At 42.7% G+C, this 144,179-nt stretch overlaps 1 protein-coding gene and 1 long non-coding RNA gene across 2 annotated transcripts; one reads left to right on the top strand and one right to left on the bottom strand.

The window, feature by feature from the left end:
- Positions 1 to 1,340: 1,340 nt before the first annotated feature.
- On the bottom strand, positions 1,341 to 45,974 carry LOC139558597 (uncharacterized). The gene is made up of 3 exons (XR_011671607.1): positions 45,400 to 45,974; positions 42,207 to 42,327; positions 1,341 to 1,924 (listed from the first exon to the last, which is right to left on the bottom strand). It is a non-coding gene; the product is annotated as an uncharacterized lncRNA (long non-coding RNA).
- Positions 45,975 to 46,043: 69 nt separating this feature from the next.
- Positions 46,044 to 80,889, top strand: LOC139558596 (teashirt homolog 1-like). The gene is made up of 2 exons (XM_071373825.1): positions 46,044 to 47,598; positions 76,387 to 80,889. The coding sequence occupies exons 1-2, from the start codon at positions 47,559 to 47,561 to the stop codon at positions 79,767 to 79,769; spliced, it is 3,423 nt and encodes a 1,140-aa protein (XP_071229926.1). The 5' UTR covers positions 46,044 to 47,558; the 3' UTR covers positions 79,770 to 80,889.
- Positions 80,890 to 144,179: the final 63,290 nt, after the last annotated feature.

Here is a 144,179-nt window from a genome sequence, read left to right on the forward strand (position 1 = left end):
ATGTAATGTAAATGTATTAAGGAACACTGTATTAAGGAACATTGTATTAAGGAACATTGTATTCGGGCTACAGTTACACAATACCTGCAACCAGCACACACAAACACATTATTTGACTTGCAACCACATGCTCGTCCAGGCAGGTTTCACTTTGACCGACGAGCTTGATCAAAGCAACACAGTCTGTCCTGACAAGGCAGACTTGACAGAGACACTGAGGAGTTCTTGAGCAGAAGGTATGCTGCACATGCACACAGACACGGGCGCACACCTGATCATTGGCAAAATCTCCGACAACACAATTTACATATTTATAAAACCCACGCTTGACACATGCATATACAGCCCAAGGCATATGTGTTCGTTAGGAATTATTTCATCTGTACAAAAGTTTAATATTTATAGTGTGACAATAGATTTGTGTCAGATAAAACTCAAACCATGACATGAGGGGACTTGTGTGTATGTAAATGTTACAAAAAAATAATTGGTGTAGAATTTTCAAGATTCCATATGAATGGATCTGTGGCAGTTTTCATATGAAGTAGTTGTTGAAATGATGGATATGAATTAGAAATAATTTTTATTTGAATGTGTAATAATCGTTGTAGAAATTGCAAGCGACAAATCAATTGATATACAGTCAATTTACATAGATTAGACCCCTGTTTTTGGTTTCCATTGCAAATATTTTGCTACGATGTGCTCTCATGAATATGACCCTGTTTAGCTAGCTCGAGGAGAATCATCTCTAGACCAATTATCTCTGTCCTTGAGATCCGTTTTAACACCTCATCCTTTTTATACCTTTAGAACGGTTTATTTTCAAGCACCATATTATTACCTACTACTTAGTCCTGTTTTCTCTTTCTCTCTCTCTGTGTGTGTGTGTGTGTGTGTGTGTGTGTGTGTGTGTGTGTGTGTGTGTGTGTGTGTGTGTGTGTGTGTGTGTGTGTGTGTGTGTGTGTGTGTGTGTGTGTGTGTGTGTGTGTGTGTGTGTGAGAGAGAGAGAGAGAATCCTCTTTGATGGGAGTGCACTCTGTTGGGAGTATTGTAAGTAGTCTATCATCTTTCATTTCTTCAGATTATACCCAGATATTCACAACACATCATTAGTGTGTGTGGATGTGTGTTGGATTGTTAACATGAAGGTGTGTGTCTGCCCATGTGTGTTTATGGGTATAACAAAAGGGTTCTTTGTGTTTGGAAGGAGTGAATATAGGTTTCAGGACTCTCTCTCCTCTCCCTCTCTCTATCCTTCCCTTTCCTCCTCCTTTCACCTCCTATTTTTCACTATCTCCCCCTCTATCTCTCCCCCTCCCTCCCTCTCTATCTATCTCTCTTGTTCAGGGTCTCTCTCTTCCTCTTTCCTCACAATTTATTACATAAGCAACACAAACAGAAAGAAACCTCCCAGTATGGAACGATCTGTCATCTCTACATTATCAGGGAAACACACCGCCTTCCATATTGTGCTACAAGGGCTCCGGCAAATTGCTCTTTTTATGGGACATGATAAAGGAAATGCTACCTTATGTTCACATTTTTTACCGGCTGATGCTGGCCAGACATGCCATGATTCACTGGTGAAAACCAGTTTTCACAGGCTGCAGTGTGTTGCTTGGTTTGATGTAGACAAAGACACAAACAGAGATGGATGTAGGTTGGATGTATAATATTTCCATTTAATACCATCTTTACCGCCATCTCGGAAGAGGTTCAAATGTTGGGTACAAAAATAGTGTCAATGGACAACAAATAAAAAAAGCTGATGGATGTCGCTCACCTGATGTAGCCAGACAAGTTAGTATGACTAGGGGTCTTATCTAGGTTCAGTTAGTCTTTCCTTGACTCCTTGCGTCCTCTCTCCTCATCCTTCTCAAGAGAAAGAGCCGTAGTCTGTCGAGGCAGAATTTCCTCAGGCCTACGGGAAGATGTTTCAATCACAAATACTTGTGGAAGTCATTCAAATCAAACAAAACACAACCATAAAACATGAATATGTGCAGTTTGAATGTTTTATACAAAGCCTACATACAACTATAAAGATCTCACAAGTTAACCACCGGAACAGTTACAATCAAAATTCCATCATAGTACCAGATCCATAGCTATCTGTGTACCTGACCTGCAGACATTAAAGAATAGCTGAATACATGGCAAAGTGTTTTATCAAAATATGTTTTCCAATGTTCTCCTTTCTTCTAAAATGTGGACACGATAATGTGGTGGTTGTTCCAAAATGCTTATTTGGTTAACTCTTCTATCAAGCTCGCTTGGAAAGAACGAACTCTGTGAAGGTCAGAAAGACAGAGAAGGATGAAGAGAATAGGGATAGGGAGAGTCATGAGAGACAGGGAGAGAGGGAGAGAGAACGAACGAGAGGAGAAGGAGAGAGTGAAAGAGTAAGCAATGGTAAATAAATCAGTAGCGGTTAAAATGCATGGCCTTGTTCTGCGGGCAAAGATGTGTACACCCATCGTCTGTCTCTAACCCCCTCTCTTCCTCCACCTCCGCCTCCGCCTCCTCTCCCTCAATCCTTCTCTCTCCGAGCCTTCGGCGTTGCCTGACAGCCCGCGCAGTGCCAAACTGACAGGTCCTCAAGCCCAGGCCAAGAAAGCAGGCATTAATTAAGTCATTGCCGGACTGTAATTTCCTTGAGAAGTAAAAAATTCTCACACGCGAAAAGGTTACCGAGACCTTTTCTGTGTCAAAATTACCATGTGTCATGAATATTAATGCGCCTAATGAAGACAACCTTTGCTTCATCAAGAATGTTCTGGAGCAGGTGCCAAGCTGATAAACTCAACTCGGTGAAGGCTTTTTCTTCTTCTTCTTCTCTCTTTTTTTCTCTCGTTATTTTTCTTTTTGGCTCGTCTCGTCAACCCCGCTGAAAATAGACACACGGCGAGGTTGACTTATTTAAATCAACATCTCTCCGTCTGAATTTATTACCCTTCTTTCAACCATCACCCCTCCCTCCTCTTTTGCACCTAGCTACCATGTCTATTCTTTTCTTTCATTCAATCTTTTTGATTTTTACGTCCTGTTTGTTTTGTCTTCAAAAGTTGCTGTCTGGCAGAAAAAAATGATGTTGATTTTATGTTGAGGAAACGTTTTCCTCCCATCACCCCAGACGTGGGTAGCTGCTTTTAGGAGGTTGTGTGTGAAGTAGCAGAGGGTCTAGCCAATGGCAGAATGTGAAAAGTAATACTATTTGGGTCATTGTCGTAGCTATATATGACCAGCAAGGCTATATAACTAATATAACACAAAATGACCTTAGATGGTTAGCTGACACTGATGAGGACAGTCCTCAAGTGTTAGTTTTAATGTAACTGGTCCCCAAAGGAGGAAGCATCCTATAAGGAACACTGGTCCGGGGCATTGTAAGAATAGTAGGTAGCCTTTTCATGTTGCTGCTTCGAGTTTTCAGAATATGAGTTCTCGGATAGTAGGGTTGAGTAAACAAAGATTATGTGTAAAAGTGGCTGTGATTTGATTACAAAAGCGTCCCTTGGGAATGATTCTGCTTCAATCGATCTATTATCAAAGCCCAACATTTGTGATTAAAATGTTTAAGGCTGGATTTAGGGAGTTTCTATTTCTTTTACACAGTGATGTTGACGCCAGGTTTTACATGAGTGAGAGGGTGAGAGCAGTCAGAGTATCAAACACGGTGGCTTTGACGCAGCGGTGGCGGCAGTGACAAAACAACCGCCTCCCTTTCTTTCCCCCCGACATCCTCCGCCACTGCTGCCTATTGTCTCCCGGCTGTAATTGAGATGCAGAAACATTGACAGAACTCATTTACTGCGATGGAGAACTGTGTAACGTGGAGAAGAACACAGATTATTACATCAACACACAAACACATGTACACTCACACACGAACACACCCAGGCACATATGCACGGCACGCAAACATGCACATGCACACACGAAACACGCGCGCGCACACGCAAACACAGGCAGACAATCAGACACACACACACGTATACAACCACATGCACACACAGAAAAAAATAAGTCTTTGTGTTTGAGGTGCCTCAGTTGCTCCAGTATGATTTGCACTTATTCTTATTTAGTCTCGATGGCACTGTGAGCAGAGGTGAGAGCAACTCTCTTGATTGCTTCATGTTCACAGCTCAAGTCAGTGAGAAATTGAGCTCAAGTCATTTCAGCGTCACGCTGGAATACCGGCTGAAGCAGCTAACGTCATCTTGTGTATATTACATTGATGTGAAGCATTTGAACTAACACACAGCAGTGATACAGTGACGACTGATGATGTGATATGGACAGGGTTTGAATTGGACTGCTTGGAACGTCTTGATTTGAACTGCCTGACCCCATTTGCAGTGCATGCCGGGGTTGAGTATATAGGTGGTTGCATTAGTTGTACTCTGACATGGGTGAACCCAACCCATCAAGATTAGTGTCAAATCAAATGTCAACAATTCAATTCAGAGAATTAACTGGATTTGAATTGATTTCCTAAAACTCCTTCATTGGTCTCTGTTGTAGCTCAAATACAAAAGGTATATACAGTACCAGTCAGCAGTTTGGACACACCTACTCATTCAAGGGTTTTTCTTTACTTTTACTATTTTCTACATTGTATAATAATAGTGAAGACATCAAAACTATGAAATAACACATATGGAATCATGTAGTAACCAAAGAATTGTTAAAAAATATATTTTATTTTCGATTTTCGATTCTTCAAAGTAGCCACCCTTTGTCTTGATGACAGCTTTGCACACTCTTGGCATTTTCTCAACCAGCTTCACCTGGAATGTTTTTCCAGCTATCTTCAAGTAGTTCCCACATATGCAAGCACTTATTGGCTGCTTTTCCTTCACTCTGCGGTCCAATTCATCCCAAACCATCTCAATTGGGTTGAGGTCGGGTAATTGTGGAAGTCATCTGATGCAGCACTCCATCACTCTCCTTCTTGGTCAAATAGCCCTTACACAGCCTGGTGGTGTGTTTTGGGTCATTGTTCTGTTGAAAAACAAATGATACTCCCACTAAGCACAAACCAGATGGGATAGCGTATCGCTGCAGAATGCTGTAGTTGCCATGCAGGTTAAGTGTGCCTTGAATTCTAAATAAATAAACGACAGTGTCACCAGCAAAGCATCCCCACACCATCACACCTCCTCCTCTATGCTTCACGGTGGGAAACACACAGGCGGAGATCATCCATTCACCTACTCTGTGTCTCACAAAGACACACCGGTTGGAACCAAAAATCTCAAATTTGGACTCAACAGACCAAAGGACAGATTTCTACCGGACTAATGTCCATTGCTCGTGTTTCTTGGCCAAAGCAAATCAAAAGTTTGGACACATCTACGTCTTATTGGTGTCCTTTAGTAGTGATTTCTTTGCAACAATTCGACCATGAAGGCCTGATTCACGCAGTCTCCTCTGAACAGTTGATGTTGAGATGTGTCTGTTACTTGAACTCTGTGAAGCATTTATTTGGGCTGCAGTTTCTGAGGCTGGTAACTCTAATGAACTTATCCTCTGCAACAGAGGTAACTCTGGGTCTTCCTTTCCTGCGGCGGTCCTCATGAGAGCCAGTTTAATCATGGCGCTTGATGGGTTTTGCGACTGCACTTGAAGAAAGTTTCAAAGTTCTTTACATTTTCTGCATTGACTGACCTTCATGTCTTAAAATAACGATGGACTGTCGTTTCTCTTTGCTTCTTTGAGCTGTTCTTGCCATAAAGTGGACTTGGTCTTTTACCAAATAGGGCTATCTTCTGTATACCACCCCTACCTTGTCACAACACAACTGATTGGCTCAAATGCATTAAGAAGGAAAGAAATTCCACAAATGAACTTTTAACAAGGCACACCTGTTTATGGAAACGCATTCCAGTTGACTACCCCATGAAGCTGGTTGAGAGAATGCCAAGAGTGTGCAAAGCTGTCAACAAGGCAAAGGGTGGATTCTTTGAAGAATCTCAAATATAAAATATATTTTGATTTATTTAACACTTTTTTGGTTACTACATGATTCCATATGTGTCATTTCATAGTTTTGATGTCTTCACTAATATTCTACAATGTAGAAAATAGTAAAAATAAAGAAAAACCCTTGAATGAGTAGGTGTGTCCAAACTTTTGACTGGCACTGTTTTTGTAAGACCTTTTCAGAAGGGAAACGTGTTCCTCCCTTTTCTAAAGAAAACATATATTTTCTCTTCCTCCTTCCTCCTCTTCCTGCATTAGATTGATGGCTGTATCCCTGAAGGGGACCCATCCTCTTGAGACAAAGGGCCTCACTCATTCTACACACACACACACACAGTAACAACGCCGGGGTCCACTGTCATACACCTCTCATTAATTCCTACCTGTCAGCCAGTCCCCTGCGATATTGTTCCCCCTGAAAGGTGACAGCTTTCCAATGACTGACAAAGGCTCTTTAGGTGATACCGAAGATCTCTGGCTGCCGCCGGTTCTGTAAAGTGCCCCTCAAATGTCACTTTGCCTCTCTCCCTCTGCACACAGACACACACACACACACACACACACATACACACCCTTCCACTCCCTGTACTTTTCAAACAGAGGTCTGGTCTCAAGTGCTCCACCGGCTTTGACATTGACATGTCAGGAGCACGTGGACGTAACAATGGTACTCTACCACAATGCTTTTAACACCTGAGAGGTGTACGATCTGTTGGATGATAGGCCTATTGTTGTTCAGGTTTTCAATGCATTTGTTTTTATCCATGAGGTAAAAATGGAGAAAGAGAGGGAAAATATTTCCACTGAACCACAAGTATCTGTGGGTTTCATGTGTTAGCCTATTGAGCTAAGGCCTGGACATTAGCTCGGGGAGCTAACGCAAGTCTTCAGGTTTCAGAAAAGGTTACTCATCATGCAAGTGTGGTTCACCGAACGACTTCTGTTACATTTCACTCCCCTTTGACCTCCTCCGTGCAGAGACCCATTTGAGTCATGGAACCAATGTGACCAACTGGGGTTCAAACCCAGGTATCACGCACCACAAGACTGTATGAGCCCTTTTAACTGAAGCCTAGGGATTCATTAACTCAGGGAGCTAACACGTCTTCAGGTCTCAGACAATGTTACTCATCACGTGAGCACAGTTCATCGAACCACCTCTGTTACACTTGCAGGTTTAATCATGACCAAATATGTCCAGATAGGCCAGAAATGAGTCTAGTCAGAGGTTGTTAGAAGTTACGTTTTCAATAGTTTTATACGATATAGTTCACCTGAGTCCACTACTGAAAGAAAGCAAATAATTGACGAGACGTTTTGCATGATGAAAAAACACTTGCGTTTCAGATGTCCAAAAACATTAACATTACTCCATAGCAGCAGGAGGGCTGATGAAACGTAACGAAGTAAACTTCAAAGACGGTGGTAATTTGTGTCAAGCTGAATTTGAGTGGCTGTTCACGTCATAGTGGTGCTGCCTTTATCCAGGTATTGTGGCCCATAGAAAATAAGAGCCAAGTTGTGTGAGTACGCTTATCTAATTAACAAGTGATACACACTGTGAGCCAAATGAAAGTCGCGGCGGGGTATCGCTGGTGAGAGAGAACAAAGCCTTTAGTGCCTAGTGAAAACATACACACACAGTAGGAGGAAAGGTAGAGTTAGATCGTGCAATGCAACCTTCATTTGATGGAAATGTCATAAACGGCAGATGTTAAGTTGGATATATACGTACAAATACAATATCATACAATACAGTAGAATACATGTCAATATGATACAGTAGAGAACAATATTTTTGATTCAGTCTGGTACTCTTTTTTTTGTTTTGTTGCTTACTTAGATATTTATAAGCCATCTTGTGTGAAGCAGAACACAGTGATTACCCAGAATAACTTTAGGCGTGGGATAGAATAGTAGTGTTGACTGATCAATAGTAAAGCACAACGTATTTTAATCGCTTCGAAACATTTGTGAATCGAGAGCTCGTTACACTAATTAAAAGACCTTGGGGATAAAAAATGTAATCTTGCTTGTGAAGAAAGAATGGTGAGAAAAATGTGTGGAAAAGGAGAAATGAAGATTAAAAATGCTCATCAGGAAGCAATTATCACAGGAAGCAGAGCAAAACGATATCCCTTTTTCACACAAAGAAGATGTCAGGCAGGTTTCAATAATTACCCCTTCAATTATCAAGATGCGTGTCTTCAACAAATAATTAAGCTTTCTATGTGTGCTACTTGAATGGCATATTCCATTTGAATTTGTATTTAATTAACTGAGTTTCTTACTTCAGTGTTCAGAGAAAACAATGTCATAGTGGCTTCTTAAATCCCTTGTTTTCTAAAGCATTGGTAACACGGTATGCTTGTCATAAAGCCAGACATAACAACTGTTGTTGTAAGCAGTTATAACAGCTGACGTCAGGTTAAATAAATCCACTGAGTTGACTGACTTTGAAGGAAGTATGTAACTCCAAATAACATATTGCTTTGTGAACACAAGGGCCCCACAGGGGCATGTGCTTAGTCCCCTCCTGTACTCCCTGTTCACCTACGACACACACACACACACACAGTCGTGAGGAAGGCGCGACAGTGCCCCTTCCCCCTCAGGAGGTTGAAAAAGTTTGGCATGGGCCCCCAAATCCTGAAAAGGTTCTACAGCTGTACCATTGAGAGCATATTGACTGGCTGCATCACTGCTTGGAATGCACCGGCCTCGATCGCATGGCACTACAGAGGGTTGTGTGGACAGCCCAGTACATCACTGGGGCCGAGCCCCCTGCCATCCAGGACCTCTATATCAGGCGGTGTGAAAAGAAGGGCCGGAAAATCGTTAAAGACTCTAACCACCCAAGCCATAGACTATTCTCTCTGCTGCCGCTCGGCAAGTGGTGCCGGTGCATCAAGTCTGACACCAACAGGCTCTTGAACAGCTTCTATCCCCAAGCAATACGACTGATAAATAGCTAACAAAATAGCTACATGGACCAAGTTTACCTTGTATCGCTATTGACCTTTTATTTCAGTAAATTGCACTGTCTCTATGCACACTCACAGGGCCCTTCACACTCACACACACTGTCACTCCAACACACACACACAAACACTCCCTCCATCATTTGCTCTCTCACACATAATATGCACCTACATATACTGACTCTACACATCTGCACACCTACTCACATGCAAGAAGCTGCTACTCTGTTTATCTTATATCCTGTTGCTTAGTCACCTTACTCCTATACATATATATATCTCCATCACTCCAGTATCCCTGCACATTGTAAATATGGTATTGGAACTGACCCTGTATATAGTATGCTTGCTTACTTACTTATTGTGTTCTTCATATTTCTTCTTATTTTTCTAGTAATACATTGTTATAGATTATTGCATTGATGGGTTTTGAGTTTGCAAGAAAGGCATTTCATTGTAAAACTTCAAACTTCAAACACTCTTATACTGGACTGCCCACTGAGAATAATCTACTGAAAAAATGAATGGGTTTGGGCCTTTTACCAGTGTCAATATTGTCATTGACTTGTAGAAAGATGAACACGATATTGAAGAATGTGACTAGTATAGTCCCTAACCCAGGGGTGAGCAATCTTAACCTGAGGGCCAGTGTCGGTGCAGGGTTTAGCTCCAGCCAATTTGATTTGGAATTGGACATAGTACTTCTCCTAGGGGAAAACAAAAGAGCCGTTTCCTACTTCTCTGATACGTTCAGAGCAATACCTAGCCTGAAGCGACTGGCCTCCTACTGGTCCCAAATCAATGCCATTCTGGCCTGGTGTTTGGACCACTAGTTTTCCAATGCCATTCTGGCCTGGTGTTTGGACCACTAGTTTTCCAATGCCATTCTGGCCTGGTGTTTGGACCACTAGTTTTCCAATGCCATTCTGGCCTGGTGTTTGGACCACTAGTTTTCCAATGCCATTCTGGCCTGGTGTTTGGACCACTAGTTTTCCAATGCCATTCTGGCCTGGTGTTTGGACCACTAGTTTTCCAATGCCATTCTGGCCTGGTGTTTGGACCACTAGTTTTGCGTCTTTGATCCATGTTTTTGGTTTTGTCCCCATTTCTTCTCCACGGACCTAAAAAGGTTCAAACAAATGTCAAAGTAAGAAATCTATGTTTTGGTCAACAATCCTAATCTGAGAACGTTCAGTTCCTATTACACATACAGAACAAACAAACACAATGTAAACATACACCCTGTGATACACACACGCACGCACACGCACACGCACACACATAGACACACTGCTACAACATCTGGTGGGAGCAGTGGGATCTACTGGCATCGGGGCAGCACCATCTTCAAGCACCATCTTCTAGCAAGACACACACACTTCTACACACGCACACTAAAACCTCCTGAAAAGCCCTATCATTCCTCGAAGAGGGTAACAAAAAGCAAGAGTCAACTAAAGATGGAAAAGGAAGGAGAAAATATATAGCTCCGGTTTGGCAGCGAGTAGAAATTAATTACGTAACCTATTGCAGCTCGTCTCCAAAAGTTCATGGTGCATGAAAAAATGTGCTGCCTTCACCTTTACAGGGTCATAAAAGCTATATAGTTGTACTTACATTTTTTCATAAAGTGACAAAGAACATTTATTAAGACTGGCATATGTTAATAATATTCTGTGCCGGGTGAACCCACTGAGGGCCGATGCTGGGCATCCAGTAGCACAGTATCGCAAAGGTCAATAATATTTTTATAATACTGTTCTAAATGGTATTTCACATCCTCAGAGACCGCCTCTGAATTTGACTCGCACGTTCGGATCTAAATTAAACGAGGGAGAGAAAAAAGTTGAATGTGTAAAATATGACCTAGATGTTCTGCAGGTTCGTTTAATTTCAAAGCAGACCCATACAAAAAAAATCTACTATGACCTTTGAAGAATATACACTGCTTTCAGAAAGTATTCAAACCCTTTGTTACTTTTTCCAAATTGTGTTGTGTTACAGCTTGAATTTAAAATGGATTCAATTTAGATTTTGTGCCACTGATCTACATACAATACCCTACAATGTAAAAGTGGAATTCTGTTTTTAGAAATGTTTACAAATTGATAAAAAATGTTAAACTGAAATGTCTTGAGTCAATAAGTATTCAACTCCTTTGTTATGGCAAGCCTAAATATGTTCAGTAGTTAACATTTGCTTACCAAGTCACATAAACCAAGTCACAGATATAAGTTGCATGGATTCTGAGTGCAATAATAATATTTAACACCATTTTTGAATGACTACCTACCTCATCTCTCCCATACTTACAATTATCTGTAAGGTCCCTCAGTCAGGCAGTGAATTTCAAACACACATTTAATCACAAAGACCAGTGAGGTTTTCCAATGTCTCACAAAGAAGGGCACCCATTGGTAGATGGGTAAAAATGTAAAAAGCAGGCACAGAATATCCCTTTGAGCATGGTGAAGTTATTAATTACATTTTGGATGGTGTATCAATACACCCAGTCACAAAAATACAGGCATCCTACAAAGATACAGGCATCCTTCTTTACTCAGAGAAAGGAAACCGCTCAGGGATTTCACCATGAGGCCAATGGTGATTTTATAACAGTTATAGAGTTTACTGGCTGTGATAGGAGAAAACTAAGTATGGATCAACAGCATTGTAGTTACTAGACAATATGAACCTACTGTAAATGACAGAGTGAAACAAAGGAAGTCTATACAGAATAAAATATTCAAAAACATGCATTCTTTTAGCAAATAAGGCACTAAAGTAATACTGCAAAAAAATGTGGCAAAGAAATGTACTTTTTGTCCTGAATACAAAGCACTATGTTTGGGGCAAATCCAACACAACACATCACTGAGCACCAATCTTCATATTTTAAAGCATGGTGGTGGCTGCATCATGTTATGGGTATTTTGGGGGGGGATAAAAAGAAACGGAATAGAGCTAAGCACAGGCAAAATCCTAGAGGAAAACCTGGTTCAGTCTGCTTTCCAACAGACACTGGGAGACAAATTCACCTTTCAGCAGGATAATAACCTAAAACTCAAGGCCACAGCTACGCTGGAGCTGCTTACCAACACGACATTGAATGTTCCTGAGTGGCCTAGTTACAGTTTTGACTTAAATCGTCTTGAAAATCTATGTCAAGTCCTAAAAATGTCTGTCTAGCAATGACAACCAACTTGAGACTTACCTAAAGACACTTACCTAAAAAGACTCGCTGTATATTTATTGACTTAGCGGGTTGAATATTTATCTAATCAAGATATATTAGTGTTTTATTTTTCATTAATCTTTAAAAAAATGTTAACATAGTTGATAGTTGAAAAAAAAGATAATTACATTTTGATTCCAATTTCTAACACAACAAAATGTGTAAAAAGTCAAGGGGTGTGAAAAGTTTCTGAAGGCACTGTATATAGGGGACATAGTCATTTAGGAAGGGTGGTAGAGATCCAGCAAATAAAACGTTCCTTTAATGTTAGACATGTGTTTCCATACGGTTTGCATTAGGCCATAATGGTTTTCCCTACAATGTATGGCTCAGGTTCAGGCCAAGCATATACCCACAGGCTGATGCAGGCTAACGCCTGCCAGACCGACCTTCTGCCTGATTAGGCCACTGTCCCTCCACACTACCTCTGACAAGCCAGCAGTCTGGTAAGGTCAAGCCCTACAGAATGTCAGAGAGGTGGATGATGATGTGGTTTTTCTGCAGCCTTCATTTTTTACCCTCAGACATTTTTGTTTTCTCCTTGCGTCAGTGTCAACAGTCAACACTCTGCTACGGTGGAACGAGTCTCGGACCGGAGCGAGAAGGTCACATGCTTAACCCTTCGGTGTGTGTGTTTGTGTGTGTTGGTTCGTGTGTGTATGCATGTCATAGCCCAACCACCACCTGCCTTCAATTTCTTTTTGGGTTAGTCGTTTTCCATTGTGACCAGAATTCATGTCAAAGTCGATGGGATTCTTTATATTCTTCATATGAATATCTCTGGTGCTGCTATTGGTGTAACGGTGTTGGTTCAGTGAACCAGGCTTGCGTGAGGAATAATTTTGCGTGAGACCTTAGGATTTGAGTTAGCTCCTCAAGCTAATGCCTAGGCTTTAGCTCAGTGGCCTTCAGTTCAGTTGGAAGAGGATTAATTAATAGATTTGCCAACAGAAAACCCTACAACTGTTATCTGATTATTTCCCAGAGTTGTGGACTCGAATCACATGACTTGAACTCGAGTCAGTCTCAAGTCACAAAAATGATGACTTGCAACTCGACTTTGACTTTAACACCAATGACTCGTGACTTGACTTGGACTTGAGCCTTTTGACTCGACCTGACTTGATACTTTCCCCAAGCCCAAATATTAAAAATTATGCTATTAAAAAAGTGTGCAACGCATCAACTCTTCATTTAAAGGATTACAGTTTGAATCGGAAAGCAGCCAATCAAATTGTGCCAGCTGAGAAAAAGTTGTGCGGGCAGTGCAGAGGAACGTCGGCGGGTGAATTCAGATGGAGCCCTTGGAAAGATGATACCCAAATTTATTATTTTCGGATATAAAGACAACGCTGTATCAACAAAAAACGGATTGCAACTTGCAAAACATGCGGGAAGAAAATTACAGACGGAGGCTTCAACTTTGTTCGACATTTGAAGCTGCACAAAGAACGGTAAGTCGTGGCTAATATAGCCGACAACTATATAATTTATAACTTTACTAGTGTAGCATGTAGGCAACGTAACGTTAAATCAATGAGCCTCCACACAGTCAGTCAGTGCAGGAACGTGATCATTGCACCCAAGACTGAGCTACAACTGGCTAGGCAGTTGGTAGCCTAAATCCTGCCTGATGTTACTGCTGTTCCTAAAACCATTGACATATGTTAGCCTACTGTAACCTGTGTGTGTGTGTTAAGGTTGAGCGATTGTGTACAAGCCTACATCGCCCGATTGCGCCCCATAGCGATCCTTGATAGTCGATCACTATTGGGAGGGGGGGGGGGGGTCTTTCTCATGGCTACCCATGTATTTCCATGGAAATATAACGTTTATTTGGAAAGTAATAAATATATAGATATTTTTAAAAGCATTCATGATTTGCGTGAATGTAATATACTAACTATTACTCTTGTTAAAAATATGAAATGGTATGGTATTACATTTGGTGAAGAGCACGTTATGACTTGTTTAGGACTCGAAACTCAAAGTTTAGGACTTGAGACTGGACTTGATACTTGACGGTCTTGACTTGAGACTTGACTCGGACTTGCCTGTCTTGACTTGGGACTTGAGTGCTAAGACTTGAGACTTACTTGTGACTTGTAAAAGAATGACTTGGTCCCACCTCTGGTATTTTCCCCCATGTATTCTATCATTGTTTCTATTGAGCTATGAGTCCTTCACCTATATATATAAAAAGACACCGTGCCCTTATATAAACACGAACGTTATTCCTGTTGACTATGAGTGCCCTGTATTAGCCCTCAGCGAGACATGAGTCGCTGTGATTGTGATGGACCCGTGTGGCTCAGTTGGTAGAGCATGGCACTTGCAACACCATGGTTGTGGGTTTGATTCCCATGGGGGAGCAGTAAGAAAATGTATGCACTCACTACTGTAAGTCCCTCTGGATAAGAGTGTCTGCTAAATGACTCAAATGTAATGTTGTGCCTCGAGCTAAAAGCCGGCGGGCCTCCAACGCTCGATGGAGGTGTCTCCTGTCGCCAAGGGGCGTAGTTCTCCGCCAATATTAAAGACAGCGCAGTCGGATGCTGTTCTTATTCTAAGCTGTTGTGTCTTTTTTGTTCTCAGCATGACTTCACCACTCGTTGTCATTGTTCAAACGTACACTAAAACAAAACAAAATGGCTGACAGGAAATTGCAACAGTAGGGATATAGCACTTCGCCCATTTATGAATTTATTTAATATTATTAACATCTTTTTATGGAGAATGTGATGTTCAGATCCTGTTACAACCATATCATTTGAATTATTCGAATCAAGTTCTATGGTAACAATCTCCTTATGTCTGTTCTGTTTGGATCTATGTCACGTTTTTTGTCTTGCCCTTTTTTGTCTCATGACTTTTCTCTTAGCACAGTCCAGAGTCCAACCTTTTCCCCATCCTCTATCCACCACAGAGGAAAAAATACATACTGTAGACACAACACAATCAGATGGCTTTGGCAAAGTGTGTGTGTGCGTGAGTTGTGATGTACATTGGTTTACATCATGGGTTGGCCGTACAGGAATAAACTTGCACAGAGAGTTGAAGCTTCTTTGTTTCACTTGCTGTATTATTTCCATTCAAGTCAGAGAGCCAAGCAGTGTGTGGGCCTTGTTCAGTTAAAATGCCTCAAGGACAAGAACAAGATACAGTACTTCTACTGCAATAAGGAATATGTTTGAAACGTGACTAGTGAAGACTGTTTCATTTGATCATAGTAAACATTGTTAAATGTATTAAATCAATCTAAATATGTGTTCATGTAGCAGATGGATTATCTTTAGGAAGTCTAGTATACAGCGCTGATTGATTGATTGAATAGAGCAGCCCATTCAGTACTTTCTTTTCAGATTTTTTTTCAATTGAATTAAGTTTCGTATGCATGTGTTCTTTTTTATATGACAGCTGTCTCCGCCTGTCTCTCTTTCTGTGTGTGAACGAGATGTCCATGCGTGTGTAAGTATCGGTTTTAAGAAATGGCACGCGGCCGTGACAGTCAGTAAACGTTCTTGAAAAGCACTCGCCGTGGACACTCGAGGAAGCAACTCCAATAGATTCCCTCGCTGTGATGTCTGCGTGTCCAAGGACTTATCTCGCTAAGCATATGCTGGCACTTCACAATCATATACTTCAAAAACCTCCAGCCTTCAAAGCATCAAAACGCACGTCGCCATTCAGCACATCAATCACGTAGCCACTCGAAAAATGTGGGAGATGTCATTTGCCCTTAACAACAGCCTCCAAAGATGTTTTGAAGACGCTCTTAATGGCTGTGTCAATTTAAAATACACCATTAATGATAGCCGTTTGTTTTTTTCCTTTGCGCTTAAATTAAAGATTCCCCCATTTTTTGTTTCTGTGCATCTCTGAGCGATGTGGATCATTTCATGTTTTCATGTGTATCTGAGCTATTGCCGTTCAAGCATTCAGAAATTCTACCGGGATGACATAGCATTATGGTAAAGCCGCTGTCACTACACTGGAAGTTAATAGGAATACAACTTTTATATCGCGAAAATGTCTATCATACATGTCAGATTTAAATACTGGCTGATGTAATAAGTAGGGAGGATGTCTTCTCTCGAATGAGCCATTGATCATATTTTTTCCGATATTCATACCTCGAGAAATGTGTAATTTATCAGAGAGTCTAACACAATTCTCCTATTTGTCTGCTTCTTCAGTCCAGGGTGCATTGCATGGTGCCATTACGAATGTCAGACTCCACTCTTTGAGGCACATCGATCTGCAGGTTGAACATGGTGAGATTGTAGACTCCTTAATTGATAGTGCAGCTTGTTTAAGCAATTCTACAGCTCACTAGCTACTTCACATGATGATATTGACTTATGATTGTGTGTAGCTACATTTGCTAGCTAGCTAGCCAGCCAGCTCTTAGAGAGAGTATTGTATTGTGGGTTTTGTAGTCGACTTAAGATGTAACAGATTTCCACAACGATTTTCACATATTGCTTCCAACCTTATTATAATGACAAAATGAAACATTTGTTCACCAAAAACATTATTCTCACATATTAGTGTTATGTAACACTGTCAATTATAGGAATGAGTGGTTTTGCGTGGGTTTTTGTCTTTAAGATAGAACTGTATGAAAAAAACAAAAAACACAATTGATCTAAAACTTCGGCAACAATAAATGATCGTCATTTATTTGTATTCCAGAACATCATTAGTAGCGCATCCAAGCCAATTACTGAAACCTCTTCTTGAATGTATTTATTGGATTCCTAGATACAGCTTTAAAACAAGTGAACCTATTTTGGCAGTTTGCTATATACAGACAACATAAAGAATCCCAATGAAAGGTAAAAAGGACTTGTTCCTCAACGTTCAACACAATGCAAAGCATCCACAGTCAAGCTTGCATTCAGCCTGAGAGTAAGTTTTTAAAAAGTAGGAACATTTAAATTCAGGCAAAGTGACACCTCCGTGTATAGTTTTTTTTGTTTGTAGCCATCCTTCCCATGTGTCTCCTGTATTCAGAGCAAATATCCCACTTAGGTTTTCCAGTGCAGAGCACAGCAGAGGGCTAAACAATTTCACTGCACTAATTGGCCAGTGTCACTCCTGACGTTTTGGATAAACAGAGAGAGCAGAGGAAAGCCGAGACAAATGTTGGCTAATTAAATTTCTGGTGGTTGGGGGGAGGGGGTATTAGAAAACAGCTGACAAAAAATTGGACTGGAGAAAAAACAACAGCTCTACTTAACGAATAAAAACACACTTCCTTCTTACTTTGAAATACTCAGCTTTCTCCTAATTGGGCATCATTTGCTGATGCCCAATTAGGGGTGTGGGGGAACAAAAACAACTATTGCCTAGTTTTTTGCATTTTAGGTTTTAGAGATATAGCGAACGACGTTTTCAATCTGAAATTCGTTTAAAAAAATTATAAGAGCGGGGTGCTGGATCCTCCTGAATAAAACCTAAAGAAAGAGAACAGAACAGAGAGCTTTGAGAGAAAACGTGTTGTTTTGTTGGGTGCTTCGATGAAAGTAGTTATTTTGATTAGGAATTCATTCATCCCCTCCCTATCCAACTGTGTCTGGGTGTCTACCTCAATATTTATTTCCCTTTCCGTCTCTGCCTGGCGACGCCCTACTCACTATCATCTCTGTCGCTCTGTCTCAAACACACTCACGCAATCCCTCTCTCTCTCTTTCACACACAAACCCACACACCAATGGAGGCTGCTGAGGGGAGTGAATGGAATGGTTCAAACACATGGTTTTCATGTAATAATGCCATTCCATTGACTCCATTCCAGACATTATTATGAACTGTCTTCCCCTCAGCAGCCTCCACTCACACACACATACATTCTCTCTCTCTCTCTGATCTCTATCAAACAAACAGACACATATACTCTCTCCTCCCTCCCTCCCTCTCTCCCTCTGCGTTGATCACTTGTCAGAGGATGTTTATGGGCCATTGTTTGCAATGCTGATGATCATTGTCACGGGGTGTTTCCATTACCCATACTCCCCTCTGATGGATGGGGCATCCCTTGACACCTGCTGATATGGGTGTCCTTGACCACTGGGGCAGACAAGACAGGGGGATGGAATAGTGTGTGTGTGTGTGTGTGTGGGTACTAAGATGGGTGATATGATGTTATTTTTATTTAGCTAGGCAAAGGGTATGATGTATAGTTTGCAGTGGGGAGAAATATACACAATGCCTTCGGAAAGTATTCAGACCCCTTGACTTTTTCCACATTTTGTTACGTTACATCCTTATTCTAAAATGGATTTCAAATATTAAAAACTCAGCAATCTACACACAATACCCCATAACGACAAAGCAAAAACAGGTTTTTATACATTTTTGCTAATTTATTACAAATATAATACAGAAATACCTTATTTACATATTGAGCTCAGGTGCATCCTGTTTCCATTGATCATCCTTGAGATGTTTCTACAACTTGATTGGAGTTCACCTGTGGTAAATTCAATTGATTGGACATGATTTGGAAAGGCACACACCTGTCTATATAAGGTCCCACAATTGACAGTGCATGTCAGAGTAAAAACCAAGCCAGTCGAAGGAATTGTCTGTAGCGCTCCAAGAAAGGACTGTGTCGAGGCACAGATCTGGGGAAGGGTACCAAAACATTTCTGCAGCATTGAATGTCCCCAAGAACACAGTGGCCTCCATCATTCTTAAATGGAAGAAGTTTGGAACCACCAAGACTCTTCCTAGAGTTGGCCGCCCGGCCGAACTGAGCAATCGGGGCAGAAGGGCCTTGGTCAGGGAGGTGAAAAAGGCACCTAAAGACTCTCAGAACAGAATGAAACAAGATTCTCTGGTCTGATTGAACGCTTTGGCCTGAATGCCATGTGTCACGTCTGGAGGAAACCTGGCACCATCCCTACGATGAAGCATGTTGGTTACAGCATCATGCTGTGGGGATGTTTTTCAGCGGCAGGGACTGGGAGACTAGTCAGGATCGAGGCAAAGATGAACGGAGCAAAGTACAGAGATCCTTGATGAAGAGCGCTCAGGACCTCATACTGGGTGAAGGTTGACCTTCCAACAGAACAATGACCCTAAGCACACAGCGAATACAACACAAGAGTGACTGAATGTCTTTGAGTGACCCATCCAGATCCCGGACTTGAACCTGATCAAACATCTCTGGAGAGAGCTGAAAATAGCTGTGCAGCAACGCTCACCATTCAACGTGACAAAGCTTGAGAGGATCTGCAGAGAAGAATGGGAGAAACTCCCCAAATACAGGTGTGCTAAGCTTATAGCGTCATACCTCAAGAAGACTCGATGCTGTAATCGCTGCCAAAGCTGCTTCAACAAAGTACTGAGTAAAGGGTCTGAATACTTATGTAAATGTGATATTTCAGTGTTTTGTTTTTAATAAATTTGCAAACATTTCTAAACCTGTTTTTGCCTTATCGTTATGGGGTATTGTGTGTAGATTGATGAGGGGAATAAACTATTTAAAACATTTTAGAATAAGGCTGTAACAAAATGTGGGAAAAGTCAAGGGGTCTGAATACTTTCCGAAGGCACTGTAGATATAGAGCCAGGCAAGGCTGGTGTCGGACTATTGCTGTCTAGGATGGGTTAGCCTATAAGATATTTGATTTAGCTAGGCTACGGCTATGATGTGTGTGTGTATATATATATATATATACTGGGGAGATATGAAGAGTTTCATTCCAAAATGCTATATATCCATTTTCAGAAATGTTGGTAAATTAGCTTCTATTGTTTATTAAAGAAATTATCAAATAGATTGGTGTGTATCTAATCATGGTATGGGGTTGTTTAATGACATTTGTTTAAAATCTATCCCTTGATGATTTCATTTGAGAGACAATCATGTTATTTTTTTGTTGCACATTTGCTATATCTCTCACTCTCAGATAAATAAGTAGTACTGCTAGGTTTTACACAGTCAACTGTAACAAATAACTACATTTTCAATAAAGAAATGTACAAATGATACATGTGTCATCAATATTCAAATTGTTCATAATAATTCAGTACAGTAATGAGATCTTTATGTAAAACATTTACATTTATCACACACTCTTATCCAAGGGCATTGTCTTAAGATAGCTAGGTGAGACAACCACGTATCACAGTCAATACGAACATTCCACTCCAGCTAAGCAATGGATTTGTAGCATTTTGCCCCCCCGAAAAATTATATTTTCATACATCTCAAATCTATGAATTAGAATACAGTAATATTTTACACACACATGAAGTTGCCCATAAACAATTTCTGATGAAAAAAACGAATGCGCAAAATTGGTGTATATAGTGTTTTGCAAATAAACTCTTCATATATAGATGCGGTAAAGCGGGGAACATAGACTAGGATCGTTTATGGCTGATGGCCTTTGGTATGGCTTTGGCTAAGCTATGCCTCGATTTGGGCTAAGGCTCTCAACCATTCTCACCTCATGTTTCCCCATTGGAGTTATACCTCACCACCACTACTCAGATAAGGCTTTGGACACACTGGGCTATAGGCTTGGAACAACTTCATTCTCAGGGCACTCAAAATGAATATTTTGCAGCTCCTTGGCTCATAACAATCAATCAGATTGATCAGTGGTGCTAGTAAATCTGAATGTATTGTTCAGTAACTCATCAATGAGTGTCAGGCCTGGTTCTTTGGGCCTCAAATACATGTATCCAAAGTATGCATACCAAACATGCAAAACACAACAATACTGTATAATAATATGTACAGAATGATAATTGCATGCATACTGTCAACCTACATAGTGGCATTAGTAAATACATTTCAAAATCGCAATTACATAGCACTTGATTGAAAGCATTTTGTGTTTCATGATTTTGTCACCTCGAGGCCTGACAGAGCATTCCATGATTCCATGACAGTATATTTCCCTTGCACTGCGAGATTAATAACTATTATTGACCTTAATGGAAAGCAGAAGAAATACATTTCAAACAAATGGCGCCCATCCTGGTGATTTGCTTTCAACGTGTCATTCGCCATCTTAGCTGACTACCGAACAATTTATGCTTTAATATAATGCACGGGAATCCATTCAAAGTCACAAATACATATCTTAACAGCAACTTAACAAGCCCAGATACAACAAAAAAAAGAAAGATATTGCCACATGCACTGCACCGCCAATTAGTTTAAGGACTGTGGGGGGTGGGGAGATGTCTTAACGTATTATCAGTTAAGACTTCCTTTGTATGTAGGAATTCTTCCCTCCTCCAATCTCCTTGGAAAGACAGGGGCGCCACTGATGAATTCTTTAGCAGATCTAACTGATAATTGTATTTCATAACTGTCAAGCCGAGAAGGACTGTCCGCTGAGAAGCTATTTGTGTCACCGCTGCCTCCCTCTCATTGCATAGCCTTCAATAAAACTCCAAATCGCGGGGGAGATTGTTAAATCTTCCTCCAGGATTATTAAATCCAAAGAAGAAATTTATGGGTGACACTTCATAACAATTAATCAGAATGCTTGATTAATAAAGTTGGCTCCCCCTCCTCCTCCCTGATGCTCGTAAAGCCGTCCTATAGGAGGCAAATGGGTGAACGACAGACGTGTGTGTTGTCAGGGACGACGTGGTGTCCTTCTTTTTGATTAATGGAGCACCCTGACCCCGCCCATAACCTCTCCCCACCACCTCACACTCATGCAGGCCCACACACACACACACACACACACACACACACACACACACACACACACACACACACACACACACACACACACACAAACAAACCCGATTCAAAGCTTGCCCAGTCTCACCTCTGTGGGGTGAGTTTACTAGCTCCCAAAAACAGGTACAGCACAGTGATACTGTATGCCTATATATGTAGGATCTTATTTTGACCTATATTGTCACAGCAAAATAATCCTGTAGCACACGGATCTGAACTATTACATTTTTTATTTAACCTTTATTTAACTAGGCAAGTCAATTAAGAAATTCTTATTTACAATGACAACCTACCCCGGCCAAACCCTAACGACGTTGGGCCAATTGTGCACTGCCCTACGGGACTCCCAATCATGGCCGGTTGTGATACAGCCTGGAATCAAACCAGGATCTGTAGTGATGCCTCTTGCACTGAGATGCAGTGCATTAGACCACTGCGCCACTCGGGAGCCCTAAGAGTGATTCGTCCATAATCTGTTACGGGTGATATTAGTCCATAATGTTGATTGATCAATGTTTAGGCTATTAGCTGGCCAAAAGTAGGCTACATGAAAAGTGCAATACTGTTAAGAGTTTTTTTCAATTGCTAACATGCATTGGTCAAAACTGAAGTCACATTGTCAAAGCTCTTCACACAGTCAGTGAAACAGAACTGTCTGTGGACCAAACTGTGAATACTTTTTCATTGCTTTCACACAAAATGCATATTCAATGACCACATTCTCCGAAATCCATTACCTCTTTTCTAATTCATACTCCACCAGTTGCAAAACTATATATTTGCAGCACGTTTTCAAATGCTAACACATCTTTCCAAAACTGTTAAAAACACATTCAAAACAGAATGATGGCAAATGTCGTGCATTTCTGCAGTAACCAGATTGAAAAATATATAGAAAATCTCAGCAGAATATTTAATCATTCCAAACACAATTTCAGCTGAAAGCCTACCCAAGTGTCCTGTTTTTTAGTCTCGTTAACAAACAGACAAAAGAGGACAGCTTCGGAATGATTTAGTTTGGAAACATGGATCAAGGAAGACAGGTTGGTGGGGCAGAAGAGTGGCAGGGAGAGGGAGAATGCATGGAGGACAAAGGAGAGGAAGACCAAGAGCGGTAGTCTCTGATGAGATAAGGGCCACAATTATTGACCATGTTGTAAACCATGGTCTCTTTGAGAGAGGCCGGTTTAAGGGTGCAACCAAATCTGCAGCGTTCAACAGTTGCATCAATACTACGGATTTTCCGGCAAAACAACAGGTGAGATGTGCATCCTTCAATGATAATTGAACTACATATTACAGTATAATACACTATGTTCACATTTTTACATGTACTGACATTTTGAAATATATTGATTGTTTTGTGTTTTTCAGTGGGATCTAAAGGTTGCCTCCCACAGGCGGGAGAGGCAGAATATTATCAGATACGCAGGAAATTGCCATTGTTGACATGGTAATTGGCAACAGTGCATTAAAACTGCGGGAAATTCGGGACATAGTGCTGGCAGACAAAATCCCTTTTGGGAATGTGAATACGTTCAGCACAACGACAATTGCCAGAGTCCTAGAGAAACATTAAATAAGGATGAAGCAGATGTACACTGTAACCTTTGCGAGAAACGGTGAACATGTGAAAGAACTCCGGTATCAATATGTCCAGGTAAGATGTCTGTTCAATAACCAAACAGGGTACATACACAGCTATGCATAATGTAAAGTACTGCAAAACTGTGGATTTACTGTATTTTACAGAGTACTGGAGATGGAAGCCATGCAAACTGCACATACATTCATCTTTGTGGATGAAGCTGGATTCAACCTGGCAAAAACACACCGGCAGGGGGAGAAATGTGATTGGACAGCGAGCAACCGTGGATTTCCCAGGCCAGAGAGGAGCAATGTGTGTAGCACTGTCCAATGATGGTTTGCTGTTACACAAACTACTCATTGACCCCTACAATATAGAGAGGCTCATTTCTTTTCTGGATGACCTGCATAATCGACTTGTGCCATCGGAGGAGAGAGGGGCAAGAATTCCCCTACCTTCGTTGTTGTGTGGGATAATGTGGCATTCCACCACTCTGCTGCAGTCACAGACTGGTTTGCTGCACATCCCAGGATGTCAGTACTATTCCTGCCTCCATACTCCCCCTTCCTAAACCCCATAGAGGAGTTTTTCTCTGCGTGGAGGTGGAAGGTGTATGACCACCATCCACAGGAACAGATGTCCTTACTGGAGGCCATGAATGCAGGGTGTGGAGACACTTCTCCTGAAGACTGCCAGGGTGTGGAGACACTTCTCCTGAAGACTGCCAGGGTGTGGAGACACTTCTCCTGAAGACTGCCAGGGTGTGGAGACACTTCTCCTGAAGACTGCCAGGGTGTGGAGACACTTCTCCTGAAGACTGCCAGGGTGTGGAGACACTTCTCCTGAAGACTGCCAGGGTGTGGAGACACTTCTCCTGAAGACTGCCAGGGTGTGGAGACACTTCTCCTGAAGACTGCCAGGGTGTGGAGACACTTCTCCTGAAGACTGCCAGGGTTGGACTAGACATTCCAGAAGATACTTTCCCAGATGCATCACCAGAGAAGACATAAGATGTGATGTTGCTGAGAACTTGTGGCCAAATGCAGGAGAGAGGGAGAACTAGAACCCTCACAGTATGAGTGATTATACTATACATGTTGTTTTTTGTTTCAACTTTTTATTTTTCACAAGTCAATTACTATATGCAAAGATATAGAAAAAATAAAGGCTATTGAAGCAAAATGAGGCATTTCTGTTTCCTTCTTGTTACATATACTTTAGTACAGTCAATAAAGTGAAAATGTGTTATTCTTATTCTATAATGAAATACTGATTTATGTGAAAAATCATTCAAACTTCAAAGAGAAAAGTTCATCATTTATGTAATGGTCCCTGTTAGTGTTTTGTAGGTCAGTGTGTTATGAGTGACAACGTACAGTATGCTTTCTGAGTGAGAATTGTTGCCAGTGTTATGGTCGAACAAGCTTATTTAGAGACATGTATGAAGTGGTCTGACTGAGTTTTTTGGGGGGGGGGGGGGGGGATTAGCTGTTTGGCAAAGATGCATGTTGCTAATGCAGACTGTGAAGAGTTTTGAAAAAGTGGCTTCCGTATTGACCGATGCTTGTTAGCAATTGAAAACTGTAATATAACCATGTGACCGTTAGCGTGGGTCTTCAGTGAGTTTATGTTTATGCGGTGCAGGAAAGAAATCCTCAAATTAACCTTGTAGAGTCGATTAAGAGCCCCGACATCTCTAGATCTGTTTTAAATGATTTTTGTTAAAAGTGACCCTTCATTGGAAAGATAAGGAAAAGGCAAAAGCAAGAAAAGTAGAAAGAAGACATAGAAAGAAAGAGAGAGATGGAAATGTAAGGGAGGGGGAGACCTTGTCACTGTGATTAGGCTACTGTGATTAATTTGTTTAGTGAGATTGAGCAATTAGGTCAGGTGTGTGTGTGTGTGTGTGTGTGTGTGTGTGTGTGTGTGTGTGTGTGTGTGTGTGTGTGTGTGTGTGTGTGTGTGTGTGTGTGTGTGTGTGTGTGTGTGTGTGTGTGTGTGTGTGTGTGTGTGTGTGTGTGTCTAACAGGGGCATGTGAGAGCACAGAAAAAATGACTTCATCATGTGACCTGTACCCAAACGAGAGAGAGAGAAATGTAGCAAGGAGCGAGTGATTTTGTAGGTTATAAATCTAGTGTGATTCAGAAGATTGAAGATTTATAAAACGTAGAATACCACCAGAGGTTCAGCCAATAATAGTTTCAGGCTATTTCAGCGGCTGTCAGGTACAGTATTTAGTTACATTCAATGAATCACAAGCCATCAGTGTCTCTTCAAAAATCTGACCGTCGCTCTTGATCAGGCTTACAAGTTGTAATGCAGCACAAAGACTTTACAATAACACCCAAGATACCAACAACAGCTTCAAAGGAAGTGAAAGTCCATTAGAACACTATTAGAACAGTCCATTAGAACAGTTTGGTGCACATTTTAGGATACCTTCGGCTTCAAGCTTCACAGAAGGCTGGTATCCTCAATAAGGCTGTAGCACACCCCAGGGCCTGTTCAGAAGATCGCAACTCTTCTATGTACAACATTCTGAATGCTCTGCTCTGCGTAATAGGCCCCAACTTTCCACCTCTAAAATAATGTCTGGCGTAAGAGGTCTCATCCACTACAATCTACATTTTACCCTAAACTGTGACTGTAAATCACAATGACAAAAGATAAAGTAAACTGTTTGAAGTTAAAGAGGATCTCCAACAAATCCTTGAGAATCGGCCTTGAGGAACCTTTTAAAGGTTTTTCCAATGAAGTTGTTAGTGAAGTGGCTGGTATATTTTTGCAATTAAGAATCCCTCTGTGTGATTTAAGGCTTCTTTTCAAGTATCAGGTCCTCAGAGACAGGTTCTGTAGCCATGTGATCACTCTTGCTGATTATCATTAATGAACGTTGTGAGGTCCATCCCTCAATATGACTAGGGAGGAAACAGAGGCCCTAATTAAGAGGTTCCCATTCATAAATACATTCCTCAAACGACATGGCCCGGCCAATACAGAACACAGTAATTTTAGTTACATAAAAGACAATAATCTGTTAAGGGTGATTTTAGAATTTTCTCCATTTGGAACATCAATAGTAGCGAGAAATAATTGTTCAACCGAATCCCAAAGCAATTAAATGAATATTATCAATATTATCAACTGCAGTCAGCTTCAAATATTTCATCAGGTACGAGTCACTTATTCTTATAAGACTGACCATTCAATACTACTGGCATGTTCAATCTCCAAAGGACACGCCATACCTCGCCATAACTAAAGCAACAGAGATATATCATGGCTAGCCCTTTTAATTATTGCGTTTGGGGCCGCCTGTGCTGCAGTCGGTAGAATATGGAGTGTGTTGCCTTTTTAATGATGTCATATTTTTTGTATGTTAGCTGTCAATCAAACTGTGCAAAAATGAAACTAACCTCAATGGTTAGTTAAATTTAGGAATTTATTCGAGATTTTGGTTCAATTTCGGCATTATGGTTAATGTTAGGCATTCATTGTGAGTGGTTAAGGTTAGGGTCCAGATTTGGGATAGGGTTAAACAGAAACAAGTTGTGTGACTAGGACTGGTTCTGAACCCGCGGTCCTCAGAAGAGTAGCTCAAGATTTAAGCCAATTCTCAATCCCTTCCCAACACCCTAGCTCAGGGGTCGGGAACCTTTTTGACTAAGAGAGCCATGAAAGCAAAAAAATTTGAAATTTATTTCAGTGAGAGCCATATAATATATTTTAAAAGTGAATTCAACTAAATGTCAGTATAATAAGCCTCTGAATTTATTCTTAAATAATGTTGTTATAATACTCACCATTAATGCGACTTCTGGTGCTGCATGGATTTGCTGATGTCTTTGTAGTCTGGTTGGTACTTGGTGAGGTTAAGCTTCATGCAAGCGTTGAGGCTTTCATCTGTTAAACGTGATCGTAGGTTGGACTCGATGTTTTTAAGATGTGAGAATGACTGCTCACATGCATACGTAGATCCAAACATGGTCAATACAGCAATACTCACACGCTGCAGTGTGTGGTATGTGACAGGAAGCGCGTTCCAAGTTTTGAGAATCAGCTGGTCTTCGGGTTGAAGTTTTTTCATTTCTGTCCACATGTGCTTGCTCGCCAACTCCCCTTTCTGTCGTGTGATTCTTTCCAAATCTTCATTCAGTGACTTGAACTTATTCACCCACATGTCTGAGGCCTTCAGGTCAGCCACTTCTGCTTCACGTCTGTTGACTCATCCAAAGCCAGGGAAAAGAACGGCGCTGCATTTATGTCCTTCACTTGCGTTTCCTCCACTTTGTTTGCCATCATGATGGTACGATCATGAACAGTTCTTGCCGACAGAGGCATGTCTTGTATCCGTTTAATTATCTTGTCTTTGTTCGGAAGATCATCAAAAAGTTAATTGGCTACATCCAGCATGAACGTTTTAGCATACTCGCCATCTGTGAATGGTTTTCCGTTCCTCACTATTGCTAAAGATCCAGCAAAGCTAGCGGAATTATAGTCACCTTGCCGGGTCCATACGCGGAGTTGCTGCTGGCTAGCTTGCACCCTGCTCAGTAGCTCTTGGCACGCTTTCTTTCTGCTGTCTCCCGCAGGGTATTTTGATGCAAAGGTAGCATGGCGCGTGTCGAAGTGCCGCTTTACATTCGACCGTTTCATCGATGTAATTTTGTCATTGCAAATTAGACACACCGCAGAACCTGCTCTCTCCACAAAGGCGAATTCTTCGGTCCATTCGTCCTGAAATGTACGATACTCGTCATCTTTTTTTCTTTTCGCCATCTTCTTCGTCGAAGGGTTAGCTTTGAGCTAATGACCGAGCAGACTGATTCAAAAGGAGGCGTTTACCTGTTTTACCTAGCAACGGCCAACGTAGGCCAGTATCATTTAATTAAAATAATGGACAATTGCTCCTGCAGCCCTGAACAGGACATGAGCAGTAAAAAATCGATGGATGGATTAAAACAAGGAGTTGTAACGATGAGACATAGTAATTACTAGCGATTGGATACCACGAAAATTGGGGAGAAAAGGAGATAAAATTTATTTATAAAAAAAAAAAAAAAAAATGTGAGAATATTTTGTTTTATCTGCGAGCCAGATGCAATCATCAAAAGAGCCACACCTGGCTAGGGCCTAGCTCATCATGAGCCTCTCTGGGAATAGGGAGGCTTGTGCCCCTACTTGACAGTAGGAAATGGCCATGGAAATAGAATGACACACAATGCCATAATTTCACCAGTTCAAATATGCCAAAATATGCTGCTGCCTGGGCGTTGCATGGTTGGAAACGACTATGCAAGAAGTGCAAGCTCACTTTACAATGTCGTTTTTGGAGGGACGCGCAGTTCTCATTTTCTCAACACCTGTAAAATAAGTTCTATATATGCTTTTAAATTGCAGTAAATGCTGTATGGCAAGAGAGCCCGATGTCTAATTCCACTTGTCTCATTACAATATAAAATGTCCTTCGCAAACTAATTAGCAATAAACCGTTTTTGAGCACTGTTTTATCTCTTTGAGAAACTGTAGTACAGTCTAGCTGTGCTGAGAAAGACAAACATTTCACTGCTCGGCTTTTCTGCTTAATGGCAGAAAAATGCTAATTGGCGGTGCAGTGCACTTGTCAAAGACAACAAAAGGAGGGGAGGAATAGAGGGAAGTAGTGTGCATGTCAGTGGCTGGTAATTTGAAATGTGAAATATGGCACTTAATTCAGCGGCGCTAGAAAGGTTGTCCCAGAGCCCTGGTCTGTCCAGAGAGAGAGAGAGAGAGAGAGGAACCAGCAAATAACAAACACCATTGTAAATACAGCCCATGTTCACGTTTATTTATTTTCCCTTTTGTACTTTAACTATTTGCACATCGTTATAGCCGTAATATGACATTTTAAATGTCTCTATACCTTTTGTGAGTGTAATGTTTACTGTTAATGTTTTATTGTTTATTTCACTTTTGTTTATTATCTATTTCACTTGCTTTGGCTATGTAAACATGATGTTTCCCATGCCAATAAAGCCCTTTGAATTTAATTTAATTTAATAGAGAGAGAGAGAGAGAGAGAGAGAGAGAGAGAGAGAGAGAGAGAGAGAGAGAGAGAGAGAGAGAGAGAGAGAGAGAGAGAGAGAGAGAGAGAGAGAGAGAGAGAGAGAGAGAGAGAGAGAGAGAGAGAGAGAGAGAGAGAGAGAGAGAGAGAGAGAGAAATCACCTCTGTTGAGACACACTGTCTGAATTGTATCTGAGTGAGCTACAGTGGCGTTCACATTACTCTCATTTTATCTTAAGTTATTTAAAATTTCTCCTTCATAATTAAAGTCGACTCTTGACATATGCAATGACTGGTAATCTCGTAACGCCACATATCTCCCATTAACATCAAGGAATGCTTTATACAAAGGTTGAGTTATGTAGCACGTTTGTTACAGACTGGTCTCTCACTGCAGTATCAGACAATATCAGAGTATCTGTGTGTGTGTGTGTGTGTGTGTGTGTGTGTGTGTGTGTGTGTGTGTGTGTGTGTGTGTGTGTGTGTGTGTGTGTGTGTGTGTGTGTGTGTGTTTAGGATGGGGCACACATTAGTAGTAAAGGTGACTCATGCCCATGGCTATATTGACTCTGTTATTCTTACTTATCGGTTAATGAATATAGTTTCACACTTCTGTATGTACCACAGAAGAAAGAAATAACAATATTCTTTAGCGTGATAATACTGTTTTGATCAAAATCTGTTTAATCAGAATAACCGCATAGATGCTAAAGTCCGAGTGCTGAGTGAGTGCAGATGTGGATGGACTACATTTTCAATGCCTAAAAATCCCAGCTGAAAAAAATCCCTTCAGGAAAAGTAGGATATTTTTTGAACGATTCCCTTTTTCTAACAAAGTAGAGAAACTGGTTAGGGAATTTTTTTTAAAACAATGACAAAAACAAGAGGTATTAGGCCTACAACAAGGCTAAATGCAAAAATAGCACAAAACATTGCAAACACGAACATGTTTGAAGTCGACATTGAATAATGACACAGTAAATGTTTTTCTATTGTGGTGTAATTATTACTAATCAACCCATCAATTTAGTGTGCCCAATAATATGAAGACACACGAGCAATCACCGGAGACTTGATTTTGTTTGTATTCTCTCTGTGTGAATATTAACCTTCAAACAACTAGGCTTCACATTAGTCTACGATTTACATCCTAACAACAAAGAGTATTGTTTCTAATCATTTTAGTCCATCGTCAAATATCTTTAAAAGTGATTCTTTTTCTGATCACTAATGAACTTGCTATGTGTCTATTATCCTCAAATAGCGTCCATGGGACGTTTTATCATCCTGGGGCCTCCAAATTGAGGCAATCGAAAGGCCCCGGCAGATATTATGCACCTTTAATTGCGTTGTCAAAATTATGGCACAGTGTGTCATCTCTCGCGTCTCTACTTCAGCTAAGTTTTGTCATCAACATTTGTTGAAAAACTACAGAAGTAATTGAGTTGTGGGTTTAAATCTCTATCAAAGCTCTCGTTCTCTAAGGTAGGTGACATTTTAATTATGCGTCCTTATCTGATAGATGGGGAGATATACCTTGTGTCAAAGTAAGATCCACTTCTTTATTGTTTTTTTTTATCATATATTCTTATATTCACACTGTCAATGGATGTCTGGGATTTCATTTGACCCATCATTGATCGAAGATTAGTCACTATATGGAGGAGGTTTATCGTAAGCCACAAATCTCTCTGATTCTAAATGTCTTTTTACTTGAATGACAATGAGAGCAAAAATAAACTTAATAAGTGAATGGCTAGATTTAATTAGAAGTTTAGTAGAAGTATGTTATGGCGAAATGACTTTGTGGCCGTAGAAGAATTTCAATCTTGAGCTGACCAGCTTGCAGTTCTTCCTCAGGCACAAAGCCATTTCACCATAACATCGTACTTAGTTAATAGTACTTCAATTGTAAATAGTACTCATACCATTTAGCTACTGACTGATTCAGTAACTAATCTATGTAAAATGTCTCAATGGTGAATCACGAGTATACTGTAGCTATGGACCCGTAGTACTGTTACCAGTGAGTCAGGCCGTAGTTAGGATAAGTTACAGTACATTGCAACATTATAAGCATCATCACATTTGAATGGCATGTCCACTTATATTATGGAGTTCAAGTGACTTGGAATTCATCCCCCACACTAGAAGCCTTGATTCTATCAGCCACAAAAAAGATTTCATAAGATACGATTCACAAAACCAACATCACTGCACCAGCACACCTCCATCACCCCTTCTACCAGGTTGCCAAAGCGTCTTTGTGTAAGTACTAGCCATATGACCCGGAAATGACCCTTGCACTGGTGTTTTATGGCTGGAAGGTCTCTGTTTGCTTGAGGTGAGGCTCTAAAACCAGTTGAATGACAGGGCCACGTTTTAATTTCCCACCTAAATACACATACCCAAACGTAATAATTGTTCATGAGACGGCCATAACCAATAACTGGTAATAGTTTTAGAAAGGTCTGGATCTCAACTTTCTGGCCCCAAAAAAAGTGAATATACTGCTGAGGTGTACTCACCTTTGAGGACACGAGCTCAAATACAAATATTACTCAACAAAAGTTGGTCTTGAAATGACTGAAATGCTTTCTAAATATAGATCAATTAAAATGATGAATCAAATTAGAAATGACTTACTATAAGATTTCACATAATTGTAAAATAAATCTGTAAAATAAATCTGATCATACTCAGTCAGCACAATATTGGCACTCTTTCATACAACTGTAGACAGAGAATTTTTTATAAAATGGCCACTGAGGTGCGCAGACACACCATTCAAATGGGTGCAGACTCGCTACTACTTCGGCTTTATGCACTAAGGGATTTTGTCTGTTTGTGACCAAGAGAAATGCCAGCAGTATACCACCCTGCATCCCACTGCTGGCTTGCCTCTGAAGCTAAGCAGGGTTGATCCTGGTTGCTCCCTGAATGGGAGACCAGATGCTGCTGGAAGTGGTGTTGGAGGGCCTCCAGTAGGCGGCACCCTTTCTTCTGGACTATATATCACAATGTGCAAGGGCAATGATTGGAGACATTGTCCTGTGTAGGGTACTGTCTTTTGGATGGGTGTCCTGACTCTCTGTGGTCACTAAAGATCCCATGGCACTTATTGTAAGAGTAGGGGTGTTAACCCTGGTGTCCTGGCTAAATTCCAAACCTGGCCCTTGTTACATCATGGCCACCTAATCATCCCCAGGTTCCAATTGGCTCATTCCTCTCCCCTGTAACTATTCCCCAGGTTGTTGCTGTAAATGAGAATGTGTTTTCAGTCAACTTACCAGGTTAAATAAAAAAAAGTGGTATTATGATTTAGTATTGAGAATATCACAGTGAGATGAAAACACAACGACGGACTGGGCACACTTGCTCAGAAGAGCAGCCAGCTGGGTCTTTCGGTCGTTGACATAGTGCTTTGTACACCAAAATGTCAGTTGAACTGGTCCCATATCGGGTTCTTAACATCTAAGAGGTTTTAAGCAATGCATATGGTGATAATGCCACACATATAACCAGGCAGTTCAATGTCTTCTCTTTATTGTGCCAACAACATGTTTCAATCTTTTGTACTTGTCTGATGAAATATTTCTTACTATGGGCGGATTGGCCATCTGGCAATTTTGGCAAATGCCAGATGGGCTATTGGGTGAACTGCTCAAATTTTGGGGGGAATTTTTGCGCACTCTCTGTTATACCAGTGCCCTCGCTGGGGCCTACTGCTGTATTGAGTGAGCCACTCTCCTCCCCCCGCATTCGCTCAAAATGCAGTTTTGACAGCTTCGTTCCATTGATCTTGTCGAAGTGAGGGTCTCAGATCTCTGTAGGTATCCTTGTTATTTCTCAACTCTCAATATTCAGCTCAATAGCAAACTATTTTTTAACCAAGCTATTTGATATGTCTTTGAGATATATACACTGACTGTACAAAACATTAAGGACACTTTCCCAATATTGAGTTGCCTATAGGTCTCATGGTTAGTAGCCTACAACTGCAAAGTTTTTTAGGACATAAAATCTACGGTTGGATGAAAACAAGCTAGCCATGGGTATTATATTTAGAGTTAGTGATCTAAGTCATTTGTTTTGACTTTCCACTTCCTCAGGTGTTGAACCCAAAATTAATTAGCCTATTATATTACTTAGTGCATTTAAAGATGTATGTAATTCATCTCTTTTGAACAAAAAAGTCATATTTTGACATTAAAATGTAGCAAATACTGTATAGAAGACCCCAGACGATAAACTGAAAATTACCAACACTGACATTGCCTTCCTCTCGCACATTTTGCATATGTCTATAATTTTCGGTGATTTTGCTACACAACATTCCTGTAGATTGTTCTGAAACCATTATTTGGTCAACAGTAATAGCTTATGCATTATGTTGATTCCTGCTATGAAAGTATCTGCCTGTCCCTGTTTCACTGTCGGTTGCTGTGTGAGCAAGCCACTCTCACTCCCTCTCTCCACTGTGCACACGGAGGAGGGAGAGATGCATTTTAAGAAGCACACAATGGTGTGTATTCATGGATGCCAAGGGAAGCCAAGTTTCCCCCAAAAAAAATAGGGGGAAAAAAGATATACAATTATTTTTCTTTCGTCGCTCTGTGTTTCATCATTTTCCTTCAATTCGCAAGAGGCTGAATTTATCTCACCGGAGAAAGCATCCGAGCAAAACAGCGCCCCTCTGTCTCTGTATGTATAGGCCATCTAGCTGATGCTGTCTGGTCCAAAAGAGTATGACATTGTTGCCGCCCGTAGCATTGAAGCAAGGGAAGCCAGCGAGCATTTGGCCTTCCTTGATAAAAAAGTATAAAATAATAGCCATCAGCGTTGAGCTAAACTGAGCGAGCTCATCTTTGAATGGTCCTGGCCCACCCAATTTTTTTTTAAAAGGGAAGCCAGTTTGGATTTGGCGTCCCTCCTATTAAATCACATTGAGAGAATACGTCATTGACAGAAACAACTTGAATTGTTGCATCTCGTTGTGTTGTTGTGCTCCGGTGGCTAGCTAGCTTAATAAAATTGTCCCTTTCCTAAATAAGCCATGGATGGAGACAGGGGTTTGGACTTATGGTTTTACTTAATTCTCCGTACTGGCCAATGATCTTTTTTTAAAAGATGGCGCCAAAGAACATGGCTGACGTTTTATATTCTCCCAACCAATTGTGCTATTTTGTAAAAAATGTTGCATTTTGTGTAACTTATTTTTTAACCTATTGTGTACATAATGTTGCTGCTACCGTCTCTTATGACCGAAAATAACTTCTGGACATCAGAAAAGCGATTACTCACCGCGGACTGGAAGAAACTTTTTCCTTTAACGAGTCTGACGATAAGGATATACTGCTTTCACTGGAACAGGCCCAGATCCACGCCTTTGCGTGAAGAAAAGACCGCAGAAAAGGGGCCACAGATCGGGCAGCCTTCTGAGAATCCGGAGGCGAGCGAGTAAACTCCCACTGCCTTCCGTTCTTCTTGCTAACGTGCAATCATTGGAAAATAAAATTGATGACCTATGATTAAGATTATCCTACCAAAGGGACATAAAAAAATGTAACATCTTATGTTTCACCGAGATGTGACTGAACAAAGATACCGACAATATAGAGCAAGCAGGATTTTCCATGTACCCGCAGAACAGAGACGCTACCTCTGGTAAGACGAGGGGTGGGGGTTTGTGTCTTTTTATCAATAACAGCTGGTGCGTGATGTCTCGAGATATTGCTCGCCTGAGGTAGAGTACCTTATGATAAGTTGTAGACAACACTATCTACCAAGAGAGTTCTCATCTGTATTATTCGTAGCCGTCTATTTACCACCACAGAACAAAGCTGGCACTAAGACCGCTCTCAACCAACTCTATAAGGCCATAGGCAAAGAAGAAAATTCTCACCCAGAAGCGGCGCTCCTAGTGGCCAGGGACTTTAATGCAGGCAAACTTAAATCAGTTTTGCCAAATTTTTACCAGCATGTCACATGTGCAAACAGGGGAAAAAATACTAGACTACCTTTACTCCACACACAGAGATGCATACAAAGCTCTCCCCCGCCTTCCACTTGGCAAATCTGACCATAATTCTATCCTCCTGATTCCTGTTTACAAGCAAAAACTAAAGCAGGAAGTACCAGTGACTCCCTCAATACGGAAGTGGTCAGATAACGTGGATGCTACACTACAGGATTGTTTTGCTAGCACAGACTGGAATGTGTTCTGGGATTCATCCAATGGCATTGCGGAATACACCACCTCAGTCATCGGCTTCATCAATAAGTGCATCGATGACATCGTCCCCACAGTCGTCCACCCAACCAGAAGCCATGGATTACAGGCAACATCCGCATCGAGCTAAAAGCTAGCGCTGCCGCTTTCAAGGAGCGGGAGACTAATCCGAACGCTTATAAGAAATCCCGCTATGCCCTCAGACGAACCATCAAACAAGCAAAGCGTCAATACAGGATTAAGATTGAATCCTACTACACCGGCTCTGACGCTCGTCGGATGTGGCAGGGCTTGAAAACTATTACGGACTACAAAGGGAAACCCAGACGCAAGCTGCCCAGTGACGCGAGCCTACCAGACGAGCTAAATGCCTTTTATGCTCGCTTCGAGGCAAGCAATAATGAAGCATGCATGAGAGCATCAGCTGTTCTGTATGACTGTGTGATAATGCTCTCGGTAGCCGATGTGAACAAAACCTTTAAACAGGTCAACATTCACAAAGCCGCTGGGCCAGACGGATTACCAGGATGTGTACTCAAAGCATGCGCGGACCAATTGTCAAGTGTCTTCACTAACATTTTCAACCTCTCCCTGACCGAGTCTGTAATACCTACATGTTTCAAGCAGACCACCATAGTCCCTGTGCCCAAGGAAGCGAAGGTAACCTGCCTAAATGATTACCGCCCCGTAGCACTCACGTCGGTAGCCATGAAGTGCTTTGAAAGGCTGGTCTTTGCTCACATCAACAGAATCCTCCAAACACGACTCCAACACCATCATTAAGTTTGCCGACGACACAACAGTGGTAGGCCTGACCACCGACAACGATGAGACAGCCTATAGGGAGTAGGTCAGTGAACTGGCAGTGTGTTGCCAGGACAACAACCTCTCCCTCAATGTGAGCAAGACAAAGGAGCTGATCGTGGACTGCAGGAATAGAAGGGCTGAACAGGCCTCATTAACATCGACAGGGCTGTAGTGGAGCGGGTCGAGAGTTTCAAGTTCTCTGGGGTCCACATCACCAACGAACTATCATGGTCCAAACATACCAAGACAGATGTGAAGAGGGCACGCCAAAACCTTTTCCCCCTCATGAGACTGAAAGATTTGGCATGGGTCCCCAGATCCTCAAAAGGTTCTATAGCTGCACCATCGAGAGCATCCTGACCAGTTGCATCTCCGCCTGGTATGGCAACTGCTCCGCATCTGACCATAAGGCACTACAGAGGGTAGTGCGAACGGCCCAGTACATCACCATCTAATAGGTCCTGGATGGGGCGGGGGTTGCAGGTAGCCTAGTGGTTTGGGCGTTGGGCCAGTAACCGAAAGGTTGCTAGATCGAATCCCCGAGCTGACAAGGTAAAAATCTGTCATTCTGCCCCTGAATAAGGCTGTTAACCCACTGTTCCTAGGCCGTCATTGTAAATAAGAATTTGTACTTAACTGACTTGCCTAGTTAAATAAATTAGTAGGTGGTGTCAGAGGAAAGCCCATAAAATTGTCTTACTTTTTATTATTACTTTTTATTTTAGTCTACTTGGTAAATATTTTCTTCTTCTTGAACTGCACTGTTGGTTAAGGGCTTGTAAGTAAGCATTTCACGGTAAAGTCTACACTTGTTGTATTCGGCGCATGTGACAAATAAAGTTTGATTTGATTTTGATTTAATTTGATTATAATGGCGATTCTGCTCCAACCATTAATTCATATATTGTACCCTGGCATGAGAGGATGAACGTTCAATATGTAGCTAGATGTAGAAGGCTAATCTTAACTAGCTAACATTGCCCATGAAAGGATGTTAGGCTAGCGAGCAAGCATTTTAGCCAGGTATCCTAGGACAAAAATAAATAAAAGTGTGTACTGTAGAGTGATAGACCATTTCGTCAACATGAAAGAGAGGAGGGTGGCATTGGCGTTTCTCTACAAGTAGGGTGAGTCAAAATGTTTTTTCTACTTGCACAAACATACATACACACACACAGAAATCAGAACTATGTACAGCCACATCATATTTAGCTTATGTTGACTTGACTAAATTGTTTTTGGTATCTTTTAGTTGTCACTGTATTAGACTAAGCGTGGGTCATTTGATGATGTTGAAATGTTGAAGTTGAAATGGTGCTGGAATAGTAGAGGCAGCACATGTTTACTTTACAATTAACTTGCTTGAACATGTTGTAGGTCATTATAATTGTTTGTTAGATGCAATATGCTTTGTGGACTTCACCGGACAGAGGTTGCTCGCCGGTTTTGTGATGCATTTATTCTGCCACATTGTCTTCTTGTTATATCGGCCTTTAGGCCTATACAGTGCCTTCGGAAAGTATTCAGACCCCTTTACTTTTTCTGCATTTTGATACGTTACATCCTTATTCTAAAATGTATTAAATAAATAAAAATCCTCAGCAATATACACACAATACCCCATAATGACAAAGCAAAAACTTTGTTTTTAATGTTTGCAAATTTATAAAAAATAAAAAAACATAAGTATTCAGACCCTTTGTTATGAGACTCGAAATTGAGCTCAGGTGCATCCTGTTTCCATTGATCATTCTTGAGATGTTCTTACAACTGGATTGGAGTCAATCTGTGATAAATGTGATAAATTCAATTGATTGGACATGATTTAGAAAGGCACATACCTGTCTATCTAAGCTCCCATAGTTGACAGTCAGAGCAAAAACCAAGCCATGAGGTCGAAGGAATTGTCCGTATAGCTCAGAGACAGGACTGTGTCGATGCATAGATCTGGGGAAGGGTATCAACAAATGTCTGCAGCATTGAAGGTACCCAAGAACACAGTGGCCTCCATCATTCTTAATTGGAAGAAATTTGGAACCACCAAGACTCTTCTTAGAGCTGGTCGCCCGGCCAAACTGAGCAATCGGGGGAGAAGGGCCTTGGTCAGGGAGGTGACCAAGAACCCGATGGTCACTCTGACAGAGCTCCAGAGTTCCTCTGTGGAGATGGGAGAACCTTCCAGAAGGACAACCATCTCTGCAGCACTGCATCAATCAGGCCTTTATGGTAGAGTGGTCAGACGGAAGCCACTCCTCAGTAAAAGGCACATGACAAACCACTTGGAGTTTGCCAAAAGGCACCTAAAGACTCTCAGGCCATGAGAAACAAGATTCTCTGGTCTGATGAAACCAAGATGAACTCTTTGGCCTGAATGCCAAGTGTCACATCAGGAGAAAACCTGGCACCATCCCTACGGTGAAGCATGGTGGTGGCAGCATCATGCTGTGGGGATGTTTTCCAGTAGCAGGGATTGGGAGACTAGTCAGGATCGAGAGAAAGATGAACGGAGCAAAGGACAGAGAGATCATTGAAAACAGAAGAAAGAGAGATCCGTGAAAACCTGATCCAAACGAACTGACCCGAACGAACATCTCTGGAGAGACCTGAAAATAGCTGTGCAGCAATGCTCCCCATCCAATCTGACAGAGCTTGAGAGGATCTGCAGAAACAGGTGTGCCAAGCTTGTAGCATCACACCACAGAAGACTCGAGGTTGTAATCGCTGCCAAAGGTACTTCAACAAAGTACTGAGTAAAGGGTCTGAATACTTATGCTTTGTCATTATGGGCTGTTGTGTGTAGATTGATGAGGGGAAAAAAACAATTTAATACATTTTACAATTGGGCTGTGACTTAACAAAATGTGGAAAAAGTCAAGGGGTGTGAATACTTTCCGAATGCACTATATATCACTGTCGCAAGGCATGTGAACTAACAGGTTATAAAGCAAACAACGCAATTATCACAGCCCATACAGTAGGTTGTATTATGGCTTTTTTTCTGGCTTCCCCAGTGATTTTACCCACACACCGCTACTGGAAGCACACACATACCACGTTGCTCAAAATGCAATAACGGTAAACATACAGTTTTCAAAGCAACTACTGTTGTTCTAGTTACATAGAGGAGAGTCACAGCTTTCTGTGAGTATATGATTTATTTCTCACTTCTTAATATTGAGTTCATGGCACCATTTTACAATAGGAGTAGGCTGTAGGGTGGTTTTGAGGAGCGCAGTAGAGCGCGCCATTTGCAGTGAATAGGCCAACATCAAGTAGCCTAGGCCTAGCGCTGGAAGGCTTTTGTAGGACATTACCCTACCTTTACTGATAGATTAATCAATTAGCCTGGATGGCATAGGAGGTTGGTGGCATCTTAATTGGGGAGGACGGGCATGTGGTTATGATTGGAGTCGGAATCAGGGGAACGGTATCAAATACTCAGAGGGGAGGACAGCTCATAATAATGGCTGGAACCGAGCATCCGTTCCAGACATTATTATGAGCCTTCCTCCCCTCAGCAGCATCCTGTGCTGCATGGCTATACACTGAGTGTACAAAACATTAGGAACACCTACCTAATATCGAGTTGCATCCCCTTTTTCCCTTAGAACAGCCTCAATTCATCGAGGCATGGACTCTACAAGGTTGACTCCAATGCTTCCCACAGTTGTGTCAAGTTGGCTTAATGTCCTTTGGATGGTGGACCATTCTTAATACAGTGTGAAAAACCCAGCTGCGTTGCAGTTCTTGACACAATCAAATCAGTGCACCTGGCACCTAGTACCATACCCCATTCAAAGGCACTTATATATTATGTCTTGCCCTTTCACCCTCTGAATGGCACACATACACAATCCATGTCTCAATTGTCTCAAGGCTTAAAAATCCCTTTTTAACCTGTCTCATCCTCTTAATCTGCACTGATTGAAGTGTATTCAACAAGTGACATCAATAAGGGATCATAGCTTTCACCTGGATTCACCTGGTCAGTCTATGTCATGGAAAAAGCACTCCGTTTTGTACCCTCAGTGTATAGCAACAATATCATATTTAGATTTAGCAATCTAGCAAAGTGTTTTGAGTTCCCACTTCCTCAGGTGGTGAATAATGTAGCCTATAGTATAGGCCAATATGCACAAAGATGTCGGCAAATTCTCTGAAGAGTCTGAAATAAATTGGATCATTCTGGATCCTATTTTGACAGGTTACATATCAAAATATCAATCATTCATTTCCTGAATATGTTAGATGAAATAGTTTACTTTTTCAATCATAGGCTACCATAGCAGGTATCTTACTTGGCACTAGGAAAACATGTCTAAAGACCTGACCTAATTTAAAGTAACTGTCCATTAAAAAAAATACATTGTTGTATTTTTTGCTATTGAGCAAAATAGTTACATTTATCACAAAATAACATTTTGCCCATATCACCCAGCTCTAGTACATCCCCCAAAAACGATTTATCTTAATTTATCCCTGATTTATCATTATCGGAATTTTTTTTTCCATTTATCGCGATATGGATTTTTTCCATATCGCCCAGCTCTAAACTACAGTCTAATTGTCATTCCTAAATTCCATGACAATCACTGGATTAGCCTGAACATCATAATATCTTGAATCATGCATTCCTGCTTGGATGTGTTAGATAAAAAAATGTTGAATCCCTCAGTAGTCTAAGAAGTATAATAAATAATAAAGAACTGTGAATTACTTTACAAGACGGTTACTCATGATTTGGGTCCAACCAAATCCTGGGCTGGTGCCATCAACTGTAAAAGTTAGTGACACCAGGGGAAAATGTTAGTCTGGAGCCCTGTAATAGTAAGTAAAACTTAGGGTTAGTGTTGCTGCAGAACACATATGACAGGCACTAATTTACAATATAGCCTATGTTGTTTGCTTGGCTTTTATAACGTATGCCTATAAAACTTAAGCAGGCAGACAGACAGACAGGCGGACAGACAGAGAACAAGAAGAAGCACAGAGTGAGAAGATGCTGAGACAGATAGGCAGCAAAGCAGGGAGTTAAACAAAATGGCTAGAGAAGCGGCACAGTTATAGTGGTGAGTTGTATCTCCAGTCCGCCCCTGTTTCTTAGTGTGACTGACAATGAGGTTCTCTGATAGCAGGTCAAAAGAAGCATCACACTCAAACATTTTGCCAGAAACTTTGCTAAAAATGTAATAATGAATAAATATAGACATAGCACTTTGTATCCAAACTTTACATGTAATAAAAAAGTTAATTTGTCCATCAAGTGTCAATTAGTGACAAAATAAATACATTGGCTAAACATATTTTCTGCCTTGTAGACATATAACAGTAAGACTTTTCCTGACAAAAACTTCCATTACTATTCTTGACATGTTTGAGAAACTTTTCATGGATATTACATTGCCATCTTACCCATTTCCTTCTTACATTTAGGGGCTGTAAAGATAAGGGGTATTAAAGAGTAATCTAGCTCTGGCTAAATATCGTATCCTTACCTTATCAATAAAAGCTTAAAAATAAAATCCATATACATTTAGTTTGTATATCACAAATGTTTGGGATGATGCTGTTTGTTTGAGTAAACAGTAGGCTACTTTAGGAATGTTCCCTCACCTTCTTGCACTGGGCCTTCAGCCGATGTAGTATGTAAAATCGGGGATGAAATGGTAGCTTCATCCTCACTGGTATCACTGTACACCATCCATACCCTCCGTGCGTGTTCACGTTAACCAATCTAAAAAGAAAAAAAAGAAAGAACAAGAAAAAAAGAACATAATGGATGCAGATATACAGTAGATTACAACTACATCAACATGTTCACAGGTACTGAAGGGAGTTTTTTTCAACATAGAAAAAACTGAGACCACGGTGACACAAAACGATGGTGACTCGTCATCGCGTTGTCATTGTGTCAGTATGAAAAGGTACGTGATATGTGATGGGGGAAATGGGACTATGCCATGTTATTGTTTGCAAATGTGTAAGATCTTGACATACATGTGTGTGGACATGTGTGAAGGCGTCCTAGGATTGTGTAGCTTGGAAGCAATTTGGACCATAATGCACTGATTCACTATGACTGGATGTAAGGAAGGGGAGAAAAAAATTGTTAAATGAAAAAAATATGTCTTCAAAGGCGCTAGCACCTAGCACTACAAAAATAAAAATGTATATTAAAAAATCCCTTCAATCTTGTCACTGGATATGCCGTACTTGTCCTCAGACACCCACTTCCAAGGAACTGCAACACAATTCCAAGAATATTCCAGAGAGTTATGGTCTGGCCTCCGATTTTCATTCTGTGTTGTTACTGACAATGGTAGCAATGCTCTCACCAGGGTGCCGTCTGACTCTGCATTTAGCCATGTCTCTTTTAGAATCACCATGTTCTTTCTCAAAGATTCAGTTATTTTGATCTTTCCAAGGTTCATGATAGAATGAATAGTGTGGTGTAAAGTACTATATCAGCATGGCTGCTTTTAGTCCTATTCAAAGTTAATACAAAAGCTGAATTTAAATTCTGCTTTTTTGGGTCCTGTAGATTTCATGGATATGTTATTACTATGGTATTGTGGAATCTTCTTTGTAATAATCTTGTAAATAATATTGTGAGGTAAAAATACATCAAATAAGTTATACCCAATATTTAATGACATTGTAAGTACACAATAAAATGTAATGATTTAGGAGTAATGCATCAGCATTGCTCACCACGGCAACTTCTGAATAGTGGTGGACACGACAGAAAATACTTTGTTGTTGACTCACATATTACGAGAGGTTAAGCTTGTGCACGGGTCTTGCGATTTTGCTACATTATTTAAATATATTGCCCTAAACACATCTCCTATTGAAAAATCTCTAGGGACGTACAGAGCAGCCTCCATCTTGTTTTCCAGTTGAACCCTATGTGATAGAGCGTTTGCGTTGAGTCATCAGGGTCATTCAGCAACAATTATAGTTATGATGTAAGTTTATGGGGCCACCACACACTGACAACACCACGTGTGTGTATGTGAGTGCATTTGTGTGTGTTTGCGTGTGTGTGATTGCGTGTGTGTTTGCATGCGTGCGTGCGTGCATAGGTATGTGTTTGTATACCAGTGTATGTATTTGCAAGCATGCATCTGCAATGTGCATGCATGTATGTATGTGTGAGCTGCATGTGACTGCCTTCCTTTGGGCTGACAAGAAAGCAAACAGCACGATGTGTACTTTGGTGTTTACAAATATGGATAATATCACATAACATATAATATGTGTATCTAGATACATTTTCCATAATAAACAAATCTGAAATAGCACCTTAATTAAAATATAGGCCTACAATATTGCAGAGCTTCACTTTCAGTCCATATGATCGTCGCATAAACATTCTAACACATTTTCAATGCCATGCATATGTTAAAAACACAGGAGAGAACAAGGAGGACCTAATTATTTTACATCTTACTTTGAATACAGCAGAATGCATTGGGAAAATGTCACACACTCAGGGCTTTTTAGCTAACAAAAAACGATGAACTCTAAATTAAACAAATTATTTAGCAGGCATATTTTGTGCAAGTTCCTCGGGAATGCCAAATGACAATCACTTTGAGTTGGAGTTTACCTGCATTGTTATTGAGCATGAGGAGGAAAGCATTGTCTACAAGTGTTTTCCTTCACTATGAACCATTCTGAACCCGTGGTAAAAGTTCTCCTGAACAGGTTTTTGCCTTGAAAAATACATTTTGCGTGGTGTTCCGTTATCGTCAGAGCATTCACTAGTGAATAACGGGCCACAAATTAAGCTCTACACAATAAATGTAATACACTATGCTACACAGTTTTGGTTGAATAGTTTGTCATATTTCTAATAGTCTAACTTCTAAATTCTGTCAACTGGTCTATACCTAAATTACACCCAAAATGCCAGCAATAGCTTATAGAAAGAAAAAATCCAAACAAGAAGACAACACAAGACGCTGGTATGCTAAACTGCACACTGGACAGGGCGTACAACTAAGGCAGGGTGAAAGGTTGCATGGTTCAACATCGAATCAAATGTATATAATTCCATACGGTATAAATCTGTATTAAGTAGCACAAAACATATATTCATTGTTTTTGACTGTTGACCAAAAAGTGTTTATGTCACTTAGCTTATTAACACATGGGTATCATATGTCAAATTACACTGTCAAAATAATAATAACAACAACAATAATAATAATAACAACTGTGTAAAATAATGTAGTTTAAGAATATGAAATTACAATTCAAATGTTCCAATAGTCAAACTGAACACGTACAACTGTAAACGCAGCTAGAGAAGTCGTATAATCTTTAAAAACTCAGGAGGCCTATTCACTATGAAAAAGCTCCTATAACACCGAGCTCTGTCCATAATGTGCATAAAACCGTCGCCTGTCCCTGTCAGCTCTACCTACCGATGCACTCACTATCTGATTGAAGATTAGTGACGTAAGAAACATCAATCGCGACAGGCACGCCGAGGTAGATGGAGGGATGGGTAGATAAACAGATGTTGGGGCGGTACTTGGAAATATTGCCACATTATTAGCCCCCTCCGACAACCACATATGATCAGTTTGATAACACGTTGGCAATGTCTCAAGAATGTTGCACACTGAGAAGTAAGGATTTTATTTTAGTGGGTAAAACGATGACAGTAGTCTCTTGGTTAATCATTTGTTACTTTTTGACTTGAGAAAAATATCTAACATAAAAAAAGAGTGAAGTCGTGCGGCGTGAAACTTGAACAGATAGAGGCTAACATATGGTGCAAATTCCGAGAACTCACCCAGGGTCAGTTTTAAGCAAGGTTCGTCTGCCGGCCGCCCGGGCGTTGGAAAGTTAATCCGTCTCTCAAAAACACATCCATGCGCCCGAGAATTTGTATAGAGTTGGTGCATTTGCAAGAACCAGAGGCCGTGGTGGTGATGGAAGCTGGGCTGCGCTGGGAAATTCTCCCAAATATCCGCTGCATGGGGTGATGGGTAGAGAGATGCGTATATACTGCTGAGCAACGTAACACAGCTTCAATGTCACCCAAGTTATAGGCTGGCCTATTTAGCGCCATCAAAAGTGCATTAGGTAACAGATGCACTCACACAGTAGCCAAAGAGCATCTCATAAAAAATAAAAGGAAAACTAACTGCACGGTCAATTGGGGTTCTCTTGATGTTGTAGGTATAGAATACTTTAAACAGCTTGGCTATCAGTTATTGTACAAATAGCCACTCTTCCTCGATGCAGTCGGGCAGAATCAGTTGTATCAGCATGTTAATAACATAGTGAATGTTAGAAATTGATGAATAAGTAATGAATAGGGATGGAGTGCGGTGCACTGTTGCAGTCACAGTGGATTTGTGCACTCGGCGCCCCTCCCCTTCCCATGCGAAGTAGTCACTTCTTAGCAAGGTGTAGCGAATCAATCTGCAACGTTCAATGGCCATTTTTAAGGGTGTCACTGAAGAGGTAAAAATGCTAAATACCTTTACAGAAGCTCTGCAATCTAATATATGGCCTAAACAGTTCAAGAAAGAATGCATTTCCCAAAGAGAAAAGAATAGCAGAACAGATAGCCTAAAGAATACCCTGTCACTGTTCTTTTCTGTTTAAAAAAAAATTATCAGTTGTTTCTATTTTGCAGTCCATGCAAAACGAAGGCAGTAATAACCTAAGACATAGGCATACGTGTTGGCTTATTGTCTCGTATGCTAAAAACGAATTTGAAAACCAACCATCATAATGCATGGACGTGGAGACACTTTATTCGGCAGAGCACTGCATTGGACAGGGGCTGTTTTATAATCCTGTTATAGAAAATAATGGAGAGAAAAAAACAGAACAATTAAAAAGATTGACACGGTGGGCTCTGACTGTCAGAGTGACGCTTCCAGAGGGGTGGAGTAACGGAGAGGCAGGAAAGGCAACGCGATGTGTCTGTCTATCAGTTGAGCCTGTCTGATCAGTCGCGCATCCCCCCAATGTGCGATACATATTTCTCACTGCGGAGACGAGACCCCCGTTTCGCCATCTGGAGTAAAACATAAGCAATAGGTCCACATTCGTATCCTTTCGCGGAGTAGCTGTTGGCGTTTCGTTTGTTTATGAAAAGTCTTTGGAAGAGTAATACATCAACTGTCCACATGAAAGCCGAAAGGACATCATTTTTGTGAGTATCGTCGGAATAGGCTATCTGAACCGAGCTCTGGGTGTTTCGGTCGCTTGAAGAGAGCCAGAAAGTAGCTTATTGGCGGCATAGCCGTCTGAGCTTTCTGCCGTGGCTATCATGACTGACTGACTGACACGGACTGATTGACATAACCCTCTAATGTCCATATCCCGTCTTTCTCTCCCATTTTGTGTCGACTTGCAGAGATTGAACAACCGAACAGCACCTGTGCAGAAACACAGTTTGGAACGTTATCCATCGCCGTGGAAGTTTGTGATACATTGAAAGACTTCTTTGTTACTTTCTACGCGAAAATCGGTTATAAAGTGTCGTTCTAGGGGTGGAATCCTTTTTTTTTCATGGAAGCACGGCGGGATTGAAGAAGCTTTGGCTGCTGTCCACGTTCTCCACGGTTATACTGAAACCTAAACGGAGGTCTTGCTATTTTTGATCATCATGCAATGAGTTATTACTCTGTTTCTACTGAAAACATCCATAGAGAAACATATATTTTTGTTTAGATATATGCTATTGGGTTCTTGACATTTGCCAAACAATTGCGGAAAGATTAATTAGGTTTTTATAAAAAATAATACTTTCACCGAAGCTCAGACTTCCTTTGCCAGTCAAAGAACGGGAATCGACATTTCTATTCCGATTCTATTGAAGAGAAGGACAAAACGACGAGATATTTGCTTTGATTTCGTTGCACAGGTTTCCTCTTGGGTCGTCTTTTATTTTGGTCTCTGCATGAAAAGTCAAGCGGAAAGTCTACCAGCAGCATGCCGAGGAGAAAGCAGCAAGCGCCAAGGCGGTCCGTAGGTAAGCACAACCCTGAAGTCTATTTCCCCAAGTTCCCCGTAAAATCCTCTCAAGTTCGCCTTCTCCCATCATTATTTAAAATACCCCTAAATAGACACACATTCATAACGGAAATATAGCCTTCTGTGTATTACATATTTAGCTTACAATCAAAGGAGGTAAACACCTTTTTTCAAATTGGCCAGAAAAAAAGTATTTACCAGCCTGTAGATCATGGAAATACTTTACAGTTTTCTGTCACAGGTTCATATTCACATATAGGTTGTCAAAACCCATTGGCCTATTGAACTTTCACACACATAGATAATAGACCTAATGCAATTGGACGTGTGTTCGCCCGTTTTATCTAGCGTTTGAGTCTCTGTATTCCACTCGTGGATTGCCATCCTTGATTTGATGCCTGATTGATCGCCTGTCATGCGACTGCCTTTGATCTATTCAGTCCTTATAATAATCAGTAAATCATTCACCATGGAAACACGCATGCGCTTGACAGCTTGAGCCACTCAAAGGACAACTTTGGCCCCTGTCGAGAAGCAGGAGAAAAGACTAATTGAAAGCAAAGTTCCCAAGCAGGGGTAAATACTTTGCGATTAATGACCACGGGGGAGGGACAAGGGAAGGAGGCGGAGGGAGGCTGCTGTGGCGTGTCAAGATCAGAAAGTAACACCCCAATACTCTTAAGAGTATGTTGACAATACTCCAGACTCTCTAGGCTACTCCAGACTCTCTAGGCTACTCCAGACTCTCTAGGCTATTCCAGACTCTCTAGGCTACTCCAGACTCTCTAGGTTACTCCAGACTCTCTAGGTTACTCCAGACTCACTAGGCTACTCCAGACTCTCTAGGCTACTCCAGACTCTCTAGGCTACTCCAGACTCTCTAGGCTACTCCAGACTCTCTAGGCTACTCCAGACTCTCTAGGCTACTCCAGACTCTCTAGGCTACTCCAGACTCTCTAGGCTACTCCAGACTCTCTAGGCTACTCCAGACTCTCTAGGCTACTCCAGACTCTCTAGGTTACTCCAGACTCTCTAGGTTACTCCAGACTCACTAGGCTGCTCTGTCCAGATTCACTTGGCTACTCTACCAATTTTTACTCACCTAAATTATATTTGAGGTTATAGTAGCCAATGCAGAGTGCACACTTTTTGTTTTCAGCTTTGATAGTGCGTCGAACATCTCATTCCAAAATCATGGGCATTAATATGGAGTTGCTCCCCCCTTTGCTGCTATAACAGCATTCTATCTTCTGTGAAGGCTTTCCACTAGATGTTGGAACATTGCTGCGGGGACTTGCTTCCATTCAGCCACAAGAGCATTAGTGATGTCAGGCACTGATGTTGGGCGATTAGGCCTGGCTCACAGTCGGCGTTCCAATTCATTCCAAAGGTGTTCAATGGGGTTGAGGTCTGGGCAGGCCAGTCAAGTTCTTCCACCTCGATCTTGACAAACCATTTCTGTATGGCCTCGCTTTGTGCTCGGGGACATTGTCATGCTGAATCAGGAAAGGGCCTTCCCTTAAACTGTTGACACAAAGTTGGAAGCAGAGAAATGTCTAGAATGTAATTGTATGCTGTAGTGTTAAGGTTGGGGGGGGGGGGGGGGCTAGCCCGAACCATGAAAAACAGACCCAGACCATTATTCCTGCTCCACCAGACTTTACAGTTGGCACTATGCATTGGGGCAGGTAGCGTTCTCCTGGCATCCTCCAAATCCAGATTCGTTCGCCAGACTGCCAGATGGTGAAGTGTGATTCTTCACTCCAGAGAATGTGTTTCCACTGCTCCAGAGTCCAATGGCGGCGAGCTTTACTCCAGCCGACGCTTGGCATTGCGCATGGTGATCTTAGGCTTGTGTGCGGCTGCTTGGCCATGGAAACCCACTTCATGAAGCTCCCAAAGAACAGTACTTGTGCTGACGTTGTGTCCAGAGGCAGTTTGGAACTTGGTAGTGATTGTTGCAACTGAGTACAGATGATTTTTACACACTTCAGCACTCGGCGATCCCGTTCTGTGAGCTTGTGCGGCCTACCACTTCACAGCTGAGCCGTTGTTGCTCCTAGACGTTTCCACTTCACAATAACAGCACTTACAGTTGACCGGTGCAGCTCTAGCAGGGCAGAAATTTGACTGACTTGTTGGAAAGATTACATCCTATGATGGTGCCATGTTGAAAGTCACTGAGCTGTTCAATAAGGCCATTCTACTGTCAATGTTTGTCTATAGAGATTGCATGGCTGTGTGCTCGATTTTATACACCTGTCAGCAACGGTTGTGGCTGAAATAGCCAAATCAACTAATTTGAAGGGCTGTCCACATACTTTTGTTTATACAGTGTATATTTTTGGTGAGATGCACAATGATTTCTTTGACACTTAGGTATTTGTATGAAGTATCATGAAAGAAGACCAGAGTTGAGCTTGTCATTTTGGAGGTGTTTTTTTCGTAGAACAGTGAATGATTGACAGGGATTTCCACCAGTCACCTAATGAGAAAACTGCCTTTGAAGTTCAGGCATTACCGACTGCTGCTGAACAAAACAGTTCTAGAATATTAAACAGACTTTGGAAATGTGAAGTTAAGCAGGTTGGGAAGGAGAGACTTTGAACTCTGTGGGGTTGTGATTTCAGCTTGACTGCAGAGATATAAATGTGAGGATATTCTGATATAAGTACGTAATATGGATAAACTAGTAAAAAAAAATGCTAACCTATGAAAAGGGCGTCACAGAAGGGTTTTTGTCACTACGTATGTAAGCTACAGTCCACTCCAAATAAATACAATGGCTTGAAACTGTCGTGAATACATGTACTAAATTGGACCATGCAACTACCCAGAGCAAAAACATTATTTGGGATTGGTAAACTGCAATGCACTTAATTATAGCATGCACGTATCCAATGTGTACACTTAACAGGAGGGGAATATATTGCATGCTTTAACCTAGTTTTACCATGCACTGAAATGTACAAAATGCTGCTGAATTATCTGACCCAGCAGCTTGTGCACTTAACCGACCATGGTCTCCCTGCTCGACTCCCATCCAGCTTTTGAATATTGATTTAATTGTCTGTTTAGTGAAAGGCACATGCATCACTGGCAGTAATGTTCAATCAAACGTTGGCAGGCATCGTCTTTCCATTATTTCCAGTGTGTGACATATGGTGGTCTCCATCAATACACTGTGACAAGAACTAGTTAGTGTGTATGTGTGACAGAGAGACTCCTTCCTTACTGAAAAATGCACCCCCACCACACACGCACACACACACACACACAACTCAAAACACATATGTTAAGTTAAATTCAAATCTTGACACAAACACACACTGCAGTCAGGGAAAGAAGAATGCGAAAACAACTAGTCTAATTTTACTGAAAGGCGATTGAATATCACTGTTTTAAAATGGAGGTCTCTGCTTTAGTAGTGATTTCTAGCCCCTCGGAGGGCGCTGTACCTTGTTTCTATAACGGCCAGTTACTATACATCAAGCTCCCCTCCATTTGGAACAACACAGCTGCATCTGTTAGTTTTGGCCGTTCCGTTCGATGCAGTGCAATCCGAGCAGCAGCAATTTTTGCTGCAGTCATTTGATCTCCGGGAGGGTGCTTCATTCTCATTTTGGTGTGTTTTTATTTTGTAAGACGCTCTTATTTGGAGAGATTTGCAAGTCCAGGGTAGGCTTACTGTACTTCATACATTTTCAAGCCAGTGATAAACAATCGGTAGCCTATGTAACGCAAGTGTCGTTATATAAGAGAGTACTACTTTTCATTACAAATGTGTCCAGAGAAGCTTTTACACTACATGACCTGCTCGTCGAACAGCTCATTCCAAAATCATGGGCATTAATATGGAGTTGGTCCACCCCTTCACTGCTATAACAGCCTCCACTCTTCTGTGAGGGCTTTCCACTACATGTTAGAACATTGCTGCGGGGACTTACTTTCATTCAGCCACAAGAGCATTAGTAAGGTCAGGCACTGATGTTGGGCGATTAAGCCTGGCTCGCACTCATCGTTCCAATTAACCCCGAAGTTGTTCGATGAGGTTGAGGTCAGGGCTCTGTGCAGGCCAATCAAGTTTTTCCACACCAATCTCAACAAACCATTTCTGTATGGACCTCGCTTTGTGCATGTGGGCATTGTCATGCTGAAACAGGAAAGAGCCTTCTCCAAAGTATTGCCACAAAGTTGGAAGCACAGAATCGTCTAGAATGTCATTGTATGCTGTAGCGTTAAGATTTCCCTTTACTGGAACTAAGGAGGGGGGCCTAGCTCGAACCATGAAAAACAGCCCCAGACCATTATTCCTCCTCCACCTTATGCTTGTGTGCGGCTGCTCGGCCATGGAAACCCATTTCATGAAGTTGCCGGACGAACAGTTCTTGTGCTGACGTTGCTTCCAAAGGCAGTTTGGAACTCGGTAGTGAGTGTTGCAACCGAGGACAAACTATTTTTACGTGAGATGTGCTTCAACACTGCGGTATGTGAGCTTGTGTGGCCTGCCACTTCGCGGCTGAACCGTTGTTGCTCCTAGATGTTTCCACTTCACAATATCAGCACTTACAGTTGACCGGGGCAGCTCTAGCGAGGCAGATTTTTGACTAACTAACTTGTTGGAAAGGTGGCATCCTATGAAGTTGCCACGTTGAATGTCACGGAGCTCTTCAGTAAGCCCATTCTACTGTCAATGTTTGTTTATGGAGATTGCATGGCTGTGTGCCTGATTTTATACACCTGTCAGTAACGGGTGTGGCTGAAATAGCCAAATTCACTCATTTGAAGGGGTGTCCACATGCTTTTGTGTGTATATATAGTGTATTTTCATACTAGAGCTTATGGGTGACAAACTCTGACCTTTTGCCACTGTCAGCAAATGCTACTTAAATATGTAATCAAAATATTTATATTGATATTTGTACTTGTACAAATTTGTACAACCTGTACTACAAGAGTGCAGAATGTCACATTTCATGTCATCACCAATGCCGAGATTCTCTCCAAGGGTGTTAAGATATTGAGGCCTTGTCTTGTTGTAATAGTACCATTTGCCACTTGCAATACAGTACGTGTTGATTTGCAATACAATTATCTTCTATACCTCTACACGCACAATTTTTATTGTACGACCTACCCAGGATAAACTCCATAATATTCAGATACTTATTATCACCTCAACGACAAACAAGAAACTGCGACCAATACAAACACGCCTTTTCCATAAAATCACACCTTTTCCAGTGATGTTCTCCCCAGTCAAAAGGAGACGAGTCTCTTAATTATCAACCGAACGAGAGAGGGAGCGGGGGGGGGGATAGAAAAATAAAGTTAAGATTCCTCCCTTCGCTCGACGTCAAGCGGGCGGCAGCTAGCGGCATCATTAGCCCGACTCCATAATTATCTGGGATGCTGACGGATCTAGTGACAGGGCCCCGCCGATTAATGCTGACAAATTCAGCAAGTGTCAAGTTCCTCAGCTGCCTTGATGTAATCAAGTTGATATTAGCCCAGGTCCCCACACACAGACACATTCGGTCGCGCACACACATACCTCCAGTCGCAGTATTAACTCAATTATTTAGAAGGGGTGTGGGGGGCAGCAGACAAATGGACTACCTGGCTAATCAATTCGAAGTTGCAGAGGCAAAATAACACTGCTAGATAATGGCTGCGGGGATCCTCAGACCTAAGCTGAGTTTCCATGAGTCTTGTAGAAGTGTCCTACAACAGGGATGGTTTAGGCGTCAGTACATTGTATAGGTTGCATTGCATATTGTCTCGCATCACCTTGATATCTGTCTTCCGTCTGTACAGTTTGTTGATATAGTGGGGGGTTGCATTACTTCCTTTTGGTTGCTTACTTTTGGTGTTTCTCTTCCTGTGTTTTCAGACTAAACATTTGGTAGCACCGCAGGTTGTCAGACGTTGCAGGTTATCAGACGTTGCTTCTCTTTACGATAAGCTGTGTGTGTGTGTTTGCATCTCTTAACCTAAGCTGTAGTATGTGTGTGTGTGTCCGTGCCAGTCTGTGTGTAGCTGCCACTGTCTCGTTACCCAAGCTATAGTGTAGGATATGCAAAGTTTCATTAACAGTTGATGTTGACTCTTGTAGTCGATAGTCATGTTTGGCCCCTTATTCCTCAACGCAAATAGTTTCAATTTGCATCTGGGGTTGCAGCCAGGGGGCCTATAGGAAATCAAAGAGTTACACACACACACACACACACACACACACACACACACACACACACACATAAATACACATACTCCCCTTCCTCATCTACATGGAGGTTAAGTGACAAATGAAGATCGATGACTGCTCTTATGGAAAAGAAAGAGTGGTGAAAAAAATATGCCTGGATTAAAAGAGTGCCAAGAGAGTGACGATGTGAAGGCGTCTGCCTCAGCAGCGCCGCCGAGGTAAAACTATCCCTGGGTTTAACAAGCTTTTACACAACCGGGGAGAGCTGAGTTTCCACACACTCTGAGGGAGTCTTTCTCGCATATACAGTACAAGTCAAAATGTTTGGACACACCAACTCATTCCAGAGTTTTTCTTTGTTTTGACTATTTTCTACATTGGAAAATAATAGTGACGACGTCAAAACTATGAAATATCACTAATGGAATCATGTAGTAACCAAAAAAGTGTTAAACAAATAAAAATATGTTTATATTTGAGATTCTTCAATGTAGCCACCCTTTGCCTCGATCACAACTTTGCACACTCTTTGCATTCTCTCAACCAGCTTCATGGGGTGGCAGGTAGCCTAGTGGTCAGAGCGTTGGGCCGGTAACCGAAAGATTGCTAGATCAAATCCCCGAGCTGACAAGGTACAAATCTGTTGCTCTGGCACTTAACCCACTGCTCCTAGGCTGTCATTGTAAATAAGAATTTGTTCTTAACTGACTTGCCAAGTTAAATAAAAAAACTATTCATGAGGTAGTCACCTGGAATGCATTTCAATTAACAGGTGCACCTTGTTAATTTGTGGAATTTCTTTCCTTCTTAATACGTTTGAGCCAATCAGTTGTTGTGACAAGGTAGGGGTGGCATAGAGAAGCCCTATTTGGTAAAAGACCAAGTCCATATTATGGCAAGAACAGCTCAAATAAGCAAAGAGAAATGACAGTCCATTATTACTTTAAGACATGAAGGTCAGCCAATCCGGAAAATTAAGAACTTTGAAAGTTTCTTCAAGTGCAGTCGCAAAAACCATCCAGCGCTATGAAGAAACTGGCTCTCATGAGGATCGCCACAGGAAAGGAAGACCAAGAAATACCTCTGCTGCAGAGGATAAGTTCATTAGTTACCAGCCTCAGAAATTGCAGCCCAAATAAATGCTTGACAGAGTTCAAGTAACAGACACATCTCAACATCATCTGTTCAGAGGAGACTGCTTGAATCAGGCCTTCATGGTCAAATTGCTGCAAAGAAACACTACTAAATGACACCAATAAGAAAAAGAGACTTGCTTTGGCCAAGAAACACGAGCAATGGATAATCTGTCCTTTGGTCTGATGAGTCCAAATTTGATATTTTTGGTTCCAACTGCCGTGTCTTTGTGAGACGCAGAGTAGGTGAATGGATGATCTCTGCATGTGTGTAGTTCCCACCGTGAAGGAGGTGTGATGGTGTGGGGATGCTTTGCTGGTGACACTGTCAGTGATTTATTTAGAATTCAAGGCACACTTTACCAGCATGGCTACCACAGTTTTCTGCAGCGATACACCATCCCATCTGGTTTGTGCTTAGTGGGACTATCATTTGCTTTTCAACAGGACAGACAATGACCCAATGCACTACCAGGCTATGTAAGGGCTATTTGAAGAAGGAGAGTGAGGAGAGTGATGGAGTGCTGCATCAGATGACCTGGCCTCCACAATCACCAAACTTCAAGCCAATTGATATGGTTTGGGTTGAGTTGGATTGCAGAGTGAAGGAAAAGCAGCCAACAAGTGCTCAGCATATGTGGGAACTCCTTCAAGACTGTTGGAAAAGCATTCTAGGTGAAGCTGGTTGAGAGAATGCCAAGAGTATGCAAAGCTGTCATCAAGGCAACGGGTGGCTACTTTAAAGAATCTAAACTAGAAAATATATTTTGATTTTGTTTACATATTTTTTGCCTACATTATTCCATATGTGTTATTTCATAGTTGTGATGTCTTCACTATTAATCTAAAATATCGAAAATAGTAAAAAAATTAAGAAAAACCCTTGAATGAGTAGGTTTGTTCAAACTTTTGACTGGTACTGTGTGATATACATCTGTCCACTCATTTCTATCAGCATGAGACCGAGACGATAAAATGAAATGGAAGAAAGGAAGAGACATGACCTGGAGAGGAGGGAGAGTGGAAGTCCGGAGTCTGAGGTCAATGTGTACTCTGGAGAGTCCCTGTCTGAACGGCCTCCATCACACTGTGTGTGTGTGTGTGTGTTATTGTTAAGTGTTTGTGTGTGTGTTATTGTTTTTCCTCCTTTCCTATGTTTCCTTTGACTTGAGAGGATAATAGTAGTTTATAGGCTCTCACACTAGTCTTCTCTGAGCTTACATCAAGGTTTGTGTGAGGGAGAGTGCGCACTTGTGTCGGAGTCATCTGGGTTTTAACTGATAAGTGCCAGTCACATGGTGTTTTTGGAAAGGGTGTATGATGTTAGGCAGTCCTCTGTTTGTGTCGATTACCTAAAGCAAACAGACTCTGTGAGGTGTACTGAATTACAGTGGCCGTGTCCAAATACCCATACTAGCCTCCTAAATAGTAGGCCGTTTGAGAATGGGGAAAAATAGTATGTGATTTTTCGAAAATGCTTTAAATGTCTGGATGTCATACTCATTTTGGCTTCTCATGTAGTATGAATGAATTGTCAACTTTTTGTGAATTTCACACCCACAATGAATTCAACCCGGATAAAAGGAGGGCTTAGAGATTCTATAGTTTTCTAAAAGTAGCCTGACGTGCCTTTACTGTAGCTAAATACTGTAGCTAACGTTAGCTGCGTGATTTAGCAGGAGTTGAAGTTAGCTCTATACCCAATAAGCTTGCTGTTGTTGATAGACAACTTCATGTTTTAACTAGCTAGCCAGTTATATATGTGAAGCCGTAGCTAAGTAGTACTCTGCAGTAGAGGTCGACCGATTATGATTTTTCAACGCCGATACCGATTATTGAAGGACCCCAAAAAAGCCGATACCGATTAAATCACCCGATTAAAAAAAATAAAAAAATACTGAATGAACACTTATTTTAACTTAATATAATACATCAATAAAATCAATTTAGCCTCAAATAAACAATGAAACATGTTCAATTTGCTTTAAATAATGCAAAAACAAAGTGTTGGAGAAGAAAGTAAAAGTGCAATATGTGCCATGTAAGAAAGCTAACATTTAAGTTCCTTGCTCAGAACATGAGAACATATGAAAGGTGGTGGTTCCTTTTAACATGAGACTTCAATATTCCCAGGTAAGAGGTTTTAGGTTGTAGTTAATTATAGAAATTATAGGACTACTTCTCTCTCTAGCATTTGTATTTCATATACCTTTGACTATTGGATGTTCTTATAGGCACTTTAGTATTGCCAGTGTAACAGTATAGCTTCCGTCCCTCTCCTCGCCCCTACCTGGGCTCGAACCAGGAACACATCGACAACAGCCACCCTCGAAGCATCGTTACCCATCGCTCCACAAAAGCCGCGTCCCTTTCAGAGCAATGGGAACTACTCCAAGTCTCGGAGTGAGTGACGTCACCGATTGAAACGCTTTTAGCGCGTACCCCACTAACTAGCATCGGTTACACCAGCCTAATCTCGGGAGTTGATAGGCTTGAAGTCATAAACAGCTCAATGCTTGAAGCAATGCGAAGAGCTGCTGGCAAACGCACGAAAATGCTGTTTGAATTAATGCTTACGAGCCTGCTGCTGCCTACCATCGCTCAGTCAGACTGCTCTATCAAATCAGAAATACAAGCTTTTGGTCATTGATATGGTCGAACCCGGAAACTATCATTTCGAAAACAAAACGTTGATTCTTTCAGTGAAATACGGAACCGTTCCGTATTTATCTAACGGGTGGCATCCCTAAGTCTAAATATTGCTGTTACATTGTACAACCTTCAATGTTATGTCATAATTATGTACAATTCTGGCAAATTAATTACGGTCTTTGTTAGGAATAAATGGACTTCACACAGTTCGCAACGAGCCAGGCGGCGCAAACTGCTGCATATACCCTGACTACTTGCACGGAACGCAAGAGAAGTGACACAATTTCCCTAATTATAAGAAATTCATGTTAGCAGGCAATATTAACTAAATATGCAGGTTTAAAATATATACTTGTGTATTGATTTTAAAGAAAGGCATTGATGTTTATGGTTAGGTTTGGTGTAACGACAGTGCTAAATCATCACCCGTTTGGCGAAGTAGGCTGTGATTCGATGAGAAATTAACAGGCACCGCATCGATCATATGCAACGCAGGACACGCTAGATAAACTAGTAATATCAACCATGTGTAGTTAACTAGTGATTATGTTAAGATTGATTGTTTTTTATAAGTTTAATGCTAGCTAGCAACTTACCTTGGCTTCTTGCTGCCCTCGCGTAACAGGTAGTCAGCCTTCCATGCAGGCTCCTCGTGGAGTGCAATGTAAGGCAGGTGGTTAGAGCGTTGGACTAGTAACCGGAAGGTTGCAAAAACGAATCCCCGAGCTGACAAGGTAAAAATCTCTCGTTTTCTGCCCCTGAACAAAGCAGTTAACCCACCGTTCCTACGCCTTCATTGACGACCTCTACTCTGCAGCCGTGGCATACTGCATACTTTTTACAAAACCTAAATAATATGCGACGATGAGTATATTAGCATTTTTATGCATTTTTAGTATGTAGTGCGCTAGTTTGGGTATTCTGACACGGCCAGTACGTGACAGAGTTTGATTCATTTTTCTTTTGTTTTTACAAACCATTACAATTTTATGAGTAAAAGATTGATACAGCTGTGAAGAGCTCGTTTAGTGCATTTGGCGCAAGCGCAATGTTTTATTTTATATATTGGACAGGGAGTTTCAGCCAATGCTTTTTTTGGACCATATTTAGCATGTATTATATTTCATCAAAAAGCAGCTCTCTGATATCCAACTCTAACTGCCTTTCAGAAGAAATCAACATCTGGGAACTTTGTGTAGCTCCTCCCCTAACTTATCAACTGCCTGTTTCCCACTTCCTATCTTAACCTCTCTGTACAAAACGAAACAAAATCACACAAATAAAAATCCTCTTTTTTACCTTAGCAGAAGCTTTGTACACTAATGTAGTAGAGTGAATTAAAGGGTGAGTGGAGGGAAGAGAGTGAAAAAGGTAGTGAAAGAGCGGGGGGCGGGGGACTGCAAGGAAAAGGTATTAAAAGTGACAGATGAACAGGAGTGGGGAGAAATTCTCCCACAGCAGCTGTGACTGCCGCCATTACCCTGACAGGTGTCAATTAAGAATTACTGGCGAGGCCCCCAGTCATTTCTACTACCCCCCACCACAAAACACCCAGCACAGCTGTGTTGCGTGCAAGAGAAGTAACACTTTACCCTTGTCACTGTGTTAGCACTGTTAGCACGTAGCCACAGCCCCCCATTGAAATTGAGCCGTCGGGCGGCGGCGTAGCCTCGCTAATCGATAACCAGTGTATTAGCAATTATTCTCCCCATTGATTTACGAGGGCCAGCGACTCCCGCCGCACTGTTATTAGCCCTTGACTAGATGTGTCTGCACTACACATGTGCACACAGACACAGACACACACACACACACACACACACACACACACACACACTCCTGCACATTCTGTCCTGCCTCTGTTGCCAGGTGGATATATGTTGGACATCAACACACACGCATGGATACACACACACACACACTCCTGCACATTCTGTCCTGCCTCTGTTGCCAGGTGGATATATGTTGGACATCAACACACACGCATGGATACACACACACACACACACACACTGTCCTACAGCTGTTGCCAGGTGGATATATGTTGGACATCAACACACACGCATGGATACACACACACACACACACACTGTCCTACAGCTGTTGCTAGGTGGATATATGGTTCCTTAGAGGCAGTGGGGTCTAGAACAATCTCTCTCTCTCTCTCTCTCATCACAGGCTCCCCATTTTACGCTGAGGAGCCCTAACACCCTTGGGCAAGCTGAGGGTAGGAGAGGGAGGGGGAGAATGAAATACAGGCCCATTTCAGGTAGTCATTTATGTGTGTGTGTGTGTGCGTGCTCTGGATGGATGCTGATAGGGTAGCGTGTATTAACGACTACTTGAAGGTGGCAACATCGTTCCATGTTAGCTAGTGTTATCATGGAATCAAGCCACGTCATGAACAGCCAATTGACACTTGAGAAGTTTCATGACATCAGCAGCAGTTTCCTCATGCTTAGATAGCGCAAAGACTAAGGACTGAGGGGTGTTGGCGTTTAGTGCGCCAAATAAATTGTGCCAGAACATTCCTCGGATTCATTTGGCTTCAGCATTGATCAAATATCAGATTCTCTTCCTATCACTCTGAGTACATTGCTGTGTCAGCAAGAGTAATTTTTCCCCAAACCCAGATTAAGCCTATTCCTCGAATAAAAAGCATGCTCAATTGAGAATCTCCATTGAAATTGCCTTTTAGTCCAGAAGACCAGTCCCAAAATACTTTGTCTACGTGCATTTCAGTTAGCCAGGCCCAGTGAAAAATAGTATGTTGAACCCCTAATCAGTGACTTGTTACAGATTTACATCTATAAGGCTTTCCAGACACACCAGGGGTATCAACAAGCCGTAAGCATGTGTGACTAAACTACCATACTTGGAGAAACATCCCGTACCAACAACACATTTGACAGAAAAGTCAAACGTACCGCTTTACAAGACGTTGTTGTATCGTTCGTCTCGTAAAAGTTTCACTTGAAATGTGTTAAACCCTTGCGTTTTGTTTTCCCTACCTTACTTGTTGGGGTTGACATGTTTACATTGCGATGCTACTCGTCTTTCTCTCCCTTTGTTCGGGATTTGGGGCATTTCGATATAAATCCACGACTCTATATCTGCGTTCGCAGTATATCACGACTTAAGACAAATAGAAATTGGTGCTGTTTTTGCTGCGAGCTGATGGATAAAAGCTGGTCTCAGCACATTGAGACGGGGGGGGGGGGGATTTCTATCCCCGAGGAGTGTTTATTTAACCGATAAGGGTCTTAGAAAAGCAATGAATATAATTTTTTCCCGGACAACAGTTTACTGGGCCCTATAGATAAGATATCTGGGAATGGATACTGCCCACAGATGACAGTTTGTCCTTGAGACTGGACCAGACGCCGGGGCAGGTTGCACAGCTTTCTGCTGAAGCCTCACCTCCCTCTCTCTTTTTCCATTTCTCTCTCCTTCCTCAATCTCTCTGTCACAGTCTCGGTCTCATCTTTATCTTTATCAGCTCTCTCTCTCTCTCTCTCTCTATTTGTCTCTCTCGTTTCTACCTCTGTCCTCTCTCTCATATTCTCTCTCATTTTGTCTACCGCTCTGCCTTAATCTACTCTCATACTCTCTCACTTATTCTTTCTCTCTTTATTCATCCCCTTCCCTCTCCCTCAGGTGTAACCGTGCAGAGCCAGCGAGCCTGTTATAAGAATATGAGCTAGAAGACAAAAGGAGAGAGTGTAATGCACTTCTCTCTTCGGCTCAGTGAGCTTGTGTCCTATGCAGCACTCTGGCAAACCTGTTTTATTTGGGCCTTTCCTCGGCCTAGCACTGTCGATAGTCATGAAGCGCCATACGTCCTCATTGTAGAATCTCAGTAGGCTTTGGAGAGGGAAAGGAGGAGAGCAATTTACTGCTTTTTGTCTGGTTTCTTCGATGGCACATGTGGCCACAAAATGGGCCGAAAGCTCTCTTTGATCCAATGCAGACTCAGACAGTGTCAGTCACTGGGGGGGGGGGGCTCTAAGCTCGACTCTAAGTCTTCTGTCTTAGGGAACAGCGGGGTGCCCCCCAGACCCTCCAGACCCCGTCTCTGTCTGTCTCTCTGTCGGTGTCATGTCTGCCCTGTCACATAGTTTGTCATACAGTCTGTCTTAAGACTTGTCTGTCTGTTAGTACGGCTTACTGTGGGTTGTTCGGACTCTGTCTTTCAAATGGTCTGTATGCCCTTTCAGGGGATCTCTCATATGTCTGTCTCTCTTTCCCATGTCTGTCTTGTCACTCAATCTCTCACACAGTCTGTCTGAAGACTTGTGTGTGCGTTAGTCTGACTGTCTTTCAAGTGGTCTGTCTGTACGCCCCTCTGTCTTCTACTCCTGCTGTCTGTTCATCTGTCCCACAGCGGGGGAAACGAATCAAGCCATCTGCAATGATTGAATTCTGTCTGTCTGACACTGAGAGAGCGAGACAGCTAGAGTCAGGCAGTGATTAGCTAAGTTGAACCTTGGCTAACTATTGTTGCTAACTCAAACATCCATGTTTTTAATACCTCTGGTCATCCGGCGATCATTGCCCCGGTTCGTTGTTGACGCCTTCAGTATCTGTCTGCCAGTGAGGACACAGGTTCAGAGGTTAAAAGGTTACTTGACTATAGATGTTTTTGGTTGGATTGAAACTAATTATAATTTATCCAATTATCAGTGCGACTTTGACGGGATCCGTTTGATCACACAACGTGATGCAAAAGGTGGTTTGTAGATTGTTGACGCTGCGCACTCCCAACTAAAATGTAGTAGAGCTCAAACACACTACGCAATTGTGACGTTTCACTGCTCTGCAGACGATGTTTAATCGCACCTGATCGTTGCAGTGATAATCCGGTGATAGAGAATTCGAAATATCCACTGCCTGTTCGTTGCCAATAATGGAAGGCCTATTAGCCCTGCGTGAGTGCGAGCGTTACAGCATAGAGGGGTAGAGTGTCTAAGTCTTGGGGCGGACAGTGAGGAAAAATAGACAGAGGTAAAGAGGGAGACGGCATGATGTGAGAGGGGGAGTGCAAAAGGCACAGGGGGAGTGGTAAAGAGGGAGAAAGGGGCAGAGTGAGTGTAAAGAGAGGAGGAGCGAGAAACAGTGAGGGGGAGGTTGGGTGGGAGAGTGGCATAGAGGAGAGAGAGAAAGAGCATGAGCAGGATAGAGAGAATGAAAAAGACAAGCAACTGATAAGTAGGGAGAGAGGAGCGAGTGAGAAAGTGAGAGAGGAGGAGGAGTGAAAGAGAAGCAGTGAGAGAGGGAGGGAGGGAGAGCAAATGGGAGGGAGGGTGTGAGAGAGAGAAACGGCCTGGAGGAGGTCAGCCATGCCTGCCACTCATCACTCACTCCTTAATGACTCTTTTTTTTTTTCTCTCTTTCTCTCCCTTTTCCCCCGGAGTCTCAGCCCAGCCCAGCGCCCAATCAAACGGGGTCATCCAAAGTTCACGACCCCACTACCACCGCAGTCCCCACAACACCTGTGCATTGTGTGTCTGTTCTGTCTGGCAACTAGATGTTTTGTTTTTTAGGAAACACATTTCTCAGACATCTGAGAAAATGGCAGGTGTGGATGAGAATTCTGTCAGTGAAGTATTTCGTTTTTCATTGGTCCTTCATTTGGATATCTTTTAAATCTGTCAGGTACACCAGATTGTATGTTATGGTGCAATACGGAATTTTTTCACTGTTTACAATTGTGAATTACGCAATAAGATATTCTATCGAATGTCCCAGTTATAGTTTTTTGTACTTCTGTTCAGTCTTCTGTTGAATATCTGTGTGCGCTTGTCTGTGTACGTGTACGTGTGTGTGTGTGTGTGTGTGTGTGTGTGTGTGTGTGTGTGTGTGTGTGTGTGTGTGTGTGTGTGTGTGTGTGTGTGTGTGTGTGTGTGTGTGTGTGTGTGTGTGTGTGTGTGTGTGTGTGTGTGTGTGTGTGTGTGTGTGTGTGTGTGTGTGTGCGTGCACTATGCATTGGTGTGATGCTGGCATCGGCTCGGTTCCTATTCCAGCTTGCGCAGGGTGTTGACGGACCAGGTGTGTGTGTGTGTGGTGCCACAGTGTCCCATTCCCCTTGGCTTGGTTTGTCAGCTATCTGGCTCTGGGAAGCATCAAGCAACAAAACTCAAAGTGAAGCCTTTTCACTCTCTCCCCTGCACACCACATTTGGGAAACAGCTGGAAAGACCATGACTATGATTTGTCTCCCTCTGCTAGTATGTCTGACAGCTTCTATTGCACCACACACACTCGAGCGCACACACACACACACACACACACACACACACACACATGCAGGTAGACACCCACATGCACTTATACTCCCCTTGAGGAGATATAAAATGAACAGTCCAATTTGGAGGTATTCAGTATATTAAATGAAGTCAGTGTCTCTGGGGTGGATGGAGGGAGATTGGATAGGGTTTCATGGAACGAGTGGAACTATTCATTATGTGAGAGGTGTACTTTTCTAGACTGTGTGTGTGTGTGTGCGCGCATGTACGTTCCTACAAGGTGTGTGTATCATATAGTGTGTGTTCTCAAATATCTCTTTGCAAAGTTTGTGAACATACACACACACACACACACACACACACACACACACACAGGGTCTCGTATAAAGGAACACACACAGGGTCCCGTATAAAGGGCTGTGGTCTTTTGGTACTCGCTGCCAAAAGGGCCCTGATTTCCTTTAGCCCAGCTTGGCCGGGTCATACATCACTAAGGGGCCTCCCAGCTCCAGTGGCAGGGGTTGACAGAATGACACGTGTCATTTATCATGGAGGGGCCAGGCCTTGGGAAACTACACAGACTGGACCGCATATGACACTGCCTGAGGGAGAGAGACCGAGAGAGGGGGAGAGAGACCGAGGAAGATGGAGAGCACAGAAAGTAAAGTCTGTACGATACACAGATGGAATACATACGGACACGCAGAGTCTCTCCTAGCTGTCCGTGTCTTTTCCTTCTGTCCTCTACATATCCCTCCCTCTCTTCTCCTTCTTTCTCAATTTTTCTCTATCTCACATGCACCCATCCCTAACCCCGCCCACCCTCCCCCTTCTCCTACTCTCCCCCTCCTCTCCATCTCTCCCACCAAGTCACTCGCCTGGCCCCCTTTTTCATAAGCCTAATTTATTTTGGCTGCCACATGCAAGCTGACAGGGATCACTCACTACTGCCCTCCCTGCGCGCTCACACACACACACATTTCTCTTCACGACTGTCCCGAGATCAACCCAACAGTCACCATTCCCTTGGTTAGAGGGCACTTTCAGAGACTGTGCAAAAGTTTAATTGCCAAGGAGGTAAGCTTCTCTTTCGTCTCCATTTCTAGAATGTTCTAGCACTCCATAGTCTGCCCTCAGTACGATATTATGTTGTGTTGAGCGATGGTTTCCTGTCTCTCTCTCGCGTGCGCTCTCGCTCTCTCTCACTCTTTCTCTCTCTGTCCATTTCTCACCATGCTCACTCCTTCACTTACTGCTTCTCTCTTCGCTCTCTCTCTCTCTCTGTCACTCTGTCCATTTCTCACCATGCACATTCCTTCACTTACTGCGTCTGTCTGTCTGTGTCTTTCTCTCCTCTTTCTCCTCCTCCTCTCTCTCTCTCTCCTAAGCTGTTATGGATGGTTTACTAAGAGTCATGTCGCTACCCTGGGAAATCTCAACACACACCACTGTGAACAGGCGCACACACAACACATACACACACTCACACACACACAATCAGAGATGTGGGTATTGATCCCCAGTGACGTGGTTTCTTCTGTGAGAGGCCAGTTTGTGATTTAGTGTCTCTCCTCCTTCAGGGCCTCTCTCGTTCCCCCTCTGCCTCCCTCTTTTGTCAGTTCACTGTCACGGCCATCAGGAAAAGGCCTCACGCCCCCCCCACCTCCTTTGCGCGCACACACACATACATAAACACAAACACACATACAAAAAACACAAGCACACATACATAAACACACACGCACTCCCGTGTGGACTGACAGAATTGTTACTCTTTCTTGTCCCCTTTTTGTTCATTGCTGAAGTGTCCAGTTACGCTTTACTTAAAAGGTATAAACGAGGTTGTTTGACCACACAGATCAGTGCAACACTGTGACAAGATCCATTTTCTGTCACGTTGTTTGCATTTATGTGAATGGAGTTGGCATTGTTTTGTGGAACGAAGACGATGTTCTCATGTGATCGGTGACTTCGATTTGGCGATCGCTGTGTCTGTGCCTGCGTACATGTGTTTGCTGTCTCTGATCTGACTCATCCACAGGCTGTGTGGGTTTTTCCCGCAGAGACACGGGGTCAGTCTCAGGGAAGAGTGTGTGTGTGTGTGTCCTGTGTGTGTGCATGTTGTTCCTCGGCGGTGTACAAAGCAGACAGCCCATGTGAATATAGGGGAGGGCTGAGGGTACAGGGAAGGGTTGATTGATGGGTTATTGTGCAACCAGACCCAGACAGAACTGGTGAGGTCATGGCCTCTTCTTGCCTCTCTCTCTCCCCCCTCCCTCTCTCATCATTCTCACCACTATTCACTCCCCCATGCTGCCTTTCTCCCTTCACAGTCCACTTTGTTTTCTTTTGTCTCTCCTCCTCTAGTACAGTTTTTTGTTACGCGATTCATCTTATCAGGTTTCATTTTACAGCCTCTATTCACTGGATGTAGCCATAAAAAAACGCTGCCTCTGACTTTCGAGAAACTTGCAAAGATCTGTCCATAACAAGTTTTAATGTCACTTTTGATTTGCTGCAATTTTTGTTATGGCCAAGCCGATTGGGCAGCAACCGGTGATTATCCAATCAGGGAGATAGATGGTTACTAACTTCTCTTCCTCATGGGAAATGTTCACCAAATAAAGTGTGACTGATGCAACAGGGTTCATGGAAAGGTGTATCCGAGAAAGCCTTTTGTTTTCTCTCCCTCGCCATTTTCTCTCCTACGCAGAAAGAGAGTGATTTATGGTAATTATCCATCTTTGGGGTCATCCATCAACTGGTTGTTGCTAGGAGATGGGAGCAGCTGTTGTTTGGGCCAGGGAAGTTCCACTGTCAGGGGGCTGTACACAGGTGACTTCAGAGGGAGATTTAAAGGGACAGGCCCTATTTTTGTTTTCTTTTTTTTCCCCAGAGAAAACTCTTGTACATGTGGATTTCAGTTTGTTTTAATGTGTTTTTAGGTTTAGTTCGTGCAGAGAAAAGACTAGGACTGGATAGAAACACTAAGGACTGGATTTCGTCAAGCTCCCTGGAATTCCTTGAAGTCAAAGAATACCTGTGGAATGAATAGGTAGATAGTGATACAAATAATGTCCCCACATGATTCAATTTGGCCCTACCAATGGGAAGGATGTCACTGCAGGTGGTCTTAGGAACTGCTTATCCTAGAACATGTTTGGCGGAGTCCTACCCTTAGCGAAACCTGAGCGCTTATAGTGGCTCTAGAAGCAGTCCGATATTGACTTTGTTAACCTTTCCAAAACCATAGGTTTTTAAATGTAGCTCTTCAGAAATAACTATATGACGCAGAGGCTTCACTTCACTTAAAGCTTAACCAGGTGGGAGTCGTAGGCTACACTAACGCTCAACTAACATTAGCAAAACGTTAGGACTTTTTGGTTGCATTATTTCAGAGAAGCAGTGATATTGGGGGCAGAGGCTATACTAGTCCATTATGTTCGGTAACATTCAGCTAACATTAGCGAAACGTTGGGACTTTGTAGTTGCATAGGTTTTAACAGCAGCAGCCAGCTAGATGGGGGTTGGCTCTGCAGTGCTTATGATATAATGGCCATTGTCTCATCTCTGAGCAGCCTGGAGTTGACAGTGGAGGGAAAAGGTGATTTATAGACTGCACCCGTCGCTATGGCTGCTCAAAGATGGCTCCCAGAGAACATGGACAAACAGAGGAGGGGAGAAAGGAGAAAATGAGAACAGGGAAGGAGAGAGACATGTACTGCAATGCAGGAGCGAAGAGCAGGGGATTCAAATTAGTGATTACCAGAAGTTTATTTGTGACATTTTTGTTTGTTTGTTGCTGAATCAGTTAACTTTAAGGTTTCATGCTGCTTGTTTGTAATAGTTTAAAGGTGCGCTACTAAAGTAGCCACCCTTTGCCTTGATGACAGCTTTGCACACTCTTGGCATTCTCTCAACCAGCTTCATGAAGTAGTCACCTGGAATGCATTTCAATTAACAATTACCTTGTGAATTTGGGGAATTTCTTTCCTTAATGGGTTTGAGCCAATCAGTTGTGTTGTGACAAGGTAGGGGTGGTATACAGAAGATAGCCCTATTTTGTAAAAGACCAAGTTCAATGGACATTAGACCAGTGGAAATCTGTCCATTGGTCTGATGAGTCCAAATTTGAGATATTTGTGTCTTTGTGAGTGGATGATGTGAATGGATGATCTCCGCATGTGTGGTTCCCACCGTGAACCATGGAGGAGGAGGTGTGATGGTGTGGGGGTGCTTTGCTAGTGACACTGTCAGTGATTTATTTAGAATTCAAGTCACACTTAACCAGCATGGCTACCACAGCATTCTGCAGCGATACGCCATCCCATCTGGTTTGCGCTTAGTGGGACAATTATTTGTTTTTCAACAGGACAATGACCCAAAACACACCTCCTGTAAAGGCTATTTGATCAAGAAGGAGAGTGATGGAGTGCTGCATCAAATGACCTGGCCTCCTCAATCACCTGACATCAACCCAATTGAGATGGTTTGGGATGAGTTGGACTGCAGAGTGAAGGAAAAGCAGCCAACAAGTGCTCAGCATATGTGCTAACTCCTTCAAGACTGTTGGAAAAGCATTCCAGGTGAAGCTGGTTGAGAGAATGCCAAGAGTGTGCAAAGCTGTTATCAAGGCAAAGGGTGGCTACTTTTGAAGGGTCTAAAATGTAAAATATATTTTCATTTGTTTAACACTTTTTTGGTTACTACATTATTCCATATGTGTTATTTCATAGTTTTTATGACTTCACTATTATTCTACAATGTAGAAAGTATTACAAATAAAGATAAACCCTTGAATGTGTAGATGTGTCCAAACTTTTGACTGGTACTGTATGTGTATGTATGTGTGTATATATATTTTGGGTAATTGGAAGTGATGTAGACAATTGCATTGGTAGAAGCTACAATCTATCTGCAATATTAAAGCTGATCTACCCCCTAAAATGTATTATTTATTCCCATGACTAAGAATTTGTGGTGGAAGACATGCAGTGAGTAAACCGTTAGTAATGTCTTCATGTCGGACTTATCTCCCTCTTCTGGATGGGGATGTCACAGTGGTCAAAGATGATAGAACTCCCCCCTCCACAACCCAATAGTCCTGTCACCTCCCCTCCCCTTACCCTATTGTTTGAAGCTAATGTAAAATGCACTGTCTACAGTATATGACCCATTTTAGCAGGCCATTAGCATAATTTGGCTGTGGCCAGCGAGTTAATGTACTCGGAGATGACAGGGGAATTGTGCTACACAACCTTAGGGTTTAAACAAACGTGTGTGTGTGTGTGTGTGTGTGTGTGTGTGTGTGTGTGTGTGTGTGTGTGTGTGTGTGTGTGTGTGTGTGTGTGTGTGTGTGTGTGTGTGTGTGTGTGTGTGTGTGTGTGTGTGTGTGTGTGTGTGTGTGAGAGAAATGGGCCGAATACAACAGGTGTAGACCTTACCGTGAAATGCTTACTTACAAGTCCTTAACCCACAATGCAGTTCAAGAAATAGAGTTAAGAAAATATTGACTCCATAAACTACAGTAAATTTTTTATAAAAAGTAACACAATAAAATAACAATACCAAGGCTATATACAGGGGGTAACGATACCAAGTCAATGTGCGGGGGTACAGGTTAGTCAAGGTAATTTGTAACATGACTATGCATAGATAATAAACAGCAAGTAGCAGCAGTGTAAAATCTAAGGGGGCGGGGGGGTCAATGTATATAGTCCGGGTGGCCATTTAATTAATTGTTCAGCAGTCTTATGGCTTGGGGGTAGAAGCTGTTAAGGAGCCTTTTGGTCCTAGACTTGGCGCTCCGGTACCGCTTGCCGTGCGATAGCAGAGAGAACAGTCTATGACTTGGGTGACTGGGGTCTGACAATTGGGCCTTCCTCTGACACAGCCAGTATATAAGTCCTGGATGGCAGGAAGCTTGGCCTCAGTGATGTACTGGGCCGTACGCACTACCCTCTGTAGCGCCTTACGGTCGGATGCAGTTGCCATACTGCTCGGTTAGGATGTTCTCAATGGTGCCATAGAACTTTTTGAGGATCTACATTTTACATTACATTTTAGTCATTTAGCAGACGCTCTTATCCAGAGCGACTTACAGTAGAGTGCATACATTTTATTACATTTTACATACTGAGACAAGGATATCCCTACCAGCCAAACCCTTCCTAACCCGGACGACGCTATGCCAATTGTGCGTCGCCCCACGGACCTCCCGGTTGCGGCCGGCTGCGACAGAGCCTGGGCGCGAACCCAGCCCAGCCTGGGCGCGAACCCAGAGACTCTGGTGGCGCAGCTAGCACTGCGATGCAGTGCCCTAGACCACTGCGCCACCCGGGAGTGTCTAGGGACACATGCCAAATCTTTTCGGTGTCCAGGGGGGGGAAAGGTGTTGTAGTGCCCTCTCCACAACTGTCTTGGTGTGTTTGGACCATGATAGTTTGTTGGTGATGTGGACACCAAGGAAGTTGTAACTCTCGACCCTCTCCACTACATCCCCGTCGATGTGAATGGGGGCGTGTTCGAAAGGTGGATGAGAAGGCACAAATATATTATACCTTTGATAAAAGGTGTATCATATCAAATTATCTTAATACAACTTCGTATTTGCATTATACGTCTTTATTATCTTTATCCGACATTTCATATGTCTTGTCAAAAGTGAACACGGGCACTCAGTTGCGTAGCAAACATTGTTGTCCTCCACCTCATGAAGATTTGGAAAGCCGAGTAGATGAATTTGCACGTCCTGCTGGAACAGTACACCAGCTACTGGAGGCCCCGCAGGTATTGTGCCATATGGTTAATTATTCCACTTGGGCGGCGGGGATTGGGGGGCGTGGAACTGTGAACAGACTTTTCTAAGAGGAAGTTGAGGGAAAAGCATATATTAATTTATAGCGGCCACTCCACAGAATCCACGGCAACACAAATCAATGTCACTTTATATAGGTGGGAGGGGTCGTTATACTGGAGAGAGGTGGGTGGAGTCTGTAAAACAAGCCTCAGAACTTCAAAGCCCCCCCCCGTGCTTAGGGTAACTCCCTAAGCAAGGATTGTATGATGGAAAAAGAGGGGTAAAATCAGAATTTATTTATTTAACTAGGCAAGTCAGTTAAGAACAAATTCTTATTTACAATGACTGCCTACCAAAAGTTCTCCTGCAGGGACGGGGCCTGGGATTGCTCTTCCCTGCTGTAGATTGTGCCTGGGCATGTTGAGGGGCAAATTGGTTTGGACACCCGAAATAGCATTCAAACTTTGCTTGCTGAATAATACCTTCATTATTTCTTAAAGGAGATTATATACCATCAGCAGTCATGAGAGAAGTAAAAAAAAAAAAACTAAGATGTCCTCACCATTACAGTAAATAAAATGCCCAACCAGTAGGATGCCCTGTGGCTTTAAAAAAAAAAGGTTTTACAAAGAGAACAACTGAGAATCATCTCGAAATGAAGCCTATGCTGTCGACCCTTTTACACACAGACGTAAATGAAAAGGTCTGGCAGTTTTTCCTCAGTTAGTCTTAGGGAACGTAGGCACTAGGCCTAAACGCCAGCTTGCTTTAGCATCGGGCCCGCTAGCGCTTGGAACAGACAGGATCACACCACCCCGGCATGTGCAGCAGTGGCTGTCCCAGAGAAGAAGAAGAAAGAAAGAGAAGGGGAGAAGGAGAAAGAGATTGTGTTGTATTCTCCCTGACATGCTCTGCATTACCATAATTGGCTTTTCTACATGATAGGACAGAGGAAATAATGTCATTTTATTTACAGCCTGTCCCACTGTCCCCCTCTCCCTCACACACACACACACACACATACACCATGCAGGTTAAATGACACACACTGATCAGGCCTGTCCAAAGCCATCACAGCGGAGGGGCCGGTGACAAAGCGAAAGCGGGGAGAAAGGAATACGACTCGCAACGTTTCAGCCCCCATTTTGAAGGGCGTCTAAACGGCGACTCGGTTGCCCGTCTGGAATAGAAGAGAGCCCGACACAGGCTAAATCAGAGGAGTGAGAGCAGGCGGAATTGGACATTAGCACCACAAATGACTGCCGGGATTGGTCCTCTTCTCAGAGACAGAGTAAATAAATAAGGAGGGTTGAGAGGGGTGTGTGTGTGGCATGTGTGTGAGTTGCAATTCGGTGGTGCTGCTTCGCGCTCAACTGCACTCGCTCCCTGTCTCACGTTGTCTCTCTCCCGAAGGCTTTTGGTTAAGTTTGACACCAGCCAAATGGTGTAGCCTCAGCGTCCCATGACAGATAGCATTATGGGTTTAAGTGGCAGATTTGCACAAGAGAAACGAGCAAGGAGAAATATACAGTATGTGAAATGACTCCATTTTTCAGACGTTCTAATATAACATCATATGCAGAGAGAAACTGCCGGGTTCTCTCGGAAAGCAAAACTTCATTTCCATCTACTTTGTTTTGAAGCAGTTGATTCTCAAGTTGTTCTGATGTAATTTTTGAATGTCAACGCAGTAGTGCGTGTGAGAGGAAGCACAGCTAGTTGGGAATTCATTGTGCATGGTATCACAAACTCTGTGCCATAGACACAATGCAGAAACAGTACTGTGAGAGTACGAAGGTTGTTTTTATACTTCGCTATAACAGATGACAATTTGTTGATGAATGTAGTATTATATCACAGATTTGAGCTTGGCATAGAGAAGGCTTGTACATGTTTGCGTGTGAGCGACTGTGAGAATGTCCGTCTGTTTTTATCTATGTACTATACACTTAGTGTGTGTGTGTGTGTGTGTGTGTGTGTGTGTGTGTGTGTGTGTGTGTGTGTGTGTGTGTGTGTGTGTGTGTGACAGCAAAGGCCCGGTAGTGTCCTGCCGAGGTGTCACCTGTCTGGAGGAAGCCCGGGCCAAAGTGACAGGCTCGTCTCTGGACGCAGATGGCCTGCTCTCCCTCTCCTTTCCACAGCCGTCACACGTCCCCTCTGTGTTTGACACACACACTGACGCACACATTTGCGCGCACACACATACTAACACACACACATGCCATTGACACTGACACAAACACTTAGTGACAAACACACACATGGGTTGTCAGATACAAAAAACACATGAATGTAGTGAGAGCAACACTAACACACACACACACAGGGACACACCTGATAGATACATTCACACAGAATATCTCCCTAGCACACCAGGTGGATAGATAGGAATATATGCTTACAAGCTAACCCTCACTCACACACACAAACACACACAAATGCACACCTTCTCCTTTGTATCTTGCTGCCTCAGGTTACAGTCAATTTCACATACTTTCCCTCTACCATTTCAGACCCACCCATAGACAGACGAACTCTCCTGCTCACACCTCTGTCAGCTAACTCCTAAATGCACCTTTTTTCCTGCTTTTTTTGCTACAAACCTTTTCCTCTTCCATTCTCCATGACAGCACAAAGTGGGCTTATTTTTATTTTCTCTCTGTTTTTGACTGACAACCACAACAGCATCCCCCTTCCTTCCCTGCCCAATTTTAATCCCCCCCCTCCCTCTCCCTCCCCCTCTCTCCATTGTTCTGAGTGAAGCTTGAAAGCGGGCGGCTCAACGAGTAGTGTCAGCATCTCCCCATCTCTGATTGCCTTATTAGCCGCCGGTGGCACCAGGAGCTCTTTTTTCCCCCACAGATGGCAAAAAAAGGAGGGAGAGAAGAAGAAAAAATGTCCGACTTCTATGTTGTTTCTTTCTTCTTTCGCTTAGAAAAAACGTCTTGTTTGTGGACACTGACACCCACCACCCTGACCCGAACACCTGATACATGATTTGACACTTGAACTGCGTCGTTGGTTAAGGGCTTGTAAGTAAGCATTTCACGGTATTCGGCGCATGTGACAAATACGATTTGATTTGATGGCTGTCGAGGTGGAGGCAGCAGACTGGAGATGTCGGAGGAAGTGTGTGTGTGTAGGGGGGGGGGGGGGGGGTCTGGGCTGAGGTGTGTGCAGGAAAAGACTGACTTTATTTTTAAGAGGTGTCAGGTTGTCTGTCTTTTCTGTCAAGGCATTCCCTCTTTACCCATTCCACTCATTAAGAGCTACGGGTAACTATAGTAGAGACGGCAATTTTTTTGGGGGGGGTGCGTTCTTTAGCGTGATGGGCTATTTAGAGACGGCGAGAGAGTAAGCGTGATGGGGGAGTTTTCAGTGCTTTGAGGTACTCAACCAAACGCTCCAATGAAATGGAATACGGAATGCTCTTGACAATACACCGACATTTGACATTGGCTCGAATTTGATTCTTTTTGAAAGCGTGTAATGTCGGGCTCTGGGGTAGGCATAGTTGTAATATTGGACAGATAGATTGCAGGTATTATGTGAGCAATAGTGTAGTATTATCTTTTGTGTGTACGTGTACACATATTCAGTACACGCTAGCACAGCGATGGATGTTCGTACACATTTATACCAGCACACGCACGCAGACACAGAGACTGAGACACACACACACACACACACACACCGTAGTCACAGTTGCTTATGGCCCTCCAGCTTTTCCCAGGCAGCAGTAAATGGCAGCTCACAAACATCAGGTATTATGTCTTCTCTGATTATGGGCCTGAGCGGCAACACGCTGTTCTGGGGCTGACAGCACATCTGCCTCCTCGCTAGAGACTGATACTGGCACCTTGGACAAGCATCTTATGGGAGAGGATAAGGTGAACTGCCCGAGCACTGTCTCCATCTGTCTGTCTCTGTCTCTCTTTCACTCTCTCGCTCCCTCTCTCTATCCTTTTCTCGATGTATTTCTCCTTTACGATTACCGTGCAGCACATTTTCATATTGAATGAAACATTACATAATATTGCAAAATTCTAACAGGTTTGACAGTTGGAAATACGTTCCTCTACAATTCTTAATTTGCTACTTAGTGCAGGTTAGATAAAGTTGATGTCTGACATTGTCTCGGAGTCCAGAGGGCCTGGAATTATACTTGAGAGACAGTTGACGCTGGTTATAGGCGTATTCTCAAAGTAACATTTCTGCCATAATTCCTGCATAGCTACAGGGGTTGGAATCCCATGTCGTTTGTCTGCCATTAAAGATAACCACTCAGGCAGCTGATCAACACAGGCAGTGCCTTGTTAAGTGCTCGGTCCCGTTCCATAATGGTCATTAAGTAAATGGTATGGATGGAGTATTTTTCTCTCATCTTGTGCCCCGACAAAGAGTTCCATTATTCTCTTTTCGAGGCTGGCAACACTTAAGTGTCAAATCCAGAGGAAAATGCTATTTCATTAGCCACATACCATAGCCGTGCTGTTGTTACTCATTAAACATTTAATCGTCCTTTATCTGATGAACTACCACATAAGGACTACATCATCTTGTTGATGTTGAAGAAAACATGTCTTTATTTTTATAAACGTATAGGTCAAATGTGTAGTTTTTCCTCAATTCAGATTTTTTTTTACAAATACTATGATTTAGTACTATGATTAAATATAGAGGAACCTTGGTATAACCTTGACAGTCATTCTGTGTGGAGAAAGTATACTCAGAACTCATGCCCCCATCCTCTGTGGGTAACACTGTTTCCCTTCTTCCCGCAAGCCAGCACACTTGACTCCCTGAGAACTAGTACAGCATGGACGGTGACAACATGGCATGTCATGTCCACCGGCAATTTCCACGCGTCATACTGTGAGGACTTCCACTGCCAATGCCAACTCTATGCCATCCCAGCCGAGGGCCTGGCACGCTCACCCGCTATCGCTATATCACACGTCACGGGCAGGGTGTGAGTGGCACAGTGGCAGCAGAGACTGGTTCAAAGTCAGAGAGAGTCAGTGCCCTTCATCTAGAAGAGAGGAAGCCATTTTAGTACAGGAACTGGCTTGTGACTGTTGGGGTCACCTTTTTTTCTGGGCAGTCATAATCATTTGGATATTTGAAATGGATAGGATTTAAGACTGGCAACTTTCTTTTGTATATTTGCATTCAACAGTATACATCCATATAGAGTGTATGATAGCATGTAGTTAAAACATAAAAGCACTACAAAGCAACAAACAAGTTATAACATACTGAATGTAGGCTACTGACCTTTTTTGTCAAACGCAGTGGACTCTCAGTGTTGATTAATATGCATCTGCTGCTTTGGGAACCGGTTTTCCATCATGTAGAATTGTGCTTGTGTCCCTAGTTTTTGAACTCAAGGGGAAATATTCCTCTTGCTCATCTGTGTTCTCCTTTACCCTTGCTGAGCCATACTGTTTGATACCTTCGTTAGGCTGCACAGTGTAGGGGACTATCTATCATCGTCAAGATATGGATGTTTGCCACTTTTATAATTGCAAAGCTGCGTCCTCCGCCAGGACTATTGACTAAAATATTTTAAGAGTCATTACACCCACCCACTCTTACACACTCAGAGATACAGACATGCATGGTATACACACGTTAAACACAAACACACATTACGGGATAAACACATCAAGAATCTTTATACACATCTGATGGAATGTTCTGCCCCAATGAGTTGGCTGATGTCCCTTTTTCTCTCCTCTTGTGTTTTTCAGCTTATGGGGACGAGGAGGAATTTAAGGCTGATGACAAGATCGATGAGGAGCACCTGCAGGACGACGGCCTCTCCTTAGACGGCCATGACGGCGAGTACCTCTGCAACGAGGATGACGACGCCGGGGACCGATTCAGCTTCCAGAACTCCCCGCTCAGCAATGGGACCAACCCAGACGCCGGCTATGCCTCTCCGCTCAGTGATGCCAGCGACCAGCTTATTGACTTCCAGAGTACTCCCTCCAAGGACGGACTTGATAAGGAGGAGGAAGAGGCAGTCAGAGGAGAAGTAGAACCCCCGAAGGTCCCCAACGGCCTGTCTCTGCAGGACAGCCTGGCGCAGATGAAAGCCGTCTATGCTAACCTGATCTCTGAAGCCTCTTGGTCCAGCATCACCATGGACATGCTGAGAAGTAACAGCAACAAGGTCAGCAGTGTGATCAGCAACAGCAATGGAAGCAGCCACAAGGGGAGCAACGTTATCCTTAACAGTCATGCTAACAGCCTTGTGAACAATAATAACCACAGCAATAGCAGCAGTGGCACCTCTGCCCCTACCAACACTACCAGCAACACTAGTGCTACAAGCACCGCTAATACTACCAACACTGTCAACACAGGTGGAGTGGCCTACGACTGGCACCAAGCAGCTTTGGCCAAAACTTTTCAGCATACACCATACAATCTCCTCCCCGAGCCGAGCCTCTTCAGCACTGTGCAGCTGTACCGGCAGAACAACAAGCTCTACGGCCCGGTGTTCACCGGTGCCAGCAAGTTCCGGTGCAAGGACTGCAGCGGAGCCTATGACACATTGGTGGGGCTCACGGTGCACATGAGTGAGTCAGGCCACTACCGTGATGACAACAAAGACAAGGAGGAGGAGCGGGGAAAGAGGTGGTCCAAGCCCCGTAAGCGCTCCCTCATGGAGATGGAAGGAAAGGAGGATGCTCAAAAGGTGCTCAAGTGCATGTACTGCGGACACTCCTTTGAATCCCTGCAGGACCTGAGCGTCCACATGATCAAAACGAAACACTACCAGAAAGTGCCTCTAAAAGAACCCATGTCAGCCCTCGTCTCAAAGCTGGTGCCCCCTAACAGAAAAAGAGCATTTCAGGACTTGGTGTCCCCATGCTCACCGGAGTCTGTCCACAACACACCTGGTGTACACCTGGGAGAGACCTCAAAAGACCAGAAAGTGGTTAACCCCTATGTCACAGCAAATAACCGCTACGGCTACCAAAATGGCGCCAGTTACACCTGGCAGTTTGAGGCGCGTAAGGCCCAGATCCTCAAATGCATGGAGTGTGGGAGTTCCCACGACACCCTGCAACAACTGACCGCCCACATGATGGTCACAGGACACTTTCTGAAAGTGACCAACTCAGCGTCCAAAAAGGGGAAGCAGTTGGTGTTTGACCCCGTGGTTGAGGAAAATATACAGTCCATTCCTCTCCCTCCGACCTCTACACGACTCCCGGTTCCCAATGTGAAGTCACAGCCTGATTCTCCTCCCTTGCACTCCTCCTCCACTGAAGAGAAAAGGGAGGAGCATGAGGAGAACATGGAGATGAGTGAACCAGAGAAGAAGATCAAAGAGGAGAAAGAGGATCCGACTGAGAAATGCGAGAAACCAGGCAAGGCTGGACATTACAAGTATCTCACAGAGGAAGACCTGGAGCAGACTCCCAAAGGAGGTGTGGATATCCTGAAGTCCTTAGAGTTCACTGTGTCAAGTGCAATCATCAAGGCCCAGACTGGGACACCCACTTGGGGTGGTGCTGGCTACCCGAGCATCCACGCTGCCTACCAGCTCCATGGGTCTTTGAAGTCCTCCATGCAGAGTGTCCATGTGGTTCAACCCTTGTTCAGCACTAGCAGCTTGAAGATGATGTCCTCTGACTCCAGCAATCTGATCCACTCTCCGAGCAGCCCTTCCCCACCTCCAAGCCACAAGAACAATGTGTTGGCCATGGAAGAGCTGGTGGAAAAAGTCACAGGGAAAGTCACTGTGAAGAAGGAGAAGGAGGAAAAGGCCTCCGAAAATAAATGCAAAGCGAGATCTGCCAAGTCACCCTCTCCACTGTCCAAGGAGAGGAAGGGCTCACCCAAGGTGGATGGCCTCAACAAGCCAGTGAAAAACGTTGCCGTAGAGGATCAGAGTGAGCCTAGAAGCAGAGAGGGAGAGGCAAAAGACAACAAAGCAGATTTGTCAACGAAGAACGGAACAGACGTGCCAAACACGGCAGTTGGCAACAGCTGTAACAGCTTGGGAATCATCACTGATCACTCACCGGAGCAGCCTTTTGTCAACCCCCTCAGTGCGTTGCAGTCCATCATGAACAATCACTTGGGAAAGGCCTCAAAGACGGCCACACCCTATCTAGACCCTCTGTCGAAGCTGTACAAGATCAGTAATAGCATGCTGGAGAAGCCCATGAACATCTCCACTCAGGTCAAACAAGTTCAGTCAATCAATCGATTCTATGACAACAATGACCAGCCCATGGACTTGACGAAATCCAAAGTCACTAACGGACTAACTGCGAACAGCACCTCCACTACGCTAAACAGCACTACCAACTGTAATACCAATAACAGCAACAGACCCATCCTCTCAAGCTTGTCTGAATCTCTGTCGTCCCAAAATGCTTTGATGGACATCTCCGACATGGTCAAGAACCTGACTGGCCGTCTGACGCCCAAATCCTCCACTCCGTCCTCCATCTCGGAGAAATCTGATGCGGACAACAGCGCCTTCGAGGATGGCTTGGAGGAGCTCTCTGCAGTCCAGAAAAGGAAAGGCCGGCAGTCCAACTGGAATCCTCAGCACCTCCTCATCCTTCAGGCCCAGTTTACCTCCTGTCTTCGGGAGACGTCTGACGGCAAGTTCGTCATGACTGACCTCGGCCCCCAGGAGCGGGTCCACATCTGCAAGTTCACCGGTCTCTCCTTGACCACTATCTCCCATTGGCTGGCCAACGTCAAGTACCAGCTGAGGAGGACAGGCGGGACAAAATTCCTGAAGAACATTGACTCGGGCCAGCCCCTGTTTCTGTGCAGTGACTGTGCCTCTCAATTTAGGACTCCTTCCTCTTACATAAACCATTTGGAGTCCCACTTAGGCTTCAGCATGAAGGACCTCTCCAAGCTTTCAATAGATCACATTAGGGAGGAGCAGGCAGTTACCAGAATGATAACAGAGAAGACTTTCAGTTCCCTAGGACTTACCGAGGAAGACTCAGGCTCTGTATTTCAGTGCACGCTCTGCAATCGGACCTTTGTCAGCAAGCACGCGGTCAAGCTTCACCTTAGCAAAACACATGGCAAGTCGCCGGAGGACCACCTCATCTTTGTCACTGAACTAGAAAAGTTTGATAAAGCCTAAATGAGGTGGAGAAAGCTGATGGCATGACTGATTACTGAATCGTTGCACTATATCTCAATACTGCACTGCATCTCAACTGAGACTTTGGAATCAGTCCGAAGTAACTGCTGTCATAAAACTGGGCCATGTTCTGTTTTGGATTTCAGTTGTCTTTTATTTTTCAACACACCTTTAGCAGATCGTGTCTATGATCTTTAGGATCTTTTGTCTGTGCATGTTTTTCAGTGAATTAAGATTAAACCAACATTTAAAAAAAATGTTGACACAAACACACATTCTGAAAATGTATGATTGATATGAAGGTTTTTTGTTGTTTTCAACTAATCATATTGAAAATACATTTTAAGAGAAAAAGTAAGAAGGATTTCTGCACTTGGGCTACTATGAAGAGGTACACATTAGGATTGTTAAAATATACTCCATGGCACGATGATATTTCAACGTTTAGATTCTCACTTCTCCTGATCACCTCAAAATTGCATATGGGGTAGAACATGTTAAAGGATGAAATGTAGGCCTAATGACAAACTGCAGAAAGAACAGAATACTCATGAATATGTTCAGCTTTTCTCTGCATATTTGTTTAACTAATCAAGTATTATTTAATGGTGGTATTGCCATATTTGCTTTGATACCAGTTGTATTTTTATGATTGTGTGCCGCTTCAGTTTCAACTTGTAAATTAAGTTTTAAAACTGATAAATATATAAATGATCAGCAAGTATGTGTAAATGTATGTAATCATATCTTGCTATTGGCAGAAGCTCAACATTCTTTGTACTGTGTGCATTTTTATATTGTCACTTTATAGAAAATATGGAAAAAATAAATAACTATGTACTGTATATAGGTATAAATATATACAGTATATATATATACTGTAGAGCCAGAACATGTCCTTTTTCAATGAAAAGTAGGTCCTTCGTTGTGGTTTACATGATTAAATATAACTACACGGCCATCTCTTCTGATGCATGGTACTGTATGTTAAAATAAACATGCAATGCACAATAAATTATACATTTCAATGTTTTATCATTAATACTGTTCAGAATTCTATCCTCTAAATCATGAAAGTATTGTTTTTTTCTGCAATTGTAAAATAAACTCTAAACCTGGATTCTGCTTTGTTAAATTGGAGATTTATTTTCAATAAGGCTATGTAGCATCATGGAGGAAAACATACATTTTTATTTATTCGTAATGGATATGTAAATTCTCGGGCTTCAAGATAACCTGACCCTCGGAATAATGTTTGTGTTTTAAGTGGTCAAGACATGACCTTTCATATGTAGTTTGTCTATCACTGATTAGAGACACTCATATTGACTGTCAAATTGTGTGTTTTGTCTGTCAGCCTCTTGATGACACACACCAATGAGCATTAATGAAGTCACAGAAACGAGGTAATGTGTCACAGGGACCAACAAACAACAAGCTGCACTTTGAAGAGATTCACGTGACAATGGAGTCGAGAAACGTGTGGGTTTGGCACAACGGCGCCTGTTAAGCTTCTCTGTCTTCTCATAGCAGTTTGCTGTTTCTGGTGACGGCCTTCCCCTTTTGTTAATGATCTTAGCGCAGTCCTAGCGCTTAGACTATGTAAATCGCTGTAATCGTAAGTAAGGCCACAATGCAGCTACCTGCAGAGCAGACGGCGACATCGGGAGGCACAGTTAAGCAGATTTGCATAGCTTTGCCTCGCACGCAACACACTGGATTCCGGGGGGATTCGTGGGCCTCAGGAATCAAACATTTACTCCTTTCAACTCAATTACGGGACGGTTATGTGTTGTGGCCACAGAGAAAAATAACAATACTGGGTATGAGAGAGAATATATCATCTCAAACTCTCTTTTACTTGAACGGACAAATAGTTTCCCAAAAGCGTACACATCAGTCAATCAAATAATATTATGAATCTCTTGAATGTCAGTGGATTGGTAATGACAGGTGTCATAGTATAGTCATAAGTGTTGCGTATGTCATGTGCCATAATTCATTGGTTAAATAGTATCATAGTTACACCAGTGTGACCGGTAGAGAACTAAACTTAATGTTTTGATGATAGCAAAATCTAATATCCTCTGCCCAATCCAATAATTTCATTAGATAATGTTACATACACATTATATATTACAGTATGAGATTAGTTTCTATGCCATCACAGATAGACCAGAACAATTGTCCTCCACAAGTTCAGAGATCAGTAGTCAATGGCATCTGACTATTTGAGAAAATCAGAACTCAAAGAATTGACGCTCAGCACATTTAATCCCAGTAGGAATAGCTTCAAATGTAAGTTACCATAGGAAATGGGTATATACAGTAGGCTTAGTCACTTCTCTTGCCAAAATATAGAGAATAAAGGACATTGTCATTAGGATTTGTGAGGGACTTAACAGTTTCAGATGTATTATAGAATTAAGCCTCCAATTTCTCTGAGGCACCTGGGAACTCGATAAAGGGGGCATGGCAGGTTTCTTCCGGGAGGTATTTAAGATGACACAGTACTGCCACCCAACACATCTCTTTTACACTCGCCTGAGGCACTTTAGAGAGAAACAATAAGGAGCCGGGGAAGTCAGTACCTGGAAGTCATATAAAGAAAAAAACACATTCTAAGGGATTTAAGTCACAGAGAAAAGTTGAGTTGACATGGGACATAAACATTGGGGGTAAACACTGCTTTGAAAAACGAATATATGGGGTTTGTTCAGTTGGTACAAACAGGTGGAAATATTCTTAAAAGGAAAACATTTATTGGGAGAAGTTCAGGTACAGTATCTTAAGAAATTATGTATCGGCTTATGTTTAGTCACTGATTGGGTAGATGTGGGCTCCACTTACCAAGTTCCCTTTATGTAAAGAAGTTGCTGGTTGAGTGGTATAGTCTACAATCTACTGGAATTGAATTAAAAATGCTTTACCTGTGCTTGATTGAGCTTGCTTGGCACAATGAAACCAATGGAACAGTCCCTAATGTGCAAACCATCTGGTACTAAAGGCTCCAGCAAACGCTCAAGGCCATTTGAACTCATGGTCTGGTATCACATGCTGCACGTATACCGTTCCTTCAGATAGTATTCATACGCCTTGACTTATTCCACATTTTGTTTTGTTGTGTTACAGCCTGAATTCAAAATGGATTAACTGTATTTTTTCTCTCACCCATCTACACACAATATCCCATAATGACAAAGTGATTTTTTCTTTTGAAATATTAGCAAATTTATTGAAAATGAAATACAGAAATATCTAATTGACACAAATATTCACACCCCTTAGTCAATACATGTTAGACCTAATACCATTGTCAGTGATTACAGCCGTGAGTCCTTCTGGGTAAGTCTCTAAGAGCTTTGCACACCTGGGTTGTATAATATTCACACATTATTTAAAAAAATATTCAAGCTCTGTCAAGTTGGTTGTTGATTGGTTGGTCATTGCTAAACAGCCATTTTCAAGTCTTGCCCTATATTTTCAAGGTGATTTAAGTCAAAACTAACTAGACCACTCAGGAACAACTAGTGTATATTTGGCCTTGTGTTTTAGGTTGTTGTTCTGCTGAAAGTTGAATTTGTCTTCCAGTAACTGTTGGAAAGCAGACTGAACGAGGATTTCCTCTAGGATTTTGCCTGTGCTTAGCTCTATTCTGTTTATTTTTACCCCCAAAAACTTCCTAGTCCTTGCCAATGACAAGCATACCCATAACATGATGCTGCCACCACCATGCTTGAAAATATGACTAGTGGTACTCAGTGATGTGTTGTGTTGAATTTGCCACAAACAGAACACTTTGTATTCAGAACATGAAGTTAATTTCTTTGCCACATTTTTTGCAGTTACTTTAGTGCCTTTTTACAAACAGGTTGCATGTTTTGGAATACTTTTATTCTGTACAGGCTTCCTTCTTTTCACTCTGTCATTTAGGTTAGTATTGTGGAGTAACTACAATGTTGTTGATCCATTCTCAGTTTTCTCTTATAACAGCCAATCAACTCTGTAACTGTTTTAAAGCCACCATTGACCTCATGATGAAATCCCTAAGCGGTTTCCTTCCTCTCCAGCAAAAGAGTTAGGTAGGATGACTATCTTTGTAGAGTCCGGGTGTATTGATACTGTACACCATCCAAAGTGTAATTAATAACTTCACCATGCTCAAAAGGATATTCAATATGTGCTTAGTTTTTTTTAGCCATCTACCAATAGGTGCCCTTATTTGCAAGACATTGGAAAACCTCCCTGGTCTTTGTGGTTAAATCTGTGTTTGAAATTCACTGTTCGACTGAGGGACCTTACAGATATGTAATGAACACAAGGGGAGACAGAGAGCTGGTTTCAAGCGCATGGCGCAGCAGGTGTTTATTGCAAAGGACCACAGGAAGAGGCAGGTAGCTGGGTCCAGGGGCAGGCAGAAGGTCATACACAGGGGGTCCAAAAGGGCAACAGTACAGTCAGGGAAAAGGCTAGTAACATCATCTGGGAGATCAGGCAATGGGTAGATAACAGGAAATCCGATAGGCTAAAGTACAGGCAGGGAATAGCCAAAAGGCGTTAGTGAGGCAGGCAACAACTATCATACACGGGAGGAGTAAAATCAAGGGGGGAAAAAAGAGCTCAGAAAGACGTGTGTCACAAAACAAACAATACCTCACAGTGATGAGGTGCAAAGAATTGAACTAAATAGTGTGATAATGACACAGGTGTGTGAACAGGTGATTAGAATTCAGGTGATTGGGTTCTGGAGAGTGAGCTGCGTTCAGGGGACCTACATGTTTGAGGGTGTGAGTTGGAAGCCGACGTTACAAGATAATTTCATGTGTGGGGTATAGAGATGAGGTAGTCATTCAAAAAATCATGTTGAACACTTTTATTGCACAGAGTGAGTCCATGCAACTTATGTGACTTGTTAAGCACATTTGTAAACATTTCTGAAAACCTAATTCCACTTTGACCTTATGGGGTATTGTGTGTAGGCCATTGACACACAATCTACATTTAATCCATTTTAAATTAATGTGGTAGCACAACAAAATGTGGTAAAAGTCAAGGGGTGTGAATAGTTTCTGAAGGCATTACACATGATAGAAAAGCCCAATCACAGAATTAAGTTTTAACATGGACCAGCATTGCTTTCAACCACAGGAAATATGAATATATGTTTTCCTAGATTTCATTTGCCCGTTTTGTAAAGGAGCTGTCATCACACAAACACAGCCCCTCAATCAGTCAGCCAATGTTTTGTTTGTTCTCTTGCGATTCCTCTTTCTTTGCTTTAAAGAAAAACAGAAAAATGTATTGGCTAGATGTCATCAATAGTACCCGACAAACACACACACACAGGCAGTGGCATACATATGATGTTAAGCAAAAGGGTGTTAACAGCAAAAGGCCTCATGATGAATTCTATTTGTTTCCGATTTATAATAATCGAAAGGAAAAGCCCTGAGTCAGAGTGCTGCAGTGTACTGCGAATGAATTTGACTATTTTTGAAAATATCATTCCATGATGTATTGGTGGCCAGACAATTGGAGAAAGTAGCAATGTTTCCATCCAATTGGTGACAGATTTTCATGTGAATATTAAAAAATCTGCATCAAGAAAATATGCGCAATTTCCCACCAAAAGGGTGTGATGATGAAGTAGTGCACACAAAACAGAATTTTTTTCCTTCAGTTTTCATGTACCGAATACAAAATAAAAAGTTCAATATGTTTCCATTGCATTATCGACTCTACCGATAGTTTTGTCACAAAAGCTGTTGCTTTAAATAGCAAATGTGCCTCCTCTAGTCTTGGTACGTGTGCTCTACCCAACAGCTCGCAGATAGCCTACAGTGCAGGTAGGCTGTGCGGGTAGGCTAGTCTACATGATGAGATTATTATGGATAAGAATATTTGTATTTGTCAAACTGCAGTCAAGCATCGATCACTATGTCACCAGAATAAGACCCTCGATACTTATTGTAAACTTTCACCACCCTGTGAAGTTCATCACAATGTATTTCATCTGTAGCCTAATAAACTGTATGGTTTTCCAGGTCCTAGTCGGAGGACCACACACCATGTCATCGATATGATGGTTATTATATCAATATGTGCTCATAAAGGCATTTCCACCGTAATTTCTCGCATTATGAATTTTACAGACACAAAAAAGGTCCCACCAATGTGTCGAACGAACAAATTATCTGTAGGGATTTATAAACTTGTACCGAAACGTCCGGTTTCCATCACAGCTGTTGATTTTCTTTACATGGTATTCCTTTACTTGCATAAACACTGTGGCTGGAAACATGGTTAGTGAATGTAAAGTCTTGCAACAACATATCGTTGTACGTTCATTTCGTCCTCACAAAATGAATACAAAGGGAAACGGTGTAAATAATATAAACAACCCCGTGTCACTCATCTTATATTTCTCTGTGTAAGTAAAAGTACATAAGAATTACAATCCTCACCACAGTGTTTAACGACATGTACCTCACTTATATCTCAGTAGGGACTTACTGTATGTCATAGAGAGTAGGGATGTCCTAAACTGTACTCTGCATTGCTGCTATGATCCAATCATACTGTAGACGATTAGTCGCTAACTTCCATCATCTATCCCAGGGGTACTCGACTACCATTTGAGAAGGTCCGGTCACACAAATTTCCTGTGGCAAAGGTTCCGTGGATGTTGTCATTTATTGGCGTACAGTAGTAACAAATCACCACCTTTTTTTATTTTTTGTCAGGACCTGTGGTCCATATGAGCCTCTTCTGGGTTCGAATTCGCACCTCAGTCTGCCTGTTGAGTATCAGTCTGCCTGGCTGATCTACCCATTTCCATTTCCTGGCCTTCAGGCCTGAAAATAGGAAATGAAGACTCAAAACAAAAACAAAAACGTTAATGTCGGACAGTGTTCATTCCATTGCTAGAAATAGAGCCATCTTGTAAAGTGTCGTGTCCCTGTCAGAAGTAAACCGTGTTCAGAGATAGAGCTCAGCCGCTATTCATCAGGCTAACGCTCCTGAAGAATGGAGATGTGACAAAAGCGTCTCTTTGGAGAATAATGATGGCTGCCAAACCGTGTTTTTGAATCTATCAGACTCTTTTTCTTGATGATGCCCGCAGGTGTGTGGTGATGACAGGCTACAGCATCTTCGCTTTGGCATCAGTCACTGTTGGAAGCAACTAAAAGCATACCTCTTCATTGTTGAATAGCTTAACTTTTTATTTTACCTTTATTTTGTCTAAATGCTGTTGTACACTGAACAAAAATATAAACGCAACATATGTTGGTCCCATGTGTCATGAGCTGAAATAAAACATCCCAGAAATGTTCCATACCTGCAAAAAGCTTATTTCTCTCAAATTATGTGCACACATTTGTTTACATCCCTGTTAGTGAGCATTTATCCTTTGACAAGATAATCCATCCACTTGACAGGTGTGGCATATCAAGAAGCCGATTAAACAGCACGATCATTACACAGGTGCACCTTGTGCTGGGGACAATAAACGACCACTCTAAAATGTGCAGTTTTGTCACAGAGCACACTGCCACAGATGTGTCAAGTTTTGACTGCAGGAATGTCCACTAGAGCTTTTGCCAGAGAATTGAATGTTCATTTCTCTACCATAAGCCACCTTCAATGTCATTTTAGAGAATTTGGCAGTACGTCCAACCAGCCTCACGACCACAGACCACGTGTAGGGCGTCATGTGGGTGAGCAGTTTGCTGATGTCAACGCTGTGAACAGTGTACGCCATGGTGGTGATGGGGTTATGGGCAGGCATAAGCTGTGGACAACAAACACAATTGCAATTTATCAATGGCAATTTGAATGCACAGAGATACTGTGACAAGATCCTGAGGCCCATTGTCGTGCCTATCATCCCCCGCCATCACCTCATGTTTCAGCATGACAATGCACTCCCCCATGTTGCAAGGATCTGTACACTTTTCCTGGAAGCTGAAAATGTCCCAGTTCTTCCATGGCCTGGATACTTGCCAGACATGTCACCCATTGAGCATGTTTGGGATGCTCTGGATTGACGTGTCCGACAGCATGTTCCAGTTCCAGCCAATATCCAGCAACTTCGCAGAGCCATTGAGGAGGAGTGGGACAACATTCCACAGGCCACAATCAACAGCCTGATCAACTCTATGTGAAGGAGATGTGTCGCGCAGCATGAGGTAAATGGTGGTCACACCTGATACTGACTGGTTTTCTGATCCACACCCCTAAGTTTTTTAAGGTATCTTTGACCAACAGATGCATATCTGTATTCCCAGTCATGTGAAATCCATAGATTAGGGCCTAATGAATTTATTTAAATTGACTGATTTCCTTATTTGAACTGTAACTCAGTAAAATCTTTGAAATTGTTTCGGGTTGCGTTTATATTTTTGTTCAGTATAATTTACCTTGAAGTGACTCAATAAGCCATTATATCCTTTCTGACTGATGGGATATATACCATCTCATGGATAGGGATATACCATCTCATGTACAAACAATGAGAAGAAATACATTTTTATGTCTAATTTATGTATTTTTCCCTCAGTCCACATGCATTGTGGTAAGATTAGTATACATTTCCATGCATTTGAGACTAAATGATTGAATTGCACCCGGGCTGAATGATATTTCTTCAGTCTGTAATTGCATAGGGCCTCCATGGGCAACAAAAGCTACTACTGCTGCAGTGGGATTCCTCTAGCAATCAAATGTTAAATTGATAAGAGAAGGAAAAAAGTCACCTGTGTACATTAGTAATAACAGAGATAGCTCTTTCCCCTTTTGTGTATAAGAAAATGTAGATTTGTCCTTTAGGGCCTGAAGAAGAGAGATGGCTCGTTCTTTCTCGAAGCCTGAGGTTCTGTCGACATTCCCTTGTTACCTGAGACTATTCCTGGCACAGGTTGCCCGATTTTAATGTCAATGTGTTTTCCAACCCCCCGAGGTACAAGAGAAACCACTGTCACATGGTTGGTATATAAGCCTTGGACATTGTGGTGGGTCCCGTAACGTGTGGAGTCTCATTCACATTCTGTCCAATCCTGATTCCTGACATTTGCATGAGAATAAGCGCAAACTCCAAAAAGTGACACGTCCCAGACAGGCGATCACAACTTGGCTGTCATAATTATGCCTGTGAATTCAGGTGACACAGATCTTGTGTCCTCATCAAGTCTGACTTGACAGTGGTTCATGTTCTCTCCTGCTTTTTTGGGGGGGTTGGTTTTGTTTTTAATCAGCGAGACGGCTGTTTCCTGGTTGCGGGAGCCTACGGAGGGGCAGTGGTCTAGCCAGTGCAGCATCATTAGCCAAAAACCTGCGAGCTGCTGACACATGTCGAAGGAGGCTCACTCGACCCACGGACGATGCATCCGCATAATGTTGAGAGGTGAAGGCGTTTCTATGTACAGCAGTGCTGTCAGGTGGATTCTCGCAGGGAAGGGACTCCAGAGGGATGATGGGAGGAGATGGGGGATAGAGCTTTCTACTTCAAAGCATGGTCGTATACAAACCTAGATAGGTAGTCATACACACTTTCCATAACTGCAGTGTCCTTATTGGTAGTCAACAACAACTCAAAGTCAACAACAACGCTGACTGATCAAATTTACAGGATGTTTCCCTATCGGAACAGCAATAGTCATGACTTCTACCTCTGCAGTCCCAATCAGTCTCATGTTCATCGCATTCACTTGTCATGAGAGCGACAATCGCAACATGCAAATATTCATACGATATCCATCACACACGAAAAAGGCCACGATAATAGTGATTCATTGTCATGCATCCATACTGAGAAGCAAACTAAACCTCACAAACTAAACCTGACTTGCGTCCTGCCGGATGCACTCACAGTATGTACAGACATGTCCTATCGATTGGAAATTGATTGAGAAGCGTTTATATCTCTCACTGCCGCTGGTGCTGCCGACATCATTGACATTGTCGGCCGCCATGTCACTTTGAAGGTACACTGTTTCTTCTCCATCCTCATCCATCAGTTTATCTATGCATAATGTATATCTGGGGTCATGTACATGGTTTTTGGGGTCATGTACACGGTTGGCTCTCCTCTCTCTGATGTAGTAATAAGACTCTAGAGGGGGAAGGGGCATTTTGTGGGGACTGGACAGGCTTCCTTATGACCTCATCAAGGGTAACAAGACGAGTGTTTGATGAGAACTGAGATCATCATTACAATTCAGGGGGTGACCTTTGAACCGAAAAGAAGGTAAGGGCAACTTCCTCGATATTGTGCTTTTCCCAAATTAAGGAAAATGTTAGTGATTTAGTTAAGCGAACTGTATCTTATAGCTCGCAACTTCTCCACACAGACCCAATGATATTTTTTTTTTGCAGGAGTCACGAGGTGAGTTCAAATGGGAGACCGTAAATTAACCGGCACAACTGCGGAACTCGTCCGAAAGTTTGACGGCAACTATCAGACATATACAGTCTTCAGAAAATATTCACACCCCTTCACTTTTTCCTCATTTTGTTGTGTTACATAGTGGGATTAAAATGGATTTAATTGTCATTTTTGGTCAACAAACTACAGAAAATACTCTGTAATGTCAAAGTGGAAGACAAGTGCTAACATTTATAAAAAAAGCTATGAAAAATACAACTACTATATCTTGATTAGATGGGTATTCACCCTTTGAGACAATACATGTTAGAATCACCTTTGGCAGCGATTACAGCTGAGTCTTTCTGGGTAAGTCTTTAAGAGCTTTGCACACCTGGATTGTACAATATTTGCCCATTATTCTTTTTAAAATTCTTCAAGCTCTGTCAAGTTGGTTGTTGATCATTGCTGGAAAGCCATTTTCAACTCTTGCCAAAGATTTTAAAAGTTGTAACTAGGCCACTCAGGAGCATTTAATGTAATCTTGGTAAGCAACTCCAGTGTAGATTTGTCCTTTTTCCTTTTGTCCTTGTGTTTTGAGTTATTGTCCTGCTGAAAGTTAAATTCGTCTCCCAGTGTCTATTGGAAAGAAGACTGAACCAGATTTTCTTCTATGATTTTGCCTGTGCTTAGCTGTATTCCATTTCTTTTCATCCTAAAAAACTTGCTAGTCCTTGCCGATGACAAGCATTCCCATAACATGATGCAGGCACCACCATATTTGAAAATATGATGAGTGGTAGTCAGTGATGTGTTGTGCTGGATTTTCCCCGAACATAGCGCTTGTATTTTTTTTGCAACAATTTTTGCAGAATTGCTTAAGTGCCTTGTTGTAAACAGGATGAATGTTTTGGAATATTGTTATTATGTGCAAGCTTCCTTCTTTTCACTCTGTCATTTAGGTTAGTAACTACAATGTTGTTGATCCATCCTCATTTTTCTCATATCACAACCATTAAAGTCTTAACTGTTTTAAAATCTCTATTGGCCTCACAGTGAAATCCTTGAGCAGTTTCATTCCTCTCCATCAACTGAGTTAGGAAGGATGCCTGTATCTTTGTAGGGACTGGGTATATTGATACACCATCCAAAGCCTAATCAATAACTTCACCATGCTCAAAGGGATATTCAACATCTCCTTTTAAAAATATATATTATATGCCCTTCTTTGCGAGGCATTGGAACACCTCCCTGGTCTTTGTGGTTGAATCTGTGCTTGAAATTCACTACTAGATTGAAGGACCTTACAGATAATTGTATGTGTGGGGTACAGAGATGGGGTAGTCATTCAAAAATCATGTTAACCACTACTATTGAACACAGAATGAGTCCATGCAACTTATGTGATTTGTTAAGCACATTTTTACTCCTGAACTTATTTAGGCTTGCCATAAAAAAGGGGTTGAATACTTATTGACTCAAGACATTACATTTTTTCTTAATTTAGAAAACGTTCTACACACATAATTACATTTTTAAATTATGGGGTATTGTGTATAGATAAGTGACACAAAACCTCAATTAAATATTTGTTTTCTTCAGGCTGTAACACAACAAAATGTGGAAAAAGTAAAGGGGTGTGAATACATTCTGAAGGCTCTGTATGTCTTTAAGAGATCTATTAATAGGGGAACAAACAATCCACTTAATGCCCAAAGTGAAGGGGAGAGTCCCCCAGATGAAATTCCTTCGCTTCTGCCGCACCTACATCGGGGTCGATGATTTAGCACACAGAACTGCTGGTCCTTTGTCACTCAGCTAGAGTCGTCGTTCTCTGTCGGATGGCAGGAGGGAGGCTGAAGTTCACCATTAGCAATAACACTAAATGCATGGCTACACGATGGTCCGATAGCTCATGAATATGAATATAAATATAAATAGACATGTTGAAGAGGGGATGGATGCTGGCTTGTCACTTTCGTCTTACCTAACATTTCCACCGAGAGTTTGCCGTGTCCCAGATCTTGCGACAGAAGCAGCAGAGCTGACTTCAACAAAGTTTGCAGGGGACAGAGGCCTATAGTTTGTCACACTTTGAGAATACATTGTCACGCCTACTTTTCATGTCAATTAGATTCCCAGGTGATCAGGTTTTTGTTAGCTTGAATACAATTACAGCAGAATGGATTAATCAAATGCAGGGATGCTCCCCTGCAAATAGCCAGCTGATTTTAAGTCCTTGTTTAGAAGTGCTTTATAAAAAAATATTTGTCTTTCAATTACATTCATTGTGCTTTTTCTGTACTGACATTAAAGAACAGACAACAAATCTTAGTTTTCAGATCAGTGAAGATGAAGGGGGGGAGATGAGGAGAGAAGATGAGGAGAGGAGATGAGTAGAGTAAACCACTTCTGACTATAGAGATGCATCCATAGAGTCCCAGCTGACCAGAGGACCAATCAGAAGGGTGGTGGGCGTGGCTTACTCCCGTAGATGCTGAGATTCTCAATTGGGAAAAAATAGGTTCTCTCCTCGACTACTCCGTCCTCCTTTCCTCCGTGACCCGAAAACCGATAAGCGGTCGAGTGGTCGAGGAAAGTGTCAATAAGTTAATTGGCAAACAGTGGAGTGTCCTCCTTGACGCGATAGCCTCCTCCTACTAAGGAACCTCGTGTATCCTATTGGCTCCCTTTCGTGGAACCGTTTGGAAATCCACAACACCCTCTTTGAATCAGCTGTTGTTTTCCCGCAGGAGAAAAGCATGCACACGTTTAAAACCAATCAGCTACTTATCTTCTATCTATAAAATGTCTGGCACAACCAGCTACATTTCCTTTTACCACTTATATTTTGGGATTCCTCTGTAAAAAAAAAAACATTCTTCCATCGTCAGTGTTAGGGTTAGGGGAGGGGCTTAAGTCCTTCTGAAGGATACAATCTAATTTATGCATCCTTCTCCTTGTAGCTGGTTGGATAGTGAAGCTACTGTGCCCTGGTAATAACTAGAAGCAATGCAAAGGCCAGTTCTATATAAAGCAAAGACTAGCACATTTGACTAAGTTAAGCCCCCTGTATTAGCATAGCAGATTTAAACCACATATTGTTGTTGACATTGACATACTGCACACAGGGTTGTTTGACTGTAGGGAGGTACACTAAATAATGAAACGAGGGATGGCAGTTATTATTCACAAGCATTGTCACTTATTATAATATTTGTTATGGTGGACATCTCTGGAGGTGCACAATCCAGGAATACACTCTGTACTGACTATTAGAAAGTGCTGCACGTATCCTAGCTGTCCAGTCATTGAGTTTGATGGGTTTAGGCCTTATTTTGAGCTGAGCAAGACACTCGCCAAACCCGTCTCTCTGTCTCCAGCCCGGGCTGCGACTTCCACAGTGTCACTATCTTCGCTGGCTTCCATTTCACCTAACAGTGGGAACTTTGACGTGCGACATTGAATGCGACTCCCCTAGCACAACAACACACAGAGATTGAGTTCCCCTGGTGGTGCACTCACTGCCTGTGTGTCTGTTGTTGTTGTGTTTTATAACTTTCACTCCGAGTTAAGCCAACCCCGACTGCCAGGAGATGTGTCAAAAACAGGCGGAAGAGGGGAAAGAGGGAGAGCATTAGCGTATGCCAAAGCCAACCTGTCACTCAGCGACAGGCTGTTTGACAATCATAGGCTGTCATCACTTTCTGATCAGACATGTCAGTGGGAACGCGGGGAACGAGACAGAAATGCAGAGGAAGAATCCACACGTTTCAACCCCCCCCACACACACACACACATCACTGATAGGCGAGTCACTTCTGTTATTTATATACACACACGCCACATTTCAGGGGGAGCCAACAAATCAAATATGTCACCAAGTGCCACACAACACCATTGCAAAAAATCCTACATTTTGAAATCAGTTCTATGGGCCAATGTATCGAAATAAAGAATTGGATGTGTATTGAAGTAATGGGATGTTATATTTGACTTAAATGTTACGAGTTAAAACATTTACTGAAAACTTGATTGGAAGCTATCGAATTACTCTGTGGTCTACTAGCAACTTAAATGAACAAATCCAGTGTAAAGTTCAGAAAACTGGCTGAATGTCCCTTTTACATGTGCGGGAGTATGTGTTGGGAATGTGTACAGTGCACTGACCTTGCACTCTGCCAATAGCTGACACTCTAGTGATGAGTCGTTTGCAAACGAGACGGATCTTTGAACCAGCTCTTTTTGGCCTTCCTCACTTAGGATTTCTGGTGTGTTTAAGACTACAAGACTTGTTTCAGATTGAGGATGGCTCATGTAGCCCGTTCCTGCAGTCAAATGACCCACTGGCCTCATGGGTGGAATGTTATTAACATTTTTCCATTATTTCATAATTAATAAACGTTATTTAAAAAAAATAATATTCCATGTTTCTATGTCAAATGATTTTGTTATATTTCAGTCTTCTGTCATGTATTACTGAAAAAATATATAAACGCAACATGCAACAATTTCAACGATTTGACTGAGTTACAGGTCATATAAGGAAATCAGTCAATTGAAATAAATTCATTAGGCTTTATGGTTTTCACATGACTGGGCAAGGGTGCAGCAATGGGTGGGCCTGGGAGGGCATAGGTCCACCTACTTAGGAGCCAGGCCCACAAACTGGGTAGCCAGGCCCAGCCAATCAGAATGAGTTTTATCCGAAAAAAGGGCTTTATTATAGAAATAAATACTCCTCAGTTTCATCAGCTGTCCGGGTGGCTGGTCTTAGAAGATCCCGCAAGTGATGAAGCCGGATGTGGAGGTCCTGTGATTACACGTGGTCTGTGGTTGTGAGGCCGGTTCGACGTACTGCCAAATTCTCTAAAATGACGTTGGAGGCAGCTTATGGTAGAGAAATGTACATGAAATTCTCTGGCAACAGCTCTGGTGGACATTCCTGCAGTCAGCATGTCAATTGCACACTCCCTCAAAACTTGAGACATCTGTGGCATTGTGTTGTGTGACAAAACTGCACATTTTAGAGTGGACTTTTATTATCTCCAGCACAAGGTGCACCTGTGTAATGATCATGCTGTTTAATCAGCTTCTTGATATGCCACAACTGTCAGGTAGATGGGTTATCTTGGCAAAGGAGGAATGCTCACTAACAGAGACGTAAACAAATTTGTGCACAACATTTGAGAGAAATAATATTTTTGTGCTTATGGAACACTTCTGGGATCTTTAATTTCAGGTCATGAAACATGGGACCAACACTTTACATGTTGCATTTATATGTTTGTACAGTATAGATGAAACAGTAGTTAGCCTCCGTCCAGAATGACTGGGTTAATCAAGATTTTTGGGCACCACTATGGCGCCGCTGGCAGAGGGCGGTTTAAGAACGTTCATAACAATGGCATGACGTGACCGCGTGACGGAGGTGCAACCTATGAATTTAGTTAATTACTCTATGATGTCATAGAGGAAGTACTGACCCCATTACTGATCCGTGCTACTGCAAGTTTACCAGCTGACGCCAGCTGAACACCTTTTAGTTTACCGGCTAAAAACATGCAACTATCGATTTAACATGAACCTTATTGTCTGCTGCTATGGAGTTGCGATTATTGTGTTATTTCAATGTAGTCCTTTGTGATTGTGTGTGTGCGTGAGTGTGCGTGTCGGCCTGCTTGTGTATGTGCTTGCGTATGTGTGCGTGGTTGTTGGGATGTAGGGTCTGTTATCAGAGAGCGAAACCCCTATAGTGCGTCCATTTGACTCTGTAGTGGTAAAACAAACTAAATCAGTATTCATATCAGCCTACAGTACAACTAGTACTCATAACCCTCCCCTTTAAAACAGCAGTGGTATGCTATGTAGGGGTACTGCAATCTAATGCCAGGCGTACAGTATGATGATGGCTCACTGAGTGTTGTAGAGATGGCTGCCACTCTCATTCTCCTTTAATGGGTCATTACCAAGGCCCATTCCAATCCTCTGCTTGGGGCCTTGTAATATTACCATTATCATCAGGAGCACACATAGCCTCGTCTGCTGGAGACAGAGGGGTGTGTGTGTGTGTGTGTGTGTGTGTGTGTGTGTGTGTGTGTGTGTGTGTGTGTGTGTGTGTGTGTGTGTGTGTGTGTGTGTGTGTGTGTGTGTGTGTGTGTGTGTGTGTGTGTGTGTGTGTGTGTGTGTGTGTGTGTGTGTGTGTGTGTGTGTGTGTGTGTGTGTGTGTGTGTGTGTGTGTGTGTGTGTGTGTGAGATAAGAGATAAGCACGGGTTGAATGCACCTTGGGGCCTGTTCAATGTACTAATTGCTTTCAATATGACACACTCAGATCCAAACAACAATAACGCTGGTGTATACACACACGCACGCACGCACGCACGCACGCACGCACGCACGCACGCACGCACGCACGCACGCACGCACGCACGCACGCACGCACACACACACACACACACACACACACACACACACACACACACACACACACACACACACACACACACACACACACACACACACACACACACACACACACACACACACACACACACACACACACACACACCCCAGAACAAGAATCTCACTCTCTGATAATACATGGACACTCAAAGGACTGTGTTACACCACCCTAGTGGTCTGGGAGATGGTTAATATGAGGCCCTAACAGCAAGCAGTGCCTGAAGCCATCAGAGGAGCTTTTTGATCAGTTTGATGGAAATGTGCTCGGCGGGCAGTGTCGGGAGAACGGATCAGTAGCCAAGGCGATGTGGAGTGACGCACAAGCCAAAACCGCCTGCCATCATATCCGTCTTTTGATGTCTAGCCGGCCTCACTCTGTTTTTTTTTCCACCTCCCCCCTCTTTTCGTTCTCTCTTCTCCAGGCCCCTCTTCATCGTTTTCTTTCAGGGGAAGCCTTGGGGGTGCTGGGTGGGTGTGGGGGGGTTACATTTTCACTAAGGGCCGTATTTTAAACCTGAGCAAATGCGGTCATGTCGATAACACAGCTTTTTCCTAAACGAGCCCAGAGAGGTCATTACGTTGACGAACCATGGTGGGGGAAAGTCGACACGGTGAGTGGAGCCCAAACGGAGAACGGGTGAAGGGAGCACTAATGGAGAACGGGTTAGCCACCGGAGACTGAGATCAATGACCATCATATCCTCTGATAGCAGCTCTACAGAGCACTAGCAAGTTAGACCACCAGCGATGTGTAACGAAGGGGTCGAAAGATGCAAATGGATCTGTGCAATGGAATCTGCAGTTCCAAGAGGATGAATCTACCTTGATCCCTGGGTACCTTTAAAGCTCATCAGTAGGCATACAATTTGTGTGGATTTGTACAGTAAGTGCAGCTGAATAGGGAGATGGCGAATCTGAAAACGGCGGGACTAATGTTTTTGAGTTAGTTGCATTGGTGGGGCTTGAATATGTAGGACAAGCCTGACCAACTAGCTTTCTATCTGGCCATTTTGCGTGCTGTGGCATGTATAGGCATCTCCTTCTTGTCGACTTTCACTGTGTTTTGAAACTCCCTTTGCTACAATTGAATTCCGGCCTGTGTGTCCTCAGCCTCTATTTACTGTAGGTGTGTAGTGGTGTAAACCATGTTTATCCCCAGAGAATGATGATAACCCAAGTCTGTAATTAACAGCCTGTCACATTATCCTCTTGTATTCAGCCATATGCCTTTTTTGGGAACGTTGTATCGAGGACTGTCTGAAGTTGTACACGATAATTAAAATCAAATGACAATTCCACTTGGCTTTTTAATTATCCACTTAAGATGCGCATTAACACATGAGCACAAACACACACACACACACACACACTCAAAGATAATGCCTCTTTTAACCACGTTGTGTTAAGTGCCCGCACTTCAACTTTGATGTTATTCATGAAGAAATCACCTCCCACTCACACATTACTCAAGTTCTGATCATTGGCGTGCAAATTCATAAACGTTTGATGATAAATTGTATTTAGAAGTGACACCCCGGAACCAGCAGATTTTTGTACGTGTTTATGACAGCCTGTTTGGCTGAAATAAGTGGCAATAGCTAGTTCGCTATGCTAGGTCTAATTAAAGAGGTGAATTCCGGAAACAATAAATGAATATGCAAATGATCTCTGTCTGCCGCTAATTTTCCAAGGCAGTGATAAGAGAGTGGAGTTAAGCTTTTTCTCTTAACCCTGATTTCCTTTATCCACCATAACAAACAAACATAAACTATAATCCTATTATATTGTTAATGGTACCATTTTGCTTGCTGAGGCGTTTTTGTGAGCCTGTGGTTTTCCGTATTGGAACTAACACAACTTAAAATCAATTTTCATGCATTTTTATTCTCCCTTTTTTAATTTGCTACCCTTCTCACTTATCTTTGTGCCTCAATTCTCGTTGATTTAACTTCTCCTTTCTTTTGTCTGCGTCACTGTGCTTAACGCCTGTCCCTGGGAAGACACTGATAGCAAACACTTTATGTTTATGTGGAATTAATATTAAGTATCTTACCGTCATGTTGTCATTGGTGTTTTAGGGTTGCCATTCCACATTAAGGTATGTCAGAGACTACTGTATGTACCAAATGTATTTATTCTACACTGAACCAAAATATAAACGCAACGCGTAAAGTGTTGGTCCCATGTGTCATGAACTGAAATAAAACATCCCTGATATTTTCCATAAGCACAAAAAGCTTATTTCTCTCAGTTTTTTGGCACAAATTTGTTTACATCCCTGTTAGTGAAAATTTCTCATTTGCCAAGATAATCCATCCACCTGACAGGTGTGGCATATCAAGAAGCTGATTAAACAGCAGGATCATAACACAGGTGCACCTTGTGCTAGGGACAGTAAAAGGCCACTCTAAAATGAGCAGTTTTGTCACACAACACAATGCCTTAGATGTGTCAAGTTTTGAGGGCGTGTGCAATTGGTATGCTGACTGCAGGAATGTCCACCAGAGCTGTTGGGAGAGAATTGAATGTTCATTTCTCTACCATTAGAGAATTTGGCAGTACGTCCAATCAGACTCACAACCATGTGTATGGCGTCGTGTGGGCGAGCAGTTTCCTAACGTCAACATTGTGAACAGAGTGCCCCATGGTGGCGATGGGGTTATGATATGGGCAGGCATAAACTACGGACAACGAACACAATTGCATTTCATCGATTGGTAAGTTGAATGCACAAAAATACCCATTGTGAGACAGATTTAGTTTTTTAAGGCATCTGTAACCAACAGATGCATATCTGTATTCCCAGTCAAGTGAAATCCATAGATTAGGGCGTTATAAATGTATTTCATATGACTGATTTCCTCATATAAACTGTCAAAGTAAAATATTTGAAATTGTTGCATGTTAAGTTCATATTTTTGTTCAGTGCACCGTAAAAACAAAGTGGAGCTTGTATGTGTAGGCAATACAACTGTAGAAAGCTGTCCCTGGACAATGAAACAAAGTAAAAACACCAGTCTCTTCAACCAATGGTTTAGCTCTTTATAGAAGACTTTAGTGATTGTGATACCACATAGAAGCAGCTGTCTAAAACATGGGGCTAATTTAAGAGTGCAATGTCACAGACCATTCAGATAGAATAGACTGAGGATTTCTACCTGCATTGTTTTAGATATCTTAACCTTCTTACCAAACCCCTGATGTCACTCATTTGACTATTGTAACACATTGTTCAATCAGACCGATTCAGAACAGTAAATTACAACTAAGACAAGCCGACCAAGTCCTAGACATGTCAATAAGTAAACTGCACTATGGTCTGGCTTCGAGCCAGCTTTGAAAGAAAGATGGTCGTTTCTCAGCCAAACCCCCCAGCTTGTACAAATGGCTACTCATGTTTACATTCAATAGTGGCTCTGCTAGTCACAGCCGCAGAGTTCTTGACAGGCTCCTCTCGAGTTCAGCAACCTTGTCTGCGTTGACAGCTGCCGCTATTAAGGGCATGGGGCTGCCATGGCACCCGGCTGTGTTACTGACTGGTTAAAGGCACTTGGTCGTGGAGTGCATGGGGTTATTTTTCCCTCTAAAACACCCATCTAGTATGTTTCTGTCAGCTAGCTATGCTATACATGTGTCTTGCTGTCGATCCATGGAGTATCAGCACAAAGGTTGAGACGTGTGAAGGTGTGAAGTGTAGATGGAGATGGAATGAGAGAGAGAAAGAGAGAGAATAGAGAAAGGGTGAGGGATTGGTTGTGAAGTTGCAGAGTTGTCCTCCTACGGTAAGTGATGGAGTTCAAAAAATGCAATGTGCGTCATACTGAAGATGCCTGGAGTACATTTTGAACTTTTGATTGTGTACTCTCTCCTCTCTCTCTCTCTCTCTCTCTCTCTCTCTCTCTCTCTCTCTCTCTCTCTCTCTCTCTCTCTCTCTCTCTCTCTCTCTCTCTCTCTCTCTCTCTCTCTCTCTCTCTCTCTCTCTCTCTCTCTCTCAGAAGAAGCTCTGCAGTCTTGAAATAGCTTAAATTGGAGATTACTTTGGGGTGTATCAAATTAGAGTTAAGATGATGAAAAACTGACAGGCAATACTTTACTACCAGTGTTGGATTAGAGTTATTGGAACAATTTGCTTTGGCTTTATGGCCCTAATGTGCTGAAGTCAAAGAGGAATACTGAACTGAAACTGTCTAATACAAATAGTAGTGTAAAGATTGAACTGAAAATGAATAAATTACCCTTTGTCTTGCTTAATATTATTACCTAGAAGTTCATATTAAGTTGTCTATAGTATTTTGATTTGGTCATTGAATCAGAAATCTCATTGATTTTGCAAACACTATACCAATTCACCACCCATTGCCATAGCATAGATTATGAAGATTGATTGGCATTTTCTGTACTATTCCAGTGTTTCCATTGCACCAGGCAAGCTCAATAAAGCACAGCTAAAGTATTTGAAAGAAAACCCATACAATATTGAAACCTGGTCTGATTCATCCTGTAAATAGGTTTGGTGTACGACTGACTGTCTTGTCTGCCTCTCCTCTTCAGTGACCTTCCACAGCATGTGTAGTAACATTAGGAGAAATGTGACAAGAGCCAATATGACAGCTTTGCAGGTGTGAGAGGAAAGAGCACAAAGTTTTCAAGGACACAGTATGTGTGTACGCACCTAGAAGGGCCAACAAACGCCACCAACTGGCACAGCAAGCGCTGCAAAACTGGGCTGCTGGCGAAAAACAGAGAGTATTGGCACCGGGGAATGTTCCCATGTCTTGGAAAAAGGATGGTACAGAGGAGAGACAACAATGATGATAAATAGATTGGGGTCAATTCCATTTCGAATTCAGTCAATTCAGTTGATCCAATTCCAGTTTACTTCCTGAAATCAAATGGAATAGGGACCTTACCCTGGTTTACAAGATTAGACAATTATATATGCCATTTTGTTTACAATTATGTATGCCATTCATTACATTTGCTATTGATGTTTGAAATGATTTAGAAATGTATGTTCTGTGTGTGTGTGTGCTCACCCAAATACTGCTACAAACTAGACAGGATTAAATTAAGATTAAGGAAAAGTAGACTTAAATAGTCCATTAAAATGTTCCTTCCTAAACTTAAATAATACCTAACTTGCAATGATGGTGTCCTGAACAGTTGACGGGTAACTATTGTGGAAGTGTTTGTTTGGGTCTCAGTTGTCAATTAAGTTCTTAAGAGGCTAAGCCAAATCCTTGTAAAGTGTCTCCTGAACCCGGCTCAAGACGTTGAGTCCTCTTTAATATTTGCGGTACTGTATGTGGTGACATACCTTTCAGACGCACCTTCCAGTTTAACTGTCTTTTTTAATGTCTCCCTCTGTTCTCTCTCTCTCTCTCTCTCTCTCTCTCTCTCTCTCTCTCTCTCTCTCTCTCTCTCTCTCTCTCCGCTCTCTCTCTCTCTCTCTCTCTCTCTCTCTCTCTCTCTCTCTCTCTCTCTCTCTCTCTCTCTCTCTCTCTCTCTCTCTCTCTCTCTCTCTCTCTCTCTCTCTCTCTCTCTCTCTCCACACAAATCATGAAGTCTGGAATCCAAGTACGTAATTACATTGTCATCAATGTATGATTTACCGGACGGTCTAATTCATTGTCAAAAACAGGTACATCATTTTGCCATGTCAACCCTTGGCAAATGTATGTATTATCTCCTTTCTCTGTACCCAAGGTACAGAACTCCTTCACTCCTTAATGTTTTTAATATGAGTCCTTAATCTCCTTCATTAGTGGCCACCTCTTAATTGTCTGTTGCTTCTCAGACATCAGACTTTGATAAGAGGATTATAATGGCCAATGTTTCGGGGGCTGATTTCCCAAAATACCATGCTAGACAAGATAAAGATCAGGATCATGTCCATTAGGCACCAAATGGGAAAAAACTGCCTGAAACAAGGAGGGATTTCCTGGACTTGTCTAATAAGAAACGCTCATTTTCATTTCACATTGCAAAATGTTTTCCTATGCAAACCTCAATGAACATGACCCTGTTCACTTATAGGGGTCTTTGGAATTGGGGAGGTGGGGAGGAAGGGGGATTGGAATTCTTTGATATTTCCCGCTGTTTTCATTTGCAGGGTTCCGCCATGTGCCATATGGAGAGTAATTCAGAATGCTGCTGTCTACAAAAGGGGATGATGGGCATGGTTGGGCAGTGACTTGAAATGTCTAGAGGTTCAATATTGTAAGTAATTATGTCACCTTAGTGGAATGAAATTACTCCTGTTTTGTTAACGTTTTCAGATTGCTTTGTAGTTTGTCACAAATATACATATTGTATATTCTGTCTTTTTCTTACCTTCTTGCCTATTGGCAAGAAAGCGGACAACAACCTTGTATTGGCTCTGTTCTTAATATTTGACAACGATAGCACCAGTGCAAATAGCTTTCATATCATGCCCTTTCCGCATCTTGCCTGTGAATAGATTATTTTCTATATCCTCAAGACAGGGGTCCAGACAAAATAATAGATGAAAATTGTAATGTACCATCTATAAAATTGTAATACACCCCCCCCCCCCCCCCCATGATCTGTTTTACTTCAAAGTCTTGGCAATTTCTGATCCGCATGACATTCACACTCCTCCAGGGTCAAACAACATCTTGCAGCCTTCATAAAATGATTAAATATTTTAAACAGCCTCCGCTCATACCTCCGTCGCCCCCCGAGACCGATGCTGTTATCATTTTTGTCAAAGCCTGTTTCTATCTGCATTTGTCCCGCACACATTTACCAGTTATCAATCGCTGTGTCAGAATGCAAAATAACTGATGTTCTTCAGGGCAATATTGGATGGACTATCTGAGGCTTTTAATCAATGCATAGTTTCCCTCACTCTCTTCCTCTCTCCCTCTCTCCCTCTCTCCCTCTCTCCCTCTCTCCCTCTCTCCCTCTCTCCCTCTCTCTCTCTCTCTCTCTCTCTCTCTCTCTCTCTCTCTCTCTCTCTCTCTCTCTCTCTCTCTCTCTCTCTCTCTCTCTCTCGCTCGCTCTCTCATTCTCTCTCTCCTCTCTATCCTTAAATATTTGAAAGTTGTAGCTGAATGTAATGTATTTGCACAGAGAGCGAGGAAAAGAGAGAGAGAGCAGTGACAGAAGCAGTATATTATTAAAGGTTACACCTCAGGGCTAACAGAGTATCAAGGGGCTTTGCGTCTGGGAATGACTGGGATCACAGCGGAATCACACACACAAGCTTTCTGTTGTCCATAAATCAACTTTGCTAATATAATCTTTCTCACTCAAAGGCAGAGTGAATACTCTGAATATGGATGGTGGACGGATCCGACGGGTCGTGCTTGCTGCACCGCACCTGACTCTGTCTGTTTGGGTTTACAGTACAGTGCAAGGCCACTGCCACTAGTAATAAGGTTGTTAATGTATCTCTCGAGATCAAAAATATTCTTCTCCATCTTGTTTCCGCTGTTTTTGTAGGGTGTTGAGAGGAGACTTGAAAGCAAGGGTTGGGGGTTAGAAGGTTACATCCCTGACAGATGGGTATTAAATTCTCTGGCAACAGCTTTGGTGGACATTCCCGCAGCCAGCATGCCAATTGCATGCTCCCTCAAAACTTGAGACGTCTGTGTTGTGTGACAAAACTGCACATTTTAGAGTAGCCTTTTATTGTCCCCAGTACAAGGTGCACCTGTGTAATGATCGTGCTGTTTAATCAGCTTCTTGATATGCCACACCTGTCAGGTGGATGGATTATTTTGGCAAAGGAGAAATGGTCACTAACAGGGATGTAATCAAATTTGTGCACACATTTTAAGAGAAATAAGCTTTTTGTGAGTATGGATTTTTTTTTTTTCAGCTCATCAAACATGGGACCAACACTTTACATGTTGCGTTTATATTTTTGTTCAGTATATATCCTTAATGTGGTCTGCCCAAAAATTACTCATATTAATTGAAATGGTGAAAAAAGGCATATGAAAAAAGGCTGCCACAAGTTTGAAGAGGTATTAAACGGAGGGGCGTTAATCACTCAGACAAAATTCACCATTAAAGCCCATTTTGTCATCGAGTGCAAGGGGGTCAAGGTTTAATTGTTTTATGGCCCGTGCCAAGCCACTAAGACTGTACAGCTTGAGGAAGAAATCCCCAAAATTTTAATCAGAAATGAAAAACCTGATGACATGACCATGCAAAATGATCCACAGCGGTGTTAGCATCCTTAGCTAGTGTATTTATAAAACGTCTCAACACACTTAACAAAACAAATAAAAAATATCAAAAATAAATTAACTTACACCCAGGCATAATGGAGGTGTCAGTTTCATGTTTTATCCCCACCCCTCACTGTAACAGCCCTAGTTAGTTAGGGGAAAGCTGCTCAACCTCCCTGGAACAGTATTCAGTCAACTAAGCAGAAAACGTTCATTTCGGGCCGGTAGTTAATTGTTGTCTGTCCGATGTCTTTGCCCTGGGTGGTTGGAGTAGACGAGGACATATCATGATTTGGGGAGGATGGGTGGACGCAGTGGGGTGCAAAGGGGTGGGTGAAAGAAGGAAGGGCTAAGCAATGAGTCTCCAGAGATGCAATTTAGGTTCCAATCAAACATTTGGGAAGCTGAGAAAGCCTTGGTGATAGCCACCCAACTCTTTAAAAAAATCACAATGTATTGTCTTGGGGAGAGTCGGTGGCCTCTCACCTGACTGACGGTCTATGGGTTTTCACATGTCCTGTAGAAGGGTTTTTTACCGTTTGTGCTGGACGCCTAAGAGGACGCTGTCATGTTGTGTTCAGGCTTTAAATTACTGTTTGAAGTCACAGCTTGGGCACAAACCTTGTAATTCTGCATTGTACCTCAGTGAGAGAATATCCTCTATACCCTAAGATGGCATTATGGCTGACGTGTATATTTAGAGTTATGTCCATAAATGAATGTGTAACATATTGCTTATGAAGAAACACCTTAACATCCCCATATAACGCTTACAGCAGGTATCCCCAACTGGAGGCCCGTGGGCCGAATTCGGTTTTATTTTCTGAGCAAGAAAAATGATCTTTTTTTTGTGTGGAATTTTCATTGTTGGACATAAAAGACTGTAAAAACACCAGGAAATCATCTCCAAGTTATTTTAATTTAAGAAATCTGTTCCCAAGCATTCCCATGCATAATAGACAGACACATGATTGTATACAAATGTAAGCAACGTTTGAAATGCTTACGTTTTAGTCAAACATATCTGTTTGGGGCAATTTGTAATTATGTTCCGGCCCCCCGACCATCCGCTCCAGAACCAAAATCGTCCCGCAGCTGAATCTAGTTGATGATCCCTGGCTTACAGCTTATAAGGCCAGGAGTTTCTCAAGACTACTGTACATGACCTTGACCAGGAAAACCTCCGGGGCCTTTAACTGAGGTTATAATTAACAGACATGCTGCATTATATCTTCGGTAATGCCCTATTGCTTGAAGAGACCTGGGTCATGTTCATTAGGCACCAAACGGACTGAAACAAGGAGAAAGTAACTGATCCAATAAGAAATGCTCATTTTAGTCCTACGTTGCAAGATGTTTTCCATTACGGTGCCTAATGAACACGACTCTGATTGCACTGACAATTAAAAACCTTGACCTTTGACGAGTCCAAGGTAAATATGTTCAATAGCCCCTTTCCCTTATAAATCAGACTGCTCAGTTAATAATTGATAAAGAGTACAGAGTTCCTGATCCGATTACTGTTGGTGTGGGACTCAATTAGCAGAAGATGTACCATCGTCTGCTGTCCCTCAATCAGCTGTAAACCAATAAACTGCCTCTAGTCATATCTCTTGAACAGTGACATGACTGATCTTAGGTCAGTCCTACTGACTGAGTGCCTTGAGCACAGTCATCCAATAGCCCTCATTGCCTGACTTTGAACTAAATGAATTCACAAAAATTGTTTATTTTCCTGTAGGTCCCATTTCATATCCTTGCTGACCAGAAGGTGACATCAACAAGGTCGAGACTGCCAACTGGTAGGTTCAAACCTTCATGTTCTACTGCTTTTATCTGATGGGGAGTGGTTTTCATCTCTTCAGATTTGGGACCGACCATGATCTAGTTATGGCCACTTTCACCATGATTCTTAGCAAATGTTCAAATTTCAATCAAATCAAATCAAATTGTATTGGTCACATACAAATATGTAGATGTTATTGCGGGTGTAGCGAAATGCTTGTGTTCCTAGCTCCAACAGCGCAGTAGTATCTAACAATTCACAACAATACACACATCTAAAAGTAAAAGAATGTAATAAAGAAATATATAAATATTAGGACGAGCAATGTCAGAGTTTCATTGACTAAAATACAGTAGAATAGAATACCGTATATACATATGAGATGAGTAAAGCACTATGTAAACATTATTAAAGTGGCCAGTGATTCCAAGTCTATGTATATAGGGCAGCAGCCTCTAAGGTGCAGTGTTGAGTAGCTGGGTGGTACCCGACTAGTGATGGCTATTTAACAGTCTGATGGCTTTGAGATATAAGCTGTTTTTCAGTCTCTCGGTCCCATCTTTGATGCACCTGTACTGACCTCGCCATCTGGATGATAGCGGGGTGAACAGGCCGTGGCTTGGGTGGTTGATGTCCTTGATTATCTTGTTGGCCTTCCTGTGACATCGGGTGCTGTAGGTGTCCTGGAGGGCAGGCAGTGTGCCCCTGGTGATGCGTTTGGCAGACCGTACCACCCTCTGGAGAGCCCTGCGATTGCGGGCGATGCAGTTGCCGTACCAGGTGGTGATACAGCCCGAAAGGATGCTCTCAATTGTGCATCTGTAAAAGTTAGTGAGGGTCTTAGGGCCAAGCCTAATTTCTTCAGCCTCTTGAGATTTTTACCCTTGTAAAACTGACCATCCTACCGATCCTCGACTTCGGCGATGTCATTTACAAAATAGCCTCTAATACCCTACTCAATAAATTGGATGCAGTCTATCACAGTGCCATCCGTTTTGTCACCAAAGCCCCATATACTACCCACCACTGCAACCTGTACGCTCTCGTTGGCTGGCCCTCGCTTCATACTCGTCGCCAAACCCACTGGCTCCAGGTCATCTACAAGACCCTGCTAGGTAAAGTCCCCCCTTATCTCAGCTCGCTGGTCACCATAGCAGCACCCACCTGTAGCACGCGCTCCAGCAGGTATATATCTCTGGTCACCCCCAAAATCAATTCTTCCTTTGGCCGCCTCTCCTTCCAGTTCTCTGCTGCCAATGACTGGAATGAACTACACAATTTTCTAAAACTGGAAACACTTATCTCCCTCACTAGCTTTAAGCACCAGCTGTCAGAACAGCTCACAGATTACTGCACCTGTACATAGCCCATCTATAATTTTGCCCAAACAACTACCTCTCCCCCTACTGTATTTATTTATTTATTTTGCTCCTTTGCACCCCATTATTTCTATCTCTACTTTGCACATTCTTCCACTGCAAATCTACCATTCCAGTGTTTTACTTGCTATATTGTATTTACTTCGCCACCATGGCCTTTTTTTTGCTTTTACCTCCCTTATCTCACCTCATTTGCTCACATTGTATATAGACTTATTTTTCTACTGTATTATTGACTGTATGTTTGTTTTACTCCATGTGTAACTCTGTGTTGTTGTATGTGTCGAACTGCTTTGCTTTATCTTGGCCAGGTCGCAATTGTAAATGAGAACTTGTTCTCAACCTGCCTACCTGGATAAATAAAGGTGAAATAAAAAATAAAAAAAATTGAGGAGGCGCTGTTGAGCCTTCTTCACCACACTGTCTGTTTGGTAGATCATTTCAGATCATCAATGATTTGTACGCCGAGGAACTTTAAGCTTTCCACCTTCTCTACTGCGGTCCTGTCGATGTAGATAGGGGTGTGCTCTCTCTGCTGTTTCCTAAAGTCCATGATCAGTTCCTTCATTTTGCTGACGTGGAGGGAGAGGTTATTTTTTTGGCACCATTCCGCCAAGGCCCTCACCTCCTCCCTGTCGGCTGTCTCATCATTGTTGGTAATCAGGCCTACTACTGTTGTGTTTCTGCAAACTTGATGATTGAGTTGGAGGTGTGTGTGCCCACTCAGTCATGGGTGAACAGGGAGTACAGGAGGGGGCTGAGCACGCACCCTTGTGGGGCCCCTGTGTTGAAATCAGCGAAGTGGAGGTGTTGTTTCCTACCTCAGGAAGTCCAGGACGCAGTTGCACAGGGCGGGGTTCAGACCCAGGGCCTTGAGCTTGATGATGAGCTTGGAGGGTACTGTGGGGTTGAAAGCTGAGATATAGTCAATGAACAGCATTCTGGCATAAGTAGTCCTCTTGTCCAGATGGGATAGGGCAGTGTGCAGTGCGATGGCGATTGCATCGTCTGTGGATCTATTGGGGCGGTAAGCAAATTTAAGTGGTTCTAGTGTGTCAGGTAAGGAGGAGGTGATATGATCCTTAATGAGTCTCTCAAAGCACTTGACAGAAGTGAGTGCTATGGGGCGATAGTCATTTAGTTCAGTTACCTTTGCTTCCTTGGGTACAGGAACAATGGTGGACATCTTGAAGCAAGTGGGGACAGCAGACTGGGATAGGGAGAGATTGAATATGTCCGTAAACACTCCAGCCAGCTGGTCTGCGTATCCTCTGAGGACGCGGCTAGGGATGCCGTCTGGGCTGGCAGCCTTGCGAGGGTTAACACTCTTTAATGTCTTACTCACATCGGTCACAGAGAAGGAGAGCCCACAGTCCTTTGGAGCGGGCCGCATCGGTGGCACTGTGTTATCCGCAAAACGGGTGAAGAAGGTGTTTAGCTTGTCTGGGAGCAAGACATCGGTGTCCGCGACGTGGCTGGTTTTCCACTTTGTCTCTGTACTGACGTTTTACCTTTTTGATTGCCTTATGGAGGGATTAACTACATTGTTTGTATTCAACCATATTCCCAGTCACCTCGCCATGGTTAAATGCAGTGATTCACGCTTTCAGTTTTGCGCGAATTCTGCCATCTATTCATAGTTTCTGGTTTTGGTAGCTTTAAATAGACACCGTGGGAACACTTCCTGATGAACTCAGTCACCGTGTCTGTGTAAACGTCAATGTTATTCTCTCAGTCTACCTGGAACATATCCCAGTCCACGTGATCAAAATAATCTTGAAGCATGGATTCCGAAGGGAAGAGCAAAATGGAGTCGTGATCTGATTTGCCAAATGGAGGGCAGGGGAGGGCCTTGTAGTAGTCTCGAAAAGGCGAGTAGCAGTGATCTAATGTTTTCCTAAGCGATTACTACAGTCAATGTGTTAATAAAACTTCGGTAGCATTTTCTTCAAATTTGCTTTCACAGCTACAACAAATTCGCCCTCAGGATATATGGTTTCCAGTTTGCATAAAGTCCAGTGTAGTTCCTTGAGGGCTGTAGTAGTATCGGCAGAGGGGGAATATACATGGCTTTGGCTATAACCAAAGAGAATTGTCTTGGGAGATAATATGATCGACATTAGATTGTGAGGTATTGTAGGTCGGGTGAACAAAAGGACTTGAGTTTCTGTATGTTATCACAATCACACCATGAGTAGTTAATCATGGTACTTACATCCCGGCCTTTCTTCTTCCCGGAGATTCCTGTCTGAGCGATGAACTGAGAATCCAGCTGGCTGTATGGACGGGAACAGTAAATCCAGAGAGAGCCATGATTCCGTGAAACAGAGTATGTTACAGTCCCTGATGTCTCTCTGGAAGGAGATCCTCGCCCTGAGCTATTCTACTTTATTGTCCAGAGACTGAACATTAGTGAGTACTATAGTCGGAAGCGATGGATGGTGTGCCTGCCTCCTGAGTCGGACTAGAAGTCCACTCAGAATACCTATTCTCCGCCGATGCAGCCTCTGGGATAAGTTAAATTGCCCTGGAGGGTACGCACAAAGGATCCAATTCGGGTTTTATTGCTGATGAGTTACCACCACTCTGATTTCCAAAAGTTATTTCTGGGTATTTGTAATAACACAAAAAAAAAGAAATACTGCAAAGTTGCTTAGGAGCTAGAAGCAGAGCTGTGATGTCTGTCGGCACCATGTGTTTTGGTTCCATTCAGCAATATGGCGTGCTTCAAGTTGAAATATTTCCGGCTTCATGCGCCATTTGGAGTTTTCCATAGGAATGTGTGGATAACGTCAGCGCTAACACTTTCTACTGGTTTTAATGTCTATAGGTGGCATAGGAACCAGCTGTGTTTTGGTTGTGAATCAACAAGCGCTGACTGGATTTATGATGACTGGTAATGTCTGGATCGTCAACTAGTAATGTCTAGATCAGGGATGAGCAACTCTGGACCTTTGGAGGCCTGTGTGTCTGCTGGCTTTTGTTCTTTCTTTTAAATCAGTGTCTGGTTAAGACCTGGGAAACCAGGTGTGTGCAACTGGGGTCATTAATGGATCAATATAATGCTGGGCATTAAAAACAGACACTCAAGCCACTGAGTACAGGAGTTACCCATCCTTATGGTTCTATTCAATCTGTAAAGCTGAAGCGATAGAAATGTAAAGGTAATTTCCAATTGAGTCGACATATGCAACGTTGCCCGTGAATGCAGTCTCCGCTAAAGCTGGAACGTTGCGTTTGAATTTCAATCACCCAATAAAGCTGAATAGTCTAGATTTAAAGCAACTAGATCTACTACTGCTAGCTCTATTGTGGGTAACCAAAAGTGTTCTGTACCTTTAAGGTACTTTTAAGGTTCTTGCTGTTGGTATAGAATCACACGTACACATGAGCATGCTCGCACACACACTTTCTAAGGTACGCCAAACATTTGTATTATTTTGCACCTACGCAAAGTTGAATGCGATATTATTACAGTTTGGGTGGGTCTCCATTCATAAATGCATGTCTACTGTACAACACCAAGGGCAGGTCTTGGACGGCCAATAATGACCGTAGAGTCAGTGCAATGCTTGACCTTGAGTCTGAGTACCAACACAACTCTCCTTACATGCATTTCAACCAGAGCCGTTTGTTTGTCAGCAAGCATAGGTCTGTCTCTACATCACTTTCTGCATCCAACTGGCCAAACTCGACTGCATTATTCATCAAACACAAACACACAGAGAATGTATTCCTGTGGACCGCTACTCAACAAAGTCACAAGATTTATGAGTCCCTCTTTAGGTTATAATTCAAAGTTCATCCTCACATACATCATATTTTGAAGCACATAGATTATGAGAGAAAGCACATTTATCATATCCAGGCACACACAGACGCACACACACAGACACGCACACCAATAAATAGGCACACAGACACACACTTAGTTCACCCACCCTCCACAATTCAAATTTTATTCCAAGACATCCCCTCCTCTGAAGTGTTCAAGTGCCTGAGCTTTGTGTTTACAATCTGATGAGATGCTTTACTGTATACCGCCCATGATGAAAAATAAGTGATACTGTTTAAATAAGGAAAAATATTCAGTATAAAACTGTCAAATAAAGGGTTAAGCCATGCTTGTGCCATCTATTGACCATTGCGGTTCACTTACTGGAACATGAAGTTACACATTCATCAATTTTGTGTTCAAAATACTGTATAGAGTCAAAGTTTAACCCCCAAAATATCATCCAACTATCCGTTAACCCTGCCTCACACCATGATAGATTGTATTATGGCCTAATCTTAACTCAAACACTTGATAAGAAAGGGTAATTTGAGGGCTGATGGACAGAGGGATTTAGTTCAAATCTCTCAGGCCCAGTGAATAGATGCAGATATCATAATTGCAAAAAAAAGCCTCGATTCCACATTTGGCACCAAAACAAACTCGCCTCTTCAGAGGTCCCAAATCACAATTTTTGGATGTCGACAGATTTGATTATCTCTAAATAGGCGTGATAATGTTATTGACGCCACTTCAAATTAGGTTTTAATGTCACACTCAAATTGGAGATCATTGGCTTAGGCTAATCCCCTCCATTTGAACACTTGTCAGAGAGGAAACTGAAACTGCCATTTTGCAAGTGCCCTCATCATCCGGTCCTTCAAATTGCCGCCTTTCAAACATTCACAAGAAATATGTCTTCTGTCTTCCAAGCAGGAAGAACAACTTCTGTTTTGTTTGGAGTTTTCGGGCTAATCATGAGATAATGAATCATTTTGAATGTGTGGAGAAAAGATGTCAAAATATGAAAGGCTCGGGTGAGAAATATTTAGATGTCGGGTGATTGTGGTGGGGGGGAAGCTACATTAATTACGAAAGCTATTATTATTTTATTAAACTCTTATCAGTAATTAATCAAGCACTTTGATTTAAAGTTGAGTTTACAAAAAAGCAAGGAAATAGTATTCCGAGATTTTCCCTGAGTTAACAGGTGAACGATACCCTTATTTAACAAGGCAAGTCAGCTAAGAACAATTTCTTATTTACAATGAGGAGGTTTCTGAGCTGCGAGACAGTAAAGAGAACATTACCAGGGATGATCCAATTTTTTAATCTCACTCATTTAGAAAACTCACCTCAAAACAAACTCAAATTCATCTGCTTTATAGCGCAACCTGCAAAGGGTCCAGTGACAGGGGTCAAACAACCCGTGACGTGCATTATGGAGCTGACGGAGAGAGATCTTAAAGGGATACTTCAGGATTGCTAGCAGACACCATAGACTTCCAGTCATAATGCTAATGCTAGTTAGCAATTGCACTAGCGCTACTTAGCAGCTTCTTTCTGCACGCAGAGATAAAATGGTATCCATGAGTTCACCTGACACTGGGGAAGTATCACGCCCTGATCTGTTTCACCTGTCTTTGTGCTTGTCTCCACCCCCTCCAGGTGTCGCCCATCTTCCCCACTTATCCTCTGGGTATTTATACCTGTGTTTTCTGTCTGTCTGTGCCAGTTTGTCTTGTTTGTCAAGCTTACCAGCATTCGTCCTGTCAGCTCCTGTCTTTTCCCAGCCTCTCTTTTTCTCGTCCTCCTGGTTTTTGACCCTTGCCTGTCCTGACCCTGTACCCACCTGCCCGACCACTCTGCCCGTCCCTGAGCCTGCCTGCCATTCTGTACCTTTGCTCCCCCTCTGGATTACTGAACTCTGCTTGTCCCTGCTTGCCATTCTGTACCTTTGCTCCACCTCTGGATTACTGAACTCTGCCTGTCCCTGCTTGCCATTCTGTACCTTTGCTCCACCTCTGGATTACTGAACTCTGCCTGTCCCTGCTTGCCATTCTGTACCTTTGCTCCACCTCTGGATTACTTAACTCTGCCTGTCCCTGCTTGCCATTCTGTACCTTTGCTCCCCCTCTGGATTACTGAACTCTGCTTGTCCCTGCTTGCCATTCTATACCTTTGCTCCACCTCTGGATTACTGAACTCTGCTTGTCCCTGCTTGCCATTCTGTACCTTTGCTCCCCCTCTGGATTACTGAACTCTGCTTGTCCCTGCTTGCCATTCTGTACCTTTGCTCCCCCTCTGGATTACTGAACTCTGCTTGTCCCTGCTTGCCATTCTGTACCTTTGCTCCACCTCTGGATTACTGAACTCTGCTTGTCCCTGCTTGCCATTCTGTACCTTTGCTCCCCCTCTGGATTACTGAACTCTGCCTGTCCCTGCTTGCCATTCTGTACCTTTGCTCCACCTCTGGATTACTGAACTCTGCCTGTCCCTGCTTGCCATTCTGTACCTTTGCTCCCCCTCTGGATTACTGAACTCTGCTTGTCCCTGCTTGCCATTCTGTACCTTTGTTCCACCTCTGGATTACTGAACTCTGCTTGTCCCTGTTTGCCATTCTGTACCTTTGCTCCCCCTCTGGATTACTGAACTCTGCTTGTCCCTGCTTGCCATTCTGTACCTTTGCTCCCCCTCTGGATTACTGAACTCTGCTTGTCCCTGACCTTGAGCCTGCCTGCCATCCTGTACCTTTGCTCCTACTCTGGATTATCGACCCCTGCCTGCCTTGACCTGTCGTTTGCCTGCCCCTGTGGTTACAATAAACATTGTTACTTCACACAGTCTGCACTTGGGCCTTACCTTGATTCCTGATAGGGAAGTAGATAAAGGACCTCATTGTAAAAATCCTGACGTATCCCTTTAATATACAGTGCATTCGGAAAGTATTCAGACCTCTTGACTTTTTTTACATTTGTTACGTTACAGCCGTATTCTAAAATGGGTAAAAAAAAAAAATCCTCATCAATCTACACATAATACTCCAGAATCACAAAGCAAAAACAAGGCTAAAAAATTAGAGACTCAAAAATGAGCTCAGGTGCATCCTGTTTCCATTGATCATCCTTAAAACTGTTATACAGCTTGATTGGAGTCCCCCTGTGGTAAATTCAATTGAATGAACACGATTTGGAAAGGCACAGACCAGTCTATATAAGGTCCCACAGTTGACAGTGCATGTCAGAGAAAAAACCAAGCCATGAGGTCGAAGAAATTGTCCGTAGAGCTCCGAGATAGGACTGTGTCGAGGCACAGATCTGGGGAAGGGTACCAAAAAATGTATGCAGAATTGAAGGTCCCCAAGAAAATGGTGGCCTCTGTCATTCTTAAATGGAAGAAGTTTGTAACCACCAAGACTCTTCCTAGAGATGGCTGCCCGGCCAAACTGAGCAATTGAGGAAGAAGGGGCTTGGTCAGGGATGTGACCAAGAACCCGATGGTCACTCTGACAGAGCTCCAGAGTTCCGCTGTGGAGATGGGAGAGCCTTCCAGAAGGACAACCATCTCTGCAGCACTCCACCAATCAGGCCTTTATGGTAGAGTGGATAAACCAAAGCCACTCCGCAGTAAAAGGCACATGACAGCCCGCTTGGAGTTTGCCAAAAGGCACCTAAAGACTCAGATGGAAGGAATCAGGTAGTAACCTAAAAAGTATTAAACAAATCAAAATATATTTTATGTTTTAGATTACTCAAATATAGCCACCGTTTGCCTTGATGACAGCTTTGCACACGCTTGGCATTCTCTCAACAAGCTTAATGGGGAATGCTTTTCCAACTGTCTTAAAGGAGTTGCCACATGTGCCACATAAGCAGCCACTTGTTTTCCTTCACTCTGCGGTCCAACTCATCCCAAACCATCTCAATTTGGTTGAGGTCGGGTGATTGTGGAGGCCAGGTCATCTGATGCAGCACTCCATCACTCTCCTTATTGGTCAAATAGCCCTTACACAGCCTGGAGGTGTGTTGGGTCATTGTCCTGACGAAAAACAAATGATAGTACAACTAAGCACAAACCAGATGGGGTGTCGTATCACTGCAGAATGCTGTGGTAGCCATGCTGGTTAAGTGTGCCTTGAATTGACAAAAATTCACTGACAGTGTCACCAGCAAAGCCCCCCCACACTATCACACCTCCTCCTCCATGCTTCACGGTGGGAACTACACATGCGGTGATCATCCGTTCACCTATTCTGGGTCTCACAAAGACATGGCGGTTGGAACCAAAAATATCAAATTTGGACTCATTAGACCAAAGGACAGATTTCCACCGGTCTAATGTCCATTGCTCGTGTTTCTTAGCCCAAGCAAGTCTCTTCTTTGTATTGGTGTACTTTAGTAGACGTTTCTTTGCAGCAATTCGACTATGAAGGCCTGATTCACGCAGTCTCCTCTGAACAGTTGAGGTTGAGATGTGTCTGTTACTTGAACTCTGTGAAGCATTAATTTTAGCTGCAATGTCTTAGGCTGGTAACTCTAATGAACTTATCCTCTGCAGCAGAGGTAACTCCATAATGTGGACTTGGTCTTTTTATCAAATTAACTTTTATCAAGGCACACCTGTTAATTGAAATCCATTCCAGGACTGTTTTGATAGCACAGCCTGTAATATGTTCCAGGAGTACGTACACCACATAAGGAGTACACCATATCAGTCATTACATCAGTCATTGGCATCATCAACAAGTGCATCGATGACGTCTCCCCCAAAGTGACCGTACGTACATACCCCAACCAGAAGCCATGGATTACAGGCAACATTCGCACTGAGCTAAAGGCTAGAGCTGCCACTTTCAAGGAGCGGGACTCTAACCAGGAAGCTTATAAGAAATCTTGCTATGCCCTCCGATGAACCATCAAACAAGCAAATCGTCAATGCTACGCCTTCTTCACCACACTGTCTGTGCGGGTGGACCATTTAAGTTTGTCCATGATGTGTCCAAACTTTCCACCTTCTCCACTACTGTCCCGTCGATGTGGATAGGGGGCTGCTCCCTCTGCTGTTTCCTGAAGTCCACGATCATCTCCTTTGTTTTGTTGACATTGAGTATGAGGTTAGTTCCCTGACACCACACTCCGAGGGCCCTCACCTCCTCCCTGTAGGCCGTCTCATCGTTGTTGGTAATCAAGCCTACCACTGTAGTGTCGTCTGCAAACTTGATGATTGAGTTGGAGGCGTGCATAGCCACACAGTCATGGGTGAAGAGGAGGTACAGGAGAGGGCTGAGAACACACCTTTGTGGGGCCCCAGTGTTGAGGATCAGCGTGGTGGAGATGTTGTTTCCTACCCTCACCACCTGGGGGCGTTCCGTCAGGAAGTCCAGGACCCAGTTGCACAGGGCGGGGTCGAGACCCAGGGTCGAGCTTAATGACGAGTTTGGAGGGTACTATGGTGTTAAATGCTGAGCTGTAGTCGATGAACAGCATTCTTACATAGGTATTACTATTGTCCAGATGGGTTAGGGAAGTGTGCAGTGTGATCCAAGGAAGTATTGCATTTCTGTTCAAAATGTTGTATCAAGCCTGCCCAAATGTGCCTAATTTGTTTATTAATAACTTTTCATGTTCAAAACTGTGCACTCTCCTCAAACAGTAACATGGTATTATTTCACTGTAAAGACTACTGTAAATTGGACAGTGCAGTTTAGTTAACATGAATTCAAGCTTTCTGCCAATATCAGATATGTCCATGACCTGGGAATTTTTCTTGTTACTTACAACCTCATGCTAATCGCATTAGCCTACATTAGCTCAACCATCCAATCCTGAAGAAGTTTTAACTGTTAAGTGCACTTACTCATTTCGATATATCTTTGAATGCACATCAAAGGTCTCACATCAGCTCAGATCTGAAACAGCTGGAGTACTGTGTGTGTGTGTGTGTGTGTGTGTGTGTGTGTGTGTGTGTGTGTGTGTGTGTGTGTGTGTGTGTGTGTGTGTGTGTGTGTGTGTGTGTGTGTGTGTGTGTGTGTGTGTGTGTGTGTGTGTGTGTGTGTGTGTGTGTGTGTGTGTGTGTGTGTGTGTCTATTTGTATTTGTGTGTATATTTGTGTGTGTGTCTGTTTGGGTCTGTGTGAATATTAAGGTCTACTTCAGAATAAATCTCCATATTTGCTTGTGACACACTGAATGGACTTTATATTCCTACTGTATGTTCTCCTGATGTGGGAATTTTTCTTCTTAAATGCAAAACAAGTCATCTTGGTCTTCTTGCATAGTGAAAATGTTTCAAAAAATGTGAACCCTAAAAGTAAAGGATTCAAAAATGATAGAAAGAAACCTGTTATCTGATCATATTCACCATCAGAGCCAATATTTGTTACATACACTTTGGTCAAGACATTATTTACGTTACAACATTTTTGTTTGGTTATTTGATATTATTCAACATTATTATTTTTACCAGCTTAAAAAGTAGCCTGTATGTTGCCATACTACATTTTTTTCCCTATAACAATGAAATTGATCATTGTTAAATGCTGGAACTTCTTAAAAAGTTACATACAACAGACCTTGTATTGGTGATTATTCCAGTTCTCTCTCTCTCTCTCTCTCTCTCTCTCTCTCTCTCTCTCTCTCTCTCTCTCTCTCTCTCTCTCTCTCTCTCTCTCTCTCTCTCTCTCTCTCTCTCTCTCTCTCTCTCTCTCTCTCTCTCTCTCTCTCTCTCTCTCTCTCTCTCCTGGCGAGTGTGAGTGTGATGAAGCCAATCTGTTGAATAATGAAAATAATAGCTATGCCTCTGTCTCCCAAGAGATTGTGAGTCGGCATTTTCTATCTTAAACACTGCCACTACCACACGATTGAAATCCACCACTTTGATCTGATCTAGAGGACCTAGACACTGCAGAGGGAGGGAAGGGAGGAAATCATAGTGTGTGTGTGTGTGTGTGTGTGTGTGTGTGTGTGTGTGTGTGTGTGTGTGTGTGTGTGTGTGTGTGTGTGTGTGTGTGTGTGTGTGTGTGTGAGGAATGCAAGAGTAAGGTTAACTTGTAGGTTAGTCAGAGTGCTGTTTTTCTTAATTATAAGAAATTATTTTTATAAGTTTCCTTTTTATATTTTTGGATTACCGTACGAGAAGTACTAGAACGTTCATTTGTGTTGTGTGCATCTGATTAATGTCAATGCAAGGCTACAGTATATATATATATATATATATATATATATATATATATATATATATATATATATATATATATATATATATATATATATAGTAGTAATCAGATGGGATTTAACGACCATTCCAACGTGTTGTGAAAATGATATTTTCCATCCCTTCCTCTCGTCTTTGTCTTTTTACTGGCTGCCATCATACGCTGTTCTCCCTTTCCTCAGTTCCATTTTGGGCGTGTGGTCAATGACTCCGATCTCCTGTCTTCCCCTAATTTTCTCTTTGATGAACAAATAGAAGCCCTAGTATCCTTTAAAAAAAAAAAATCTTAAAAAGCATGTTCAGGCAATTAATGCATAAATTAATTAATGGCAATCCGGGAATAAATAAAACAATTATGATGAGCAATGAAGATGCAAAGAAAGAAAGAAAGAAAGAAAGAGTGAGAGAACAGAGAGGGAAGGAAAGAGAGAAAGAGAAAGCATTTCAAGCTCCCTCACTTCCTTCCAGGTGTCTTTGCCTGCATGATTTCATCTGTGAACCATAATCAACTTCCTTAATGAAATACGTAATTAACATATTATAATTGTACTACGGATGGTTTTGACAGAAATCATTTTCCATATCTAATACTATGCTAATTTTATCTGTTCCCCGCTCGCCAACATGACCTTTTGTGATTAAGTTTCATGGCGGATTTCTTCAGTGTGTTTCCGTGCGAAGTGTGTGTGTGTGTGTGTGTGTGTGTGTGTGTGTGTGTGTGTGTGTGTGTGTGTGTGTGTGTGTGTGTGTGTGTGTGTGTGTGTGTGTGTGTGTGTGTGTGTGTGTGTGTGTGTGTGTGTGTGTGTGTGTGTGTGTGTGTGTGTGTGTGTGTGTGTGTGTGTGTGTGTGTGTGTGTGTGTGTGTGTGTGTGTGTGTGTGTGTGTGTGTGGATTGATCAAGCCACTGTGAAGGCTCAGCCTGTGCTAGGACTTGGCTGTCACAGTTTTAACATCCAGAATGCAGACACAGATGGTGAGAAAAGGTATATGGCAGAAGTGAGAGGAAACTTGGGGAGATCTGCCAAACTGAGAAACAGAGATATAGTGGCTTGCGAAAGTATTCACCCCCCTTGGCATTTTTCCTATTTTCTTGGCTTACAACCTGGAATTAAAATAGATTTTTTTTGGGGGGGGGTTTGTAACACTTGATTTACACAACACGCCTACCCCTTTGAAGATGCAAAATATGTTTTATTGTGAAACAAACCAGAATTAAGACAAAAAAAAAACAGAAAACCACCCCCCCAAAAGTCAATATTTTGTAGAGCCACCTTTTGCAGCAATTACAGCTGCAAGTCTCTGCCTATTCTTCAAGGCAAAACTGCTCCAGCTCCTTCAAGTTGGATGGGTTCCGCTGGTGTACAGCAATCTTTAAGTTATTCCACAAATTCTCAATTGGATTGAGGTCTGGGCTTTGACTAGGCCATTCCAAGACATTTAAATGTTTCCCCTTAAACCACTTGAGTGTTGCTTTAGCAGTATGCTTAGGGTCATTGTCCTGCTGGAAGGTGAACCTCCATCCCAGTCTCAAATCTCTGGAAGACTGAAACAGGTATCCCTCAAGAATTTCCCTGTATTTAGCACCATCCATCATTCCTTCAATTCTGACCAGTTTCCCAGTCCCTGCCAATGAAAAAGATCCCCACAGCATAATGCTGCCACCACCATGCTTCACTGTGGGCATGGTGTTCTCGGGGTGATGAGAGGTGTTGAGTTTGCGCCAGACATAGAGTTTTCCTTGACGGCTAAAAAGCTACATTTTAGTCTCATCTGATCAGAGTACCTTCTTCCATATGTCTGGGGAGTCTCCCACATGCCTTTTGGCAAACACCGAACGTGTTTGCTTATTTTTGTCTTTAAGCAATGGCTTTTTTTCTGGCCACTCTTCCATAAAGCCCAGCTCTGTGGAGTGTACGGCTTAAAGTGGTCCTATGGACAGATACTCCAATCTCAGCTGTGGAGCTTTGCAGCTCCTTCAGGGTTATCTTTGGTCTCTTTGTTGCCTCTCATTACATGAAATCCAAATAAAAACCCATTTAAATTACAGGTTGTAATGCAACAAAATAGGAACAATGCCAAGGGGGATGAATGCTTTTGCAAGGCACTGTAAGTGAAGGAACTGTTTTATCAATATAAAAGCAACTGAGAGGCAGTTACGATTTGTCAAATACTGCCAGAATAACATTTCCACAGACCATGGGCAAACAGTCCACAACTTTTGTCCCGCTCATTTCTGTCAAAAGCCAACATTTAGCATTTAAAGTAGCCATAGGCCCAATAGAGATACAGGAAATCAGCTAATTGTTTTCTCCCCTTGTAGGACCACAGATGGCTATTATCAGTCATAGAGAAAGGTATACTGAAGAACTGGATACCATTATGCTGCCTCTGCACAGTCTACTCACCCAATCATGATGAGTGTATGGGAGACTTGCATCTAAATCTGTTTTCTTTGTACACTTAGTGACAACATTTTACTGACTGTTTTTGGTCAATAATAGCCCTTAGGAGACAACATGGATGGCTTTGAGTCATGTCACGTCATCCCAAGGCTAAGTGTATCACAATGCATTTCAGTTAAAACGGGGATATATCATATTATGTGACAGAGTTCCACCCCTACAGTAACACGCTCCTCTTCGTGTACTTAGGAAAGGTCAAGTAGAAAGGAATGCAGGAAGGGGGAATATACAGGAAGTGAAGAGGAAGTAATCTGGGTAGCAGCCTATAGTGCGGGGGGATATTTGATGAGTGACAGATTTGATGCCAGCAAGTAATGAGAGAAAGTGTCCCAGATTGCCACTCATTGTTTATCTGTGTGACGGCTTCAGTGCCCCAAGGTGTGCCAACGAAACTCTGCCACTTTTCACCTCCGATCAACAGCATATCCCTCTGCCTTTCAGTGTGGCACAACCCATATGGGGTGATGGAACTTGACATGTCTGTGTTATGCTGGCATGTCACTTGTTGTTTATCGCATGTAAAGCGCTCATTAGTTTGGTCGAAGTCTGTGTTTGTATACTTGGGAGTGTTTTAAAGCAGCGCAAATGGACAGACAACAATGCGCCTTTTAAATGCATTTTCCCAGGACGTTCGCTGAGATCGCATATCGGCTCAAGCCTGCTCTATAATGTGGCTTGGATTGAATCCCAGCCTAAATGTATTTGAATGTTCGACTGTGGTAGCTTACTGGCGACCTCATTGGCTCGTTCACTGGCTAGTATTGTTTGTGTCATAGATTTACAATACGTTGACACATTTGAACTTACTTTAATGGCTACATTTAGGATTGGGGTGAATTCATGTAATGAGGAGGACCATTGAAGGAAATTAAAATTGAATGGAATTAAGAGAGTAACACTAGTTTAATACATTTTGGCGATGAGAGACCTGAACTGGAACTGAAATTCAATTATTTAAATTAACCTACTGATTGTAACTTTAAAACATGTAAATATTAAAATGCATTACACACATACAGTGCCTTCAGAAATAAATCACACCCCTTGACTTTTTCCATATTTTTTTTGTTACAGCCTGAATTTCAAATTGATTCAATTGACATTTAATATCACTGGCCTTCACACAGTACCCCATAATGTTAAAGTGGAATTATGTTTTTTGACATTTTTACAAATTCATTAAAAATAAAAAGCTGAAATGTCTTGAGTCAATAAGTATTCAACCCCTTTGTTAAGGCAAGCCTAAATAAGTTCAGGAGTAAAAATGTGCTTAACAAATCACATAATAAAATGCATGGACTCACTCTGTGTGCAATAATAGTGTTGAACATGATTTTTGAATGACTACCTCATCTCTGTAACCCACACATGCAATTATCTGTAAGGTCCCTCAGTCGAGCAGTGAATTTCAAATACAGATTCAACCACGAAAACTAGGGAGGTAGATAGGTTAAAAAAAAGCAGACATTGAATATCCCCTTGAGCATGGTGAAGTTATTAATTACACTTCAGATGGTGTATCAATACACCCAGTCATTATAGAGATAGAGGCATCCTTCCTAACTAAGTTGATGGAGAGGAAGGAAACCGCTTAGGGATTTCACCATGAGGCCAATGGTGGCTATAAAACAATTACAGAGTTTAATGAATGTGATAGGAGAAAACTGAGGATGGATCAACAAAATAGTAGTTACTCTTCAATACTAACCTACAGTAAATGGCAATGAATAGAAGGAAGCCTGTACAGAATAAAAATATATTCCCAAACATGCATCCTGTTTTGCAATAAGGCACTAAATAATGCGCTTTTTAGGATAAAAAGAAACGGAATAGAGCTAAGCACAGGCAAAATCCTAGAGGAAAACCTGGTTCAGTCTGCTTTCCAACAGACACTGAGGAGACAAATTCACCTTTCAGCAGGACAACCTAAAACACATGGCCAAATATACACTGGAGTTGCTTACCAAGACATTGCATGTTCCTGAGTGGCCTAGTTACAGTTCTATCTTAAATCTGCTTGAAAATGTATGGCAAGACTTCAAAATGTCTGTCTAGCAATGATCAACAACCAACTTGACAGATCTTGAATAGTCTTCATAAGAATCATGTGCAAATATTGTACAATCCAGGAGTTCAAAGCTCTTAGAGACTTACCCAGAAGGACTCACAGCTGTAATCGCTGCCAAAGGTGATCGTAACATGTATTGACTCAGGGGTGTGAATACTTACAGTATGTAAGTGACATAATTCTGTATTTCATTTTCAATAAATAAAATAAAAAATATGAAAACGTGTTTTACCCTTTGTCATTATGGGGTATTGTGTGTAGATGGTGAATAAAAATACATTTGAATACATTTTGAATTCAGGCTGTAACAACAAAATGTGGAATAAATCAAGGGGTATGAATCCTTTTGAAGGCACTGTAAAATGACTGCTAATCCTGCCTTCTGTATGGCATAGCAGTTTGATTGACGGGCGTAGTCATACGCCACATCAACTGCCAACATGCTGAGAGACTGCACTAACAATGACTTCTATTCCCAGGAGACCCTTCCCCACCATCATGGCGAATTAACTTATTTTAGCGGAATAACGAGTTGTCAATAAAATTATAGAAACCGTTTGGGGTTCTGAGGCTGTTCCACACAACCCGAGGCAAAAACATTAATAAGAAAATGGATTCTGAACTATGATTAGGCTTTACAGTAGGACGGACACACTAGCACAATAATGGAAACCACTTTCCTACACGTTTTCCTATCTAGTTTACATCCTCCTCTCCTGTCGCCTATCTATCTGGAAGGTATTGGCCTGGTTTTAATCATGAAATAACTTGTTGCTGCCCTCCAGTGCCCTCCAGTGATTCAATGGAAACAAATTGAGCCATCAGTGTTTTTTGTGCATGGGGAGTTGTACTTTGGCCAGGCTACTTGCACCAGACAAAAGTCTCCAAAGAAAATTAGACTATTTGACTTATTCATTTAATTTGAGGTTTGGCCCTAACTGGTATTCATACCCGGGTAATGCTTTTCGATAGTCAAGCATCTATAGATCGACAATCGAGAGTGTTGCTGAAATTCAAATAACCACTGTAGAGATGTTGATAAAGCCAAGATATCCACAAGCACCACAGCTTTCTTGGGAACACACAGACATTTGTTTATATAAACCAACCACATTAGACACACAGATATGGCACAGATTACATTGATGTGATCATGCGAAATAACATAATGCTGGGTATCAAAAGGAATGTTAGTTGAATGCTGCAGTAAGCCAGTAGCATGCCTCAAGCACTGCCACAAATCATTAGTAAGCCACTGTTTGGGTTACAGTAGACTAAGGCAAGAGAGGGTTGGGTATATCATCCATATGAAATACAATATTCATCCACCTTCACACAGAGGTTCTGTAGTAAGTAGAAGTTACCCCTGATCACTAGTACAAGGTCAGATGTTTTTTCATTCACATATTGGTGATGGGGTAGGTTAATCTGATCCTAGATCTGTGGTCTAAAGGAAACTTATACAGTTGAAGTCGGATGTTTACATACACCTTAGCCAAATTTTTTAAACTCAGTTTTTCACAATTCCTGACATTTAATCCTAGTTAAAATTCCCTGTCTTAGGTCAGTTAGGATCACCACTCTATTTTAAGAATGTGAAATGTCAGAATAATAGTAGAGAGAATTATTTATTTCAGCTTTTATTTCTTTCATCACATTCCCAGTGAGTCAGAAGTTTACATACACTCAATTAGTATTTGGTAGCATTGCCTTTAAATTGTTTAACTTGGGTCAAACGTTTCGGGTGCCTTCCACAAGCTTCTCACAATAAGCTGGGTGAATTTTGGCCCATTCCTCCTGACAGAGCTGGTGTAACTGAGTCACTTTTCGCACCAAAGTACGTTCATCTCTAGGAGACAGAACGCGTCTCCTTCCTGAGCGGTATGACGGCTGCGTGGTCTCATGGTGTTTATACTTGCCTTCTATTGTTTGTACAGATGAACGTGGTACCTTGAGGCATTTGGAATTTGCTCCCAAGGATGAAGCAGACTTGTGGAGGTCTACAATTTTTTTCTGAGGTCTTGGCTGATTTCTTTTGATTTTCCCATGATGTCAAGCAAAGAGGCACTGAGTTTGAAGGTAGGCCTTGAAATACATTCAGAAGTGCACCTCCAATTGACTCAAATTATGTCAATCAGAAGCTTCTAAAGACATTACATAATTTTCTGGAATTTTCCGAGCTGTTTAAAGGCACAGTCAACTTAGTGTATGTAAACTTCTGACCCACTGGAACTGTGATACAGTGAATTATAAGTGAAATAATCTGTCTGTAAGCAATTGTTGGAAAAATTACTTGTGTCATGCACAAAGTAGATGTCCTAACTGACTTGCCAAAACTATAGTTTCTTAACAAAAAAAAGGTGGTTGAAAAACTAGTTTTAATGACTCCAACCTAAGTGTATGTAAACTTCCGACTTCAACTGTATGTCTTGTATATTAACTACATAAACTAGTGGTTAATGCTATTGCTATAGCTAGCGGCTAACGTGACAGTACTAGGGTCAAAAGTCATATCCATCTCCATCTGCCAATCACAGAAAGCCAAACCCCCAATCTGATACAAGTCTGCGGTCGCCATCCCACATTACCGATTCCACAGCACAAAATGAGCCTGATGTACATGATAAACATCTAAAATGGTTTCTAGCCCTCAGGCTAACAGAATGATGAGCGCTATCAAATATCAGACACTCCTGCCTAGGCATGAGGACCCATATCTGTCATGCAGCTTTCATCACTAGGCAACAAAGTGTGCGCTTCTTTCTATACCCCTTCACCCACCCCCGACGGACATCTATAAAACAAACAGGGATGTGAGCACTGACAAGGCCGATGGAGATGTTGGAAAATGGTGGTTATTTTGAGGAAACTACATTTTTGTTAGAAATCTTGCTCTGTTGTTTGTTGGTGATAAGTAATGCAGTACTTTTAATATGGGATATGTCTTGGTGGTAATGAGGAGACAAGGGTATTTGAATGAGTATGGCAGTTCAGTTGAATCAGAACACGCTGACATTTCCTGACAGATCATGCGGCGATAAATTGGGCACCATTCTCCGAAAGGTTCTCAAGCATTTGCTAAAAAGCCCCTGCATCCGTTTGCTTCTTGACTGAGTAGTGAGCTCTCTGTTATATCTAGAACAGCTGAAGACACTTTCAAACCCAGATGGCAAATTCTTTCACACTGTAGTCCTCATCTCTCCTCTCTTCTCACCTTCTCTGTCCTGTCCTCCACTCTATCCTTTTCCCCTTTGTCCCCCCTCCTTTATCTACCTCTGTTCTTCCTTCCCTCCACCTCACTCCTTATTTTCTGTCTTTCTTACCTGTTCCTTTAGGTCCTCCTCTCTTCTCCTTTCCTCTCCTCCTCTACTTTCCTCTCTTTTTCTTCCTTTCCTCTGGCAACTTCCCTTTCTACACATCACTATTTCTCCCTTTCCCTTCTCTCAACTATACACCCCTCTTTCGTCTCTTTATCTCATTGCAGTCGTTGGAGCAGCGCTCGACACTCACCACCTGGCTATTTCCTCGCTAGACTCTAATAGGAAGGCGAGGATGCCTATCGATTAAAAAAGCTTTTTACTCTGCCCATCCCCCCTCCAGAAATATAAGCAGATGGATGCTAGATGCTTCAAATCAGTCCCTATTGGCCATTTCCTCCCTGGTTGCTATGTTACGGCTGACAGACAGAACGTGTCAATCTTGTTGATGGGGAGGGGTCTCTTACTTGACCGCCTGACGCCAACAGCTCTAGTTGGTGTTAGCTTTGTATTTACCTGTACACCTTGTATACTGCACCTCTAAGTCTGGCCAAGAGAGATCAAGGTCAACCATCATGGGATGTCTAAGAAGGACACGGGTATAAAAGAAGAGAGGAGGGACAAAGAAGTTGGAACGAGATGGTTGGAAAGGAGGAAAACAATATGATGAAGAGAGGACCATAGAAAGAGAAGAGTATTATAGAAATAATTTGATTTAGAATTAGTTTAAGTTTATTGGAATACTCCGGACATTTCTAAGCTTTACGATTGAAATACATGGGTCATTACAAGGGAATAGAATCAGAATAACAACACAGACTAAAACATACGAGAGATGAAGAGAGTGAGAGAGAGAGAGTGAGGGAGAAAGAGAGAGAGTGAGGGAGGGAGAGAGAGTGAGGGAGAGAGAGGGAGAGAAAGAGAGTGAGGGAGAGAGAGAGAGAGGGAGAGAGAGAGTGAGGGAGGGAGAGAGAGTTAGGGAGAGAGAGAGAGTGAGGGAGAAAGAGAGAGAGAGTGAGGGAGGGAGAGAGCTTGGCCCAGGCGCTAGTGAGTGGAAGGGTTTATTATTCTCCCCAGCACTCAATCAAATGTTGGCCCCGTCACCGCGAACAGAGAGTCATGCTAGAGAATCATCCTGGGGCTTTTCTCTCTCTCTCTCTCTCTCTCTCTCTCTCTCTCTCTCTCTCTCTCTCTCTCTCTCTCTCTCTCTCTCTCTCTCTCTCTCTCTCTCTCTCTCTCTCTCTCTCTCTCTCTCTCTCTCTCTCTCTTTCTCTCTCTCTCTCTCTCTCTCTCTTTCCCCTCCAGTGTATATGATTGGTATCCATCTGTCAGCTGTCAGTGCCAGCGAGCGCTATAGAGAGCTGTCACTTCTTGTCAGCCGATGTTTGTGAGGCCTTTTTGCAGCTGCTGTGTTACACATCCCCTGTTCTGACTGAAGGCCAGCACAGGGCCCAGAGGAAAGAGAGGGAGGGAGAGAGACTGGGGGAGAGGGAAAGAGAGGGAGAGGGAGGGAGGGAAAGGGAGAAAGAAAAGGAGAAAGAGGATAGAGAAAGGGAGGAATAAAAAACGGGGGAGAGCAAAAGTGGTGGAGAGCGAGAGGGCAGGCCATCTTGAGCAGATGAAAGAGCAAGTGAGTGAGAGAGAGATGGAGGAGAAATAGGGGGAATGAGGAAGAGTGGTGAGACTGTGTGGGGGTAGATGAGTCAGAGAATTGCAGGCACTTCACTGGCACCGCTTCAGAGTGTGGTTTGGGCATAGAAAGACAGACAAAGAGAGATAGAGAGAGAGAGAGAGTCAGGGGAGTCAGAGAGAGAGAAAGATTATTAGAGAGAAGGAGGACAGAGATGTGACTGCCAGTGGCAAAGAGAGGAGGGCATGCAGCAGCAGATGGCACAAGGAGCCAATCAGATAACAGGAAGACGTGTGTGTGTGTGTGTGTGTGTGTGTGTGTGTGTGTGTGTGTGTGTGTGTGTGTGTGTGTGTGTGTGTGTGTGTGTGTGTGTGTGTGTGTGTGTGTGTGTGTGTGTGTGTGTGTGTGTGTGTGTGTGTGTGTGTGTGTGTGTGTAAGCTGTTTACCCAACACTAGTGCCCCGTTTCTCACAAAAGCTGCACTCAAGTACAACACAGCTGAGAGGCAAAGTGCCAAAACCAAATGTAGCTCTTGGAAGCAGAAGACCCTCTGCTTCCAATCCCTCTTATTCATCCAAAGCATCTACTGCATAGTAATGTTCACTTAATTCGTCCTCTTAACACTAACACTCTGTTGAGGTGCTTTAACCCTCAGAGGGTGAAACTTTGTATCCTCACTTTCAGCTAGGAATTCTCACCCTACTGTATGCCAGTTTACACTACTGAGCTAAGCCAAGCTGTTCTGGCCTCGTTACGCATCCATCATAATAGGGAAATGGGTAACACTTTATTTGGATAGTCCATCTGTAGATGCTCTACAGACAATCTACTGACTATCAGTAACATTTCAACTAACTATATACTAACCCCAACCCCAACCCTAGCTCTAACCCTAACCTTAATTCTAGCGAGAGAGAACGGTTTGTAATGTTACCCGTGATGCCTGATGTTTGAGTGTCCAGTTTTCCATTAGTTACGGGAAAATGCTATCTATGTTGGAGAAAAAACCCCAAAGAACCTATTTAGCATGTTTTTGCGTTACAGTTAGGAGAACATTCTCTTAATGTCAAACAGAACTTATCCAGAACATGGTTGCCATGTTCTCAGAATATACAATATTAATGTTCTAGACACGTTTCATGGGACGTTGCAAGAAGATCCATGTGTCCAGTTTTCTGAAGGTTAGGAGAATATTCCATCAACGTCACACCAAACATACAGAAAACATGGTTGCCATGTTTCTACACCTGCATTACTAGCTGTTTGGGGTTTTAGGCTGGGTGTCTGTACAGCACTTCGAGATATTAGCTGATGTACGAAGGGCTATATAAAATAAAATTGATTGATTGATTGATGTTCTCAGAACATATTAATGTTCCAGACACATCTTATTGGACGTTGCAAAAACATTACTGTGTCCAAGAACATTTAAAACATAGGAAATTCTGTCATTGTCCCCTGGAGGTTTTCTCTAGTTCCCGGCTTGTTCCAAGGACGTCCCATAGCCCTTTCCTGAAGTCAAATGACTTGTGGCTTTGTGGGTGGAATGTTACTAATATTCTTCATAATTTCATAATTAATAAACATCTTTTTTGAAACGTTGAAAATCTGGTGTTATAGTTCAGTCTTCTGTGATGTATATAAAGTGGAATATTGGGACGCAAACTCAAAATGGACTACATATCAACTCTTTATCTGCCAGGGTACAGGTGTCTTCTTTTATGTAAGCTCATGACCATGTGTGTGAGGTGTATACTTTGGTTTCAAAGTAGATTTGTTTAAGACAACCAAGAAACACCCTGTGTGACCCTGATTTAGCCCACTACAGTAAAAGGTCCACAAAAAAATGGTGTTTAATTACATCATCTCTTGTTACTGTGCAGAGTCCATCAAGACACTGATCCATTTACAGTATGCTGGCAAGGTTAGAGACACCCACACTGCTTTTAACATACAGCTGTTTCAACATCCATACCGTACTTACATTGTGCATGTGCATTTATACAGTAATTATTATTCATCATGTCTTAACATGGGATTTGAACTCACAACCTCTTGGTTCACAGCATTCTGAGCTTCCTGCTACGCCACCATGTCTGTGTCGATGATTGATTTCAACTGCATTGCTACGCTTTGCACCTCAAAGTATATCTCAGCTCTGTGAAAAGTACACTCAAGAAATACTATTATATTTCTCATAGTGATTCAAGAGTAACATTAAAACAGGTTAATATGCCCCACCAACATTAGACAACTATGCAGAAAACCCTCAAATTGCTGAAAAAAGTCAATAAAATCAAAGATGAGAGAATAGTCAGATTGACTGATAACTGACACAGACATGACACAGACAATGCCAGCATCAAATCAAATCAAATGTTATTGGTCACATACACATGGTTAGTAGATTTTAATGCGAGTGTAGTGAAATGCTTGTGCTTCTAGTTCCCGACCATGCAGTCATATCTAACAAGTAATCTAGCAATTTCACAACAAGTACCTTTTACACACAATTGTAAAGGAATGAATAAGAATATGTACATATAAATATATGGATGAGCGATGGCCGAACGGCATAGGCAAGATGCAGTAGATGGTATAGAGTACAGTATATACATATGAGATGAGTAATGTAGGGTATGTAAACATTATATAAAGTGGCATTGTTTAAAGTGGCTAGTGGTACATGTATTACATCCAATCTTTAATTATTAAAGTGGCTAGAGATTTGAGTCAGTATGTTGGCAGCCACTCAATGTTAGTGATGGCTGTTTAACAGTCTGATGGCCTTGAGATAGAAGCTTTTTCAGTCTCTCGGTCCCAGCTTTGATGCACCTGTACTGACCTCGCCTTCTGGATGATAGCGGGGTGAACAGGCAGTGGCTCGGGTGGTTGTTGTCCTTGATGATCTTTTTGGCCTTCCTGTGACATCGGGTGCTGTAGGTGTCCTGGAGGGCAGGTAGTTTGGCCCCGGTGATGCAATGTGCAGACCTCACTACCCTCTGGAGAGACTTACGGTTGTGGGCGGAGCAGCTGCCGTACCAGGCGGTGATACAGCCCGACAGGATGCTCTCAATTGTGCATCTGTAAAAGTTTGTTAGTGTTTTTGGTGACAAGTCAAATTTCTTCAGCCTCCTGAGGTTGAAGAGGTGCTGTTGCGCCTTCTTCACCAAGCTGTCTGTGTGGGTGGACCATTTCAGTTTGTCCATGATGTGTACGCCGAGGAACTTAAAACTTTCCACCTTCTCCACTACTGTCCCATCGATGTGGATAGGGGGTGCTCCCTCTGCTGTTTCCTGAAGTCCACGATCATCTCCTTTGTTTTGTTGACGTTGAGTGTGAGGTTAGTTTCCTGACACCACACTCCGAGGACCCTCACCTCTTCCCTGTAGGCCGGCTCGTCGTTGTTGGTGATCAAGCCTACCATTGTAGTGTCGTCTGCAAACTTGATGATTGATTTGGAGGTGTGTATGGCCACACAGTCATGGGTGAACAGGGAGTACAGGAGATGGCTGAGAACGCACCCTTGTGAGGCCCCAGTGTTGAGGATCAGTGGGGTGGAGATGTTGTTTCCTACCCTCACCACCTGGGGGCGTCCCGTCAAAAAGTCCAGGACCCAGTTGCACAGGGCAGGGTCGAGGCCCAAGGTAGGGTGGAGGTGATATTATCCTTGACTAGTCTCTCAAAGCACTTCATGATGAAGGAAGTGAGTGCTACGGGGCGATAGTCGTTTAGCTCAGTTACCTTAGCTTTCTTGGGAACAGGAACAATGGTGGCCCTCTTGAAGGATGTGGGAACAGCAGACTGGGATAGGGATTGATTGAATATGTCCGTAAACACACCAGCCAACTGGTCTGCGCATGCTCTGAGGCCGCGGCTAGGGATGCCGTCTGGGCCGGCAGCCCTGCGAGGGTTAACACGTGTAAATGTTTTACTCACATTGGCTTCGGTGAAGGAGAGCCCGTAGGTTTTGGTAGTGGGCCGTGTCGGTGGCACTGTATTGTCCTCAAAGCGAGCAAAGAAGTTGTTTAGTTTGTCTGGGAGCAAGACATCGGGGTCCGCGATGGGGCTAGTTTTCTTTTTTTAGTCCGTGATTGACTGTAGACCCTGCCACATACCTCTCGTGTCTGAGCCGTTGAATTGCGACTCTACTTAGAAACAGCTGCTTCTTGACGAGGGGGCGGGGTCAGCTCCAATCATCAATTGGGGCCGACCAATCAGCTGCTTGGGGAGAATTTCAGGAAGCCATCTCCTGAAACACACACTCTCAAATACAAACTACAACACAGAAACTGGGGAACGTAACACTTAGTAATAAAAAGATGTGGAACCCAGATCACGCTGCGCTTTGGTCCACTTTTTTATAACGATCGTGACACCTGAGCACAGGCGTTTCCTGTTTTAGTTTCTGTCTATAGGCTGGGAGCAACAAAATTGAGTTGTGGTCAGATTTGCCGAATGGAGGGCGAGCGAGGGCTTTGTATGCGTCGTGGAAGTTAGAGTAACAATGATCCAGAATTTTGCCAGCAAGGGTCGTGCATTCAATATGCTGATAAAATTTAGGGAGCCTTGTTTTCAGATTAGCCTTGTTAAAATCCCCAGCTACAATAAATGCAGCCTCAGGATATGTGGTTACCAGTTTACATAGAGTCCAATTAAGTTATTTCAGGGCCGTCGAGGTATCTGTTTGGAGGGATATACACGACTGTGATTATAATCGAAGAGAATTCTCTTGGTAGATATGACACAGACAATGCCGACACAGCATTACAGTTTTCTTAAACGCTTTGGTGCAATTTTCACAAGTATGTGGAACATTTCCACAACTCTTAGTCCACAACTCAATACAGATCATCAAAAAGACAGTTGTTTCAGAACTCTAAGCACATTTTTTATTAAATAAGTACAACACACAAAATCCTAAAGTTTCTTTTTCACCAAACAGTTTCTCATCTATAAATACATGTTCACATTGCAATACATGTTGATATAAAGTTTTATGGGAAAGTTGAATGTCAGCACAATGTAACGCTCACGTTAATTTTGATATGATTCTATTCTCATTGGTTACGATACATTTTACTATTACTTGATCCAACTTAATTGACGATCCATGAAACATTTGGCGAACCTAGAGATTTCACATGTAAACTGATTGGTTTGTCTACTACAGATTTTGACCACTACATAATGAAAACGTACTGTATGTCTGTAAAGTAAAAACATAAAAAGTAGGATATATACTCGAATGTAGTACTATTTTTTTAAATGTTTTATTGAACCTTTATTTAACTAGGCAAGTCAGTCATGATGACATAGCCACTATAATGATGACCTTTTTGATTTTACTTCACAGTAAGTTCACAGTAAGTCAAATCTGATTTTGACAAGATCAGAGAACAAATCAAATTTAATCAAAAATCGAATCAAAGATTTTGGTCGCGTATACAGATTGGCAGATGTTATAGTAGATGCAGAGAAATTCTTGTGCTTCTAGCTCCTACGTTGCAGTAATACAACATCAATTAAATACAAAACCAATACAGAAATATTCCAGAAAGTCCTAAACAAGAAAGAAATGCATCCCCTATACAGTCAACATGGGAGTGGGGTCACACTGCTTTACAAAAATTCCAATACAGTACTGTAATACCGTAATACACTGACACTGTAATACACTGACACTGTAATACACTGACACTGACACTGATAAACATTGTTCTTTCCATAACATACACTGACAAGGTGAATACAGGTGAAAGCTATGATCCATTATTGATGTCACTTGTTAAATCCACTTCAATCAGTGTAGATGAAGGGGAGGAGACAGGTTAAATAATGATTTTTAAGCCTAGAGACAATTGAGACATGGTTTGTGTATGTGTGACATTCAGATGGTGAATGGGCAAGACAAAATATTTAAGTGCCTTTGAACAGGGTATTGTAGTAGGTGCCAGGCGCACCGGTTTATGTCAAGACTGCAACGCTGCTGGGTTATTCATGCTCAACAGTTTCCCGTGTGTCTCAAGAATGGTCCACCACCCAAAGGACATCCAGCCAACTTGACATAACCGTGGGAAGCATTGGAGTCAACATGGGCCAGCATCCCTGTGGAACTCTTTCGACACCTTGTTGAGTCCTTGCCCCAGCAAATTGAAGCTGTTCTGAGGGGAAAAGGAGGAGGGGGTGCAACTCAATATTTTTTTATATATTTTTTAATGTTTTGACACTCAGTGTATATGCCATTTACATAGCAGACACTCTTATCAGTCCACACATTTTGGCATGTGACCCCTGCGGGAATCAAACCCGTAACTCTGGTGTTGCTGGTGCCATTACTCTTATGAACTGAGCAACGTACAGGACCACTACAATACATAAGTACAAAACATTACTGGAAAATAAAATACACGATTACAATGCAGGTGGAACATGTATAATTGCCATCCCCATACCTGTCACGTTCCTGACCTGTTTTCTGTTTAGTTTTGTGTGTTAGTTGGTCAGGACGTGAGTTTGGGTGGGCATTCTATGTTATCTGTTTCTATGTTGGTTTAGGGTTGCCTGGTATGGCTCTCAATTGGAGGCAGGTGTTTGGCGTTCCTCTAATTGAGAGTCATATTTAGGTAGGCTGTTCACAGTGTTTGTTTGTGGGTGGTTGTCTTCCGTGTCTGTGTAATTGTTTGCACCATATGGGACTGTTACGGTTTGTTCGGTTTGTGTAGTCATTTTGTCCTATTCGTGCGTTCTTCTTGTTTTATGTAAGTTCGTCGTATAGGTCTGTCTACACCGTTTGTTGTTTTGTTAGTTTAGTTTAGTTCGTGTTTTCGTTTAATAAATATGTGTTCAAACTCCACTGCGCCTTGGTTCGATCAATACTCCTCCTTTTCGGTAGAAGAGGAGGAGGACCGCGTTACAGAACCACCCACCAATCCAGAGCCAAGCAGCGTAATTTGGAGCAACGGGCAAGTATACAGGACTTGTGGAGTTGGGAGCAAATATTTAACGGAGAAGGACCATGGGCTAAAGTAAATCACCGTCCATGGGAACGGCTGGAGGCAGCTCGGAGAGCGGAGGAAAATAGAGAGAGGAACCGGCGTTATGAGGGGACGCGTCTTGCACGGAAGCCCGAAAAGCCCGTGAGTAACTCCCAAAAATTTCTTGGGGGGGGGCTAAGGGGTCGTGGGCCTAGGGCAGGTAGGAGACCTGCGCCCACTTCCCAGGCTAACCGTGGAGAGCGGGAGTACGGGCAGACACCGTGTTACGCAGTAGAGCGCACGGTGTCTCCTGTACGTGTGCATAGCCCGGTGCGGGTTATTCCACCTCCCCGCACTGGTAGGGCTAGATTGGGCATTGAGCCAGGTGTCATGAGGCCGGCTCAACGCGTCTGGTCTCCAGTGCGTCTCCTCGGGCCGGCATACATGGCACCTGCCTTACGCATGGTTTCCCCGGTTCGCCTACACAGCCCGGTGCGGGTTATTCCACCTCCCCGCACTGGGCGGGTGACCGGGAGCATTCAACCAGGTAAGGTTGGGCAGGCTCAATGCTCAAGAGAGCCAGTACGCCTGCACGGTCGGTATTTCCGGTGCCACCTCCCCGCCCCAGCCTAGTACCTACAGTGCCTACACTACGCACTGGGCTACCAGGGCATTTCCAGAGCCCTGTTCCTCCTCCACGCACTCTCCCTATAGTGCGTGTATCCAGTTCGGTGCCTCCAGTTCCGGCCCCACGCACTAAGCCACCTGTGCGTCTCCTAAGTCCTGTACACACTGTCACTTCTCCCCGTACTAGTCCTGAGGTGCCACCAGTGCCGGTACCACGCACCAGGTATAGAGTACGCTTTGAGAGTTCAGTGTGCCCTGTCCCTGCTCCCCGCACTAGTATGAAGGTGCGTGTCCTTAGCCCGGTGCCTCCAGTTCCGGCACCACGCACCAGGTCTACAGTGCGCCTTATCCTATCTGAGCCATCCGTCTCCCGAGCGCCATCTGAGCCATCCGTCTCCCCAGCGCCGTCTGAGCCATCCGTCTACCCAGCGCCATCTGAGCCATCCGTCTCCCCAGCGCCATCTGAGCCATCCGTCTCCCCAGCGCCGTCTGAGCCATCCGTCTGCAATGAGCCTGCAAAGCCGCCCGTCTGCCATGAGCCTGCAAAGCCGCCCGTCTGCCATGAGCCTGCAAAGCCGCCCGTCTGCCATGAGCCTACAGAGCCGTCCGCCAGACAGGAGCCGCTAGAGCCGTCCGCCAGACAGGAGCCGCTAGAGCCGCCCGTCAGACAGGATCTGCCAGAGCCGCCAACCAGACAGGATCTGCCAGAGCCGCCAACCAGACAGGATCTGCCAGAGCCGCCAATCAGACAGGATCTGCCAGAGCCGCCAATCAGACAGGATCTGCCAGAGCCGCCAGCCAGACAGGATCTGCCAGAGCCGTCAGCGAGCCATGAGCAGCCAGAGCCGTCAGCGAGCCATGAGCAGCCAGAGCCGTCAGAGAGCCATGAGCAGCCAGAGCCGTCAGAGAGCCATGAGCAGCCAGAGCCGTCAGAGAGCCATGAGCAGCCAGAGCCGTTAGAGAGCCATGAGCGTCCAGAGCCGTCAGCCTGCCATGAGCGTCCAGAGCCGTCAGCCTGCCATGAGCGTCCAGAGCCGTCAGCCTGCCATGAGCGTCCAGAGCCGTCAGCCTGCCATGAGCGTCCAGAGCCGTCAGCCTGCCATGAGCGTCCAGAGCCGTCAGCCTGCCATGAGCGTCCAGAGCCGTCAGCCTGCCATGAGCGTCCAGAGCCGTCAGTCAGCCATGAGCTGTCCCTCAGCCAGAAGCGGCTAGTAATCCTGAACTGCCCCTCAGTCCAGAGCTGTCTCTCTGTCCGGAGCTGCCCTTCAGTCCGGAGTTGCCCCTCTATCCTGAGCTACCTCTCTCTCCTGAGCTACCTCTCTCTCCTAAGCTCTCCCTCTGTCCTGAGCTATCCCTATGTCCTGAGCTACCTTGTCCCAGAGCTGTCCTTGATTCTGGTGTTGCCCCTAAATTTAGGTGGGGTTATTTGGAGGGTGGTCATTGTGGGGAGGCTAAGGAAGCGGGGATTGATTATGGTGGGGTGGGAACCACGCCCGGAGCCTAAGCCACCACCGTGGTCAGATGCCCACCCAGACCCTCCCCTGGACTTTTTGGTGATGCGTTCGGAGTACGCATCTTGAGGGGGGGGTTATGTCACGTTCCTGACCTGTTTTCTGTTTAGTTTTGTGTGTTAGTTGGTCAGGACGTGAGTTTGGGTGGGCATTCTATGTTATCTGTTTCTATGTTGGTTTAGGGTTGCCTGGTATGGCTCTCAATTGGAGGCAGGTGTTTGGCGTTCCTCTAATTGAGAGTCATATTTAGGTAGGCTGTTCACAGTGTTTGTTTGTGGGTGGTTGTCTTCCGTGTCTGTGTAATTGTTTGCACCATACGGGACTGTTACGGTTTGTTCGGTTTGTGTAGTCATTTTGTCCTATTCGTGCGTTCTTCTTGTTTTATGTAAGTTCGTCGTATAGGTCTGTCTACACCGTTTGTTGTTTTGTTAGTTTAGTTTAGTTCGTGTTTTCGTTTAATAAATATGTGTTCAAACTCCACTGCGCCTTGGTTCGATCAATACTCCTCCTTTTCGGTAGAAGAGGAGGAGGACCGCCGTTACAATACCACTCTCCTTCAAGGCCATGGATTAGGCATGCAATGATTTCAATCCAGACCTATGTCAGGCTTGTATTCGCCATCTCAAAAGGTTTTTGCCAGGTGCATGAACAATGAGGATATTTACTGTGATTTTGATGAGAACCTATGGCCAAGTCTTCAAGACAGGCATGATGCAAACTACTGCCTGCTAAACATTTATTTGATTTTATTACGAAAGATGTCTTCAATAATCACACCTTTGATCACACATGGGATAGAAATTATGGACATGTGATGTTCAGTCAATATTAATGGGTAGTGCACGTGTATTGTCTAATGGCCATGTACTCTTATAATCTCCACCGGCACAGCCAGAAGAGCACTGGCCACCCCTCATAGCCTGGTTCCTCTCTAGGTTTCTTCCTAGGTTCCTGCCTTTCTAGGGAGTTTTTCCGAGCCACCATGCGTCTACATCTGCATTGCTTGATCTTTGGGGATTTAGGCTGGGTTTCTAAATAAGCACTTTGTGATATCTGCTGATGTAAAAATACATTTTAAAATACATTTGATTGATTGATTGATAATGTGAAAACATTGTATTGTACTGTAATTTTAAATACTGTAGCATACAGCATTTAAAGGGCAATTTTGAATTGTATCTTACATTTTTTTGAACTGGTTGTTTAAAGAACTACATTGAGACAATATCATTATGTTGTGTTTTGGTGATTAAACCAATGTACTCATCATTCAATTTCACTATAAACTTATATTTTGGGTCAATGGTTGTGTGGTGAAAGATGTCTACAAACAAAATGAATGCACAATGAAAGGTTTTGAATGTAAGTATGTTGTGTTACCAGTTTGGAGTTTTGTACTAAGAGTTTTGAAATTCATCGCAATCTTGTGAAAATAGGACCAAAGCGATACAAAAAACTGTAATAGAGCTGAGATATACAGGACTTTGAAGTGCAAAGTGTAGCAATGCAGGTGAAATAAGTCATTGATGCAGACGTGGTGGCATAGCAGGAAAATCAGAATGTGGTGAACCAAGAGGTTTTTTAAATGTATTTTTATATCACCTTTATCTAACCAGGTAGGCTAGTTGAGAACAAGTTCTCATTTACAACTGCGACCTGGCCAAGATAAAGCAAAGCAGTGCGACACAAAAAACACAGAGTTACACATGGGATAAACAAACGTACAGTCAGTAACACAATAGAAACATCTATATACAGTGTGTGCAAATGTAGTAAGATTAGGGAGGTAAGGTAATAAATAGGCCATAGTTGCGAAATAATTACAATTTAGCAATTAAACACTGGAGTGATAGATGTGCAGAATATGAATGTGCAAGTAGAGATACTGGGGTGCAAAGGAGTAACAACAACAAGATATAACAATATGGGGATGAGGTAGTTTGGTGGGCTATTTACAGATGGGCTGTGCAATGATTGGTAAGATGCTCTGACAGCTGATGCTTAAAGTTAGTGAGGGAGATATAAGACTCCAGCTCAGTGATTTTTGCAATTCGTTCCAGTCAATGGCAGCAGAGAACTGGAAGGAAAGGCGGCCAAAGAGGAGTTGGCTTTGGGGATGACCAGTGAAATATATCTGCTGGAGCGCGTGCTACGGGTGGGTGTTGCTATGGTGACCAGTGAGCTGAGATAAGGCGGGGCTTTACCTAGCAAAGACTTATAGATGACCTGGAGCCAGTGGGTTTGGCGATGAAGATGAAGTGAAGGCCAGCCAACGAGAGCATACATGTCGCAGTGGTGGGTAGTATATGGGGCTTTGGTGACAAAACAGACAGCACTGTGATAGACTACATCCAATTTGCTGAGGTGAGTGTTGAAGGCTATTTTGTAAATGACATCGCCGAAGTTAAGGATCGGTAGGATAGTCAGTTTTACGAGGGTATGTTTGGCAGCATGAGTGAAGGATGCTTTGTTGCGAAATAGGAAGCCGATTCTAGATTTAATTTTGGACTGGAGATGCTTAATGTGAGTCTGGAAGGAGAGTTTACAGTCTAACCAGAAACCTAGGTATTTGTAGTTGTCCACATATTCTAAGTCAGAACCATCCAGAGTAGTGATGTTGGACGGGCGGGCAGGTGCGGGCAGCGATCGGTTGAAGAGCATGCATTGAGTTTTACTTGCATTTAAGAGCCGTTGGAGGCCACGGAAGGAGTCTTGTATTGCATTGAAGCTCGTCTGGAGGTTAGTTAACACAGTGTCCAAAGAAGGGCCAGAAGTATACAGAATGGTGTCGTCTGCATAGAGGTGGGTCAGAGAATCACCAGCAGCAAGAGCGACATCATTGATGTATACAGAGAAAAGAGTCAGCCCGAGAATTGAACCCTGTGGCACCCCCATAGAGACTGCCAGAGGTCTGGACAACAGGACCTCCGATTTGACACACTGAACTCTATCTGAGAAGTAGTTGGTGAACCAGGCGAGGCAGTCATTTGAGAAACCAAGGCTGTTGAGTCTGCCGATACGAATGCGGTGATTGGAAGAGTCAAAAGCCTTTGCTAGGTCAATGAAGACAGCTGCACAGTATTGTATTTTATCGATGGCGGTTATGATATCGTTTAGGACCTTGAGCGTGGCTGAGGTGCACCCATGACCAGCTCGGAAACCAGATTACATAGCGGAGAAGGTACGGTGGGATTCGAAATGGTCGGTGATCTGTTTGTTAACTTGGCTTTCGAAGACTTTAGAAAGGATAAATATAGGTCTGTAGCAGTTTTGGTCTAGAGTGTCTCCCCATTTGAAGAGGGGGATGATCGCGGCAGTTTCCCAATATTTAGGGATCTCAGACGATACGAAAGAGAGGTTGAACAGGCTAGTAATAGGGGTTTTGCAACAATTGCGGTGAATCATTTTAGAAAGAGAGTGTTCAGATTGTCTAGCCCAGCTGATTTGTAGGGGTCCAGATTTTGCAGCTCTTTCAGAACATCAGCTATCTGGATTTGGGTGAAGGAGAAATGGGGGAGTCTTGGTCAAGTTGCTGTGGGGGGTAGCCAGGTGGAAAGCATGGCCAGCTGTAGAAAAATGCTTAGTTCTCGATTATCGTAGATTTATCGGTGGTGATAGTGTTTCCTAGCCTTAGTGCAGTGGGTAGCTGGGAGGAGGTGCTCTTATTCTCCATGGACTTTACAGTGTCCCAGAACCTTTTGGAGTTTGTGCTACAGGATGCAAATTTCTGTTTGAATAAGCTAGCTTTTGCTTTCCTAACTGCCTGTGTATATTGGTTCCTAACTATCCTGAAAAGTTGCATATTGCGGGGGCTATTCGATGCTAATGCAGTACACCACAGGATGTTTTTGTGCTGGTCAAGGGCAATCAGGTCTGGAGTGAACCAAGGGCTATATCTGTTTTTCGTTAAAAAGAATTTGAATGGGGCATGCTTATTTGGGATGGTGAGGAAAGCACTTTTAAAAAATAACTAGGCATCCTCTACTGACAGAATGAGTTCAATATCCTTCCAGGATACTGGGCCAGGTCGTTTAGAAAGGCCTGCTCGCTGAAGTGTTTTAGGGAGCGTTTGACAGTGATGAAGGGTGGTCGTTTGACCGCAGACCCATTACGGACGTAGGCAATGAGGCAGTGAACGCTGAGATCCTGGTTGAAGACAGCAGAGGTGTATTTAGAGGGCAGGTTGGTCAGGATGATATCTATGAGGGTGCCCATGGTTACGGATTTAGGGTTGTACCTGGTAGCTTCCTTGATAATTTGTGTGAGATTGAGGGCATCTAGTTTAGATTGTAGTACAGCCGGGGTTTTAAGCATATCCCAGTTTAGGTCACCTAACAGTACAAACTCTGAAGATAAATGGGGGGCAATTCATTCACATATGTTGTCCAGGGCACAGCTGGGGGCTTAGGGGGGTCAATAACAAGCGGCAACAGTGAGAGACTTATTTCTGGAAAGGTGGATTTTTAAAAGTAGAAGCTCGACCAGTTTGGGCACAGACCTGGATAGTATGATAGAACTCTGCAGGCTATCTCTGCAGTAGATTGCAACTCCACCCCCTTTGGCAGTTCTATCTTGACAGAAAATTTTGTAGTTGGGGATGGAAATTTCAGATGTAAAAAAATGTTTCAGGTATTTTTTTCAAATCCCAGGTGTGGACATGTTGAATAAAACAGTAAATATTGAACAATGTAATTACATATGTAAATTGAAAACATTGTCCATAACCTCGCCAACAAACAAATAGTTGCAAAAGGATCAGTGGTTCACCAATCATGGTCTTGGCAACAACTTGTGTAATGACGAATAGATTTGTTGGGAGAATGTTTTCTTGCGACCATCAGGCGACACCCTAAAAATGTATTTTGGGACTTCCCTTTAACAAGCTGGGACCTCATCAATATCCTCAAGAGAACAATGACAGTGCCCTAGGTTTTAAACGCCATTGGACACATGAATGTTCTTACCATGAAACGTGTCTAGAATATTCATATATTTTATTCTGAGAACATGGCAACCATGTACAGTTGAAGTCGGAAGTTTACATACACCTTAGCCAAATACATTTAAACTCAGTTTTTCACAATTCCTGACATTTAATCCGAGTGAAAATTCCCTCTCTTAGGTCAGTTAGGATCACCACTTTATTTTAAGAATGTGAAATGTCAGAATAATAGCAGAGATAATTATTTACTTCAGCTTTTATTTCTGTCATCACATTTCCAGTGGGTCAAAAGTTTACATACACTCAATTAGTATTTGGTAGCATTGCCTTTAAATTGTTTAACTTGGGTCAAACATTTCGGGTAGCCTTCCACAGGCTTCCCACAATAAGTTGGGTGAATTTTGGCCCATTCCTCCAGCCAGAGCTGGTGTAACTGAGTCAGGTTTGTAGGCTTCCTTGCTCGCACATGCTTTTTCAGTTCTGCCTACATATTTTCTATAGGATTGAGGTCAGGGCTTTGTGATGGCCACTCCAATACCTTGACTTTGTTGTCCTGAAGCCATTTTGCCACAACTTTGGAAGTATGACACAGTCAACTTAGTGTATGTAAACTTCTAACTCACTGGAATTGTGATACAGTGAATTATAAGTGAAATAATGTCTGTAAACAATTGTTGGGAAAAATGACTTGTGTCATGCACAAAGTAGATGTCCTAACCGACTTGCCAAAACTATAGTCTGAAGAGATTTGTGGAGAGGTTGAAAAATTTGTTTTAATGACTCCAACCTAAGTGTACGTAAACTTCCAACTTCAACTGTATGTTTGGTGTGATGTTGATGAAATATTCTCCTAAGCCTCAGAAAACTGGACGCATGAACGTCCTTGCAACGTTCCCATGAAGAGTGTCTAGAAAATTAACATATTTTATTCTGAGACCATGGCAACCAAGTTGTGTGCATGTTTGTTGGTGACATTGATGGAATATTCTCCTCACCCTCAGAAAACTAGAAACTGGAATATTCTTGCTACGTTCCAATGAAACGTGTATAGAACATTATTATTGAATATTCTTAAAACATTGTAACCATGTTCTGGATAAGTTGTGTTTCACATTAAGGTAATGGTCTCTTGGAAACAGTCCTTACACATCACTGGAACATTCCTATGAAAATGCCCTGCAGACTCCCAAGGGAGCTTTCTCTAAAGGTATGGCAACATTTGTTGTTAGCTGGGAAGGTTGTAAGCTAATGCACTGAATTCAAACAAAGTTGCACTGTGGAGAACCATGTTTTAAATGCAATCAAATTTGATTTTGGCTTTATTTTAACAACAAATTTAGGGCTGGGTTGCTATTTAGCACCTTGTGAGAAATCTATTCACAGACTGACAATTGATTCAAATCTGTCTCCAAATAATACAGAAGAGCCCCTTCTGTTGGCAAACTTTGGAGAAGCGGAATTATTGAACTGCTAACAGTTATCTCTTTTCCTCATTCAAATTGCTTCTTTAAATTGTCATTTCTGTCAAAGTCCCTTCTGGCCGCCCCTCAATCCAAAGCTATGGTTTTTGGAAGTGGAGTGCCTCCCAGACAAGTGCCTGTCAATGTAGATTCAGCGTACCAGCTAAGGAGATCTCTCTCTCTCTCTCTCTCTCTCTCTCTCTCTCTCTCTCTCTCTCTCTCTCTCTCTCTCTCTCTCTCTCTCTCTCTCTCTCTCTCTCGCTCTGTGTTTCTCAGTCTCTTTGTCTCTCTCTCAATTCA

The sequence above is a fragment of the Salvelinus alpinus genome, chromosome 29, assembly GCF_045679555.1.
Source record: "Salvelinus alpinus chromosome 29, SLU_Salpinus.1, whole genome shotgun sequence".
NCBI classification, from domain to species: domain Eukaryota; kingdom Metazoa; phylum Chordata; class Actinopteri; order Salmoniformes; family Salmonidae; genus Salvelinus; species Salvelinus alpinus.

What these genes read in the sequence shown, in the direction of transcription:
- LOC139558596 (XM_071373825.1), top strand. Translation starts at nt 47,559, where the DNA reads ATGCCGAGGAGAAAGCAGCAAGCGCCAAGGCGGTCCGTAG. An exon ending in AGCGCCAAGGCGGTCCGTAG is followed by an intron (nt 47,599 to 76,386) that starts GTAAGCACAACC and finishes TGTGTTTTTCAG; the next exon opens with CTTATGGGGACGAGGAGGAA.